Below are 142209 nucleotides of genomic sequence, written 5' to 3'. Positions count from 1 at the left end.
TGACAGGAATGTTCTCCGGTACCTCGACGACACGGCTAATTAAGTTCTGAAGGCAAAAAGAAAAACCAGGCCGGCACTGCAGCAGGGTGTACCTAATGTTGTGGCTGGTACGTGACGCTTGTATTTCTGACGTTGTGGTCCCCAGCTGGCGGCACGGCAGCGGTTTAGCGAGGTATCTGTCACACGGTGGGGAGTTTGGTGGTAAGTCCCAGGCATCGGGGTCTGTAGCGCCGCATTATGTAATAAGGGAGTACATTTTCAACTCATTGTGTAATAACGCCGCATTTTGTAATAACTTGTTACATGTTGTTACAGAATGCGGGTTAAAATGATTAAATGCGCTCGGTGACACTTAAAATCTGCTTTCATTTCTTCAAGAAAATAAAAACGGCCGGTGGAAAAACTGTTAGTAACTTTAAAAGTCTCCCAGCCACGATGACCGCTGACTGAAAACAAGTTCAACCTGATATCGAGCTGCGTTCTGCCGTCGCTGTGTTGGCAAGAAGTGATCTGGAACATAAAACCATGTCTGAAAATAAAGGGCAAAAATGATTACATTTACTTAAAAAAAAAAGAAGAAAAAAAAGCGGAATACTAACATTTTGTAATAACTGTTCAAATATGTAATAAGTTATTTTAAAATGCGCCGTTATTACAGAATGAGTTGAAAATGACAAGCGAACATTATTACATATTGCACCGCTGTTACATAATGCGGTGCTGCAGGGTCACCGGGTGTCTCACACCGGGCGTCTCACACCGGGCGTCTCACACCGGGCGTCTCACACACCGGGCGTCTCACACACCGGGCGTCTCACACACCGGGCGTCTCACACACCAGGTGTCTCACACCGGGCGTCTCACACCGGGCGTCTCACACACCGGGCGTCTCACACACCGGGCGTCTCACACACCGGGCGTCTCACACACCAGGTGTCTCACACCGCGCGTCGACCCTGTATCCTGCCGGAGGATGTGAGGGAGTGACGGAGTAATCGTGCACGCACAAGACGAGCAGGCAATTGGAATAGGAGAGGCGTAAATACAAGTACAGATCTGTAAAATCCCCTACAAGGTGTGGATGATGGAGCTTCTCCCCCGTACCCGGCGCGGGGTCAACCCCCCCCCCCCCCCCCCCCCCCCCCCCCCCCCCCCCAGTCCTCCGCCTACAGCAGGTCGGGCAGGTGACTGTAGACCGAGTCCAGCAGCGTCTGGCTGGCTTCCTGACTCTTGACGCCGGCGATCTCGAACAGGCGGTCCAGCTTGTCCTCGGCGGCGGGGATCTCCTCGATGACGTGCAGCTCGTCGGGGTTCAGGATGTGCAGCATGTCGTCGAAGATGGGCTGCAGGTCGCACGGGTCCAGGCGCACCTGCCGGAGCACCGTGTCTTTCTTTTCTGGGCGGGGAGGAAGGAAAGACTCGAGGTTTTCAACCAGAACCAGTGGCTTCATCGTGAAACTTTCTGCACAGCAAAGCCAAAAATCTACAAAAGCGAAAATCATTAATAATAATAATAATAACAATAATAATAATAATAACAATAATAATAATAATAATAATAATAATAATATAATGTCAGCATGAGGACGTGCTGAACTTTGCTTTGTCTGTACCACGAAGTGAGACGAAGTACAATTTAAATAAATGTGGCACAAACAGATCAAATGCGAACAGATGTCAGTAAATTAAGTGTCAAAATAAAATAAAGACTTGTAAAAACAGCTGGTGGCCCAGCATCCATGCTTTGTGGCAACTTTGTGTTTCCAAACATTAAATATTCATTGATTTCACAGGTGAAAATAGAAAAGTTTTTTACTCTACTGAGGTTATTTCAAGGTAGAATTGTGAATTATAAGTATTTTTCTTCAAATTAGAGACGTACAAGAAGGATTTTTGATTAAATGAGTTGCATTAACTCATAATTAATTCAGCTAAATGGGCTCAGTAACAAGTTGTCCTTCCCTATTTTGACCACATGGGGGCAGTAAGCTCCAACACATGAGGTGACTGATGTTCCCTCCTGCATGAAAACACATGAGTGACTTTTCACTTTTTCCACAGAGCCTGAATGTTAAACTCCAGATCGGTCCTTTCCAGACCCGACTGACCCATTAGGCAATACAAGCAAATGCTCAGGGCGCCGCGGCCTCCAGGGGGCGCTACGAAATAGGGAAAAAAGTTCACCTTCGATATATTACAAGTTTTGACATACTTGAGTCCAGCCTCTGCAAACATTGGGCCATCAACAACAGTGTAAAAATAAAAGCAGATACACATATATAGATATTTTATATAGTTTATGAGTGTAGTTATTTTGATAGTTGATAGTTTTTGTATATAGTTATTGTATAGTTTAAATGTGACTTATGAATGGAGTAATAGTGTGTAAACTGAGTGGTTATTGAAATGTGATGCTTATTGATGCATTTATAAAGGATTATTATTATTGTTATTGTTATTAATAAATATTATTAATTCACTTATGTACAGGACTTTTATTTTGTGGTCAGGCAATTTATTTATTTCTATTTCATTTAAGATTTTCTTGTCATTATGTGTAATTTATGTCGCATGTAAATTGGGCGACATGTTCTCTTATTAATGAAAGACGATGAGAAAAACAACAGTATTTAATTTCTATTGAAGCTAAAGACAAAACAAAAGTCAAAGATGGTGAAATAATCCCTTCTCCTGTGACTGAATATCATTAATATTAATATAATATTCACTCAGTCATTTAAAGTCCTTCATGACTTTAGGGACTGAAGAAGAAACTCAGTCTTTCTACCTTTGGTGATGAAGGAGCCGTTCCGACTGAGCGCCGAGTCTTTGCTGGAGGTGGAGTCGCAGCGCAGCAGCGGCTCCGATTCGTCGGGGAAGAAGCCTTTGGTGCGGTCCACGGGGGATTGCTCCACGCCCACGGCGCCGGCCCGGACCCCCCCCGCGCTGCCCCCGCCGCTGCCCCCGCTGCCCACACTACCGGGAGACTCCAGCGGCTTGTGGACGGGACTGAGGCTCTGGCTTACATTCACTGAGGTCATCAGCTGGTTGATGTCAAACTGTGGACAGAGACAAAAGGAGACAAAAATGACAGTCAGAAGATGGAAACACCGGATACGCTTTGGGATGAGACGGGCAATAAAATGCCAAAAGTATCTGCTCGCCTGCCTTGTAGAAATAATCTGCATGCCACAACTGAGCCGAGCAAATACTTTTGGCAATATAGTAAATCTATTAAAAGCATATTGAATCCATCGTAGTGACATTATCGTGAACGATTAAAAACAAAAGTGTACAGATGTACGGTATAAATTTAGAATAAATAAATAAATACAAGTTCTACCAATACAAATCTATAGCACAAAATGATTTATTACTAACGTGTATATATATAATGAGTAATAATAAAACGTATACGGGAATAATGAAGACGTTTGTATGGATTTTAATAAAAGCCTCTGATATCAGTCCGTCCCTCCTTAAAAATGATTCTTCTCTATCTGTCCTGTGGCTCGTCCTTCTTCACCTTCATCCACCAGGTAAGAAGAAAGGAGCGACGCCACAACGGTTGTCGTGAGACGTATTTTAAACTGTGGCGTATTTACAACTCCTCTCTTCATTCCCTCTGCTTCCATTTCATCTCTTTGTTTTCTCTCTCCGTCTCTCGCCATCTTTCCCGTTATGCAGCTTAAAACCCCTTTCTTCTGCACTCTCTCTCTCTCTCTCTCTCTCTCTCTCTCTCCCTCGGAACCAGTGGGGACTGGTTTGGGGATGAGCTCATGAAAGCTTGTCTTGTTTTTCGCAGAGAGAGAGAGAGAGAGAGAGAGAGAGAGAGAGAGAGAGAGAGAGAGAGAGAGAGAGAGAGAGAGAGAGAGAGAGAGAGAGAGAGAGAGAGAGAGAGAGAGAGAGAGAGAGAGAGAGAGAGAGAGAGAGAGAGAGAGAGAGAGAGAGAGAGAGAGAGAGAGAGAGAGAGACCACCTGTTCCCTGTCTGGGTCGCCGACCGTGCCTCTGGCAGAACAAACGTCTCTCTGTTTCCGCTGACAAAGGCGCACTTACATATGCGCAGACGCATGAACGGCAGACGGGAACGGGAACGAGCCGGAGCATCGCGCTCGCGCCGGATCAACAACCGGCGTGAAGAATTCAAATTCTCACGTCTGCCGACTGTCCAACATGTCAACTTCTCTTTCCTTCCCTCCTCACAAGCCTCATCGTCCCTCTGACCATCGATACCAAACAGCTGAAAGGTCAGAGGTCACAAAGACTGATCGTGGCAGAAACGGGTGAATTAGGGGCGAGAGAGAGACCCTTTTATTTTGAAAGAACAAATGTTAAAGGGGTCATATTCTGCAAAATCCACTTCCTAAAGGTTCTCCAGCAGTACTAATCGTCCCCATACCTGGACTGACGTCCCAGAAGTGACAGAAGACAGTCTGTCCTCTCTCTCCCTGGCTTGTTTCCGGTTTAAAAAGTGTGTTGCTCCAACCAGCCAATCAGAAATCAAACCCTATATAGTGTCATCGGGGGTTTAGCCAATCCCAATCAAGATAGGCTCCTCCCTTTGACTCCTCCCACAATTAGGCAGCTTTGCTCTGGCACATGGCACCACGAGAGGAAGTACTTCCTCCTCTTCCCAAGACAGAGAGAGAGGGAGAAGGGGGAGAAAAAGAGAGAGAGAGAGAGAGAGAGAGAGAGAGAGAGAGAGGGAAGACAAGGGCTTCACCGGGGACAGAGGCTTAGACACACACACACACACACACACACACACACACACACACACACACACACCGGCAGATTGCGGCGGTGTGAAGGACACATGAGACACACTGGGAATATTTCCATTAATTAGAACGAAGATGTTTCTGCTCAGAGCCTCGGCCGCCGGAATCACTCCAACACACACTGATGGTCTATTCATGATGTCACCATCACCTCACCATCACCTCACCATCACTTCACCATCACACCATCACCTCACCATAACATCACCATAACTTCAAAACATGTAAGCACCCTTCCTCGCCAGCAGGTGGCAGCAGGACGCACATTAACACAGACCCTAGTAGTTTAAATCAATGAAATGAGTGATGTGCAGAACTGCAGCAGGATGCCCGCTACCAAGAGAAGAAGTGACAAGAAAGGATGAATAAATATTTGAAAAGGAAAAAACTCAAACTGTATCTGAACTGGGCCTTGGACGAGAGTTTAACCCAGATGAAGAGGCGATGAGTTATTTTTCTGGATTTTGATGTTATTAAAACACTTTTCCTGCTGACTAAGGAACCCCAGACAAAGGAGGAGAGGATTGGAACCGCGGCAGAACTACAGAGCAGCAAGATCTAACGTTCTCACTGAACCTGAATATTTACAATTTCACTGAAAACTAAAAAGATGACTTGTCTTGACGTACCGACCTAATTAAAAAAGATAAAGAATGTGTTATAACCACATGGATAGACAATATATTAACTTATATATATGTGTGTGCGTGTGTGTTTATGTTACATGAGTACTGGCCCTACTTACTTCAATAGTACAATATACTCAGTTACAGATTACAACCATGAAGATGGAACATGTGATAAAGGAAAGAAACACACGACGCTCGACTCTCCCTCCCTGGAAACTGTCAATAAAACCATTAAACTCTATTATCCTTGTTTTTTATGTTGCTGTTGTATTTTGTTTGAGTTTTTGATGCACATGTATTTCTTTTTGTCTACCATGCTGAAAGATTTGCAATAAAAATAAAGTCATATCGATAAATGAATATATATACTTTTCCTTCTTTTTTTGATTTAAAAATTTTCTTGAGAACAAAATCTGTAAAAAAAAAAAATATATATATATATATATATATATATATAAAGTCATTAAATGTGCTGTATCAAATCTACAATATGTCATTTCTATTTAGATTTTTTTATTAGTAGTGTGCCGCAGGATATTAGGACGTGAGAAACGTTTTCAAAACTTTTAGTTTTCTCTTGAAATCGTTTGCCTTGGACTCGGCGCCGTGGCCGTGGCCGTGGCGGTGGCCGTGGCCGTGGCGGTGGCCGTGGCCGTGGCGGTGGCCGTGGCGGTGGCGGTGGCGGTGGCGGTGGCCGTGGCCGTGGCGGCTGCTGAAGGTCGAAGGAGGGAGAACCAGACACAGAGGGAAGGACGAGGGCAGCATCCCTGCCTGGTGTCAACTCATCGCTGCCGCGGGGTAAAAATAGAAACGTCCGTCAGACAGCTGACGCCCGGTTCTTTCCTCTGGGAAAAACCATCGATACTGCAGAAATGCAATCCGATGTCACATATCGCTCTGACGTACAACTGAAGAACCGTCTCAAGATGGAAGAAATAACGAACAATGAAAAGAAATACGATTAGAAAAGGTCTCCGGGTGTCACGTTACAACCTAGAGCTACACTCGGTAGAGCGCAAAAACGTTTGTTCAGGGAGCAGAGTTAGCGTCACTAGCATGATAGCAGTTAGCTCGCGTCGATGCTAACAGGGTGGCTCAGGCAGCTACATCGCTCTGAAACTCTGAGCAGGGGGCGTCTCCATGGCAACAGGCGCTGATCTCCTTTGATCTCCTCCATGAGGTGCCTCTCTCATCCACTTCAATGGGAAAACATGTTCACAGTACACTGGGATTTATTCGGAAACGTTTTGCCGTTAACGTCCCAAAATATGATTGATTGTTCCTGGGATGATGACGAATCATCCCGGAAAATTTCATGCAACTCGGGTTAGTGGTTTTTGCGAAAAGTTGGTAAAATACCTACAAGGTAACGATGATCAGTAAGTATTCAGTCGACTCTGGTTTGAGCTGGTTTATTTCTCAGCTGTTCTTCCACTTCGACTCTCGATTTTCAAAAGCAAATATCTAAATTTGACTCCTCGTATTATTGTTGGTTTGAAGGAGGATTATCCTGGGACTCGGTTCTTTAGCAACCAATCAGGAGAGGAACAAAGCCATGGGAAGAATTTTAAGATATACAACAGCAACCAAAGTGAAGAAACCCCCCCCCTCCAAAAGAATTTCTATATATAATTTTTTTTTAATTAAATTCAATCTAAAAGCGAAAGAAAAAACAAACAAACAATTAAAAAACACAACAAAACAAAGTAACCGTTCCTCCAAGCTGCACTCTGCAGATAATGCAGAGGAAACAGCGATAAGGTGTCTGATTTGAAGGTTCATGTTCTAAGTTCTATCCCCCAAAACCAACCGGAACCAGGGAAAGTTTCCAGCTCTGAAATCAGGTTCTGCAGGTTTCTTACTGTTTTTCCTTCCCAACTGCTCCCGTGCATGCTCAGGTGGAATTGTTGGTTTTTCTCTGTTTAAGTTCCTCGAACTGACTGTTGTATTTGACGCGATAGAAATAAAATTGTTAATTGAGAAACCTTCGATCTGTTTCGTCTCGACGGCTCCTGATTGTCATATAATGGCTGAGGCGTGTTGTTATTAGGAAACAACCTTGATAACCAAGTTTAGGTCATTTCAACCTGTGAAGGTCACACACACACACACACACACACACACACACACACACACACACACACACACACACACACACACACACACACACACACACACACAGAAGAAAAACCAAATAAAAAGCATGAAGAATGACGAGAAGTTCATCCGCAGGTCTTTCCTTCGCCTCCCTCGTGAAGAAACGAGTTTCAATATCTGCTATCTGATCCGCGATCAATCCATTTAGACGATCCGCCGATTATTACGCCGCGATGAAAGACGTCGTTTCATAACCAGAAACAAGACGGGAACTGTGCGAGGTTGACCTTGGAGACGGAGAGGGCGGAGATCTGATGTGAATCTGAGAAGGAGGTTGGAGAGGGAGGAGAGCGAGGAGAGCGAGGAGAGCGAGGAGAGGGAGGAGAGTGCGTGGTGGCGAAGGATCCGCCGTGTCCTCTGGTTGTGTGTTGTGCTCCATTAACGCGGCCGTCGGCGGAGGCTGGACATGTTTACCGAATTACACGGATCGTGATGCGCGCGCGCGCCACAGCCTCCATCGTGTCGAAAAAACAAAAACAAGATGGACGATTCTCATGGTTCCATTAAGGAGATGAGAAGCAGCAGCAATGGTTCGACTCGTAGCGGCAATATGGCGACAGAACAATCTGAATAATCTGTCGAGTCATGTTTGGACATTAATTGAAACGTCTTCAAATAATCAAACATGGTGTCTGTATTCATATTCAATTATTAGACATATTTGAATTTTACGCGTCCATCGAGGAATGTTGTCAGTTTTTTGGGGGTATTTTGGAGAAAAATGAAAATAAAAAGTTAAATAAGTAAGTTAATTAATTAATTAAATAAATGTAGAATGATCGGTAAATAAATGTGGCGGTTTGTAGATCGATCTGTCTTATTTTTTTATTTTTTATCAAAACAAATAAATTAAATTGAACCAGTGGAAATAGTACGCGCTACAGAAAGATTTCTTTCTTAAAATAAGAAAAGGTGACATGAAATTCAGAATAAAGACAAAGAAAATGAAAAGTTTTAGTCAAATGAGAAAAGTTGTATGAGAAAACAATTATAAAAAATAGGAGAAAAAATGTAGTATGAAAATAAATATATGTGTATATATGTGTACGTATGTAAATAGGTTTGACGTGCATGTATAAACTGTATATATAAAGCTTGTGTATCGTATATATTGAATGTGTATTGTAAAAATACTAATGTTACTTGTTTTTTTGTTGTTGTTTTTTGCGACGGGGTCGGCGTGTATAAGCTTTAGCTTCAACCGACACGTTCGGCTGATTAGTCGCGTGTTATTGTGAAAATGAATTGAATCTGAATAAATAGAATTTATTCCCCCTTCTTAAAGCTTTTCTTTGCTTGACTTCCTTTCCCAGTCTGCAGCTCACACTCTGGCTGACCCTGCCGTCACTCGGGGCCACTTCCTATTTATCTCCCTCGGCGATCTCCCCGAGAAAGTATGCAATCGCCCCCCCCTTCGTGACAAAGTGCTGCTTTCACGTGGAGCCGTGGGGACGACCTCCAGAGGGCAGCGCCACAAACAGATTAGATGTCGGGAGACGAGCAGAGAACAGCCTGTACGGCGGGCGTTTGCCAGCGACGCGGACGCAGCAGCTGAGAGATAGAAAGACGCCCGCGGCCTCGCTCGCGACCCCACCTGCGGGTTGTCCTCCATCACGCAGCGGACCCTCTCCACCACGTCGATGCGGCGCTGCCGGTGCAGGGCGTTGATCAGCTTGGCCAGGTTGGCGTCGCCGTCGCGGATGGTCCAGTGCTGCAGCGCGGCGTACGCCCGCTCGGGGTCCGACGAGTAGCCGTTGGAGAAGGCGGCCACCTCGCGCTCCGTGGCGTTGGCCAGCGACTGGTAGACGTCGATCCACTGGGCGCCCACCTGGGCGGCCACCAGCTTCAGGATGTCCACGCCTTGAGCAACGGAAAGAAACAGGACGTTTCAACCACCAATCGTGAACAAAGAGGAAAGAAGAAAAACTCTGAGATGGTTGGAATCGAGGGAAGTGGGTCAGTAAGCTTGACGAACAGGATAACAGACACAAAAAAAATACCGTATACCCCCTAATAGAAGAGCACCCCCCCCCCCCCCCCCCCCCCCCTTTTCCAAAGATGTGGAGCACGCAAAGAAAGAACAAATCTCAGTAATTGATCAAATATTATATTTTGGTGCAAAAATGCAGAAGCAACAGTCAGTTAGATAATTCTTTTTAATTCTTAACACCGTTCCGCGCTGGGGGACCAGTCGCCATGTCCCTCGCAACTGTTGGGAACTATAATACATAATTTTAGCATTTCCGTTTTAGAAAAGTTTCCCGTTTACACGGCAACGTTTTGAAAACGACGTTCGTTCACATGGAAACAGCAGAAATGCTGACAAGCAATTGTTTTTGTGAAGAAGCCACACACGCATGCACTGGAAACATTAACAATGGGGGTACCCATATAGTTGTATGAGCCACAAACAGTTATTACAGTGAGTTTCAAAATAAAACTACCAAGTCCCAGGAGAATATGGACTGGGAGTCATGACACTCCTGCCGCTTCTCCAGCTGCGTGACGTCTTTCACCGTTTGGATTTGGAGATTTGGTTTTCGTGTTTGGTCGTGCTTACTAATATCAGTGAAGCAGTGGGACGACCAGTGGACAAACGAGGAACTGCAGTTGATTATATTGACAACTTAAGTAACTATCTATTAATTTTGTTTTTGTTTGTTTGACACTCCGGTGGAAACACTCGGCATTCCAGCGAGGTGGCTTTGACCCACTGGCCATCTGTTTGACATCCTGCCCATTGAACCAGAAGAAACCACCCAGTGCAACTGATCCAAGGGTGAAGCAAGACGCGGCATGTCGTGCCTTCAGTCGGGTATTTAGCATGCAGACTCACACCTGCTGCGTGGCTGGAATATACGTGGAGCCACTAATCCTGAGGCCTGACAGCTGTTGAGGCAGGAAAAAGGTCGGGATTCCCAAAAGAACTTTGCGATTCATGTCCACCGCGTCGGAATCCGTCTTCTCCCAATGGGATAGAGCGTCACACACGACACTCCCAGAATCGCTCTGTTCCTGAAGTTATTAACACACTTTTAAGTTCGACTTCCCATTTGCAGGTTCTGTCAACAACCATCAAGGCAGGACCAGGAGTCACGTGGGCTGACGGGGGTTGTGTAACCAGGACCAGGAGGTCAAAGACATCTCGGGGAAACAGTCAAAACAAATACCTCGCTTGTCTCTGAACTTGTGAACCCGTCAGCACCTGTTCAGCTGGACCCAAAGCCAGGAACACGTAGAAATAACTACACAGCAACTTTATCTCATGTTCGCTGGTTATTTGCCAGTTATTTTCACTCATCCAGACCCATGTTCCCAGTCCTATTTATTCTGAGCCACGGGACTTGGTGTGAAAACACTATAATCTAAATTTATTAATCTCATTGGGAAATTCCCTTTATTCATCCTATTTGTGTACGGAGTGGCCACACGGTGGCGCTGTGCGGCGCTGATTGGAGTCAAGGGTGATGACTGAAGGCTTCTATAGGAGAGGTTGTTTGAGGTGCATTACTGCGACGGGCCAAAAATACTGTATATATAAATACTTCTGAAACTGTTGTTGGAGACAGTCACTGATCCCACCGCTTCACTTCCTACGAACTCATAGAGTTATGATGGTTAATAACGTTAAATAAATCAACGTTTCCTTTGAGAACTTTTACCATTTTCTCTGTGGTTTGGTGGGCCGGATGTTTGACACGCCTGCGTTAGTCTATATGTTCCTGAGCCAATATAAAAAAAAAAGTTGGTAAAAATGTGATGGATATTAGTGGTGTATGGGATCTATCCCCCCCCCAAAGAAATCTAAATAAAATACTAAACAAAATGATAAATAAATTAAAAAATAGATAATAATACTAATAATAATGATCATTTAAAATAAGTAATCAGTGGCGTTATAACTAAAGGTAACTTTTCAGAACTGTACGTAAGAAACCATCCAGCTCTGCTCGACGTTAAAGCACATCAGTTTGATACCAGTTGCTCAGTTTGGGCCTAAAGCAGCTTTAAATCTGAGCAAATCCCCGGACGATCAAAACTAATTCAGCCGAAGGGAGGATGAGACGCCCCAAAAGGACAACAGTTAACAGATTGAACCGAGGCTCATGAAGACAGAATAACCTTCTTTTTGAATTTGTTTGCTCGTCCAAAACACAGTGTGTTGGTCTTACATGGTGTATGGTTAATACTCTGCCTGTTTCCGTCACCAAAGAGCTTCAGTCAACCATCTTTTCATGTACCGCACCCCGCTGCTCTCAGGGGAAGTCACCAACACTAATCAGCTCCGCTTCAAGGGTGTGTTGAGCCCCATTTACACGACAACGCTTCACATTTCACTTGGACCCGTGGTCTCCATATATTGTCCTTCCAGGGTGGGACGGAGTACTGAGCCATTCTAGTGGACAGACGACCAAGTTGGACTGTTGTTACGGCGACTGTCAACAATAAAACTACCAAGTCCCAGGAGAAGATGAGCGACAAAGCAAATAGTGAAAATTAAGAAATTGAGTTTATGTTGAGATCGTCGTCATTTTATATACCGGTATATATATATATATATATATATATATATATATATATATATATATATATACAACATTCATAGGTGAAGGCTACATTTACTACCAAAAATGACGACGATCTCAACCTAAACTCAATTTCTTAATTTTCACTATTTGCTTTATATATATATATATATATATATATATATATATATATAAAATGGCATGCTGTTTTGGAAATTCCTCTTTGGATATGGAAAGAACCTTGAATTTATTGAATGAACTTTGAATATATGTACATGTGAAATAGTGAAGTGTGTGCATACTTTGAACAAGACTTGTCATTCTTTCTTCAATTTTATATATATTTTTTATTTTTACTGTTATATATTGCCTTGCCTCTTTGAGTGTTGATCAATATGTTCACATACAGTCTCACCATTATTGCACCGTGGCCAATCTTATCTTGCCAGTTTGTGCAGAAAAGCTGGGCTCACTTTTATTTCCTGAGACAATCGTTTACTGCCAGTTGTGGCTTCACGATGCAGCGGAGTTTTGACGCGGGCGTTTTGCAGGGATCGCCAGTAAATATCCCCCCGCAGGCTCACGACTCGCCTCGGCAGCGTCCCGTCTCGACAACAACACTCGTCACCAGTCAGTCCTCCTGCTCCACTTCCTGAACGACCGTTACGCGACTCCACAATGACTCGGCTGGAAACGGTAGTGCTGACTCATCCGCTTGTGCAGCCAGACTACAGCAGCTTCCTTTGTTTTCGTTTGAGAAAGAAAAAGAGAAGCTGATGCCTGCGGGGTGAGAGAATGCAGGGTTTATATATATATATATATTTGGGAGAACACGGACATTCGGAACAAAATGGCTCAGAAGGTGGAACGTTTCGAAAACGCTCTCGACTCCATCTCCATGGAAACGCTGCTACTGCGCATGCGCACCACGGCCGTCGTCAACGGTTCTTCTGCACGTAGGCGAGTGGCCGGACAAAATGTTGTCGTCTAAACGCCAAAGTTTTCTGAAGCAAAAATGCAAAAAAAAAAAACACGACGCGTTTTCGCTTAAAACATCGTCGCGTAAACGTGTGCGAACGCTTCCTCCTCGAATATGAGTGATGGTCTGAGAAATAAAATAGTGGAATGTATGTAGAAGTTTTCCAGAGGTGAAATTAAAGATAAATAGACGTCTTATAAGAAACTTTACGACATTAATTGGTTCATATTGCGTGAACGAAACTGCAGATGGCTCATAACTCAACCCCGTGTGACTGAATCGTCCTTCATTTATTTTCCCCGCTACTGCTTATAACACGCAGGGTACACCATGTTGATGTTTCCAATCCACCTGAAGCCATATTTTACATCCTGAAGGTCCTTGTCGTACGCGGACATTATACTTCACTCGGTTAATTCCTCTACTTTTGATAAGCTGATCCCTGATTAATGTCTAACATGCTAAGTGCATAAATCCAGGGTGATTCAGAGAGACGGATTAAAGCCGCGTTCGCCAGCGGTAGTAAGTCACTGCTCCACACACACACACACACACACACACACACACACACACACACACACACACACACACACACACACACACGTGTACATGAACGTATGCAGACGCCCGATGGGAAAGTATAAATAGACATGTGAAGCAGGCTCGCGTGCGGACAGAGGCAACATGACTGGACACATACATCTGAAAGCTGCTTCTCCACATACGATCCTCACATGACCTCAGTTTGACTTTAGTTTGAAGCCGAAAATTTAATGCTGGCCTAATTTGACCGAATCCCCCGACTCCAGACAGATAAGAAATAAAACGGCATACAGTAAATCCCTGACTCATGCTCTAGATTTCTATGGTGGCGTGAGTCCCGGAGGGCTCGCGTGCCGGACTCCTGTCGAGTCTTATCCCTCCTCGCTGGCTGTAAGGCGCAGTGACAGGAGAGAACCCCCCCCCCGCAGCCTCGCACGCCTCGCCGCCACATTTAAAGTGACCTATATAAGTCTCGTGCAGATTCAGTGTGTCAGCGAGCGGCTGCGTTTGTGAGCTTGTGGGCATTTTGTGGGCTTGCGTGCGACTCCTAACCTTCAAGCTGCGACACACTCTGCAAAGCAAACAGAAAATAAAAATGTAAATAATTAATTTAAAAAAATTAGAATAAAAAATAGAATAAAATGAAATAAATAAAAATAAAAACAAAATAAATAAATAAGTTCTAAAATAAATTAAATAAATAATAAAATATATTAAATAAATAAAAAAATATGAAAAAGTAAATTAAGAATACGAAAAAATAAATACAAAATGTAAATAGAATAGAAAAAATTAAATAAAAAAATATTCAAAAGACATAAAAAAAATGTTTTATAAAAACAAATAAAAAACATTAGAAGCAAAATAAAAATTGATTCGAAAATAAAGCAAAATTGCTCATTCTACTTTAAAATTAGAATAAAAAGGAGATGACAACGTTTCAGGTGAAAACGCAGAATTTTAGCGTTTTTGTTTTTCGTGTTTACGAGGCAACGTTCAGAAAACGATGCCTGCTTACATAAAATCTACGGAAGGGCAGAAAACGGTTGCCATGTTGAGGCCTAGTTTACACAACGTTCAAGTGAGAATTGATTCAGAAAAGTTTTGCGTTTCGACGGCAACGTTTTGAATAAAGTGTTTTCATGTAGGGCCACTAGTGGGTGCTGTTGGTACAACATGGTATAACAATGGGAGAACACAGACACTCTAGTGGACAGACGACCAAGTTGGTTTGTTATTACGGGTGACTGTCAAAATAAAACTCCAGAGCCCCAGGAGAAGATGGACTGCGAGTCATGACACTGGAGGAAAACATTGTTCTTCTTGTAGAAGGCTGTGACGTGTTTGCTATACCTGAGCAGTGTCTTGAAGGGTCTTCGCTTCCACAACTTCTACTCCTGACTATTCAAATCGCCCGTTAAGGCTTCAAACAAATGAGTCCTTCATCTCAGTTTATTGGGCACTAACCACATGTCGACCGTGCTTTTAAACCCACTGGATGTGGGCTTAACTATAGAAATGACAAAACACATTTAAAAAAAAAACCTGATATACCAGTGAGACCTTTCATAAAGGTTTCTCCGCGTGGCATCTTCACTTGGCCAAAGCAGCTGAATTTTAACTGCTTTCAATGATTTTAAACTAAAACCGAAGTAGCAACTATCAATAAACCGATGCTTCCTGTTGTGTACTTTTCTGGAGTTTTCTGTGTTCATTTGCAGTGTTTGTGTTGTGGGTGGATGGGATTTGCACATTTACTCAGGCTATATATTCACATATATTTCTATATGTATGCAAACAGCCGTTCAGATGAATGACAGCTGCTCCGGGACGTTGTTCAAATTAAACGAGAACATTAACAACGATGTGTGGCGGCGCGCTGCGTGCGTCAGCATCTTAACAAATACCAGTCTGTGGACTTAATCGCAACACATAGTACACGTAGTACACGTAGTACACGTAGCTCAGTCCAATCTGGGAAAAACGCTAAATTGGGGAAACGTGTGCAAAGTAGGCAAAACAAGCCCCCTCTCAGGTTCTGCCCTTCACAATCAGCCCCAGGTTGAACGGAGCGCCGGCCACCCCGGCCCACCCCGGCCCACCCCGGCCCACCCCGGTGCTGCTCGCGGCCGTAGATTCCAACACATGGCTCCACGCTGGGCTTGGATGTGGAACTTGGCATTATTAATGTTGTGGATGTTTTAACGAGGGCGGATGGTGGGGCAGGTAGAATGCTGCTTCGCTCGGTGTTTTCCTTCCCTCCGCAGTTTTGCATCTCGGGGAAATATACGTTGCAACCTGCTCCCGTGTCGTCTTAACCTCGCTGTTTTCAGGAGGATATATTCCGGTTCTGTATTGATTTGTGATCCAGAAAGTCAGCAATAGCAATAATCGCACAGAGAGAATTCATAATCTGACCTTAAACCGAACCCTAACCCAGGATGACCAACCTCCTTCATAGCTTAAATATCCATCCACTACTACTCCAGTCTACTTGTAGATTCAAAAGTCAGCAGGTAGACAAGAGACGAGCGACGTCAGCGGTTTGGATATTCTTTAATATATTTATTAGAAAATAGATCTAAAATAGATGTAATGGAAAAATGAGAAGATAAATACAATGGTGAGAAAATCCAGATTTTTAAAGCTTAATACAGCGTAACTCTGCAACCATTGAGGGAATTGTTTGACCTAAAAGTTGGGCAAAGATACACTAACCTGCATGTTTTGTGATTCCCTTTAATTCAAATCGACTGCTGCACCTACATATCAAATAAATTAACAAGATTTTCCATGCCTGTGTGATGCTTTCCCCTGGAAAGCCCCGTTCGGTCCTGCCGCAAGGGAGTAGAAGCTTTCACTACCTCCTGAGCCAATGCCAACCACTGTGTGTGTGTGTGTGTGTGTGTGTGTGTGTGTGTGTGTGTGTGTGTGTGTGTGTGTGTGTGTGTGTGTGTGTGTGTGTGTGTGTGTGTGTGTGTGTGTGTGTGTGTGTGTGTGTGATCTGTGCTTTGACGTTTCCCCATTCTTTTTTGCCTTTATTGCCCGAGTGCTTTAACGGCTCTAGTAAAGGGGCATTACGAACCTCAAGGGGAGCCAGCCACGCACCTTGGACGGATTAAGGGGCTGTTTTTGTTTTATGCTCCGCGGAGAAACTCGCGGTGTAAAATGGCTGTTTTGGATTGCATGTGTATACATGGATCTCCACATAACTGCACACACACGGGCGTGTGTGATTCGCCATCCAATCAGGGGAACACACACACTCACACACACCGCATGATAGCCGTTAGCTCATACCGATGCTAACTCGGTCTGTCTGTGTGAAATCTTCTTCTTCTTTTAACAGCGATTTGCATCCATAAAGTTGCATTATCGCCATCTGCTGGTTCCATCTATCTACATTGTTTACCACTGCTCTCGTCGTCCCCGATGACTGTTTTGCTCTCTCTCTCTCTCTTATCAGCAGCTTTTTTCATCCCTGATGAGTGTTTCCCTTCTTCTTCTTCTTCACTTGGGTTCAACGGCAGTTGGCATCTGTGTAGTTGCAGTACCGCCATCTGCTGGATCCAGCTAGTCCATACCATGCCCACCTCTCAACAAAAAAGAACAGAAGAAGAAGAACTAAAATACACTGATCTCCTTTGATCTCCTCCATGAGGTACCTCTCCCATCCGCTTTGTATGGGATTTTTGTTTTTTCAGTTTTCTGGGATTTATTCGGAAACGTTTAGCCGTTAACGTCCAAAAATCTAATCGATTGGTCCTTGGATGATGACGAATCATCCCTGAAGACGTCACGTAATTCGGGAGGGTAATCTTTTGAAAAGTTGGTCAAATACATACAAACCAATAAATAAACGAATAAACACATAAAATTGAAATTAGCGAGAATCAATTCCTACCGTGGGCGTCTGTTAGGCTGGTATGCGAATACTGGGAGCACTTCGTTAGTTGACTTGCTGTCGAAGGCCCCGTTTAAATGAGTGAACGACAGAGTGAACATTTTGACATTTCTTTGCGTTTTGAGGTTCATTTCACACGATGACGGCGCTCAGAGCCGCTGCAACCGTCGCAGAGGCTCCGGATTTATGTCACTACAGTAAAAGTATGTATGAGCAGCGGGAGGAGAAACGGCGTCGTGTCAGGTTAAAGAGGGACGTGAATCAGTGATTCAGAGCTCAATTCATCTTTTGCTGTGAAATTTTGAATTTTAAAGCTTTTTTAAGAGTTTATCCTCAAGGCAAGGCAAGGCAAGGCAAGGCAAATTTATTTACAGAGCACGTTTCAAACACAAGGCAATTCACAGTGCTTTGTAAAGAAATGAAAGAAACACAGAAAAACTTTACAAAGACATAAGAAATATATTAATAAAATAAATACATTAAAGCTTTAAAATAAATTAAAGATATAAGTAGAATAAATAAGGTAAGCGATTTATTAAGATAAGTTTAATAAAGTAAGTAAAATCTATTGTTTATTCAAAAGCCTGTGCAAATAGGAATGTTTAAAGTCCTGATTTAAAAGAAGTGAGTGTGTCAGCAGTCTTCAGGTGTTCAGGAAGTTTGTTCCACAGGTGAGGAGGTAGGAACTAAAAGCTGCTTCACCTTGTTTCTTCTGACTGTAGGAACAGTGAGCCAACCTCTTCCTGAGGACCTCAGAGGTCTGAAAGGTTTGATCTTCTACTCAGAGTAAAGGAAGTGATCATTACAGAATATGAGAAAGAAACTGTATTCCACATGGGGGGGGGGGTCTCCAAAGTTTCCCATTGTAATAATTTAGTTCCCTCAAGGAAAAGGTAGTGAACCATCGAGCCTCAACAGTCACTTTAAACTCCATATCTCTCCTGATCAGTCGTCTTTATTTATGGTGCACGTTCAAAACGGCTGCTAGGTAACAGCAGGGAAACCCCAGAGTGGTTCGCAGGCAGCGCTGCATCGCTTCCTGCGTCAAAACGACACTGCCTCACAATTTCCCCCCCACCCCCCCCACCCCACCCCTCAATCTTCATTTTCTATACATCTTCTCCGTCAGCCGGTGTGAGAAACCCGACTGACCCGCTAGCCGAGCCTTGCCAACCCAACAACAACAACCCCGATGCAGCTGAAACCAGATTATACCAGTTCTCTGTGGTCAGTCAGCACACAGAGAGGCTGGAGGGTGGCTCGGCTTTATCACCACACACACACACACACACACACACACACACACACACACACACACACACACACACACACACACACACACACACACACACACACACACACACACACACACACACACACACACACACACACACACACACACACACACACTCAAAGTAGCGACTCGAGTGTCTCCGACAGGCGGTGCACCACGAGTTTGTGCCTCTTTCTCAGCTTGAAATCAAGAGCGCTGCTGTGGGGAAAACTGCCTCCAACCTGTTGATAGCAGGACCATCAAAGCCTTGTGTGTGTGTTTTTGTGTGTGTGTGTGTGTGTGTGTGTGTGTGTGTGTGTGTGTGTGTGTGTGTGTGTGTGTGTGTGTGTGTGTGTGTGTGTGTGTGTGTGTGTGTGTGTGTGTGTGTGTGTGTGTGTGTGTGTGTGTGTGTGTAGAGGGAGGGTATCAGTTGTACTGTTAAAAGGCTTGGGTGGAACCGCAAAGACAAAGAAAGAAAACCAAACATCAAACCTGAGACAGAAACTGCTCTGATAAAAATAACAAAAAGAGCAAAGAGTCGAGGGAAAACGCAGGAGAGCCGTACGCTGCGAGATTCTAAAGGCTGCAAAGGAAACGGAATAAAAAAATAAACCCTCACTGACACTGTTTCACACAAAAGTTGGTAAAATGTTAAAGGGGGAGGATTTTGAAAGGTTTAAAAGAAAAGAAGAGCAACAGTGAGAAACGATAAAGAGGAAATGAGGAAAAAAGGAAGAAGAAATGATGAAGGATGAGGCCTGGAGAGTGAACGTAGAATAAACGACGACTGCCGGCGTGAAACTGGAGAAGTGAGAGCTGTAAGGCAACCTGAGCGAGGGCTGGGGGGGTGGAAATAAGGGGGGGGCAGGGTCACATCCCAGCTTGTATAACCACTGGCCTTCATGCTGTGTGTTCTGGGGTGGAAATAATTCAGATACCAGGAGCAGTTCGATCGCGTTAACAAGCACGCGGCCACAATGGAGGCATGTCATGACACCAGACTGGGACATTCAGGACCGATTTTCACAAGCGACTCAAGTGAAAACACGTCGTTGTTACGCCGACGCGGCAGAAACACTGACGATGATGTACCTTGATTCCACACAGATCAACCAAAAGACTGAAGTTATTCATGTTTGCATTGAAGAAAATGTTTTGATCGTCGATTACACCTCCTTTTATTTCTAAGAGTTTTTGACAACATTTTTCAACTAGAGCTACACTCGGTAGAGCGCAGATCTTCGCCAACGCCACATTTGGCATTACGGAACCAAGTTAGCATGTTAGCCATTATCTCATATCTATGCTAACTAGGTAGGTCACGTAGCGACATTACTGTGTGAAACACTGAGCAGGGAGCGTCTCCATGGCAACAGACGCTGATCAGCTTTTTGGGATTTATTCAGAAACGTTTAGCCGTTAATGTCCCAAAATCTAATCGATTGGTCCTTGGGATGATGACAAATCATCCCTGAAGACTTCATGCAATTCGGGTTAATAATATTTTGCAAAAAATTGGTAAAATCCATTCAGACCAATAAATAATGCAAGCAGGCAAAAACAACACCTTCCATCCCAACTTTCATTGGCGAAGTTAATCAAAAGTAAGGTGCTCTCCAAATGGTATAAACTGGTGAGTAACCTAAAACAAGGCAACCACGTGTTTTTATCGTTTCATTCCACCATCTCTATCTTATGCAAACCCCTATGTTCACTATGTCGTGGCTTGTTCTACCAACTGACCTACAGCCGACCAGTGAAAATGACATTATTAACAACCAGCAGGATTGAGACCTGAGGCTTCTTGTTGAGAGGATTGAAGAAGTACCGTATCATCAGTTCCCTGGAATCCTGACAAATATTCTGTTAAAACGAAAAGCGGACTTACCCTGTCCATTGGAGTAGTAGATCCACTTCTCTCTGGCCTGTGTTGGGGGAGCAGACGGCTTCTTCTGAATAGCCTTCTCCACGATGCTGCTGGGGTCCTGCACCGGGCCCTTCTTCAGCACCCGGGAGCTTCGCTTCACGCTACACACCACGATCACCACCAGCACCAGCAGAAGCAGCAGCACGATCATCCACGGCAGGTGCTCGTTGATGTCAAAGTGATTATGGGGGCTTGGCCTCGGGGAACCCCTACGAGTTGGCCTATAGTAGCTGGAGACCCCGTCGTCACTGCCCTGGCCGGCAACCTTGTTGACGTTAGCACCGACCCTCACCCCCTCCGCTCCCATCAAACCGTCCCGCTTGTTGGGCCCCGGCATCGGATCGGAAACAGACTGCCCCTGTTGCTCGAGACCCACCGGTTCCTTGCGAGCCGGGGACGGTGGAGTTCGTGGGGGATCGCGGTTTGGCGTGGTGGGAGTGCCAGGATGACTGAGGAGGAGCCTCTCTGCTCGGTGGTCTTGCCCTCCCAGGGTTCCCCTCAGCTGAATGGCTGCCGACTGCCTGCGAGGACCTGTCATGAGAGACGAGGCCGAGAAAGTCAGAGCCTCAACAGAGACATGAGATGAATCGAAGCGAGCAAAGAGAAAGAGCAGGACGAAAGTAAGAGAGACAGGAAGTGAAGGGATTAAAGACATTCACTATGGAGATTTGTTCAACACCCGCAATGAAAACACAAGGGAGCGCTCGAGGGAATCCAAACACTTTAATCCTTGCGAGCAATCTGGCACAGGAACTGAAGGAGGAACTTCCCCTTCCGGCTCTCCCTCCTTTGCTTTTCATGCTGACGTTTCTATCTTTAGATTGGCAGCGTCTGTACTTATGAGGCCAATAACATAACTGCAATTCGAGAGATATTAACCAAGATACAATTCACACTCCTGGTCATTAGGAAAAGCCGGCAATTGTTGGCGGGTAAGTGGTGTGAACTTGTCCGTCACATCACCGACAGAGTGTGCAGGAGCCAAGAGCCTCAATGTCTTAAGTGACTCAATACATCACCTTGTGGTGCAAACTTGTATTGCAGGATGGCAGCAAATTTCTGATTATGTTACTTTTTCCGACTCATTAGGCAGAATTTAAAACAAAATCTATTTGATAAAAACGATTACATAACTTGTAACTTCCAAGTGAAGAAATATAAATAAAAGCGCAGCTCCAGCGTGTTATATTTGCAGCCAGACTAGCGCTTGACATGATTTTTATTGCTGCTGCCACGATGACTGGACGTCGCCATCCGTCCATACGCGTTACCCCAGCACTAAAACATTTAATCGACCGATCTATCGGTTATCAGAACTTTGCATTCCCTATTATCGGAATCAAAACAATCCATATCGGCCAGGCCCTATTTTGTAGCATGAACTTTTTCACTAAAAGTCATCAGAAGAGGCTTAAACCATCAGCATCGTACAAAATGTCTACATGAACTAACCTCAGGAAAATCTGTCGACTTGGGACTTTTTTGGTGGCCAGAGGATAAATTAGACATTTTAGCTTCACCTTTTGGGGGGAGTTATCAATCCATCCATGTTTTTTCGATAGTCAATGAATTCAGGAATTTTGATTGACCGCCAGATACAAGTAGAAAAGGTTAAATGTTTAAAGGACCAGCACCTAAAGCACAAACACATCTCCTTCCCAGTGGCTCTCTTGTCTTGTAATCTCTTAATCTCTAATCTTAACTAGTGAAAATCAAAGAAAAAAATGAATGAAACTGCCGAAAGAAAAATCTCTGAGCCTTTAGGATTACACAAGCGGTTGAACATGAACAGCAGGATAGAAGGTGATTGTCAGGCGTCACAACACAGTAATGAGCAGCGCGCCATTTGCCTTCATTGATTACCGATGCATCAGCGCCCCGCCGCTCACTTTGAGGCCCGGCTACAGCTGCTAATGCGCTCGCTGTTGTAGAATTACAGATGAGCTGCTGAGTGTTTTTAGGATCGTCACCTTGGCGCATGTTAATCCCACTCATCCTCTTTATCACCAGACAGGTACACAGACGCAGGTCTAAATCCTCAAACGAAGGCGGGTAGTTTGGCTGCCACCAAACAACCCGTTAACCCCGAGTCAGAGCTTTCAAGATGCTCCTAAGCGCCGGTAACGACCGCCTTGGCAGCCAAAACGTTTGTCTTCAGCTTTTGAGCGACAATGACCGTGGAAGTGAATGTCCACTTGGACAAATGGACAATTCCTCTCTTATATAGCCTGGCGGTGTTTCACAGCTGCAGACTTTGATTTGTCGATACTCACATGAAGGAAATGAGGAAATGCGTCACATTTGAAATGTCTTGACTCAAAACCGGTTACTAACATTATGAGACATTCTATGTTGCGTCACATTTTGCAGTATTTCTACATTTATTCTTGGACTTTGGATTATTAGCAGCCAAACAAACAAGGATGTTTAAAAGCCAGAGGTTTACGTATGGCAAAATTCCGATATTTCAACAGTGTTGTATTTGATAATTAGTCTGCGGTGATCACGTTACAGCTTAAAAAAAAAGTATCACATGAGTATCACAAACCTGGTGATAATTCATTATTCAATCGTGAAACTATAACGTCTTTTCTAACATCTGTTCAAACCAGCATTTTGCAGCAGCAGTCCCCACGAACACAAATCACCATGTCAATTATATAACGTAGAAGTTATATATAACTTTATACTAACTATATTAGCTTTTTACAGTCTGGCTGCAGTAATTTTTTCCCCCCCGGACATAATGGCAGCTCTTTTTTCCAAGATCTATAGTTTCTATGCATTTCAACGGCCGTGTCAAATTCTGGACCCGACCTTCACGGTTGCCATGACTTTTGGTGACGCAACTTCAGAATTATATAAAGTCGACGTGCACGTCGGCTTTTAACACGGCTGTGACCGTTTCGTTCTGTGCACAGACACACCAGCACTCTGTGTCTTCCCTCAATGAATTGATCCTCCGCTCCTAAACTAGAAAAATATAGAACCGTGGCTGCATAACAACCTCCGCACTTTTCCTGTTACGGCACAGACGGGGTCAAATGAAATGTGGGACCATCGATCGCAAGCCGACAAACAGTGGTGGCAGTGTTATATGGGGGGGGTGGGGGGTGGGGAGTGGGGGGGGGTTCTGAGAAGTGACTGACTCAGACAGAGGTGACCTGAGAACAGTTAAAGAGATGACGAGGGAGTGAGGTGAACACAGTGGGAACAAAAGAGGAAGGGTCCACATTCTCCCATAAAACCTCAAGGCAACACATAGAAACATTCCTAAGATTAGGAGGCGGCCGTCGGTTTGTTCCCATGCCGACAGATGCATTTTCCTTCGCGAATTTCCATAAGAAAAGCAGGAAGGATCATTTATCTGACGTCTAACAACGTGTGCAGATTTATTTGAAGTTCCTCGTGGACAAATAAGGGTACATTTACGGGAATTATATACAATTTGCAGTTTTCTCCAGCGGTTCATGGTCTAAACGTCTGCCTGCGTGAACACCTGAATTAAATGAATGGCTCACTATCAGGCGTCTGCAAAAAGCAGCCTTTATTTTTATCAATCAAGTACGCAGAAGTATTAGTTTTCGCTGCCGCCCCCATGCAGCACATGGAACGCACACAGGACAGCGATGCTAAATATGTAAGTAAATATGCTCATTCAAAGCTTGTCTTTAATGATGGTGAGTGAACATCGAAAGTAGACATCAATGGCTTTAACTTCTTACCCGGGGAGCCAATTTCCAGATGTATGGCTTCTCAACCAGCGTTAGTATACAATGTATACAAAGTATAATACACTGTTGAAGCAGTTTTAATGATAACTTTATACCAATAGGGAACATTGACAGGAGCGCGACCCCTTAAAACAAAGGTCCTTCGACTTCAGTGAAGTTGCATTTAAAGTTGTCATATTATGCAAAATTCACTTTCTAATGGTTTTCCAACAATAATAATCGTAATCGTAACAGTAACAAAACCATAATCAATGTAGGGGTGAAGACACAGGATTCAAACTCTCACCTTTATTCGTTTCTCCCATGAGTGATGCCGGCAAGGTCAAAGAGGTCTTGGGTTCCTCTACGAGTCCGGGCAGCGCAGGGCCCAGTGGCGTGGTCCTGGAGGCATGTGGTCGGACGGTGGAAGGGGGCGCACACACATTATCGGTGTCTTTAGTCCCTGGTGTGAGGAGCACCAGCCCCTGAGCTTGGCAGTTTGTGTGATTTCGGCACTTCGTCGCGCTCGACTCCGCGTCTGAAAACGTCCCCTTGGTGCAGGGCTTACACACCACGTCCTCCGTCTCGCTGCCCTTCTTTTTCACCCTCGTCCCCGGCGGGCACAGCGAGTGGGGCTTGCACTGCCCTCCGCCACCGCCCGACAGGAAGCTGTTGGGTGGACACGTGCAGATGAGGTCCTGGGTGGGCGTGCAGGGCGCTTTCTCCAGAAAGCCCGCGGGACACGGCGCCCGGCAGCGGTGGCATTGCTCAACGCCGTTCTCGCCGCGTGTGAAGGTGCCGTCCGGGCAGGCACTGCACTCCCTCACGGCGGTGGGGGAGCAGTGGACGGACACGTGGGTCCCTGCCGGGCACTTGTCGCAGACCAGCTGGGCGCCCGAGTCTTGGTCGGTGTGCTGATAGTGGCGCGGGGAAAGGACGGGCTGGCCGTTCGGCGTGGCCGTGGTCAAAACTCGTGCTGAGACGTCAGCCGCCGCCGTACACAAGAGCTGAAAGGAGAGCAGAGGGCGGCGGTTAAAAGAATCGACAGGAAGTATCTGACGTTTCAAACGAGTTGCCGGGATTGTGAAGACCGGCAGCAGATCAAATTGGATCAGGATACAGAAACACCAGTAATGGTGATAATATTTACCCAATAAGGTCTCGTATGAAATGTAAGGATTATAATTTGAAGCAACTGGTCTAATCTGGAATTGTCAACGTTCATTCATTGGTGGTTTAATCGGCACCTGAAGCAGAACTGATGTGCTCAAATAAGTCGGGCTGCATGATAACATTTTTTTGCCACCGACACTGAAAATGTCCTGCTTCTGACAATCGATGCTGGTACCGACAACTGATAACATTTTTAATAGCTTATATATAAAAAGATGTAGGCTGGATGTGTTCAAACTCTCAAATTAGCAAAATAAAGGCAATATAGGCTAATCACAATTAGATGTAGTTATCCGCAATAAAATGTCGTTATCGCAGTTATCGGTGTGATGACATTTATTTCTAATATCGGGCCGATAATCATCGGTACCGATAGCTATCGTGCATCCGTAGAAAGTAGAATTTTGTTTGACTGAACACATAATGCATGAAGTACCCAAACAAAATGTCAGCCGAGATAAACGATCTGTTTGTGCACATGCATGCAGGGCTAACTGGTCTTGTGGGTTTGAAGTGATGCTCTGATGACAAATGTTTTTTTTTTTTTTTTTTATAACCGAGAGTACAGATCTTAATCTGTTAACCAGTAACTGCAATCCTTCCGGATTTGTTCTGTTTAGACATACACCCGCAGACTGTTGATGTAAAGTATGCAAAGAAATATTCAAAGAATGAAGTATTCATGAACAGTCAGCAAAAACTTTTGCTTCTCCGCATCTCACACTGAAACCTGTCAACAAATATATTTACTAATGTGGCGGCCCACTATTTTTAATTTTAACTCTTTGGAGTCAACCTAAATGGCTGAAGGCTTTAAAAATAAGAGCATTTGAACAGGATCATTTCTATGCAGAATATTAAACTGTAGCCGGCAACTCAGAGAGAAATCCGTGACCTCGAAATCACAACATTCCTGAAAGTTTACAAAATGGGACGCTTTGCAAATCTTTTGGGGGAAAGAGTCACTGGATGAAGACAAGAAGTTTGATTGTGTGGACTGTTTTCAAGCAGGACAAAAAAAAATGTAAATATGTCCAAGTTTATAAGCGTTTCCTAAAATGCCAGGGTGGGTCGCAGAAACTGTGAAGCCATACAGCAAAAACACAGAATTTAATCATAAATATCCTACAAGATGATCTGGGGGGGGGGGGGGGGGGGGGAGCAGTGTCATGAGGTCAAAAATGATTTGGCAGAACAGAAAAAGCTAATTTTCACAAAATGCTTCATACATAGTCTTAGAAACAACAAAGTTTATGATTCTAGCTAATAGGAACAAAGCCGTCCATTCATCCAACTGCTCTTTCATTGTGCCGCCCATTGAGTTCCTTTGTGTTCATTCCCAGAACTTCATCCATATACATCAGCGCTCGCGCCACGCTGCGTCAGCAATATCAATGCGGTCATTCACGCCGACGTTCCGTCCGAACACGCCGCAGGGGAAGTGCACGCGGCGGCTAATGAGAACAGTCTCCTTGTTGTGGGACCCGGTGAGTCGTCCATCCATCACCACTCTGTTTATTTTATACACTTTACAAGTGGAACCGCCGGTTCCTCAGGGGACACAATGTGATGACCCCTCATGGGCACTTCAGGTTGTTTCTTTTTCTGACTGATGCGAGTACGTCCATGGGGAAAAGTTTACCCACTGGTTTTAGTCGATCATATTCAGAGAACTTTGAAAGTTGACATTTTTTTCCAATGGATTGCTGCAAAGTATTTCACACCAGGAACTGTGGAATATGTCTGCTTTTAATCTTGGTTAACATATCACATATGTGCATGAGAAAGTTTTACACAGGCTGAAATATTAATAGACACTAAAGACGAGTGTGGTTTAATTCAATGTGATTTATTTATTTATCTTATTTAGGGTTAAGAGGCCTTTCGCATTCTGATAGTCCAGGACTCGGTTCACTTAGGAAGGAGGGAAGCCGAGAATTTTCACCCCTTCATTTGGTTCACATTGACTCTATAAACCGGAGCTCGTGGCTAATGGGTAGCCACAAACAACCGCGATATAATGTCTCCAGATCAGATAGCAATCACTACATACTTTCCAACTTAGCATTACCAGGTATGAGGCGTTTTGAGGGGCTTCTGCAGTCAGTAAAAACGCTTGTGTTTTTAGCGCTAACGGGACATTCGATGGCTGAAGTAGGTCGTCATTGGAAGAGCTCCAGTAAAACGGGTGAAAACGGTTGGACGGTGCTGAGCTGCTCTCTCTCCGTCGTGGCAAAGCTGCTCAGGCTGCGATCTGACCTCCGGTGACCCGACTGCCTGCAGCCACAGCTTTAAGCCAATGAGGACGATTTACTGCGGCGGCTGTTACTCAGCGTGTCGGGAAACCAGAGTCGTCGAGCCGATGGAGGCAAAAAGACTGTGAAAGATCTCTGTGGTCAACAGAATGCTGCATTTCCTAGTAATGAGGACAAATCTCCAAAACACAAAAAGGAAAGGAAGAGACAAAGTGCAGCACTGGCACTTTGTCAGTACACACACACACACACACACACACACACACACACACACACACACACACACACACACACACACACACACACACACACACACACACACACACACACACACACACACACACACACACACACACACACACAGTCTGGAGTTTCTGCAGATCAGCAACACGAGAATCAATCCACTTCCTGCCCGTCCTCTTCTTCCTTTGTTTTCCTGTTAATCACAGTACAACCAGCCAATCAGAGAGCCCGACGTGAGGCGAGAGAACACGACCAGACTTGTCCTTAACTCCATATTCCTTCATTCAAAAACGTCAGCAGCCATCAAGATAAGGAGGCTGGTGTCCAATTGGGGGGGCCAATTGGGGGGGGGGGGGGGGGTTCACCGACTTTTGTACAAGCACATGTTTTCAACTGAACTCTCTTCATATTACACCGGAACGTCAAAAGTCGGTGATGAAAAGGTTCCTGTGATTTGACACTGTTTGTTTTATACGCATAATTTGTACATTTTCGTTTCTGACAATGTTTGTGTTTACAACGACAACGTTTGTTAAAGGGAATTAAAAACGCTGAAAACAATGTAGTTTTCAAGCTATGCCACTAGTGGGTGCTGTTGGCTGTCTTTGTAATGAAACCACACACACACACACACATGCAGATAACAACACGCTATAAAGATTAACGACGGGACTAGACGGACATTCGTATGGACAAGACGATCAAGTTGGATTGTGAGGAGATTTAGCAAAACAGGCGGAAATTTACGTCACAGTTCATGACGTAGTGTTTTTCTCCCGGATTCTGATGGGCTATCATGGCTTCATGCTTCTCGTTACACTGCCCCCTACAGGTTTGGCATGCTCATAGCAGCTCTGAACCAGGTGTATATGCAGGTTAGTGAAAATGAAGACTTTTTTTTGTAAACTTGGAGGAGGAAGTGTTGGTTTTTGTAAAAATCCGGATACGTGTAAACGTGGCCTCTGTGTCTGACCTCACATTTCCAACTATCCTATTATCCCAAATTTAACATGAATAAAATAGCTGGCAATTAGGTGTAGTTAACCCCCCCCCCCCCTAAAAATAATGTAGTCAATCGATTCTACCTTTAGATTTTTGGTTGAAACTTTCAAAACTCCCCATTTGGACAAAGCAACAAGCTCAGGGAGAATCTTTTTGTGTGAAACCCGATCCTAGTGATGATCAGAGGGTTCAGCTGACGCCTCTGTGGCTCAGTGCCGGGATAACGGACGAGGCAGAGCGATCCGAAGGTGGAGTCCTCGCTTGTTTTCATCACACGGGGCACCACTGCACCGCCACTGCAGAGCGCGCACACACACACACACACACACACACACACACACACACACACACACACACACACACACACACACACACACACCATGAAAATAAATGAATGAGCAACACCCAAAGTGCTTTGCGTCACATTCACCCATTCACACACCAGCGGAGGCGGCCGCCACGCAACCTGGAACGGTTGAGATACGACCCATTCGACCAATCAAAGCCATGAAAGAGTGAGGTGAGGAAACGAGGCATTTAAAATCCTCGTCTGCACTGCAGGCCTCATAAATTCTTAACTTCATCTCCCGCAGTGAAGACTGAGGCTACAACACACATCCAACAATATATTGAGACATTTCACAATACTACCGAAAACACCATGTACTGCAATAATAGTAAGAGATCAAAACACTTTAAGAATGTCGCAATATTTAGTGTATTGATATTTGCTTTCCTTCCATCTTGTCACGTACAATGCAACATACAACAATCTTTTTTTATTTTATTATTGTTGCATTTGGGGGAATTTCTAGTTATTCTTATTCCCAACTTTCTGAAAAATGCAAATGACAAAGACACAATTGGATGCCGGTGAGCGTGTAACTCATGACTGTCACTCCAAATGGGATGCCAACAGTGAAAACCAATCGGATTTGGTGGGTGACGAAGCAGTTTGCAATGTTTGGTTTTGCGTATTCGATATCGAATTTAAAAGAAAAACAGGACATGTATGTGACATTTTTGTTGCTGTGCGTCTCTATTTTGAAATCCTCCCTATACGCCAGGACTTCCTGTCAGTTGCTAGGCGATCTGCGCGGCTGGAAAACCCCCATCAACCCTTTCATTTGGTCGGTTTCATCCCTGCAGACGACACTTTGACGTCACTATCCCCTCAGTTCTTTTCAGGAAGACGAACTCAATCACCTGAAAACTGCGTGTTTTTTTTTTTCCAAGTTTACCACACGAACACAACAACAACAAAAAAAAAAAAACACCAGTTACATCCTGTGACAAGACTTGTGCTGAGAGCTCGGCGGCTTCGCCACAGAACAGGAAGTAGACGGAGGTCTAGGAGATTGTTTGACGTCACTGACTGAACATTGTGGCTCTTTGTCTGTTTATTGTGTCCGATGTTGTTATGGGGACCAAAGTCTGTTCGCACACTGACTGTGTGTTATGGAGAATTCTGTGGACGAAACTCGAGTTCCTCCTGAAGGAATTCCTTCCGTCTGAGTTACTCTGACATTCATGATCAGCAGAGGTCTGCAGCGCCAACTACTGCTGAAAAACTCGACGTATTTATGACGCTTTAAAAAAGAGCGTATTGTTCTCTGTGTTCATTTGTGTGTGGTTTCATTACAGAAAGCAAACAGCACCCCCTGATGGCCCAACATGAAAACGACATCATTACTGCCGTTTCGTGTATTTTTAATTTGTGGGCAACTTATATGTATTTTTTTATTTTTTTTGATTAATTTTATTTTTAGCAAATTTGGATGTCATTTAAGTATTGACATTTTTCTTATATGTTTTATGTGTCTGTTTTGTCTTGGAAAGTTAACGTAATGGGACATTATTTATTTAGTTATCTGCCCGTCTTGGCCAAGACGCTCTGGAAAAAGAGATTTTTAATCTGAACAAGATTTTTTTTTCTGGTAAAATAAAATGTATAAAAAATTTTAAATGGACATTGCTTTTCTAACGGTGGGAAAATGAAAATAAAAAAAACGATGCGTTTCCACGTCGTGTAAACGGGGCGTGAATCTTGGATTTTTCTATAATTGCGTGAACGTTGCAGGAAGCGACTCGATCGAGGAGTGGTATGACTTCCTGTCGTGACGGTACAGGTAAAGCACGGCAACACGTGAACACGGGATGAAAACAAGTGTGTCTGTTGTTAAAAAAAAAAACCTGTGCGTTACGTAATATGGCGTGTGCACACATGGGCGTCGGGATTGTCCCTGGCAGCAGACATTAACAGGAACGACCATCTAATCCGAGCGGGCACGAAAACACAACATCACGGCGGACAAACACTCGACAAAGAAATCCGCACGTGCACGCTCGATACACACTTCCACCAACACACCAACACACACACACACGGGACGGCCCAGCACCTGTCGCTGCCCGTCCTGGTGTCGTCCTGCACCACGGCTCATTTCACCTCAGAGAGCGAGAGAGAGAGAGAGAGAGAGAGACTCTGTCTGGACTCAGTCTGGCGAGAGTTCATCGCTGACAATAAGCTGGCCGCCATTGTTTGTGGAGACGTTTTAAAGTGAAACAGAGGGCGCCACTGTGGCCGCGGTGGGAGGAACTGAGCGAAAAACTGAACGGGTCTCTGGAGGCTCCAGCCCCCGGCAACGTAGAGCGACAGACGTTAAACACACAGTGTTTGTTTGGTTTTCTTTCCATGCGGACGGCCTCGTTGCGTAAACAATTAGCGGCTGGCCGTCATAACGAGAGTTACAGTGGGAAAAGTAAGACGACGTTCGGCTGAGCGCTCGTCCATCGCTGTCAATGGCGTTGATTCAGAGGATGGTAGAAAAGAGTCGCTCGAGCACAAGGGGACAATCGGCGCTACGATGATCAGGAGCCACCGATACCACCGGTGTTTTGGATTAACCGGTTAGCCTGGTAACTGGTGACCGGCTTCCTCCGGCATCCCCTTTTCACAGCAGACGTTAAAAATCCGTAGCTAAACGCAGTTTAACCGCATTTCCATTAAAGTTTAAAGTATCGTCGCGTTTGTTTGGCTTATTTTAACATCAGCTGCTGCTAAAGGCTGCTGGCAGGAGTCACCAGTTGACAGGGGCACCAGTTAGACCAAAACACCGGACAGTGAAGCACACCTTTGGCAATAAAAAATGATCGTAAGAATCCACTTTTTGTTATATCAGTAATTTGAGCTGATATCCAACGCGGAGTTGCAGCTCCACCCTTCAGAATGGACGTGCGCTCCGCGGCAGGAGATGCAGATTCTATCGGGGGTGATTACTTTTTGGCTCTGACGACTCCGCCCACGTGGAGGTGGCACGATTTTGCGATGGAAAACCTTTGGCTGTCAAATCTTATCTGAGCCACTGATTGTTTATAACAGCTCCATGTAGATGGAGCTCACGTTCCTCACTCCCTGTACTAAATATGGTCAAAATGTTTGTAAATCCCCTCTTTAGGAAGGAGCGCCAGCTCCAGGCTGCTCTGTATGGTCGTCCACTCCAAGCACAGCAGAGACCGGCAGAAACCATGAGGCTGGGGTCAAATTACAGGCCCCCAATGCCTTTAGCGGGCTCGGAATACGGGGTGTAATGTTGAGCTTACGGCACATGTCATGATCTAGACAAGCGCCCCGGTAAAAGAGCAAAAACATCAAACGAGAACTCGGAACAAACCTTCAACATAAAAGTCTGGTCGCAGACCTTATGGAGAAACCAAAGCCTGACATGGAGGGGCAGCTGCTCGGCCCCGGTGTGGTCAATAATTTGTGTGTGTGTATGTGTGGGGGGGGGGTCACGTGTACAGTGCACAAGGGTGGGTCAGCCCTCGTGGACATCATTAGACGACAACATGACCGTCACTCAAGACCACCACTAACAATTGCAGCCATGCGGAAGTGGGGACCTAAAAATAAACCCGACGTTCCCACGAGGTCCTGAAACCTCAGCTGGAGCATTAGGATACGGCAGACGGTGTCACATCTTTACACCGGTTTCTATTTAATCCGCCCATTGTTTCATTATTCGTGTTACTCTCGTCTGGAAAGAAATATTCCAAACGAGACCACGACGTTTGGTCAAATTCTCTGCTTGTCGACTGTGGTTGAAATGAGTTCAGCCAGCCCACCGTCTTAATAAGCTACAGGTTTGATAGAAACAGATTTTTTTGTTTTATTTTAAGACGAGTGATGCGACAGCGTTAGATATTTTCCGCAAAACCAGGAACTTCTCCACATACACCCAGACTAATTCTTCATTTTTTGGATCGAAGGCCAACCGAACGACTCCGAACCCAAACGCAATCAAGTTTCCTTAAAGTTTAAAAACCTTCTACACAGAGAATAAACCAAAACTAGCCCATCACCGCTCATTTCCAGACTGCAGTTTCCCCCAGAACGATCACACCAAATTCGAGTTGTTTACAAACAAACATGAACTTGTGCACATCAATCTGTTGATGTTTCACTAACGTGACGCCCATCCTGGGAAACCTGGGATATCAAAGATGGCGTCCATTATCAACGTTTGACCGATCCCGCCCGGAAAACAGCCAAACTTTCTCACAGAAAAAGTCTTCAAGCCACCAGAAGAGTCTGAAATTGTTGCGAAACGTTTTCCCAGCGTGAATCGAGATCTGGCGAGATCGAGTGAACAAACGGGATCTTACCTCGGGAATCTTCGGGAGTTCAACCGACCCGGAATGTTCTGTGAATTTTAAACGGTGGAAATACGTGTTTTTGACGAGTGTAATGACGAATTTCTTTCACGGAATGTATTGACAACGCATTGGAGATGTATATCAACAACTTGAGATGTACGCTTGGTTTCATTAGAAAAACAACCAACAGCACCCACTAGTGGCCCGGCAGGCGAACTACGTCGTTCTGCAAACCCTTTTACGAAAAGAAAAAAAACTAAAAACTGTCAACACCATAGATTCATATTTCCAAGATAAAGCTCATTAATAAATTATTTATTGTCTTTGTATCAGACTTTGACAATATAATATGAAGTTACATGAAGTTACATCCTGGATGTTATAGAAGTGACACTTCTGATTCATCGAAGTTTTAAAATGTATATATTTTAAGTAGGGATGTCCCGATCCGATCGGTAGATATCGGATCGGGGCTGATATTGGTGATTTGTGAGTGATCGGTGATCGGCAAATCCAGCCGATCACCCCACCGATCTAAAAGAAAACAACAACAAAAAAAAAAAAACGCGGTCCGCAACGTCACCTATTAACCACAACAATCAGGGACTAGAAGCTCCGGTGGAGCTGCAGAAGCTAGAAGCAGGCGGAGCGGGGCCATAGACCTATAAAACTAGAGTTATATACAGGTTTATGTGCAGAAGTCTACTTCTAAATTTCTATGTGGTCTGTCTTCTTCTGCGTTTTTATTGTGTTTGGTGAGTCACAGCGCCCCTAAAGGCCTGGCATGTGTACTACATGCCCTGAAGCCTCGTGTTGAGCCGTGTTCATAGTGAGGTGGGGACGGTTTTTTGGGAGAAGGCCAGGGAGAAAAAAGATCGTATTTTCGTCGTGTGGATGTACCCTCAGTTTACAACAACAACTAAAGAGAAAGAGAAGAATTTTGATTCAATAAGTGAGTTTTACAATAATTTCTAGCTAAACAAAGCTTCTGCCAATAGTGCTTTTAGCTTCAGACATCTTAGTTGCTCCAAAAATACACTATTGAGTATATTTACAATAGCAATGTGAGTATCGGATCGGGAAAGTATCGGTATCGGCCGATACTCAATTCTGAAAAATCGGATCGGTATCAGGGGGCCAAAAAGTGTGATGGGGACATCCCTAATTTTAAGTCTTTTCGACAGTATAGGTCTTAAAAAGTGTCGTTAAACTTCGACTTTAACCTTCATATCAAAGTCAAGAGTGTGAATAACATGTTTTAACCATCCTGCTATTTAAAATCCAAACTGTTGAGATCTTGTTCTTTGATTTTAATGAAAAATAACTTTAAAAAAAAAATGAAATCTTAATCAAGAATTAGACATAAACACCCCAAAACATTTGATGGAAAATTACAGTTAGAAAAATAAAGTTGTAAACATCTAAAATCTGGAACAAATGACTTATAAACATGTCAGAAATAGGACAGGAGCCTATAAAAGATCGAATAGGATGGAATCCCCTGAGATCTGCTTAAAATAAAACTAAAATATGATGGACACCTCTGAAATCTGGACAAAAAGAAGTTTGAAACTTGTAAAGTATGAGCAAAAATCAGACAGGGACCTTTAGAATCTGGTCATAAACAGGGCAGGAACTTCTTAAACCTGAAATAAAATAAAAAGTAAGAATAGAAACCTGACATCTGATCAAAAAATAAGACAGAAACCTGATTGAATGTGATCTGATGAAAATTAAAATAGAAATCTATCTCCAAAAATAATGAAGAAATCTAAAAATAATCGGAATAAAAATTTGATAAGGAGCTTAGAAATAAAAGCATATGGTCCAGAATAAGTTAAAAAACCTCTCAGATGTGTGAAGATATAAAATCTGTGTTTGAAACTAATAAGTCTTTGTTTTCGATAATCAAACAAGTCGACGAAGCAGAAAAACCAACATGAGAGGAAAACAATTAATTCACATTATGGAAAATTAGAAAATAAATAAATAAAAAGATGAATTCTCTTTGTCTTTGTTGTGACCAGAACAAACTCCGGCTGGTAAACAAAAAGACTGCTGAGTGGAGCTTTTTGTTTCTCTCCCGTCATGTCGTGATGGATGAATGGATAAAACAAAACAAAAACAAAAACAAAACAAGAGGAAGTGGCAGAATTAATGAAGAAGTTGTGTTTGATTTCTGGGGCTGAAGAAGTTGAGAAAAACATGCCGCTGGCCCTTTAAGCGGAGAACCTGCTGCAGGAGTCCTTAGAATAAACCATAAATGTGGGAATTAAAAAAAACAAAAAACAAAAAAACCGAGACGCGCTCACCAGTGCGGCGGCCAGGCGCGCGGCGGGGCTCATCGTCCCGGTTCAGAGCGCGCGCACCGGGCTCCGGGGCTCGTCTTTGTCCAAGTTGTGCTCCCGAGAATCACTTCTCATGTCTTCGTTGAAGACGCATGTGTGTGTGTGTGCGTGTGTCATCCTCCTCTTCCTCTCCCTCACTTCACCGCGGAGGACGGCGGCGCCGTTTTTATACCGTCCGGGTCGGGACGCACCGCCGCGGCGGGTACCATCGCGATGACGGACGAGGGCCACGACCGGGGGCACCGAGCCCTGTCAGCGCCGGGTGCGGTGCGTTGCGGTGCGGTGCGGTGCGATGCGGTGCGGTGCTCTCCGTCCGGTCCGCCGCTGCAGACCTCCAACAAGGCGCTGCCGCGGTGACGCGCAGCCAAAGGGGGCGGGGCCTGGGGGCGACAAACCAATGGCGGGCGACGGAGAGCTGTGCACGTGCGAGGCTGCGCCCCCCCCCCCCCCTCCCTCCCCTCCCCTCCCCTCCCCTCCCCTCCCATCCACTCTTTCTGAAGAGAGAAGAGGAAGAGGAAGGGTGGGATGGTGAGGAAGGCAGAGCCAACACTCTCATGTCTTTTACACGTCTTAAGTAGAAAAACAGAAAAGTTTAGAAAACGTTCCTCGTTTAAATGCTTGGAAATGAAATAGTTGCATGATTGGCCACTAGTGGGGGCTGTTGTTTGTTTTTCGTAAACCACACACACACCTGTGGAAAGGACAATATGCCATAAAGGTAATAGCTCAGTAATAAGTTTGTATTATAAACAATAACAGTGGGAGGAAACAGACGTTCGTCTGGACAGAACACAAAGCTGGATTATTACTACCGAGTTTCTACTTCATTTTCCATCAAACTTTTTCTGGGTTTCTATTTAATCACCAAGGAAGTGATCAAATCATCAGCGTATATTTGTTTGTTTCTCTTTTTGACTGTTAGTAAGATTACGTCTAAATCTTTTTTCAGCCTGTTTTTTGTCATTAAAATGTTTTTACTTGTTTTTTAACATGTAATATATAAAGTGACTTTGGGTGTATGAAAGGCTCTAACAAATCAAATGTGTTATTATTATTATTATTATTGTTATTATTATTATTATTATTATTATTATTATTACATCAAAACTAATTCACAGTTTTGTTTTAATTGTTCACCACAGACAGATATTATGGAAGAATCCTTTATATTTTTGAGGCGATTCCAGGTCAACCTCTGGTGGACATCAGAACTCTCTGATTGCTCTTGTTATTGATTAGTTTGTTGACGTTTCCATCTTACCTTTTTAATTATGATTTCCGACTCTTTTTTTTTTTGTTTGTTATTCTTAATGAGAATGAAAGAATAATCTCAATCTATTTTGGATTTTAAGTAGGAAGATGCTAAAAGCACGTTATTCACACTCTTGTCTTTGAGAGGATAAAACTGAAGTTTAACGACACTAGTTATTCAGGTTATGGTTTTGTGTCATTGGTATTCACCTTTCTTTTTACCAGGTATTCCAAATTCTCCTGGGTTAATATTTGTGCCATGAGCAGCCACTTCATCAGCAGACTGGACGAAATACTTAAAATAAATACATTTTAAAACTTTGTTGACTCAAAACTGTACTTTCTGTAACATCCCAGATGTAACTTTGTGTATTTTTTATTTAAATAATTAAAAAAAAAGACATTGTATTGTCAGCGTCTGATGCAGAGACTATAAACTCTGTTAATTGATGCGCAGGAGCTTTTACTTTGAAAGATGAATCTGTGGTATTAAGAGTTTTTGGGAGGGTTCTTTTGGTTCATAATAATTTTACGTTAACACGGCAACATTTTAAAAGCAACGTTCGTTTACACGGAAACAGCAGAAACGCTGAAAACGATGCGGTTCGCTTGTCGGGCCACAAGTGGGTGCTGTTGTTCGTTACTTCCACCCACAAAAGTTTGGCCAAGAAGGTTTTGTTTTCATCTGCGTGTTTATTTATTATTTCCGTGTACAATAAGCAGAATAAAAGCTGTTGGATGGATGAAGATAGGATTGGACGACGGCTTCTTGGTATCAGATTATATTTGTTTATTTGGACGGGACAGTGCAAAACATCTCTTCACGAGGTTACATAAAAACCATGCAAGGTTACAAACATATTAAAACAATATAAAATCAATACAGTAAAGAACTCGAGCAGCGCTTTAGGTACAAGACTGTCACAGTTAAAACATGTCTTGCCCCCCCCCCCCCCCCCCCAGATATTTGTTTTCATTATGATCTCATCTCAAACGTTCCTCTCCCGGTGGAACATGATAAAAGTCATTCTGATCACATTGGTGGCAGAGCCAGGCAGCAGAAGGTAAGAACCCCGGAGTGAGTCGTGAGTCGACTCCTCTGCTCGGTAAATACACGTCTGCAGGCTGGAACCTGAAATTCAGGGCAGGGGATGAAGAATGGGCTGTTAAATAATTCAAAGGCTGCGGAGCGCCGTGACAAAGCATTTTCTGAGAAAACCTGGGAAAAACACAGACGCTGCCCGTTTAGGCCCCGTTTACACCACAACGTTTCACGTGACAACACCTAATCCGCTAAATAAAAGGAGTGTGTTTCCACTGCAGCAGCGGACACAGAGACAACCGTGTAGTTAGTCTGCCGGGCCACTGGAGGGCGCTGTTGCTTGATTTTGTTATGAAACTACACAGACGTGTGCAGAGAACAAAACACTTTAAACGGGAAGAAAATGGAGAGAACCTGACATCCGCATGGACTGATGAGGCATCGGATGCTATCAGGGTGAGTCTCAACTATTAAACTACTGATCTGGACCATAAAAGTAGAATATGGACCGCGGGTCGTACCGCTACGGGTCGTACCGCTACGGGTCGTACCGCTACGGGTCGTACCGCTACGGGTCGTACCGCTACGGGTCGTACCGCTACGGGTCGTACCGCTACGGGCCGCCATGTTTGTTTACAACTGGATGAGCAGGAGGGTGAATGGTGATGTATTTTTACACATAAAGAGACATAGTTCCTTACTAACTCATCATTAGTTTAAATTCGTGGCTGAGGGGAAAAACATGTAATTATATACATATATATGACGTTACATCCTGGATGTTATAGAAGTGACAGTTCTGATTCATCGAAGTTTTAAAATATATATATTTTAAGTAGGGATGTCCCGATCCGATCGGTAGATATCGGATCGGGGGCGATATTGGTGATTTGTGAGTGATATATATATATATATATATATATATATATATATATATATATATATATATATATACAGACAGACAGACAGACAGACAGACAGACAGACAGACAGATAGATAGATAGATACATAGATAGATAGATAGATAAAGATATATATAGATATAGATATATCTATATATATAGAGAGAGAGAGAGAGAGATATGTCATTCTGGAACCAACGAGGGACGGAAGGACCACAGAACAATTATCTTGCAGTGCGTGACGTCTTCCCCTCAGTTGATATCGAAGAGTAGAACAACCGTGTGGACGACGACCTGAATGCCGTCTTGAGGTTGACACGGAACCTTCTCGTGGCGGGCGCCGCCAACCCCGTTCTCCTCGCGCATGAGTTCGAGGATGATGTCGTAGAGTATGTCCTCCCAATGCGACGAGGACGAGGTTGGGGACGATCCCGGCATCATCATCTCAGATGATGAAGAGGCGTCGGAGGGCTCTCCTGAACCGGCAGGCGACGGCCTCTCCCTCCAAGAGGAAGCGTGACGGGAATTCAAGGACTGAGGGTGAGTCAAGATGACCGTCCTGAGGGTCCAACGCCGTCCACGTCAGGATCAGGACGCTTGCAGCTTTAATTTCTACCGATTTTTCAACCATTTCCATAAAAGGAGGTTTTCGGGCCCCTGAGACCAAACGGCCTCGAGTTGGGAGGTCGGTACCAACTTGTGACGGCCCAACATGAAGGTTAACTAGTGTGAGTGAAGAACGGGTAGGAAACCCCCCTGAGGGGTGGACCTGCCTCCCAGAGAATACACGTCCAGCAGGACGACGAGCCGCTCATGACCCTCAGCAGATCGGATTCCATCTCTGGGAGGATTTCTGACTCCCTGATTGAATTGAACCGCTCTCAGTTCAGTTCACCTGGATAAGACGTGTTTGAATACGTTTCCCAGAGAAATGAAAAGACGTGTGAGGGCAGAAGTTTGCTCTGTAAACAAACGTTTGTCCATATTATCTACTTGTGTGAATGTTTTTTATATCACTGCCACCATCTGAAATGAATTCCTTATTCTTGCGCCCGCCTGTGGCAAGGCGCAGAGATGACTATCCTCCCGCTTCGACGCTACGTACAGACGCCATACGTTCAGCGGGAAACTTGATTTAACTTTCAGAATGTTGCCGCTCTTGTCCTCTATTCACACGTGGAAACATCTCTTACCCTGCCGTCAAACAGTTTGAACCTGTGAGCCTTTGAGTTTGATGACATTTTTGGAGTTTAACACGGGAGTCAGTGATCGTACACGATGATGACTGTGGTCGTTTTTGCATCTTCACTTGAGTTTTAATTCAAATTGAATTGAATTTTTAAAAAAACCAAAACAGCCCGGCCCTGCACACACGGTACACCTGCCGCACAATCCCGGCCACCTGCCCTTCCAGGCTCTCTTTACTTCGCACCGTCGGTGCCATGTGTGTCAGTGGAGCAAACATGGCCGCCGCAGCCGCCGTCCGCCCTTTTTACCGCCCGTCTGTCGGAGACGTCCAGCCGGCAGGATGCCGGTTAAACAATCTGCGCGCTTAAGCCGGCTCGCTTCTCGTCCCTGCAAATAGCCTCACAGAGCGGGAGCGCCATCTGCCCCGCACGTGTGGTCGGGAGATAAAGGGATGAAACGCCGCCACTGCGCTTTTTACCGGGCGTGTGTGTGTGTGTGTGTGTGTGTGTGTGTGTGTGTGTGTGTGTGTGTGTGTGTGTGTGTGTGTGTGTGTGTGTAGGGGTAAAGGACCACAGTTAAAGTGGGTCAGCGACAGAGTGACGGGACGGGATCCTGCACAGGCTGCGGTCACTCAGCAACGCTGGCGTTCAGTGGGTCAAACGGGCCTTCCGAGTATATTTGACACAAAAGCGCAGGATGTGTATTTCATTATGCAGTACTCCCTGGGGGGTGGGGTTAGACCTGTGGTGTGGCCGGGCCAGGGGAGGTGTGAGGAGATAAATTTGAGAAACAAAGCCATTCGATACTATACTGAATATATATATATATATGGACGTATACTCGATATATGGAAAAATATATAAAATATCAATTAGAAATAACAACACGTAAAAGTACATTGTACAGGATTAATTTTCTCAAAAACACACACACACACACACACACACACACACACACACACACACACACACACACACACACACACACACACACACACACACACACACACACACACACACACTGGCAGGCCTTCTAATCGCCGTTCCTCCAATTCCTCTTAAAAGGATCATTTAAGTTTATTAGCGGCAGCGAGGTGGGTCATTCTGGCGACGCGTGTAAGAAAAGAGGTAAATATACGAGGTTGTAAACACACAGGAGAGGAAGTAAAGAAAAAAGAAAACGTGAAATAGCCGAGTTTGTGTCCTTTTGTGAGGGAAGACAAAGTCTCCAGATGCTCCACGTTCGGCGTCATGGATCTTCTGCACCTTCCGATCTCTGATGAACAGACGAGTGTCAGGGCCACAGGAGGAAGAAAGAAATATGGAGGTTAAAAAAATGTTTTCATGCATGTCGAGAAAAAAGTCGATAATCGATGTCAAGATTCATTTATTCTTGAAACAAACCGGAGACGTCCGTTTCCTCCGGTCCATCCTCATCATTTGCCCGCTGAAATAACCACATTCAATTCCACAATTCTGACTATATAAGGATGTTTACTGCCTTTGGACCTGATTTTAAAAATTACAGTTACATTTCATGAAATAGTATTTAGAAAAACTAGATAATTTACATTCAGGTATAAAGTCATATACATATATACATCCTATATCTAATGCCTGAAGAGGGGCAGAGAATTGAAACTTATGTAATCCTTATCTGATAGTCTATTCTATTCTAAGCATTCATATTAAAGTTGTATTATTCATTTATGTATTAATTTATCAATTAATTAATTGGTGGACTCTGGGACGGGGCGCGTTCTGTGTGGAGTTTTCATGTTCTACCTGTGCCTCCTTGAATTGTTTACACTGTCTTTGATTAAACTTCATGGTGAAGGAGTTTCCTGTTTAACTGGGAGGCTCGTCCAACGGACACGTATAAAACTCCAGGCGACACCGACACCTAGTGGTAGATGTTTGTCATTGCAGCTGAATAATTTGGGCTAAAGTTCATAATCAGGAAACAGAAAACATTTGAGTGATATTTAAAATAATCGCTTAACACAGAAATGTCACCTCGAGTGGACCGGACTGGGATAATAGTGCCGTAAAAACGTCAACATTTTTTTAATTTAGAGGTTTTTTTCTTTGTCGTGTTGCAACAGTATACGAGATGAAAACGTCCAGATTTTCCACCAAACCAAACAATTACTGTATAAAATGGCTAAAATCTCAACGTGGAGCAGTTTTTTTATGAAACTTTCTGGTGTAAAATAAAGTGAAATTAAAATAAGAGTCTCGGTTTCGTGTCGTGTTCAATACTAATGTGTTCATAAAATCAGTGTTTTCTTTAAATGTTATTATTTTTTTCTGAACTGTTTTATCCGTGTACATTTTCACTGCTCTGTCTCCTCCCCACCAGATACACATATATATGTTTTTTACAGATATTCGATTTGGTTTTATCTTATTTTTATTTTATTGATGTAAAGCACTTCGTGATCCTTCAAAGTTGCTCTAGAAATACATTTTACTTTCAATTTACTAGGTGGTTTTGGCCAAAGGGCCTCGGGTTATCTACCCTGCCTTTGCAGATAAAAATCAGACCTCTGCATTTATTAAAAAAAAAAAACACCTCATGTCACTATCACACATTGAATACATGTTGAAGGATTGATTTTCTTTCTCTGAAGTTCTTCTTCTTTCTGACCCAGCAGGCGAAGGGGTTGTATTTCTCTATATTCTCTGAATCATTCGATCATATGATGGACTGTAGATTGTCAAATCGTTAAAAGTTTGTGCTCTTACATGAGGAGGAACATTTCGCTTTGTGTTGGTTTCACTCCTGAGAGACTGGAATCATTGAAAAAAAAAAAAAAATTGCCATTTAGGGTAAACAGGATTCTCTACCATCCAGACACGCATGTGTGGGATGTGCTGGAACAACAATCCACGTGGAACCTCCAGAACTTCAACCCACAGCTCACCGCCGTGCTTGCAGTTTGACATTGTGTCCACACGGTGGTGCTGGCTCTGCAGTTGGAGGTCAGATGACGTCTCAGTGACTCTTCCTTGCCTCCTTTTATTTTTTCCTGCTGATTTGATTTTACTGTAAACAGCCACGTGAGGATCAAACATCCAACTTCTTCTCAAGGAAGAAATAAACCGCCGCTCTGCTCCGATCACTGCAGGTATTCGTATGAATAAAGTTGTTTTCGGGAAAAACTACCTTTTTTTTCCCTGTGTGTATTGACAGAAGCCAGCTGGTACTTTTAATTTGTGACGTTTTCAGTGACTCACGTGCACACAACTTGTGGAAATTGTGTCATTAAGACTAAAACTGCCTTAATCTCACTCAACCTTTAAAATGTTTTACATTTAAAATTCTATTGTCGATCCACAAAAAGCAGAACGATAAATACATTCTAAATAAACCTCCATGTGAAGGGTTAATATCTTTTTCTAGATCCAGTTGATCTCAACCACACAACAGAGTGCAAAGAGAAAAATACATTTATCATGTCAGATTTTATGATATTGTAAAAACATCACATTATATGATGCTATACTGTCATATTAAAAAGGGAAAGGTTCAAGGTCCTGACGTGGTAATATATAATTCTGGTGTATATGTAACAATTATAAAACTAACCCAACGTCATAAAGGTGGATGGTTTCATGAAGAAGCACCATTATCATTATGTGCACTGTATTGCCAAAAGTATTTGCTCAGCTCTCCAAAAATTATTGAATTCGGGTTTTCCAGTCACTTCCATGACCACAGGTGTATAAAATCTCACAGTTTCCTCACAATCCTGATAAAAACACTCCTAAACTTCACGGAAAGCCTTCCTAGAAGAGCTGAAGCTGTTAAATAGATAGATAGATATGAACTCCTGCTGTTTAAGGATGCCGTTCAAGTTCACTTCCATGTCAGGGCAGGTGAACAAATACTTTTGGCGATATCGTGTCTGTTACAGATATAAATCGACGAGGTGGTGCAGGGTTTCGCTCAAATACCTGGTTCGATTTCATGTTTCGGGGCGTTTGTTTTGTGGAGTTTGCATGTTCCTTCTGTTGGTGTTCCGGTTTAATTCTTCCCACAGTCCAACAGCATGCCTTCGAGGTTAATTGTTAACTTTGAATTACTTCGTGTGTGACTGTGTGACACTCTGTTTATCCGGTGTGTTTCACCACGGGGAAGAAAATTACAAACAAACTTGACATTTATGTACATTCAATCCTCGTTTATCTGATATTATTGAATTACTCTTAATGTAAGATGAATATAAATGAAGAGATTTCTCATATATGCTGTCAGAGGAGCTTGTAATCTGTCGTGTTGTGGTGCAAAGCATGTCAGAGATCAGCACTGTCATATCTTCAATTTAAGTTCTTTAGTTTTTTTTAATTTATTTGTATTAATATGCATATTAGCAAGTGAGCATATGCAGGTTAATCCAGTCCTTTGCTCGTGTCTCCTCCTCTATATTCAGATTAACATGTGGGTTTGTCCATCTCCTCCATGGTTATAGTCTGTTGTTGTTTCCGCTCGGTGACTCAGGCCTGGGAAAGTTGTTGGGAAAAGAGTTTCTGGTCCTTCATGTGTGTAATTTCTTCCCGGGGGGGTTCAAGGTGCAGGACCAGGCATGAACCAGGAAGTCATTTTACTGATGTAACGCCAAATACAGCAGTCACTTCAAGCCACTTTTACGGAGGGAAACTAACAATTAACAAAGCAGAGGTGGAAACTTTGGTTTGACGGATAATCTACAATGCAACATAGGCCATCTATGTAGGACGCCTGACCTTTACAGGACTTTTATATTTAAGCTTTTATTCCAACTTCTCACTAAATGTCACAATAAGTCCTGGTTCGTTAAGGTCATACTTGATTTTATGTTCATATGTGGTACAGCAATGTCACTTTATACGGTCAGGTGTGCACAATATGAAGCGTATGGGCTCGTAACCACAGCTGAAGTTGTTGCTGCTGTAGTGATGGCGGCTGTGGCGGGAAGCTGGAGCACATGAAGGGAACCCATGCACAGGTAGAAAGTGCAAACTCCTCGCCTGTTTAAAAAACCGGTGTAATTGCATGCATTCTAATTCTTATCACAGTCCAGAAGATAAGACCATATTTGTTTTAATTCCCTCATGAAATTCCACTTTCAGTTTAGTGTCTGCAATTATAGCACCAAATTTCAGGAAAAAAAAAAAAGGGGGGGGGGGGGGGGGGGGGGATGTAACGCTGACTCAGCATAATTTGATCTTTTTAAAAAAAAAAATATTCTCCACTTTGAGAATCTGTGCTGCAAAGCTGCAGACTCACTGAATGAGAGCAGCGGGCCGTTATCCCCTCGTGGCCGTGATTCATTGTGTTTGGCGACGTTTCTGCGGTCGGACCCATTTGCATAGAATCTGTGTTTATCGCCGGCTTTTCTGACAACTTGTTGACACTCTGTCGAACTGGCTCCGGTCAGGACGATATTTGCCTTCGACTACTTCCTTCTTTTAACAGTTGACCGTGTGGCGAGGGAGAGATAAGGCCGGGAGCGAGCGACCGAACATCAATGAAAACGCTGGACGTTTTGCAGGAAGCTGCTGGCGGAGCTCTGCTGAGCCGCCATGTTGTAGAGCCCAGGCGTCAGACACAGTTTTAGTTCAGTGTCATCGGACCGCTGAAGCAGAGACGTAATAACCCTTAAATTTAAACTCTAGCTTTGTTGTGGTGTGGAGTATATACGAGATGGAAATGTGGTTCAAAATACAGTGAAATGTCCAGAAAACTTCTTCTATAGCGGTTGCAATATGTCTGTTTTAACGAAAACCAAATACCTTGTATTCAAAGTTTATTTCTTCTCCTTGATTTTCCTCCATTTGAATATTGGATCGTAGGAGCTGCATTCAGAATCTGCTGTGTCTGTGTGAGCCGGACTGGCTCCGCCCACACATGCCCATCTTGGGAAGAGGAGGAAGTACTTCCTCTGGTGGTGCCATGTGCCAGAGCAGAGCTGCTTAATTGTGGGAGGAGTCAAAGGGAGGAGCCTACCTTGATTGGGATTGGCTAAACCCTCGATGACACTATATAGGGTTTGATTTCTGATTGGCTGGTTGGAGCAACACACTTTTTAAAACCTGAAACAAGCCAGGGAGAGAGAGGACAGACTGTCTTCACTTCTGGGACGTCAGTCCAGGTATGGGGACGATTAGTACTGCTGGAGAACCTTTAGGAAGTGGATTTTACATCATATGAGCCCTTTAATGTTGCTCATTCAAAATGATTTAAATAGATTAAAATGGAATATTTGATCATGATTAATCAAAATTAATCCACAGCAACCCTGTGATTAATCTGATTAAAATATCTCTCTCCGCCTGCAGGACTTTTCTTTGACTCCCACTGCAGCTGAGCAGTGGAATAGCCGATGCGTGTGGCAGCTCGCAGTTTGTCAAGTATAATATTTCCACTGCTTTTGGTTTTGTAAAATCGGACTCACTCGCAGCCTCCGAGGCAGTCAACCCTCATACCTCGATTCCCAGCAGTGGAACTGTGTCACATATTTCCTTCCGTTTCCTTCCCTGCGGCTCGCGTTGTTTGGGGCGTGTCGCCAAACATTTCACACGGCATGCAGGTAAAAATAGCCCCTGGTGCGTCCTCCATGCAGCCTAAACGACCTTGCATCAAGTGGCATTTGGAAATCCAAAGTGCTGAATCACAGATGTGCGAGAGGCAAATGAGGACGTGAAGCGACTCAGTGAAAACAAACAGTTAACCATTAATGACGATGACAGGGTGTCTGCTCTTTTGATCTGTCTTAAATTAAATAAATCCTCACTTCGGATTTTTTGTCAGCGATCATTTTATCGCTCTGTCAATCAAGTTTTTTGTTTTGTTTTCCCACATCGGTAAACATTTTCTGCATTAATAACACATGGGCACGAGAAAAAAAACCCTCAGTTCTGAGATGTAATGACAGATGATATCATAGAGCTCAAATCGACCCGTCACCAGTATCAGGAGGTCTCCGAACCAGCGATACCACCGGTGTTACGGATTAACTGGTTTCCCTGTTAACTGGTGACCACCTTCCTCCAGCGTCTCCTTTTGACAGCAGGAGCAGAAGTTTATTTCAGCAGCTTGAAGCTGCCTTGAGAAGAATTTGAATGTTTGATCCTCACATAACTGACTGCAGTAAAGTTAAATTAGCCGTCAAGCTACTGCTCTTAATACATTTGTTTAAGCAAATCAATATTTCCATTGACATTTTTACAGTTTGCTGGTGGTTTGGCCCGATTGGAGCCTCTTACGGGACGGTTTTCATCCACGTGCCTTATGTTTGACTCCCTTGCTGTGGCTAATCTCCCGTCCAGCAATCACAGGTTTATTTGTAATAATAGAACTTTTAATAATTATATCAACAAAAACATTAATAATAATAATAATAATTATAATTATAATACTACTACTACTACTACTACTACCAATAATAATAATAATAATACATTTTATTTATCAGCGCCTTTCAAAACACCCAAAGTCTCTGTACAAGACAGTTTTAAAAACAACTATAAACAACAAAAAACAAAACATCTTATTTGAATTTGCAAAACCTGAATTAACAGTCCATGAAAGTAGTTCAGTGAGTGGGACTTATGTTTGATATCCCTCCTCTAAATACTTTACTTCTACTTATTAAAAATAAACTAACTTCCCCCCCCCCTCCGTCACAGAAGTGATCTCAGGCTCGGGGACGCGCAGTCACGCACATGTGCGCGCACACGCGGAGTGGTTACTGTACATGCGGGGTGGGACGGTGAACTGAGGAGGCTGCTCCTGCTGTTCCTCCTCCTGCTGTTCCTCCTCCTCCTGCTCCGGATGGATCCACGGCTGCTCTCTATCTGACTCCACGGGAAAAAGCGACTCTCCTTCCGCCGCGTCTACCTGCTCGCTGTCCCCGGAGGGAAACGTTCCCAGCGTCGGCTTCGAGCGAGGCGTTTTCACAGGACTGGGTGGGAATGGGTGAGTTGTTGTTTTTCTTTTCTTTTCTTTTTTTTCCTCTCTTTTTTTTTTCTTCTTTTCCATGATGTGGCGCCTGTGTTGTGTTTACACGTAAGCCCGCTCCTCGCGTCTCGCTCCCCCCCCTCGCCCGGAGGCACCGAGCCGGCCCCGGAGCCGAGCTGCTTGGCCGCCGGTCGGCGTCTTGAAGCGGCTCGACGCCTCCGCCAGCGGGGGAGGAAAGTTAGCTCAACTTAGCAGCTTAGCCTAGCAGGCTAGCGGGCTGCTGGAGAGCACGAACCTCCTCCATCCCCCGGGCTGCTGTCCTCCACGAAAATAACTACGGCCTCTGGAAACACGCAGGGCTCCCAGGACGGCTGCGTGAACTCGGGAATTCCCAGCTTATTCCCACTTTTTTCCGGACAGTTGACGTGGATGGACAAGAGTTCCAGAGAGGAAACTCGGCTTCCTGTTTCACCGAGTGCTTTAAAGGCTGATGCGGATTAGGTGACTTTTATTCCCCAGTGTCCTGGATTTTTACAGGATCCCACTTTAGAGTCCTGGCTTCTGTTTCTAGATCTATATATACAACTGTTTTTAGATCCATCAAACTATTTCTAAATCCATCAAACTATTCCCACATGCATCTAAAACCTCTTCTAGATCCGTCAGACTGTTTCTAGATCCGTCTAATTGCTTCTAGATCCACCATGGTTTTTTCTTGATCTATCCAGAAAACTTTCTAGATCCATTTTCCATGGGACAGCTTCTATAGCCATCAAATTGTTTCTAGATCCATTCTCTATAAAAACTGTTTCTAGATCCATCAAACTATTTCTAAATCCATCAAATTATTCCCACATGCATCTAAAACCTCTTCTAGATCCGTCAGACTGTTTCTAGATCCGTCTAATTGCCTCTAGATCCACCATGTTCTTTTTTTTCCTTGATCTATCCAGAAAACTTTCTAGATCCATTTTCCATGGGACAGCTTCTATAGCCATCAAATTGTTTCTAGATCCATTCTCTATAAAAACTGTTTCTAGATCCAGCAAACTATTTCTACAGCCATCAAGCTATTTTTACAACTATCTATAAGTGTTTCTAGATCGATCAAACCGCCTCTCGATCGATCAAAACATTTCTAGATCCATACTTAATAAAAATGGTTTTTAGATCCATCAAACTATTTTTAGAGCCATCAAACTATTTCTACATGCATCTGACTGCTTCTAGATCCATCTGACAGTTTCTATTGTCATTAAACTATTTCTACATCTCTCTATAAGTGCTACTAGATCCATCAGATTGTCTCTAGATTCATCAGACTGTTTCTAGATCAGTCCAGAAAACTTTCTAGATCCATTCTGTAGTTTACCTTCTAGATCCATTCTCCACCATGTTTTGAGATTCGTTACCTATGGAGGCCTGGAAGTGCAGAACACTACAAACTTCAGAAAACACTACCAAATCCATAAAACACTACAAAATAGAGAAAACACTACAAAATCCAGAAAATGCAACAGAAACATTAGGGTTCTTTTTTTTTTAGGTTTTGGGTATTTTTTGTGATTCTTTTGGATTTTGTAGTATTTTTTTTCTGTATTTTGTAGTATTTTTTTTCTGTATTTTGTAGTGTTTTCTGTAATTTGTAGTGTTTTTGAGATTCCGTGGTGTTTTCTGAAGATTGTAGTATTTTGCAGTTCCAGGCCACCGTAATTCTCCAACAAACTCTTCCCAGGTAACTAAAGGGACTGCGACAGCCGAGATACCAGGGAAATCCTCCAATGGGTTTAAATTTCCTATTTCATGAATGGACAACATTTCAAGTGGAAAAGCATTGTTTTCGTTTTGGAAAAGTTGTGCGTTTACACGACAACGCTATGAAAACGATGTGCGTTTACACGGAATCGTAGTTGGCATGTTGGGCCGCTAGTTGGCGCTGTCATTTGTTTTTGTAGTGAACCGTCCTCGTGTGAACGGAAACTCAAAACGCAACAAAAGTTTTCGCGTTTTTGTTTCTTCGGGCTTCTGCAGTCTTCGATTTCCTATTAAGCACAAAGACTCTGACGAGCCGTCACTCGTCTCGACTCCAATACGAGCTGCAAATGAACCAAAAGTTCACAAACGATACAAAACTCCCGGTTACAATGTCAATGTTTCCCTTTACAGTTTATGAATGAAGCTTTCATGAAGGCACACTAATCTCCCAGATTAACCTCTCATTGTCCCGCTACACTCTCTCATTGGACTTGGAAATCTTCCAAAAAACGTCTTATTTTAAACTGTATTTTTCCCGCTCGTTGTAGAGACTTTGACAAACTATTGTTAAGTGTTCCGTAGTACAATTTTTCAATAAACCATTAGTTGAGCCTCATGCTTACAAACCTTGTACATGTTTATAGTCCTCAAAGTTGTAAATTATCTCCTAATTTCATTAGAACAACTTGACAAGACTCTTCATGTCACAAACATCTGCTGATTTAGAGTCTATGACTATATAGTTTGTCTCACCACAGTTTCCTGTTTGAGCCGAAGCACTTCTGCTGCATCTTGTAATGTACGTAGTTCCATTTTCTTAGCAAAGGCTGACTTTTATTTCCAACTAAACATCTTCTAATCCCTGCGGGTGCACGGGACTGATATATTTAAACTTTATAGCGTTTAATGGAGGACCGTTGTTCTCCCATCCGTCTTACATAATCCGGCAGTGTGATTTAAACCCACAAGAACCACCCGTAGACGCACATGAGTAAACAAAGCAGCTGTGGATCATCTGATCAAAGCTGCTTCTACTTTGACTGCAGCTTCTGGTGTTTTTGCATTATTCACAGTGACTTTGACCAGTTTGTTGCTCAGGCTGGGAGATTTGGCTTAAAAAAAAAAAAAGTTTCGATTCGATTTTCAATTCTTTCTTTTTTTCTCGATGCACTTAAATAAATTACTGCAGACATCAGATGTATTGTCCGAAGTGCAGCGTTATTGCTGTGATTGTCCTCGGAGTTAAAATGTATGTAAACAATCCCTAAATAAAAAAGTAAATGAGGCCCCCCGTCAAGCTTTAACCCACATTTAAGCAACTTCGCAGAAGCTTAAATTTTCTTACTAAAAAAAATCTGATGACGACACAAACGTTACTATTTAAGTGGCTCACATCGCGCTACGGAAACCCACAAGGAATTGTAGAACCGTAAATCGTTTTTAGCTACAAATTCAATAAATCTATTTATTTTTTATTTTTTTATGACAGGCTTAGTTTGTGCTAACTCAGTCTTAGTCCACATTTAAACGTACCCGGGTATTTAAAAAAAACAAAAACCTGTGATATTTCTATGTGTTTGGGCCGCGCATTTACACATAAACCAGCTACGACTCGCACACAAACAATGACTCTTTAAAACTCCGGCCACAGTGGAGATCTGGATAAACTCGGTCTCCGGTTGCATCTAAAGGGGGGTAGGTGGATATTTATGTCACAATTTGTGACTTATTGTTTTTTTTCCAGGATTCGGATTGGCTATCATGGCGTCTTGCTTCTTGCTACACTGCCCCCTACAGGTTTGGCTGCTCATAGCAGCTGTGAACCAGCTGTATATGCGGGTCCGTGGAAATGACGATTTTTTTTTTTAAATGTAGAGGGTGAAATATCTGTTTGTTTGTTTTTTTTAAAACCCGGGTACGTGTAAACGTGGCCTCAGTTTCAGACAGTTTTGACGGAAACAAGGTTTGATATTAAGTTAATACTTAAGCCGGCGCGGTCGGTCCTCGTGAAAGAAGAAAAACAAAACAAAAGGTTATAATAGGTCTGGCGTCGTCGCTTTAAATCCTTCACAAATCTGTTGATGTTTGTTGTGAAAAGGAAACGTCGTGATCTCGGTACTGTACAGTGAAACCTGCCTGCTGCTTCTCCTCGCTGAATCTTGCAGACCTCGGTGGTTGTGGTTGCGCTGCAGTGGAACCTGTTACGTGACGTGTAACTATGTGGGGAAACAGGTTTTCAAGATCTGACGCGCTCGGCTGTTCGTTGACATCACGTCTGCAGGTCGGGCCGCCGCCGCCTTGTCACGGGAAGGAAAGTGCTTTGCATTCGAACCAAAACTTGGCGCCGGCTCTCGACAAGAGGAATGTTGTCGTTTTGATTAAAATGGTGGCGAACCGAACGTCTGATGGGCTCAAGTCGACCGCGACAAGCACAGGATGTGTTAACTGGCGTGATGGTTTAACTGTGTCAAGGAAGCAGAAGGAAATAGTGTGGTTTTCTAAATTAAGAATCGTTCGACCTTCTCATGACTGGATTATTTGGATTTATTTAGATTTTATAGCCAGTTTGTCTTCGATACTGTCTTTACTAGTATGCTGTGGGTACTTTTAATACATCTCTCACTGAGTATGCACAATGGGCATGAAGACTCTGAATTATGGAGAAATGTTTGTACTTGCATGAAATGTTTATGTAAATATTTCAACCAATGATGATCCTTTGCCATTAGCACACAATAGAGGTTTATAAGTGGGTATAAACAACTTACTTTTTCCCAGACCAAAGACGAGTACGCCCCTCTCATAATATCAGCTCACTGCTGATATTACAAGTACCTGATGCATTTATACATATGAGAGTCACTTTACAAATGTTTTCTTTTTTCCATCAGATGCTTTTCATTGCAGGTTGAAACAAATACATTGACTGACACTCTCTTTTTTTTTTTTAATTGGTATTTTCTGTTTGTTCACATAATTCTCCAAGGAATATTTTGCCTTTGACATCCATCTGTACACCACAGTTGAATCTCCATAAAACCTCCAACCTATATAAATAATAGACGGATGAATGATTGGTCCTTCCACCAGATTGTAATTCACACTCTTACTAAAACCTTAAAACTAAATTACTGAACTCCCCAGAACTGGGAAACATGGGTGCCCCTGTGTTATTAAAAAAAGAAAAACTTTTAACATGATGTAAACCTGAAATAAAATAACCATAACCTTTAACATTATTCAAAAGATGGCCTCTTATGGCAAATTCTTTCCATCTTAAAAACATCATATATGATATCAATCCACTCGTCCTACAAGTTGTTTGTTTGTTTTTTTAATTTGAAAATAACCAAGTTTGCTTTGCCTTTTTGTGCCGGGACTTCATGTCTGCCCTCGGTCCATCGCAAACAGCCGTTTCATGTATTGCGCGCAACCTCGAAGCACCGTCCGAGGGCGTTGTGCAGGACGACAGGCGGCCACGCCGGCTGCAGCAGTTGCTGCCGCGCCTGCTGGGAATTAGCGGTTACCTGCACATTGCCACAACAAGGCGGATGCCACATAAGCAGCCTCTCTCCGTGGCATTGGTAATAAAATAAAAACCTTAACTTTATTCTTTCATTTTTAGTTGTTCCACAATTCCAGTATAGGTATCGCAGCTGCCGGATTACAGGTTGAATGGTGACACTGCCCTTCCCTCATTTAATTGGCATGAGGAATATTGGTAGCGGTGCTAGTTCAACATCGTCTAATTTATGACCCCCCCCATAGGATATGTTTACACTTGGGCCTCGATTGCATCATGTTTTCAAGTGAAAACGCAACATTTTTGTTGCGTTTTGGGCATCTGTTTCCACGACAACGGTGCTTGGAGACGCTGGAAACGACTCATAAGGTGGAACTTCTTAAATGCTCAGATTCCGTGGAAACCAGGGGGATGGGGGGGATGGGGGGGGGTCACAACTTTTCTGAAATACTGCTTCTGCACACGTGCATCACGGACATTGTAGATGGACAATAAGAACAATGTTTTCCACCAGCGTCTCATGACTCCCAGTCCATCTTCTCCTGGGACTTGGTACTTTTATTTTGACAGTCAACCGTAATAACAATCCATCGTGGTCGTCTGTCCAATAGAATGTCTGTTTTCTCCCATTATCATGTTAATAGAGTGTTGTTCTCGGCACGCATGCGTGTGTGCTTTCATTACAAAAACAACCAAACAGCACCCACTAGTGGCCCAACATGAAAATTACATTGTTTTCACCATCGTTTTTAAAATGTTGTTGTGTCCCTGTGAAGCTTTTCTGAAATGAAAACTCCATAAACGAAAAGCTGTTATTTCAAGTTGTCCACCTAACAAAGTGCATTATTGAGACTAAATTAAAATAAATGAAAATTAATTTAAAAAAGTAAATAAATGGCAAGAAATAAAAAAAAAATAAAAAAATAAAAAAGATTCTTCTTTTCAGTCCCAGCCACACCAAAAGACAGACACAGTCCTGGATTCAGGAGCAAAGCCACTCTGAAAATACAACTCAAAAAACCAGAGACAACGCAAGTGACAAATTCAGTAAAGCAAAACACACAGATATGTATGAACCTTCCCCCTTGTTTGTTCTTCTTATTTTTCCACCCATTCCCTCCCCTCTCTTTCCCCCCCTCTGCTCGCTCGCTCCTTTACTTACTCTTTTTCAGTTGTTTGGCAATTTAAAGTAACTGATTACCGGAGCCCAAAACAAGAGCCATTCGACAATCGAGTTTTGCTTTATTTTCTCCGTTAAACAAACAGATTTTAATCCTCTCTTTCCATTGGTGAGGAATGTTGGGTTTCCTGGCTACTAACAGGAGGATGTGTTATAGTTGTGCTGTGTTTTTTTCCATAGCTCTGTCTGAAATGAATATATAGTGTCATGGAGGCATATTTTAAAATCTGTAAATTGTAACTTTTTACTTTTATTCTTTGTAAGTGCAAGAAAATAACCTGAAAAAAACCCACCCAAACAGTGGTCTTCTCCTGCGTCCATTAATAGTTCAGGAGGTTCACGTGAGTGTAATGTGTTTGTGTTTTCCTCTGGTATGTCCTTCAGTCAGGTGGCCCGGCGCCGCGCTAAAACCCAGTTGTGTTTGAACACGCCCGAGCCCCTCGCCGCCACCGTTTGCTTTTTCCCCGCAACTTCGCTTAGGCCACATGCAGCCGCCCACTGGCTCACTGACTGAATTCCATGAGCTCGGAGTCTGTGGCGTGGCGCAGCAGGTTGAGAAAGCCAGGAAGCCGCAGCCCAGTGCTGTGTTTGATCGGAACAACTTCCATGCTTTGCCAATTTGTGTACATTGTCTTCATTAATGTGCATTGTCCCGATCAAATAAATAAAAGTGATTGGAGCAGCTAGAAAACATCTGATTCACACTGACTTGCATAGCAAGGAACATCTTGGTGCCCCCCCCCCCCCCCCCCCCCTTAGTGGCAAACACGTTACAGCTGCAAATAACAGTTATCAGCATTATGCTTTAAAGCCAGCCGGAGAAATCGTCCCCAGCTGGTGGATCTGCTCACATTTGCTTAATGCAGTTTGCAACAAAAATAAAAAAATCTTGAAATGAATGAAATAATATGCAAAGCAATGGAATCACATGGTGTGTTGATGTTGGTAATTATCTAAGGTGGTTTCTCATGAAATATGTGCTCATGTGTGCCACGTGTTCTGCAAGAAAAACTTGAGACAAAAGGAAAATGTAGTCAATAATCATCACAATAATAAAAGAAAGAAAAAAAAAAAGTTTATTCTACACAAACTATCAACTTTTTCCTATTTATTTGAGATGCAGCTCTACGTTTAGTCAATACGAACCCTCCACCGCCCCCCTTCTGCAGGGCTTATAGTTCTCAAAGCAGTTGGCAGCAGTAAAATTTCCTTCAAGTGAAGTCATGGATTCATTCTCTTGTTTATCTGAAGTAGGGATTATCAAATTTAAGTCCTGAAAATGGTCAAAATGTTTAATGGGAAAATGTACTTATTTGGTAAGAGTAGCAGACACAATACAACACACAAACCCCGAGCTGAGGTTTTGGGATGAAAGCTTGCAGAGTCGCATGAGAGATGAGTTTATGACTTTTTAAATGCAACAGTTATTGGAGAAGTTTTCTGGACATTTCACTGCATTTTGCACCACGAAGTTTAATTAAAATGGGCTTCATGTTGAGATTGTTGTCGTTTTTGTTGTTTTGTTTGGTTTTATGAAAATATCGACATTTTCATCACGTATACGCTGCGCCATTAAAACAAACACCCCAAAACAAACTCTGATGCCCTCACTGATCACATGTCAGATGTATGCGATTGGATCAATTTGAGATATTTGACATACCTGGCCTGTGTTACCCAACTTTTTTTCTCCTGGTTACATACCTGTTGAGGTTGGAAGGGTTCAGTTCTGTTCTGTTCAGGCTGCATTAGGTTGATTTTTTTTTTTTTTTTGCCCGAGCGCTGGATAAAAACAATACGAGCCGGAGAATTCGGGCTTTGGCCTTCCTATCGGCGAGCTCTCGGATCAGATGGGAAGGAATGTCGTTATGAGTTTCCTCTTTACCGACTGAGAGAAGCACACATGGCACTGCATGGCAGTCGGCTCGCTTGCGTGGCCTTGTGTACCTCCCTCCTCCCACTCCCCCCTTCCTTCCTTCCTTCCTTCTTCCTTCCTTCCTTCCTCGCCTCTGTAACATCCTCCCGTCTGTCACTGAATTATATAAAATCCACAGTCTATCAAACCTGGAAGCACGATGTGAGCACGGAAATAACTTGGAAGCTCACGCGTCAGCAGGCGTAATGACTCGCCGTTTTTTTTAATTTTGTTACTACATTCAGCTTGTGTGGAAACGCAGGAGTATAGAAAATGGTTGTTTGGAAAAAAAAAAAAAAAAAAAAAGGTGAGAGTAGGCAGAAACTGTCAGCTCGAAACTCCTCGCTGGGTTAGAGAGGAAGAGAAACACAGGATCTGATAAGAGGAGTGAGCAAGACTGGACATGATGGAGGTATGCCGGTGAGACGACACGTATGAGTTAAAACCATCAGAGCTGCAAACAAGAGAAGTCTATTTTTTTATTTGAACGAATTCCCAGATTAAAGAAAGGAACAGCCTCATGCATGCCTGCGTCCATGGAAGAATGACATTGTTCTTTGCAGTATATTAAAAGGAAAAAATAAACAAGACTTGGTGTAAATTGTCAGAACTCTTAGAGTGCAAAGAGAACTCTGCAGAGTCCATGAGCAGTTCATCATAGTCCTAAATAATCCATCTTGCAGGCCCAGTAATTGTAAATTGACCCTTGATATGAGGTCATGCCACTTCCTTTGTTGCTTTGGCTTTTTTAAGGCGTAATCTGGCCATAGGCGTGGCGGTACAAGACGCTTCTAGGCCTCGTCCAAGTCTCCGTAACCTCTCCTTGAACACGTCGAGGGAGACGACCAACCACATTCACTGACTTATTAAACATTTTCACACTCAATTTGTACACAAGACTGTATTTTGCATGTCAGGCCACCAGTTCCTGGTATTTCTTTAGTAGTACAGCCATGCCCAGTATAAACACCTTGGAATCCTCTTATTGTTGTTGATTTACTCACATGTGGACTGCAACTGTATTGACCAAGTACTACGGGTTTCAGAATGATCATAAAATATTACACTCGGAAAGAAGCACTTTTCTTTTCTTCCAGAGACGTGGAAGACTATTTGCTGTTCAGTCTGAGAACCACGTGGTTGAAGCTCGACTCGTCAGCACATTGAAGAGCTGCTACAGATTTACCTCTAAACTGAGACGGCCTCGGTGCATTAGTCTGCATACATGCACAGTTTTGTATGAAATTTGTGAAATAATTGCATTAAATGAAAAGAGTCGCAGCAATTCTGTCAGGCATCCTTGCGCCCCACTCCTCGAGTCGTAGGTGTCGTTCCACTGTGACTGAGACTCCAAATTAACTGGAATCGCCAATATTTCCTGATATTGTTAATTCCTCCTATTCTCCTCAATACCGCTTGAAAACATACAAGTGGTGCAGTTGCTCAGGTATTACTATGTCAATCTGCTGTATTATTATGCTCACTGTTAAGTTGGCCTGAATAATTCTTCTAGTTATGATGGAACCTGTTGATGTGTAGTACTGAAGTACTACACATCAACAGGTTCCAGCCATAGGTCCGCCCAGCCGGTGGGGTAGAAATCTGTGCAGTGCGGCTTTACTTTAGCTTTACTTCCCGTTTGAAAGTGGCTGAATTTAGCGATTCTACTCACAGCAGGTCATCTATAAACGGATTGTCTTGAGTTGATTTTTGTTTTCAAAAAAGCAGATGCGAGTAATGAAACGGGCAAAACAAAAGCTCATTAGACAAATTTCTTAATATTCAAATGATATTGAGGCTTTACATAGAACCTTAAAATCTTTTGTATTGAATTGTACCATATTGAGGTAGGCATCATATCGTGACCCATGTATCGAGGTGCGTCTCGTATTGTGACTCCCCTGATGATACTCGGCCAACATGCAAATGTTGACTTGCCTTCCCATGAAGACTCGTGCAGCATTAGTATTGACGTGTGAGATTCATCAGAAGGCAAGCGAACATTTTGTCTTGAAAGTTGTAATGGCACCAAATTATGAGGACCAATGTACTAGTGTGTTTCTAATGTGGTCCAGGATATGAAGAGCAGTGAACAGACATCGGCCAGGGCTAGTAAAGGCTTATTGATGTGGAGAGAAGGCCGTCTCGTCTCGTCCGATCTAATAGACGATCGACTGCTGCGGAAGATGACGCTCGTTCTGATTGGAGGAAGCCAGAATACACATTGCTGCTGCTGACTTCCTGAAGCCAGATACCTTAGCACACCTTCAAAGGTCTTGTAGAGGCATTCTTCAACTTTTTGAGGCAAAACAGGGGCCTTTTCAATATTGGACTGATCAGTGTTTTATTCAGTAGAGATCTCGTATTGTGATACGGCAGCAGTAAACCTGTCTCTTACACTTTTTGTCACTGTTGATAGAAAATGAGTGCAGACGAATGTGTTTTTGACACGTTTTCTTAGATTACCTAAATAGGTTCTTTGGCTTTGTGCCCCGGTCACATCAGGAATAACTGCTCCTCAACAAAGGTTGGAGTTTGAAGCAAAATGTGGCCATATGAATACCTTTGCAGGCCTTGTGTTTGACGCCCGGATCCATGCAAAACATGAACCTACTTCAAATTCTCTATAATCTCTACAATCAAACTGCCTGATGATGATGATGATGATTCAGTGCGTCCATAGGAAAGCTCTGTCTCCCCCTCTTCCTCCAGTTGATGAAATCTTTTACTCCTTTAGTCCCGTCATGTGCTCGACAGCACGCCACTTAGTGGCTGTGCTTTTGGCCGTCGCCCTCAGCTTTCTGACCTACTTCTGGGTTTGACGCAGGACAATGCGGAAGCCCCCGGCCGCTTCGTCGTCGATGCATTTGAACGCCAGAGGTGGAATAGTGGGGCCTAGATAGCAGAGCGGAACCTTGATGCGATGACTTTCACGTCGTTGACTCTTCGTCGGACTGCCGTAACAAAACCAGGAGGATCATATCCTGCTGACGTACAGCCTGACATCATTTTGTAGTGAATGACTTGCAGACCCGGTGACCTACATCCCTGCTGCTGCGTTCTCACCGAAGTAGCAGGAGACACATGAATTACGTAGCTCTGGCTTCCAGCATACAGAAGGCGCGCTGGACTTAATGAGCCTTATTGAGAGTGTGGTTGGACAAAGTAATTCTCCAGCTTTAGCGGAAACTCCGGGATCGGCCCCAGATTGAAGCTCCTCGCGTGTTCTGACCTTGAACGGTCATATTTCATGTTGCACCGTTCTTCATTTTATTTTACTTTCATTTCTCAGGAACTTCCCCTCTCAGCTACCAATAAGTCACTGCAACTATTCAGATCAGAATCCAGCTGCTGCTGCTTTCGTGTCTGCAGTGAACCGGCAGGAAGTTCCCTCTTTTCTGACTACACACACACACACACACACACACACACACACACACACACACACACACACACACACACACACCTGTACGCTGACGGTTTTTAGCTGCGTTTCACGTCTTTAGAAAGGCATTTCCTTTGTGGAACAAGCCTTTCGCTGCTTGTGTAACAGGCACCATGTCTGAGGGTTCACTGAGTTGCACGACCCGATCTACTTCTCCAAAATTAATGTTTCGGATGCAAAGAGTCTTTTTATAATGAAACTTTTGATCACTCCTTGAAACTACATTAAATGAAAACAATGTAATTTTACTGGAGCTTCTGTGCAACATTGCAGTGGTACTTTTGTTTGACTTGGACCCTGTTTACACAACTTTTCAAGTGAAAACGCATCATTTGTGCGTTTACACGGCTTTGCTTTGAAAACGATGTAGTTTGTACGTAGTGCCACTAGTGGGTGCAGTTGTTTTTGTGATGGCACCACACACATATGCAGAGAACAATACACCTTGGAGGCCGTGATTGTTGTTATTGTCCATCTACTGAGCATGTGCAGAAGAGCTATTAACTACGGCCGTGGTAGCTGTAGCAGCGTTTCCCCTACATGGAGACGGAGTCCGGATTCAAGTGGATTATTTTGTTGCATTGACGATAACATCAAAACTGATCTTCACAAGGACTCGAGCTTCACATAGGATCCTTTGGGAATGTAATCATATTTTAACACTTTCTCTCAACCTTATATGAAGCTTGTGGTTTAGAATTTGAAGCAAACTTACAAAATTAAAATTTCTTGTCACAAAATTTACATTTCTCATTTTAGTTTTGCAAAGTTGTTGCTTTAAACCAGAAGTATCAAACGCATTTCAGTTCACAAACAGCCCGATTTAACCTTTAAATTGAAACGTAATAAAGTTTTTCCTTATTGTGGCACACACTATAGGTGGTGAAATGTCTGTTTTCACAAAACTATACATTACCGAACATTGCTACGGTATCGACATAAAACCGATTTTAATGATGTTTTCTGATGTCAAATGTCAAATAAAATGGTGTAATTGTTGGATTATGCATGCTTGTACAAACTCGTGGCTCGTAGTAGCTGGCCTTCATGGCAGCATCACCGGCATCTCAGCTCGGGTGTCCGCGTTCTGTTTGAAATGTTTACAATTTGTTCGGTAGTTTGTTGGGCCAGATTGGAGCCAGTTGTGCGCCGCTTTTGGGCCACGGCCCTTATGTTTGCCACGCCTGCTTTAAACCCATTGAAATCTTGAACAATGATCCTGTGGATGATTGGGGGGAAAATTAATGTTTGCAGTGATTTTTCTTTTTTCTTTTTTGGAATGACTTAAGAAACCTTGTTAATAGCCATTGAGCTGGCTCGTGACGCCAAGCAGGGTGTGTTAGCATGGTCACCGAGGTGCTGTAATGGCTGTGGCTGCAGAAACACACACACACACACACACACACACACACACACACACACACACACACACACCCTCTCTGATGTGGAAGACGAGCGCTGCCCTGTGTGCTGCATTAACTCAGCAGAGTGAGATTGCGTCTGTCAGCGTTGTTTTGTTTACTACAGCAGGCCGTATCTCTTCCTGTGGTTACATGGACAGAGAGGCCCAAATTACAGTCAGGGGGGCTTCGGTTAAGCCGTTTATTTGTGTACGCCTCGACTGGTTTGGTGTTTTCTTTTTTTTTTTTCCTCTCCTCTGCTCGTCGTGTCTGGACGAGTGCTTATTTTCTCTGTGCATATAGTCTTCCATGTTGCTGTGCAGAGCTGGCAGCTCACAGAGGATTCCCCTAGAGAGGTCAGGTCAAGTAGAACACACGGGACAAAACACAAAAGTGTTTTCCTGGGTTCTTCATCGTTAGTTTGGCTGCGCAGTGGCTCCAGGAGGATTTCACTCCGAGCTACATGCTAAAGCGTTTCGGGGCTCACACACCAATAATGCTACGTGTTACACATGAATAACGGATGACTGATACACTCCTTGACGGCGAGCTAGAGCGTGTGGTGGCACACTGAGCTTGGTCTACAGTACGCATAGCGTGTACTGTAAACACTGTCAAATACTGGAGCCTTCAAGGCTGTTCTGAGGCGCGTGTCGCCTCAACACATAGCCTTTCCTTATCTTATGGCGCATGAAATCAGCTTTATGGCATTTAAATTCTTGTATTGGTACCCACCCGTATCAGCATGTAGCTCAGGGTGTTTTCACATTCCCCTGTTTGGTCCGACCGCAGTTCTCTTCAAGGAAAAACTGTTTCGTTTGGGCCCACGAACTCTGAACCAGCGATGACGAGATCTCCGGTCCCTTTTAAAAAGCTCGGTGTCGGTTCCTTTACAAACAGTGTTTCTAGCAGGCGGGGTTAGAGGACGTGGCGTGGTGTGCAATGCATTCTGGGTAGACAAACAAAGCTAACCGCGGGAATCGGAAGAATTAGACGCAGAAAGAAAAAGTTGGAAAATATCTTGCGGCCAAACGTGGAGTAGAGAGGAAGCAATAGTGAAAGAGGCGCTTATTTATTATCTGGTCTGAAGACATTATATCACCGTTGTTTGTGGCTATGCATTAGCCACGAGCTAACTAGCCTAGCCACCATAAGCTAAAGCAGCGGGACTTCCTCTGTTCGGTCTGGACCAATCAATGAGCTGTGTTTCTTCTTTACTTCCTCTCTGGTCAGTGTTTGTTTCAGGCGACAGCGCCCCCAAACCAGCAGCTGGTGTAATTGCACAACATTTTCCAGGCAATTTGATCCGTTTTCAAAAGTGAATGTGAATGCCACCCGAACCTAATAATAATAATAATAATAATAATAATGCATGGGTTTTATTCAAGGTTTTAATGTTGAATTATGAATAGCTCTTTTCACTCAGATGCTTTACATTGCATTATTCAGTCACTCCATACTCGGTGGTAAACTATGTATGTAACCACCAACCGCTCACACTCTCACACTGCGTTCACCCAGGCAGATTGGGGTTCAGTGTCTGGTTCAAGGACACTTCGGCATGTTGGCAGGCAGAGCTGGGAATCAAACCTGCGACCTTCCGATTGGGCGACGACCGCTTTACCAACCCAGCCATGCCGCCCCTAAAATGAAGGGGTGAAAATTCTCAGCTCCCCTTCCTCCCAAGTGACTATCAGAATGCGAAAGGCCCCTGAAAGTACAAGTACGTAGTTGTACCTGTACTTCAAAAAAACCCAATATTGATGCATCCGTTGATTCTTCTTTGGCGTTCAGTCTCCGCTGCCGCCGAGCCAGGCTTGACTGCAGCGCTCAGAGGAGGCGTGTGTCTTTTTTAACAGCGACACATGTTTGTTGCCGTTCTGTGCCGGAGCCAGCTGAGCCTCTCGGCGATGAGTCACGAGTTAATGAGGTTCTCAGACACTTACTTCTCTGCCATGTTGACTGGCTGCTTCAGCCGCAGCGATACGAGCAGCGCAACAACCGGAGAGAAGCTGGAGAATTCTAGTAGGAGTATCCGTCCTGATAGCTCGGAATTCCATCAGTGCTTCCTCTGATTGTGACATTTTCCCTTATCGTAAATGGTTTTTACTTGCCAGCTTGTCGTTTTAGGTTGTTGTTTTTTATTTTCTTATTTTATAGAACGCTGTCGAGTGACTGACTCATTTGAACATTTTCGCTCATTTTGAGTTTGAGCTTTAATTTAATTCATTTGATTATTTTGCATGAGTTATCTTTGTTTTACTGTTTCATCTAATTATTTATTTATTTATTCGCTTGCTTTTGTTTTTTGACCTTTTCTTTTTTTCTCAAAAGTAGTTTTTTCTTTGTTTATTTTTCAGGGACCTTGTACAGAAAACATTAATATCAAAGAAAAGATGCTTTGTACCAGATTTAGCCGTGGCTAGTTTCCATCTGCAGCCTCCGGGCAGGTACACACAACATTATATTACATATTAGAAGTATGACCTACAGTAAGAATTATTAACATTAGTAACAACCATTAAAATGAATCACCTGGTTTTGTAACATTCATACAGAATACAAAAAAAAAACATATTGTGCAATGCATTATACAAGCAGGAACACAACATTACAATTCACATTATAAATATAACCTACGGTAAAAAATTAATAACATTATCATTAATCGTATCATGAGACTTATTGACTTTTTTCTTAGTTTTCTCGTGTCTAGTCAGTATTTTATTTCCCCCTTTCTAACTTGTTTTTAACTTCTTGATCTAAATTCTTCATGTTTTTATTTCTTTCAATCATTTCAAGATTTTTTAGCTTCTTTTGTTTTTCTTGCTCGTTTGGATTCAATCAACACTTTTGCCCTTTTCATGCCTGTAACCTCTGCATGTTGTGGATTATTGTGTTTCTGTGGTAAGATAATGTGAGGAGGGTCAAAGAGTAACAGCCATTTGTATAAAGTCGTTCTTGATGTCTTTGTAAACCTACGTTTGCTTATCTCCCTTTCCCCCCCTGAACTTCCTCATCTTATCTCGCCTCACCCTCATTCTTCCTCCCAACTGCTGCTCCTTTCTTTTCCACCCTCCCTTGTTGTGTCTCTATCTTCGATTGACTTCCTCTCTTTATTAAACCATTCATCTCCTCTTCCTCTCCTGTTTGTTTTCTCCCCCCCGTGCGGAGCAGAGGTGGTGGTGGAATTCGACTACGACGCGCTCCACGACGACGAGCTCACCCTGCGCCTGGGCGACGTGATCAAGAATGTGCGGTACAACGGCGAGGACGGCTGGATGGAGGGAGACCTCAATGGGAAGAGAGGCCTCTTCCCGGACAACTTTGTCAAGGTGAGAGAGGAAGCCTCCGAGTTCAGCGTGCATTTCCTGTGGTTTGTTAATGCTTTAGTTCTGTTAGCGATAATGCTATTCAAGCCATTTGCATCAGAACAGCCTCGCTATTTGTGTCTTAACACTACGACAATGTTTTTAAGGGAAATCTGTAGAGTTTTAGGGGTCCGTTTACACGGCAACGCAACTTTTTGAAAACTGCCCTCCTACGTGGAATTTTTCTGAAGAGACTTTGCTCCGTTGCTGCGTAGACTACGGTAACTCTGCCACTGCGCAACACGGTCGTAAGGGGTTGGAAGGAAGTAAACTTATCAAATCCTAACCCTTCTCCAGTATTTAATTGTTCTAGCTTATCTTTCTGTTTTAAGAATAGTTAGTATTATATATGTAAATATGGCGTCCGTTTGGTGCTATAGAGAAATTGAATTGAAAGACTTGTCTGTAGTGGGGGGGAAAACAAACACATATAGCACCACACTGACAGCTTGTAATAATCTGTAATAATCATGTGGCTGATTTGTTTGTGATATCAATATCGGGGTTGTCAGAATGTTGTCATTCGCTATGATGAGTATGACTCGGTCTCATAAACATAATGGCGCAGATGCTTCTTTGAGGCGCTTGTCACCTCCTGTATTGCTTCTGTAGTTGAGTTCAGTTTGAATGTTTCCCGTCGCAGTCCGCCACGTTGCATGTTTGTCTGTGGAGGAGTGCCGTGTAATAATCCCCTGCCGGAACGAAGGCGAGGTGTCTGCTGCGGTTTTCGTAGAACTGAAGCCGCCGGAGTTTACGACGTTCAGCAGGTGACTGCAGCAGAGCGTCTGCAGGTGTTTGGCTGATGTGAGGAGGACAAAGAGGCAGCAGCAGACGGATTAGTGTGCAGACTTCGCTCTCTGTGTGCTGTAATTACTTTGCTGATGTCACTGCAGAGCTGAGGAGGATCTGGTTGGATGGAGATGTTATTTATTTGCATTTTTTTGTCAGGAGTGAACTATAACAATCATGCAAGTTGGTATTTGGTAAAGAAATTATTCAAAGGAAACCTTGTGGATTATTATGACACCTGACATTGTCATGATTTAGTTTTTTTAATTCCGTGATTGCATGTCTAAGTCAAGGTGGCACCATTACAGCGCAACGTCAGCCAATGACAGACGTGCTTCTTTATTTATTCTATTAGTCATGCAGTTTGTCAGTATTTTGATTCTCGCTAGCTGTTTAAACAATTAGTCTATAAACATGTCGCAGGATTAATACTACTAAGAGTCATGTTTAGCATGTAGCATCGCTGGTGTGTGAGCCCTGAAACTCTTTAGCATGTAGCATCGCTAGTGTGTGAGCCTTTGAAACTCTTTAGCATGTAGCATCGCTGGTGTGTGAGCCCTGAAACGCTTTAGCATGTAGCATCGCTAGTGTGTGAGCCCTGAAATGCTTTAGCATGTAGCATCGCTAGTGTGTGAGCCCTGAAACTCTTTAGCATTTAACATCGCTAGTGTGTGAGCCCTGAAACTCTTTAGCATTTAACATCGCTAGTGTGTGAGTCCTGAAATGCTTTAGCATGTAGCATCGCTAGTGTGTGAGTCCTGAAACTCTTTAGCATGTAGCATCGCTAGTGTGTGAGCCCTGAAATGCTTTAGCATTTAACATCGCTAGTGTGTGAGTCCTGAAATGCTTTAGCATGTAGCATCGCTAGTGTGTGAGTCCTGAAACTCTTTAGCATGTAGCATCGCTAGTGTGTGAGCCCTGAAACTCTTTAGCATGTAGCATCGCTAGTGTGTGAATGCTTGAGCATGTAGCATGTAGCATCACTGGTGTGTGAGCCTTGAAACTCTTTAGCATGGAGCATGTAGCATTGCTGGTTTGTGAACCCTGAAACTCTGTAGCATGTAGCATCGTTGATAAAGAATGGGACTGATGAGTAGAATTAATTCCCATCCTCGGTATGTTGGCGCTCCGAGTATTACAAGCTCAGTGATTTAAATATCTGGAGCAGAAAAGTTTGTCGATGAGCTCTTGATTTGTTTGCATCATCGTCACCCAGAATGAGAGCAGGTTTTTGACACAGGGTCTCAGGTAGAAGTGAATCATGAGCGGCTCCGACTTGGCGCTCTATTAAGTGTTGTACCGTGAAGTCTGTCAGATATTCCACCAGCCAAAGCCCTGCGAGGCGAGTCACTGCTCTCTCCTCGTACTTCCTCGCGTCTCCCGCCTGCGCTTGCACCGTCCTCTAATCCGACGTAGTGAGATAGGTAATCTGCTGAGCAGCCCTGGCCCAGTCACTGAGATTGGATAGCTTAATGCTCTAAGGAGCTGAACTTTGCTCCCGACAACATTACAGCCGTCTGACAGGTCACGATTCTTCTTCCTGCTTTCGACGCAGGGACATGAAAACATGCTGGAGTGGGAGATGGTAAGAGATTCTTAAAGTCAGATTATACTCTTCATCCACTCTGCATTATTGTTTCCTGGGTCTGTGAAGTTTGGTTAAAGGTTGAAGACATACGAAGAACTGTTGATTTCTGTTTGTAGACCTGAGCTTCATTTTTAAAGTAAATATGTTCTAATGTCTGTTATTAGGGACATTTGGGAATATTGTCATTTTTCTCCACACTTGAATTATTTAAAAAAGGAACCATCAGTTGCTTTATAGACAGATGTGCAGGAAGTTTTCCTCTGCTTGGCCCCAGAAGCCACAGCGGAGGACTGATGACGACATTGATACTCGGCAGCGAAGAAGCACTTTTACTATTCTTGTTTTGTTGGGGAGTTATTTAAAACCTGCTGCAGTTGGATGTGTGACGTTTGTCGGGGATTACGTGAACCAGCTGCGTCACGTTTGTCAGGATTAATTGATTTATCGAAATGGTTTATCTTATCAGCAAGTGAGCGCCACCTGCAGTCCGTTTAGTTTTATTTACCATGCCGCATTGAGATTCCCTTTAAACGAAAAGCACCCAAGTCACAAGTCCTTTTGTTTCACACCCTGAGCTTAGCAATCGATTGAATCTGTATTAATGTTCAGTATTGAGTCAGAGGGTGAATTGTTCTTGAATATTATATAGACCAAATCTATTTTAGTTCAGGGAGCCACATTTTATTTTGAGTGCACCAGGCTGGTAAGATGCAGAATAATGATTTTTGGATACGTGATGAAAACGTCTATATTTAAAAAAAAACCAACCAAAAACTAATATTTATGACCGAAAATGACTACGATCTCAACATTAAGCCAATTTTAATGAAACCTTCAGGTGTGAAATATAGCTGCTGCATGGCTTTGAGATTAATGCAAGTTTTCTAGCTTTCATGGCAGCATCACCGATATCTCAGCTCGGATCTCAGTGTTGCATCATTACTCTTAAGAAATTTGTTTAAAAAAAAAAAGTTTTATTAGAAATTTTTCCAGTTTTGCTTGGTGGTTTGGCCGGATTGGAGCCTCTTGCAGGCCAGTTTTAGCCCACCGGCCTTACGTTTGTCATCCCTGATCCAGGATCTCCAGAAGGTTAAAGGCATTTGGAGTTTCCAGATTTAATGTGAATATCTGAACAGTGTCTCCAAGTTATCACAAACACTCTCCAAAGACAAAGACGAGCTCTACGGAAGCACCACCCTGAAACCCGAGCTATGATATCAGCATGAAGTGAACTACCTCATTCCTAGAAACTTGCCTCAGCCCCAAATCTACGAATTTGTAAAAAAAAAAGTCATTTTCTGTAATTTATTTGGTCGTAATGGTTTAGTTTTGTTAAAATAAAGACATTTTCATCACGTATCGTCTGCACCACAGTCAGGAAAACCTTCAACATGTACATTTAAGGGTTATCATGGCGCTATTTTACATGTCAAGCATCCTCAAGATGATCTAAAGCATCAAGAGCCAGCATATCATGAGAGACAATGAACGTCTCTCCATTGCTGGTTGCTTCGTCTCTCTACAGAAACAGCTCGTTGCTTCTCAAGTCGATTGTGTCGACCAATTTACTGCAGAGAACAGTTTTTAATGAGCTTGAAATAGCGGCCGATGGTTAACACACCGAACAACGCGTGCACCGTCTGATAAAGAGTGTGATGGGTGCGGCGTACGTGTGGTCACACTTGCAGAATGTTGAGCGTAGAGGTTTTCACACTCTGAAGGGTACGAAAAGAATTTTGTTATGTTTTTGGTCCGTTCTTCATTTACTCGTTTTCCCTTCCTCACTTCCATTGAAACAACAGCGGCCGTACAAAAGTCGGTTTCTTCGCGTTTTTTTTTTTTTTTTGCTCTTAGGCCCGCGGAGGAGCCAGACCATTTAGGACTTCAAAAACAAGCAGTAAAATCTTCAAATCTATTCTAAAACTCGCAGGCAACCAGTGGAGAGCGGAAAGGATCGGGGAGATGTGGTCTCTCCTTGTCTGTGTGTGTGTCTGTGTGTGTGTCTGTGTGTGTGTCTGTGTCAAAAACCACTTTGGGGTTCCATTTACACACAAACAGCACTCGAAGCTGCTGAATACGCAACTTGTTGAGAACAAGGTGGAACTTTCCGAGAACGCTCCGACTCTGTGTCGACGGCGGCAGCGCAACTTTTTGAAAACGCTTTTATTTTAAAGTTGACAGTCACTTGTAACAGCAGTTCAACTTCATCTCTTTAGACTTTAGACTTTGCTTTATTTATCCCTTGGGACGACTCCGTCAGGGAAATTTGAGTTCCAGCAGCTTAATAGAAGAGGAGCCGCACACAGAGGATAACAAAGATGAGTTGCAGAAAAAAAAGGTAATTCACCTTAACTTAACTAAATGTAGAAGTAGCAAAAAGAATTAGACTCTTAGCAAAAAATAGTACTCAAAATATAAGATAATATAAACTCTTAACTAACCTTAACTTAGCTAGATATAGAAATGGCAAAAATAGTAAGTAAAACTCCTGCCAAGATCTCTCCATACGAATGTCCGTGTGCTTGTCGTTGTCAATGTTTACATGTGCAGTTTCATTACACAGCAGCACCCACTAGTGACCCAACATGAAAACTACATTGTTTTCAGCATTTCTGCCGTTTCCGTGGATACAGACATTGTTTTCAACACGTTGCTTTGTAAACGCTGAACTTCTCTGGAACAAAAATGCAAAAACCACTGCATTTTCACTGGAGACGTCATGTAAATGGGACCTTATATCATCCTTGCTTTCCTATTTTCACAACAATACTTACAAACATTAATGATATTTGAACATTGAGATATGGGTGAGGGGTAAGATAAAGTCAGTTTTGCTGCACACGCCCGAGCACGTTCCAGTTTGTTCTTTGTATTACACCCTTTGCAGACTCAAGTCGCACAAAGAGATTTTGAAATTCTGTCTTTATGTGAGTGTGTAAATAGATTTATGTCCCCACAGAAGGAATAAATACATCAACACCCACACTCGCTCACATGTAGGCACACAGCTGGACTTCCTCTGACAGTGGAAATGCAAAGTCAGCGTGCTTGAACCAGGAAAGGAACGCTGAACTGGGGTCATTGACCACTTTGAATAGACTTCTACTGTAGATCATTCTTAGGGTTTTGCTCAGCATGTTCAGCTCATTTAACTGCTTTTTCTTGGTGCATCTGAGTGATTCACATTCGACCTGGAGGCTTGCAGAAACTCGATTCAGATATGCGGGAAGGGAAGTTAGAGCTCCGTTCAAAATATTGTTAAAAGTGAGTTTCAGGATGAGAGACTGTGTCAGAATTGGACAAAATTAGACGGCAACACAGCGCAAGTTGCATTCGATTTAGCAGGATTGGCTTCACTGTCTGGCCACAGACATGTACCACAACATGGACTCGGATCACATCTTGTGGTACTCGCCAACAAGTTTTACATCTTTTTGTTTTTTCTCGTCTTAATCTCTTTCACAATGGAGATCTTAATCTCAGAAGAACTTCCTTGTCGAATGAATCGACACAAGAACACAACACAAACATTTGTTTCACGGAAAATTACAAGCTGTCTTCATCTTTTCTTTATTGTGTGGCTCGATTCAGTCAGCACTCGCTTGACATGGTTTAAGTATCTGATCTTTGTTTGTTTTCTGATAAAAGCTTTGTTGACCAGGGAGACCGTGTCTGTACGTCCAGACTGCTAGAAGACATCCTAAAGTCGTTGTACCTCCATTCACCACTCCTACCATGTCAACCGCATGTCAATTGTAGAATTGGTTTGTCCAAGGAGTGAACGAGACAAAGGTTAATAGCTTCTTTTTTTATATGCACACCTGGCTCACGTCCAACAGACGACACCTTTAATACATCGGTCACTCGTCGCCACATTATGGGAAAGAGCATTCATTCTTTTCTATAATCATCCAGACAGATGAGTCATGCATCACTTGTTCCATTTCTATACACACATGGTGCGTGTACGACCAGGGCCGTAGGATCTAGAATATCTAAAACCGTAATGGTGGGTGGTATAGGTGACTTGTTCTGGTCTTGTGTTGTATGTACTTGCACCACTTGATGGAATCATCCAATGGCTGAACCGGTCCAGCGGGGTGCTGAATCTGCATCCATGTGGACCTGCTGTGGATCTTAATGTGTTTATCTTGAGTATGTTCAATCCACAGGAAAACAATTAACACAAAGCCAATATTTGTGTTGGTATCTTCACCCTCGGAGATCCCATCATCACTTATTGAATGTGTGATGAAGTCTTTTTGTTGTTTTGTGGCTTTTTCCTGTTATGGCTTTTTGGTGCATTGTGGCTTATCACTGTTGTGTTGTAGCTTATCACTGTTGTGTTGTAGCTTTTGCTGTTACATTGTGGCTTATTACTGTTGTGTTGTGGCTTTTGGTGTTGCATTGTGGCTTATCACTGTTGCGTTGTGGCTTTTGCGGTCGCATTGTGCTGATGGCCATTCTGGGCCAATGTATAAAATGCTCCCCACAACAGAGTTTGTTCCTTCAAACCGTTTCTGGCCATTGTGAAGACACCCTGAAGGACCATATATTGCATCAGTAATTCATTAGACTGTCGTACATACTTACATCCTGCACTTACCAGTATAACCCTTGAATAAAAATACAATATTTGATCCGTCAGAATTTTACATCGAGAGTTGAGTCAGTACCATTTGTGAAGGACGATCGTAGTATTGAAGACCATCTGAACGCCTCCGCCAGAGGAGCATCACTGTTTCTCCAGCCAGTTTTAGTTTCTCCCACATGTGTGGATTTGTTTTGCTTTGAGATTAAATACTGTGGAAGACAGGTCCGACTCCTGCGGTGTGGACTTTGTCCTGTTGTCGGGGTCTTTCCTTGGCTCGGAGCAGCTGTTTTTCCAGCCCCGACTGAATCATTAGCGGTAGCTGCGTTTAGCATGAGTGGGCTGAAAGTAGTACAATGCTGCGTTGAGCCCTGATTGGGTTGCCATAGTTATGGTATATTTAGTGTCCCTTTCACTCACTAGGGCATCCTATTGTCACACGTTTCCCTTCCCCTTATGTAATGTGAAACTGCTGCAGCCTTCTTCACGTCCTTCCAAACATTGCCTGTATTGTTGCTATTGCGAATACATACTTCTATTCTTCTTTGTACCCATTGTTAAATATGGTAAATATGTAGTTTCCGTGTTAAATATGTAAAAAATTTAAAGTTTCTATAGTAAATGAGTCAAATATGTAAAGTTTTGTCCACTGCTCGTCCAGTTGCTCCTTGAACTTTCCAGTTGAACTCTGCTTTCTGTGTATTTTTTTTTATTTTTTATTTTTATAGGAGGTGAAGAAGGATTCCAAGGAGGTGAAAGAACCCAAGAGTGAGTCAAAAGAAGAGAACACTCATCCCCAGAGGAGGGAGAAGACTTCAGGGACCGTGGCAAACCTGGTTCAGAGGATGAGCACCATCGGCATTCCCACCGGCGGCTTCCACCCTCACCCGCCGGCAGCTTCCAAGAGTAAGAAGCTCCCTCTGTGTTGCTCCAGTAATGGCTGAATAGGATTCCACCAGACGATTCCTTGTTGAGATCTCACCGTGTAGCAGAGAAAGGACTGGATCACAATCTGTGTTGTTAAAAGTTTTTATTGAGCTGCATCCAGGGTTCCTTTTGTTGGCAGAATTTATCTAACCTTAGTAAAGTCTATCACAGTCATGAGGGGAAAATTAATAATCCTTTACAAACTGCCCATTCATAGAAGCCGTAAAATGACCCTTCATTAAAACCTTGATGCAGAAGCACGTACTATTATCCTTTTAATTAAATAAAATCTCATTCATTTCCTTTCGTCAGACTATCAGAGCAGTGTGATTGGCCCGTCCACAGGCGGCGTGTTTTCCACCACGGCGTCCAGCCGTCGACATCGTGCTCTGTGATGGAAAACCAACCAGTGAGAGTTTTGAAACCCAATAAGCAGAGTTTTTAGGCCATTTTAGTGACGTCGGTTCCTGATTTTTCGAGGCCCGACTGCCAGTGACTGAGCTTCTGTGGTTCCTCACTGCTTCCACTTTATTAAAGTACCATTTAGACCGAGGCTTGCTCAGGGGACACAAACATCCCAATATCGTCTAGAACTGGTAAAAATGTAAGCGTTTAAGTTTTTCTTCAGTTTGATGAGAATGTCTATAGTTTCACAAAACCAAACAATTCCTACAGAAATGTACTGCAATCTTTTTTCAGTTTCAGTTATTTTCCGTGATACCTACTGGTACAGAATACAGTGAAATGTCCAAATAAATGTTATGTTATGCATGTTTTAACACACTCACACCCACAGCATGTCTTTGAGGCTGATGCTGGTTTATCTTTCATTACAGCTCAGGGTTGTGTCGTGTTGCTACTCTTGTTTAAAAAAACAAAAATCAAAAGGCGCTTATTGATTTCTGGTCTGAAGACTATATACCGTGATTGTTTGTGGCGACCCATTAGCCACGAGATTACTAGCCACTGGCTAAAGCGGCAGGACTTCGTCTTTTGGTCCGGCCCGATCAATAATCGATAAGCTGTGTTTCTTCTTTACTTCCTCTCTGGTTCAGTGTTTGTTTCCAAACCAGCAGCAGGGCTTTTCCCTCTCCCGGTTGCTCCCTTTTTCTCGTTGAGCGAGGTGTGTCCTCGCTCTGCCACGTGAGGCGGGACCGTCGCTCTCACCTCCCACTCGCTGTGTTTACACCTATCCAAGTTACCACACACACCCCCCACCCCCACCCCACCCCTTCCCAACTGATTGCTTTTGACATTCCAGAGACAACCCCTTGGCATTTGATGAAAGCATAAACGCACACACATGGGACGAGGTTGACTAACCGGCTTTCATTCCCTCCCACAGAGCCCAAGAAGAGGCAGTGCAAAGCGCAGTTTGACTACCAGCCGGTGAACGAAGACGAGCTGGAGCTGAAAGTGGGAGACATCATAGACATTATCGAAGAGGTACCGTCGGCTCCTGTCATCTGTAAATGCTTTCAGCTCTTCTTTTGGTGTAGTGACAGATCACAAGGTTCCGTATTTCTGACAGCCCTTTTGAAACATGTTGACGTTTCTGTGACTTTGAAGTGACACGACAACGTTTTGGGCGGCGTGCTGCAGGTTTGATTTCCCCAGTGTGGATTTGTGTTAAAGATGGTGGCTGGTTGTAGAGCATGCAAGTCACAACAGGTTGATTTGAAAGGGACAAACCGTTAAGTACTGTGAGAGAAAAGGCCATGTGCTAGAAGTTGATCTTTAAGAATGATTTTTTTTATTTTAGCTTTTCAAAAAAATCTTTATTAGGAGGGAAGGCAGAACAATACAGTATCATCATTTCACATCCTCAAGTTAAATATGACTGTCCCTTTGAGATGCTTTGCTGCTAAACAAGTTAATAATAATTATTATTATAATAGTGATAATTTTATTAATATTATTATTAATAATAATAATAATGATAATTTTGAAGACAAAATTGTGAGTTAAACATTCCACTTCCTTCAGTCATTTTTATTTATATTTTTTGTGGCCCAAAAGAAAGATTGAAACAAACAACAATAAATTAACAGTAGAAGTACAAAAACCCACTAGAAATTATATTAAATAATTAAAATGGAAGTATATAATAATACTAATAATAAGACTGAATATAGATGATGTTTGTAGTTAGTTGAAGAACAGGCCTTATGTTGACGATACGCTTGTTTATATAGGTGCCATGTCGTGTTTTTAGCTCCATGGTGTTTCAGTGCAGCGTGAACGATCGCGGTGAAACAAGTTTCTCTTTCACAACTCGGCCCAACAAGTTCATACTTTTAGAATCAAATGGGACCAAATGTACCTGAATAATGTGTTTGCCTCTCGGCCCCAGGTCGAGGAAGGCTGGTGGAGCGGCAGCTTTAACGGCAAAACAGGACTATTCCCCTCCAACTTCGTCAAAGAGCTGGACGCCATGCCCGACGACGGCGAGCCCAACGAGGCGCCGGCAGAAGAGTCCGGTGAGACACGGGGGGGGACGCCGTCACAAGCACCGGTGTGCTGGGGAACGAGAAAGACCTGAGAGATGGAGAACAGGAATGTCATGTTGAGTTCGGCAGTTGGCGGCGTGATGGCAAAACAAAACTCCTGGCACAAGTTGTTCTGTTACTGAAAACAGTCCTCAGTCAATGTACACGAGATGTTACTTGGTTCTGCTTATGTGCTCTTTGCGTGGAATTTGCATTACTTTTGTTTCCAGTCTTGATTTGATTCGCAGGATACGCAGCAGCAGCAGCAGCAGCATAGCGTCATGTTAACACTGATGACCAGTGATGGATTTTACCTCGTTTAACGCAGATTGCATGTGAATTACAGGCGCATGGAGGCAATAACTAGCCTGCTTGTACGGTAGCGTATTCATTAGGGATGCACCGATGTCACTTTTTTAAAGGATGAGTACAAATACTAACCTTTACTACTTGCTGATACCACTCACTGATTCGAGTACTTAATAAATACCATTAAGCTTTGTTAGAGCCTGATGTGTAACAACGACCCAGATTGTTCTATAATAAAATGTAATAAATAATATAACAAAAGATGTTGAGCCCGAAATGTAAATAAAATAACAAGACCCCGAGCACAAAACGTTTAATATTACGTTATGGACCAGAAAAATAGTGATAGTGTAATCATTTTATTACATCATAAAGTGAGTTAATGGTTTATGGTTTGGACTTAAACTGCTTTCGTTTGAATAACACTGAAAGATTGAGAAAAGTTTGGACTATTTGTTTATATGTATGTCAATATACAGTTTATGCCCAAGTCGTATTTAGTCTTCTGTTCTCTAAACAATCAATTTCTCTAATCATCGGTATAAAATAATGTAAATGTAAACATATTAACATCACATTTACATTCTTGTTAAATCTTTTTACATTATTGACTTATTACATTTCAGGTTTTACTACATTTTATTTTATAACAATTTGGGTTGTTGCATGTCGGGCTCTAACAAGTCTATTTTATACTCCCTCCCTATGTGCAGGTTATGCGTTTCCACGATGCACCTCTCAACCTCCAGCAGCCCCGACGGCTCCAGAATACATCTTCAGTGCGTCTGTCCAAGCTCTGCCATATGTAGACCGTAGATTAGGGCGAGGCTCTGAGCTCGCCGTGTTCCGCCACTCGCTCCAGTTCGCTGTTATCAAGTGTATCAGTCATACTTTAGTCATGTTTAGTATGGAGCATCGCTGGTGTGTGAGCCCTGGAACTATATTCTAGGTGTGGATAACTTGACGCTCTGTCTCCATCTCCTCGCCAGACGGAAGTGCAGCGGAAGGCAGCGCCACCCCAACATCGCCTCCGCCCACCTCGGGAAACGGAGTCATCGCACAGCCCAAGAAGATCCGGGGCATCGGCTTCGGAGACATTTTCAAAGAGGGTTCGGTCAAACTAAAGGCCCGACTGCCCAGCCCCGAGACGGAGGAAAAGAAGGAGAAGGTCAGTGATCAACGACGCGGGATGGAAGGATTACACCACACACTTTGACATTTAAGAGAGCAGAAAGGTACAGTGGAGACCTGAAACTGGCCAATCGGGTAGAAGTGAACTTTTTAGGAGGAGGACTTAAAGACACAGAAACTAAAATTGCTTATTTCAGTTATTTTCAGAAAGATAAAGGGGCCAAGATTTTTTTAAGCACTGCATTGTAAACTGCTAGTTGAATAACAAAACGCCAAGGAAACATATTTCAGATCTTTACAATAAGACAGCCAATATCGGAGGAGGACTTGGAGACTAACTCAGTCGAAGTCACTGAAAACTGCTCCCATGTACATGGAAACGACACAAACGCTGCTCCAGCTCAGGCACACCACAGGAAAGAGTTCTTCTGCACACGCCTGTGTGGATGGACAATAACAACAACTTTATTGGCCGTCTCGCCATTATTAATGTTTATGGCAGATTGTTTTCTCCATCCACCTGTGGCCCAACATGAAAATTACACTGTTTTCAGCGTTTCTGCCCGTCTCCATGGAAACGGACATCGTTTTCAAACTGTTGACGTGTGAACGCAAAACTTTTCTGAAGCAAAAAAAAAAAATGCAAAAACGATCCGTTTTCACTTGAAACGTTAATCGTGGCCTCGGCCATCGTTGCACATGACGAAGATTCGTGTAAATATAATCAGGTTTTTTTTTTTTTTTTTTTTTTTTTTAATCAATATAAGATTAAAAAGTGGAGCAAGAAGCAGCAGAGAGACTTAAAGTTGAGTCAGCTGACGAACAATGAGTCAGTAACTTGGCAACTATTCGGAAAACATGTATGAATATGTAATCTGTTTTCCAGGTCCAGGACCAGTTATAAACTGTCACGGACTCCTAAAGAGGAGTTCATGCAGATTAGCTGTGTGTTCAGTTTTGACCTACTTTTTTTTTTTTTTTTTCTTCCCCAATGACATCTACTATTTATGTCCTCACTCCTGCTGCTCAGTCACGACCTTATATCGCTCCAGTCAGATATACTTATGAAGAATTGCAATGCTTTGCCATGGTGCAGTTTGGACTGATTGAAGAAGAACACATCACATGAAGTCACATTAATCACACTGATTGTGTTTATTTTCTGGGATGATTGAAGTTTTCTCCGGTTCAGACTGACTTTGATTGAAGTAATAGAATATGAGCAGTAACCACACATCTCTGTATCCTGTCGTGTGGCACGTCGGCCTGTGTGAAAACACCATTTGGTTACATTTTTAATGCTCGTGAATGCTTTTTTTAATAAATTTTTTTATTGGTTATATAAATGGAATCATGGGTAATGTAAGTTGACATTTATTCTCAAGAAAGCCGAGGGTTTTCACAATGAACACAAGTACCCATCTTCTGGAAGACTTGATTTTGAAAAGACGTTGCATATCTGGAATTTAATTCATTAATTTGTCTGTTTTTCTAGGGAATCAAAGTTTTACCAAAGTTGCTTTTCCTTTTTGAAACTAAACCCATCAGATTTTCTCTCTATTTGGTATTATTTCCTTCACTGTCACCTTCACATGTCAAGCATCTCGACAGCATGATGCTGCCACCACCATGCTTCATGGTCGTTTTTCCCACTTTTGAAGTAAACAAGGATTCTTTAAAATTATTGTCAATTACTGAAATTACATTGACCGTGATTCCATCCGTGAAAGTAGAAGACATCTATACTATTTGTTGTTGTTGTTGTTGTATGCAGGCCACTACGATAAACATCACACGAGTGGGGAGAACAACTTTGTATGGTCGTTGTAGGATACTTTCACACCTGCCATTTTAATGTCGACCACTTGACTTTCATGGCAGTACATTTGAGTCGAGGCCTCATCAGGACCTTCAGTCTCAATCTGTGTGATATTAAAGCAGGTGGCCATTGTTCCATGAGCATTACACATTTCATCAATTCAAATTAAGATTTGCTGCCTTAATTAATGTTTGATCCCTACATAAACTACCAACAACATAAGAACAGTGATGTAGATCAGTGATGTAGATCAGTGATGTAGATCAGTGCGAAGCCCTCTTGATTTTGATAGTTTTAAATTTGTTTATAGTTTTACCTTCTGTGACAAACCGAAGTTTAAACAGTTAACAATAATAGTGCATCTTTTATATAAAACTGCTGAAGAACAAATCAAACTACTTAAAAACGTCTCCGATGTACACAAAGGTAAGCAGCGGGAGGAAAAAAAAGGACTGCACGTCGGGCTTAAAGGGAAAGATGGATCGCTGAAATAGAAAAAGAGAGCGTACGAAGTCATTCAAGTTGAAATTGTGGTGGAAAAAAGTGATGAATGTAAAGTTTGAAGCAGCACCGGAACACGAAACACCCTGAGACGGTGTGCAAACCCAAAGAGTGTCCCCTTAGAAACTGGATTTCACACAAAGTGTGTTCGGAGGTTATTCAGCTTTTTTCCAAAGAGGGGGTCGTTCACAATGATAAAAATTTAGGTCCCTCAAGACAAAGGTTTGTTCACTGATATAGACGTGTTTAATTTAGGCCTTATAGAAAGTTGCAGCATAAAAAGCAATAAAACTATTTGCATAATGACTCCAAAGTGCACAATGAATTTGTCCCAACTTACGAAATTTCCTATTTGTTCTTCACCAATTGCGCCTCCTGGTCGTTATCAGCAGGTGTGAAAGTTTCCAGTAAAACTGTGGGAAAAGTCACAGTGAAGCTTGGAGCTCCGCTTTATGTAATAGCGGTGCAATATGTAATAATGTAATACGTGTTCAACCCATTATGTAATGACGCCGCATTTTGTATTCAAATTCATGAATGGATTTTCTAATAAACTCTGTTTTCATTTTGTAATAACTTGTTCCATGTTGCAACAGTTATTACAAAATGTTGGTTAAAATGATTAAATGCACTCACTGGTTTCTTTTCTTCAAGAAAAAAAGACATGGCCGGTGGAAATACTGATTTGTTGTACTTTAAAAATCTACCAGTCACGATGGCAGCTGATCTAAAAAGTCAGACCTGATTTTAAATCTTGCGTTCAAATTATTACATTTTCTTGAAAATAAAAGTGGAACACTTTGCAAAATGTAACAAGTTATTTAAAAAATGCGGCACTATTACATAATGAGTTGAACATTTATTACATTATTACATATTGCACCGTTATTACATAATGCAGCGCTACAAACTGGATATGAAAATCTCTTCTTCTACTGTTCTGACGTATGTAGCACAGGTTCTTCTGTGGCAGATGTCAACTAATGTAGTGTAACCGAAGTGCTCGGTTAGATTAGTGCAGTTCACCATAGTTCTAAAACTCTCCCCTTTGTCCCCCCTCCTCTCTCTTCTTCACACACTTTCACCACTAACTCAGCTTCCCTCACTCTCCTCACGACATGTCGCATGCTCTCACGCGCTCCTCTTCACAGCCCCGGACTTCTCTTTCATTTTGGCCTCAAACCAGCCCATAACGATCCACTCACCGCTCTCCGGGCCTCCGACTTCCTTTCTCTGCCCGTTGTAGAAAAGTTTGATATCTCCCCTGCGGTATTATGTGTTGGTGCTACCGCACAACAATCTGAAGGATCAAACTTTTCTCAGTGTTGTAAGAACTCACCGCGGGATGTCTCTTGATGCGGTGAGAAGCTGACGAGCCTTCTGAAACCTCCCGTCCTGCGCTAACCTCATGATTAACAGCACCGTTCATCAAACATCCGTAGTGAGACGAGACGTTTCCGCACCATTTCGGGTTCGGACGCGAGCTGTCTGACCGACAAGATTCCTTCCAGACACAAAGCACATGCCCACTCATGTCCAATAAAGCATTCCCATTTGTATGGTTTGCTTCATTTTAGCCAATCCCATCATTACCATCTGCTGCAAAGCCCGCCCATCCCAACATCACAGACTCGCAGAAAGCGGATGTGGACAGCAAATCCAAAGGTAGGACACCGGAGTTTGAATATGAAGACTAAACTGAAAACCCTGGGTCCCAGCCAGCCATCGGAGATGTGCTGGAATACTCCCATGAAGAGTCGGTCTTTGGACTTACTCGCATAAATGTATTGAATTATATCAGATCTTCACGTAAGTCTGTGAATACCAAACCTTATTTTTCCCGTGGAACCACCTGGTTTCGAGTGTGTGTTTGCACTCATACGGCGGTCGGGACCACTGAAAACGGCCAGGCTATGTCTCCGTGTAGACGGCGGGAACGCTGCTACTGTGTAGATGGACAATAACAACAATGGCGGCCTCCAGAGTGTCATGACTCCAAGTCACACGTAATGGCAATCCCAACGAATATCCGCGTACTCGCCATTGTTAATGTTTATCGTGCATTATTCTCTGTGAGCATGTGTAACAAAAACAAACACGAGCATCCAGTCGTGACCCAAAGAGTTATGCGTTTTCTGTTGGAACGTCGTGTAAACAAAGTCTCAGTAAGCCTGTAGACACGACGTCAGTATCTGCCGATAAACATTTAAAAAACGTAGCGTCGGCATGAAACGCTGACGGTCCTGGGCTGATCCCATGACAACATTAAAGTGCAGGTGAAAACTGGGGCCGTCCTCATTTAAAAAGGTAAATAAAAAATAATATATTAAAACGAATGAGGTCATATGATAAAGTTTGTGTTTCTGACGTTATTTCGATGACTTTATGCTCTCTTGGTAAGGTTGTATTGTTTTGAGGGGGAAAATGCATCTTGAAAAAAGTAAGGTACGGTGGAGGCAGCATCATCACTTTGGGCTGCTCTGCATCATCTGGCCCTGTGCAGCTCTGAACCTGCTAGAAATGTCTTTTCCTTCATGGCAAGAGAATCTTAAGAATCAATTTCGAGTTCCAACAGGAAGAGAACAGACTGCGATCTTTAGAAACGCACAAGAGTCCCGCATTAAGGAAGGTCGCCTTTAATTCCCCTTAAACAATCTGCTCGTGCTTGTTTCAGGTTATTGCCGTCAACCAGTTGCTCGGCCATTCGCCGTTGACGTCGTTGTGCCGTCTTTGTCTCTACTTGTGACTTACATGAAGATCTGATCATATTTTATGGCCCATTGAATTCCCAAAGGGGTTCACTCTGTTAGTGTCCAGTGGAGGTGAGAGTGATCTTCAGATTCAGATTTTTGGATCTCACTTGAAGATTAACAGTAACTCGGTGTGTGTGTGTGTGCAGTGTTGTGTGTGTGTGTGTGTGCAGTGTTGTGTGTGTGTGCAGTGTGTTTGTGCTCGGAAACCTTTGTGATAGATGCCATTGTTTTGGTTCCCTCAGCAAAAGAGTACTGTAAGGTCACGTTTGCATTTGAGGCTTCGCACGCGGACGAGCTGAGCCTGAAAATGGACGATATCATCCATATACTGAGCAAGGTAAGCCTCCATGTGCAATCTAGCCGTGGCAATGATGAGACGGAACAAACAAACAAAACATAAGGCTTGACTCTGTGTGAGGATATTGTGAAGTCGACGAGCCTGTTGGATTTGCCCGTGGCTTGTTCCCAGCCAACGCTCACCTGTCAAAACTTCTCCTGACTACTTGCTGAGGTCAGGTTGGATAGTATTTCTGGAGCAGAACACTAATTAATAAGTAAATTATTGAATCTATTTTTAACATTTCAGTAGAATCTGGTTTGGTTTCTTATTGAAAGCACTTGTGGTGTGCACACTCATTCAGTGAAGCGGACTAAATCTATTGATCTTCCGTCGTCTGCTGCAGTGACCAGAGGACGGTGAAGTCATCGCATCGCTGCATGTAGAAGTACCGCCGTTTATATGTAACAAGGTGACGGATGTATGAGCGAAATGGGGCGTAGCGCCAAATCTGAACGGACATCGTTCACCAAATTCTACAACGTTCCTTTTCCTTCACAGACCAATGAGCCTCGTGTGGATCAGGCAGCCTGCTTCCAGTCACCATGAACTGCCCATTGATTGATCTGGAATTGAATCTGTTAGATTCAGTCGTGTCGCGGTGAGACAGTCCAGTAATTGTCTAAGAGCCCCGTTTGCATGACAACGGTGCTTTTTGAAAATGATCCGTCTCCGTGGAAACAGCTCCACGGCCATTGTGAATAGTTGTTCTGCACATGCTCAATAGAGAATAGAATAGGCCTGTAGAGTGTCACGACTCCCAGTCTAGATTCTCCTGGGAGTTTTATAGTCGAGAGTAATATCAATGCAACTCCGGCGTCTATCAGTATGGATGTCCCTGTGCTCACCAATGTTAATATTTATAGCGTATTGTTACAAAAACAAACAGCAGCCTCTAGTGGCCCAACATGGAAACTACATTGTTTTTCAGTTTTCACTTAAATCGTTAAAATGCCTAAATGGAATTTTCTATTTTCCCATCCAGTAGCCTCCGGGATCGCCTGCAAAGATTCAAACTTTCCATTCTTCAGTGTTTTTGCCGTCTTCCGAACAGGAAGAAGACGTATTTTTCTCTTTGACTTCCCATAAGACACCACCTCCAGTCTTCCTTGCCTCCCTTCATTCTTGTCGAGTCGTTCACAAACAAACGGCTGTCGAAAGCAGCTGAGGGTTTTAACTTCGGGGCGTGTTCGCACTCGCCAGTTCGGTTCGCCTCACGGACGAACTCCGGTGGGGATTCGCATCAGAACACGTCTGGGTGACTTTCACCCAGAATGTCGCGGCTCAATTCTTTTACAATCTTCACCTCCCCTCTTCACTGACTCTTCTATGCTTCTATAACAACTTGGTGAGGCCTCATCTGGTTCACTCTGACCTTTCTATTCTGTCAGGATTTGACAGAGTGACTTCCTGGACTGTTCCACTTACGTAAAGATTTCAAAAACTACAAGAAAGCACGGAAATGAAGATTTCCATCCACAAATAACCTTTGTGACCCTTCAATCAGAGACGAGAATCACCAGGAGAAATCGGAAATATAATAATGAAGAACCACCAAACATAGAAGGATGATTGTTTTCTTGGAAAAAAAGGCAGAAGCAGATGCTCCTTGATTTTTAGTTTTATACAATCTTACAGCCATAAAATGTGAATAAATCCAGAAATTCATAGCATGCAGCAGAGCATTGTTGTGAAGGTTTGAAGGTTCTCTTCTCTCTGTTTTCCTTTTGGCAACACGTTAAAAAGCATCGAGTTAATAATAAAGAGATGATCGGTGTCGGTCACAGCCAGAGAATGGCACTCCAGGTGCCAACACAAACAGAGTGTTTGTGAGTCGATCAAATGAGTCACTGGTTAATCAGCATGGCAGCATTTCTCTGCAGCAGCAGCCTTTCCAGGTTCCAGCCTTCAATTTCCTCATCTATTGGGGGATTTATTCCATAAACCTTCATGTTGTCACTCAGGGGTAAACCATTACAGGTGACTCGGATAGAACCCCGCCTCTGAGCTGATCTGACTCACTGCTGCAGTGTTTCCTGGCATTAGAATAACAGAACCTTCTATTTTGGTCCTCTGCTTCCATCTAGTGGTGACTGGAGAGAATTGCTTCTTGTTGACTGGTTGTATTTATGTTGTGACTCTGCAGAGAATGACACAAATCAACAGGTAAAGCAGCAGGAAAAAGAAAAAAAAGGAGATAAAACATTGCGTTGTTTCCTCTGCGCTGTCTTACAGGACACGGGGGACCCCGGCTGGTGGCGAGGAGAGACCGGGGGCGAGGAAGGCGTCTTCCCGGACAACTTTGTCACCGTGGTGCCTGAACCAGAGAAGGAGGTGAGATGAAGCTGCTTGCAGGTACTTGCACATCTGTTTTTGAGAGGAACATTTCCGTTGTTGATCCGTGCGGGTGGTAAAGCCGCAGTGCACAGTAAATAAAGTAAGTTTGCAGATTCAATGAATGAATGAATAGTTCAACACATAGAAATTACAAACACCAACAAACTAGTGCTCACTTTGAATGACCAAGAAAACAAACATGCTCTCAGCCACAGCTCTCGAGAGTACTGCAGAGCTCCTCCGCTGTCACACAAAATCATCAGCTGCGTCGGATATATAATTTAGAAGCAGTTTTCCTTTGTCCCTTTTTTTTTTTCAGGCTTTTCAGGGTGACATCATTTTAAGTAACTTCACTTTCATGTCTGGTATGGCGTTACGGCCGCAGGCTGCATTGCGCTCCTCTATGAGACGCTCCACTATTTTCTACCCACAGAACTTCTTTATAATGAAGCCAGACTTTTGGTTCATCAGTAACTACTAAACAAACTACAAACTACTGTAAATGAAAGCTTGGAGTTTTTAGCCCTAAAATGAGCCTTTTAATGGCTTCATGTGAAAGAGAACTTTAATCAGAGTGTTTTCCTCGGTTGTCGTTGGAAACGGTTGTAGAGCTGCGCTCCGTTGACAATAGAAACACAAGCCGTTCTTTGGCGCTGCTCATTTCAGAACAGAACTCGCACCTGGTTCTTTTTGGTGGAAAAGCCCTATGAGTTGTTTATTTCACAGACTAGTTAACCCACCGCTGAGGTAAACCGCTCGGTTTAGTAAATTCGGCTTTTCACTACTGGATACGTGACACATGGACATAGAAAAAAGATTTCTTAGTAAAAAATTAAGTGTGAACGTCGTTATCGACCTGCCGTTATTCTCTAATGGTCCTAATTACCACGTTTAACAGCTCAGGGATGAAAAGCACTCCGAGTTTTGAAATTATGCACGCTGCTCTTTTCATAGCCCAGTAATAATAACCAGAGCAAGTTTTCCAAATCCTCTTTGATCCCTCTTAATCAATAAGGTCTTTTTCTCCTTTCAATGACTGGTCGAGTGCTTCCTGAAGAGAGACCTCGGGTCACAAGTGTTGATTGAGTTTGTCTTCAATCTTCTCGGGGCTGCCTGTGGCTCCTGCGCCTCAAAGCAGTTCTCCACGCCCTCCGAGGGGAAACTGTGGAAACAGCCCCGCTGATCTTCTCCTCTGTGCTCCCGTTTCAGGCTCCCGCATCACGAGGGTCAGTGAAAGCTTCGCCGCGGCCGGACTCGGAGGAGGCAAGTCCTGATTAAAGAGCGGGAGGGTGATCACACGTCTTTACAGGCAGGGAGCCCAGCGGGGGGGTCCGGCAGTCTGCACGCTCTTTGTTCAAGCTCCAGATGGCTCAGTAATGTATAAGGGCAAGAGAACATGCAAGGATTATTTATTTATTTTAGCTGTATAACTAGAGATTAAGTTTAACTGATAGAGCCGTCGTTTTCAAAGGGTGGGGTGGGCTTTCCTTCATGTTTTTTTTTTTTTCTTTTAATTCCCGAGTGAAAATCTTAATGAAAAGAAATGAGCAGCGGCTGAAAATATTATTTACATGTTTTGGATCAGAATGTTATATTTTCCAAAAGACAAATTAGAATGAGAACATAAGCATAAGACAGTTCCAAGCTCCTTATAACGACAGTGATTTAAAAAAAAAAAGAAAGTGGAAAACATGAAGCATGTAATTGAAGTGAGCCCCCAGCTGAAGATGATGGATTTTATTTTATTTTTTATTTTATTTATTTATTTTTTTTATTTTATTTAATTTTATTTTATTTTATTTCATTTAATTTCATTTCATTTTATTTTATTTTATTTTATTTTATTTTATTTTATTTTATTTTATTTTATTTTATTTTATTTTATTTTATTTTATTTTTCATTTCATTTCAAGTGGAAGCAGAATTTTTACATTAGTGCACTCAAAATTTTTCTGCCCCTTGAAAAAAATAATATAAAAGCTCTGACATCACACACGTTTGACTTTCAGCGGCCTACATCATCATCAGCACGTTGATCATAGAAACAACAAAATAAACAAAACAAACCCCATGCAGTACAAGTTTACGAACAATTGATCGTTAACATCCAGTTTAAAAGAAGTTTAAAAAAATAAATAAATAAAATCGATTAATATCTGCACAGCCTTTTAGATAATGTTAGTCGGGAATTCCCTATTTTTAAGCCAACAACTGAAATACAAATGTGTATTTGCGTTCTTTGTTTCTGAAAAGTTTTACGTTGACGCGGCGACATATTGAAAATTATCTTGTTTCCATGGAAACGACAAACGCTGAAAGCTATGTAGGTCACATGTTGGGCGAAGCACATAGCAACAACACATCAGCAGCAGAGCAGAAGGGCAAAAGCTCGCTTGGTCTTGATTTTTTATTTTGTAGTGAAACCACGCAGACAAACACACGCTTACAGAAAAACGATCGGAGAACACGCACGTTCGTATGAACAGAGGACCGAGTTGGATCGTTACTATGGTGACCGTCAACTATAAAACTGATCAAGTTCCAGGAGAAGATTGACTGGGAGTCATGACACTCTGGAGGAAAACATTATTATCCATTTACTCGCATGTGAATAGGAACTATTTACTACGGCTGTGGTTCATTTCCGTGGCTCATTGTCGTGTAAACACGCACCCAAAACTCTACCAAAGTTTTACGTTTTCACTTGAAATGGTTTTGTAAGTGGAGCCTCAGAATGAAGTATAGAGAGGAAAATAAAAGCTTAAGAATAATGGAAAACTCTTACATAATTTAGCTTGTATTTTCTCACTCTACACCGTTATAAATCCACAACCTGAGTCACAACGGAGTTGACCTCCAGGCAAGCGAAGATGACGTTCCACCAGAACAGACAGAAGCAGCTCCACAAGGTTAACCCTCCGTCTGACTGCACTCGCCTGGAGTCTCGCGACACACGGAGCGGAGATTCTTCTTGAGGCGACGAAACGAGGCAGAGCTTTAAAGGGAACCTTTTTCTAACTGAGCAGAGCGCAGGACTGGCAGTACTGTTCATGTACACACACACACACACACACACACACTGTGCGACATTTAGCTCATCTTGATGAGTGAATCAGTGTTTATACTGAGCAACACAGAGCTGACAGCTCGACTACAGCCTGAAAACCTGTGTGCTCATGAGCAAGACACAGAGAGAAACTATTGAGAACAAGTAGGAGGGAGTATGACTGGGTGTTTTTAGCAGATTGAAGATTTCAACATGTGGCTCACCTCATTATTAATAAGGAATCACATTATTCAGCTTTTCAACACGTTGGTCCAGAAACCTTCTATTCAAAGTTTATAGATTTTCCTCCGTTTGAATATTGGATCATAGGAGCTGCATTCAGAATCTGCTGTGTCTGTGTGAGCTGGACTGGCTCCGCCCACACATGCCCATCTTGGGAAGAGGAGGAAGTACTTCCTCTCGTGGTGCTATGTGCCAGAGCAGAGCTGCCTAATTGTGGGAGGAGTCAAAGGGAGGGTCTACCTTGATTGGGATTGGCTGAACCCCCGATGACACTATATAGGGTTTGATTTCTGATTGGCTGGTTGGAGCCACACATTTTTTAAAACCTGAAACAAGCCAGGGACAGAGAGGACAGACTGTCTTCACTTCTGGGACGTCAGACCATGTATGAGTACTGATGGAGAACCAGTAGAAAGTCCCACTTCTGCACAAAGAATAAAATAAGACCATCAACACTCATTTCCAACCCGCAGTTGCCAAATGGATCAGGCCAAAGTCGATTTTGTTTACGAACAAACGCATCAAACTGTGTTTATGTGCAGCTAGCTGACGTCATCTTAAGAAATCTGTGAAGAAGCGTGGGTTTCTGGGAAGTCAAAGGAACGGCAGCCCAAGCAAAAATATCAACGTTTGACCGTTTCACCCCCCCAAAACAAGCAACACTGAGAATAGTGTTAAATGTTGTGAAACTGATCGTAGATGGGTTTTCCAGTGTGACTCGATCGAGTGTGCAAATAGGATCTTCTCTATTTTGCCTAAGAATGTTAACAAACACTGGTATGTTATGTTAAATGCTGGAAATACTTTGTATGAGTGTAAAGACGAGTTTCCTTCAGAAAGGTTTTAACCGTGGTTAAATGATAAAATGACGTCAACTACAACTGGATCCTAAATGTTTACATTTTTGCTGTGTGGATTCTGGTTGAGGAACTTTGACCTGATCTGTGATTGAAGAGTCATGAAGGAAATAACAACAGATTCTTTAAAAAAAAAAAAAAAAAAATCCTTTTCCTTCTTTTAGTCAATATTTGTTTCTGACTTTGCCGTGTCGCAAAGGCATGAAATCGGCTGCATTTTATCGTTTAACCACGCGATTCGCCGCGCGTGACACATCGGGGTTAATTTAATTCCTCTGCTTGTGTGGCGATGTGTTCAGTGATATTAATCACAATTCAATCCTCGGGAGAGATGAAGCGTGGCTCAGCGGTTTGTTCTAAAGCTGATAAGTAATTGGAAGTGTTTCCACAAGTGTGAACATATTTAAAAAAAAAAAAAAAAGGAGGGAAAAAAAAGACTCCCTTCCTGTGGCGTGATGACATTTTAATCATGAGAAACGTATTGTGGTGAATGCACAGCGAGCCCCTCTGGGGGTTATACAACATGATTGGATTGCGGATGGCTTGTTTGTTTAAAAAAAAAAAAAAAAGGCTGTCGGCAATCAGCCCCATCAGGGCTGATTATTTGCCCCGTCGTGGTCCCGGCCTCCTGTTTTCACCGAGCGAGGAGACGCTAATAACGGTGACGCCCGTGTCATTAAGCCTCAGGAAGCCGCTGGAGCAGCAGCCAAGTGGAAGGTGGAGGTCTGTTTACTGTCTTCACAGGATTTAAGAATGACCGCCTGCAAATCTAATGATAGGAACTCTTCTAGACGATCCCAACTCCGCTTCTCTAACCTCCGGGCCACCATTTCTCCAATTCTCCAATTCTCCGCATTTCATTTTCAGTTATTCATGTGTTTGAATGGGACCGTGCATATTGACGACCAGAGCTGTAAATATCCCAGATTTAGCCCCGAGCTAATTTCCATCCGCAGGAGGTACTGTAATACATTTAAAACATACCACATTACAATACATATATGACATAACACGCGAAGAAACATACCACATTACCAAGCAGACAGCACTTTAGGGATAGGCGTAGTGTTTTTTGTTTTTTTTTAAATGCTGTACTAACGCTTTATCACATATTCCAAATATTACCCATTTGACCCGTCCTGGAGACGACACTGCAAAAAAAGGGGGTAGCCCAAATATAGGAAATAAACATTAAATTTGAGAAGAAAATTATTTAAAAGTAGTGAAATTATTTGTCCATGCAGCAGCTAAATTATAATTGATGAGAAATCGTGTAATATATATATATATTTTTATAAGATTTATAATGTAAAATTAAGGACTAAAAATACAGTTGAGACCAAACCTTTACGTACACAACATAAAAAGACACATAAACCTTTTTTTTCTTTCCTCACAGTTTTAAGTTAAATCAGATTAAACCTTGTCTATTTCAGGTCAGTCAGTATTTTTCAAAATGTTTTCTGTTTGCTCAGTGTCACAATAATAGGATGGAGAATTTCTTAGATACATTTTTTGTGACTTATTTTGAAGTCGAACTCTCACATAGGTTTCCTCAGTGTTTGGTAGGATTGCCTTTAAACCGTCTGACTTGGATTAAACGTTTTGGGCATCCTTCCTCAAGTCTGGTTGAACTTCAGTGAAGAAAGAGTAAATGTGAACGTCGGGTAAATGACTTTAAAACGAGGCAAATTATCTATATTTTCTGAAAATAAGATTTCAAATCTTGGTCAAATATTTTACAGTGTATGGGCGGCAAATCGACAAGACAAATGCTCCCTTTCACCAGGGTCCAGAATTTGACAATAGTCTACTATACGTCAATAAGGAATATTTTAAAGAAGCAGGAAATCCCCGGTTGTAGTTCTGAAGAAGTTGGTAGAAATCAGTAAAAAGTAGTTCTGTAGTTCTTGGCTCCGGTTCGGAGCTTTATAGGGAGTCCCAGGTGTGTATGAGTTTAATCGGCGTTATATGTTTGACGCTCAAAGCCTAATGTAATGACTTTGTAAGCCCCGCCAAACTCTTGCGTAAGAGGTTTTTTTTTATGTGTGTGTGTGTGTTTTGAGTTTTATTAAAACTCCTCCCATCTATTCATGTGTTGCTCATGCTGAGATTAAAGCTAAGCGAAAACGCAAAAGTTTTCGCAGTATTTTTGGGGTGGCTGTTTTACACGACAGCAGCGTTTGCAGCCACTGAAGGTGCATGCTTTTGAAAACGGCTCCCAAAGTGGAACTTTTTGAAAACGCAGAGTTTCTGTGGGAAACGAAGGAAAACGCAACTTTTTGAAAATGCTCGGGCTCCGTCTCCGTGCCGACGGCGGAAATGCTGCTCCTGTGCATGTGCACCACGATCCTAGTAAATAGTTGTTCTGCACATGCTCAGTAGATGGACACTAACAACAATGCTGTCCTCCACGGCGTCATGACTCCCTGTCCATATTCTCCTAGGACTTGGTGCTTTTAGTTTGACAGTCATCGTAATAACAATCCAACTTGGTCGTCGGTCCACTAGAATGTCCGTGTTCTAATGTTGAGAGCTCATTGTATCAACGCACACTTTTTCTCACAGGAAAACACTTGAAAGGTTCTCTCGTTAACGGGGACTCGGCGCTACGACAGCTCGTCCTTGCAGCCTTCAATGTTGGAATTATTTATTACTAAAGGAAAAGACATAAAGGGGCTTTTTATGACTTGTTGACATGAAATTCTTGTACAATTATTGAAAGAATTGCACATATTTTCAGAGGATGAAAGCTTTTTGTAAAAGTGTGTGTGTGTGTGTGTGTGTGTGTGTGTGTGTGTGTGTGTGTGTGTGTGTGTGTGTGTGTGTGTGTGTGTGTGTGTGTGTGTGTGTGTGTGTGTGTGTGTGTGTGTGTGTGTGTGTGTGTGTGTGTGTGTGTGTGTGTGTGTGTGTGTGTGTGTGTGTGTGTGTGTGTGTGTGTGTGTGTGTGTGTGTGTGTGTGTGTGTGTGTGTGTGTGTGTGTCTCATTAACGACCGACTGTCGAGGATTTTCATTCCAACCAGTATTGATGAACACCGATCACTGGTTCCCATTAACAAACAAAACAGATCTGCCTTCTTCGGGTCAAAGATTTTTGTTGTCGTCTCCTCGTCACATCGGGATTCGCGCTTTTGAGAGGGAAAAAAAACCTGATGCTGGTGTCTCAGGTCACGGTGACGAAGTTCGCAGACGACTCACTATTTTCACTCTCTTGTGCTTTGTTTTCCTGACAGAAACCCAGGAAACCTCCCCCACCTTCAAAAAGCACAGGTAAGGAGAACCTCAAACACTAGATCATTTCAAAAAGTCTCACCTCAGCTGGAGGTGTGAATGTTTACGAGGTTAGTACTTTAGCGGCGTTACCCTGGGCTCTCACTGATGGGAACTTTTAAAATAGTGCTTCTTTACTATTTGGCTGTGATTCTAATACTGCTTACGTGTGATCTCCTGCCCATATCACTTCTATTTTATTGGTTTTAATTTGATTTTATTTCTGCCCACACTATATTGTCGTTTCTCCTAAAGGGTCGTCGGTTCATAGGAATGTCTGTGTTCTCCCATTATTGATGTTTACAGCTTATCGTTCTGTGAATGCCTCTATGTGGTGGGTTCATTACAAAACAAACAGCACCCTCTATTGGCTCAACAGGAAAACTACATCTTTTTTGAATTCATTTTTCCACTTGAAATGTTATTGTGTTCGCGGGGGTCTTAGACGAGGCTTCCCTTAATGACTAAAAGGCTTTTCCTTCGCACGTCAGGAAGTCTGATCAGCGATGATTACAAATGACTGAAGGTCAGTTCATTTTCACGAAACACGTACCAGGGAGAAATGAATCTGAATATTTGAGCAATCGCTTCAGATCATCCAGAGATTTTCAGTTAGGATCTCAACTTCTTCACAATAACCATCCAAGCCGACCTTCGGGTTTAGATCAAAATAAAAATCGATATTTGGATTAAGGCCATGACTGCGGTTCCAGTTAATCTTAAAACTTTGAGTGTAAATTCTGGATTAGGACTGAAATAAGTGCAGGACTGAAGGTTAAGAAGTTTGAACCCAGCCGGAGGTTAGATTTAAGTGATTTAGGTTTGCACTGTGGATAAAGTCATGCTCAGCATCAATCTAAAGGTCCGTGGTTCATTTCTTTGCGGTTATATGTTGGATTTGGATCTAAAGGTTCCAGGCTGAGTGTTTGAAGCGGTGCCCACTCGCTTTACGCTTCCTTTTCCACCGCACTCTGGATTATTTCATGGCTGCACTGCAGAGGAGTCAAAGGTCGGGGAGCTTTAGTTAAAGACAAACAAGAAGATTGGGAAAAAAAAAAAGAAACCCCAGCAATTTCTGTAATATAAATCTAAATCAGCGTCTTCTGTCGGCCGCTCCTTCTCTCTTCCTGCCATCGGCGCGGTGTGGCTGATGAGGAGAGGATGCTTTCTACCACAGCGTTATTATCTCGCTCATTAAGTCAAGGATCTAAGACAGCCACTAATTAACCAAATCACATCTACTCCATTGTTTTCTTGGCGCAGGAGTGCGTGTGGAAGAAGGCAGTTGTGGTCTTGTCGTCGATTAGTCTGCCAATGAACGTCAATAAGCCCCTGGAATCGGTTCATGTCTTTTCTACGATGCATCTCGGTAACCGGGCAGTCCTTGGTGATGCGCGGAAAAATCCATGTTTGTCATCGGGGTTGTCCAACGTGCAGTCCGACCACCATCGTCACTCACTGAGCTGTAAAAATGACTGGGATTCCTCGATCGAAGTAACTGCTCTTACTAATGAATTGAATTAAAGTAAAATAGTGGCGGCATTAACCAGCAGCCGCAACGCCGAGAGGTCAGTGGGCATAATGAAGGTGCTGAAAATAAACAGATTTTTTTTTTTGGTCACGTTTTTCATGACGTACTTGTATATTTTGGCACAAGATTATTTTCAGTTGAACCAAAACTTTGTATTTAAAAGGGTCATATTATTCAGTTTTTCAACACTTTCACACGTTGGTCCAGAAACTTTCTATTCAAAGTTTAAAGATTCTCCTCCATTTGAATATTGGATCATAGGAGCTGCATTCAGAATCTGCTGTGTCTGTGTGAGCTGGACTGGCTCCGCCCACACATGCCCATCTTGGGAAGAGGAGGAAGTACTTCCTCTCGTGGTGCCATGTGCCAGAGCAGAGCTGCCTAATTGTGGGAGGAGTCAAAGGGAGGAGCCTACCTTGATTGGGATTGGCTAAACCCCCGATGACACTATATAGGGTTTGATTTCTGATTGGCTGGTTGGAGCAACACACTTTTTAAAACCTGAAACAAGCCAGGGACAGAGAGGACAGACTGTCTTACTGTTGGAAAACCTTTATGAAGTGGATTTTGCATAATATGACCTCTTTAAAACTTGTTTTGGTCACACGTTACTTATCTGTCCCCCTTGACATTAAGACCCTGTTTAAACTGAGCTTTTCAGTGATAACACAAAACTTGCGCTCATGCAGTCATGATCTGAGGCTCGCAGACGCTACGTCAGGCCGAGCATCCCGCCAAACGTCCCGCGCAGTTATTAGGCGAGTCTCTCTGGAAGACGTGGCGTCGATGCACCCGAGCACCTTTCAAGGCGCTTCATCCCGTCCGAGGCGGAGCTGAGGTCAGCGGGTCTGGACGGCAGGAAGCTCCGGTCCGACGCACCTTTGGCCCTTTTCAGCACCACTCATGTAGAATCCTCCTGCTGGGTGGAGATGCCGGCAAAGTCCAGGACCAGTAAGACAGATTCGCCGCCGTAAGTCAAGTTACGGGCCTGATATTTGCGTACAGGGCCGTCAAACTCGGTTTAATCCAGAAATTAGATTCCCGATAACTTAAGACGCTATTTAAAGCTTTTAGATAATAATTCAAAATATTTTCCTTGGTGTTACAGCCAAGAGCTTTTTAAGGAAATTATAGCGCAGTTACATCATGATGCGTTATTTCACCGTGCATCCTTGTGGAAAATACAGTGAAAATTCCGTATTAAAAAGCTGTTGGACGTTTCACGCCTGTCCCGCCATCCAGCGACGCTGCGGTTAAACCTTTGTTGTTCTAGTGTCGACACCGACCGCCACACTTTGCAATCTGCAGACTTGCATTATTGGTTTCCCGTCTGCGCAGGAAGTACCGCGATTCGCTTTCATATCCTGCCGCCGCTGCTTGCAGAGTGTCGTCTGAGAGGGTTCAGCACCCGTCCAGCCGCGGCATCCTGCCTGCGTTTGACGTTTTGTTTTATTGCATGGATGTTCCGACACACGACAAGGCCGCGGATGCTTGTGAGCGGCTCCGTCGGGAACAGCAGGCTTGTCACCGAAAATAGACCATAAGTGCTAAGATTCTTCTTTCCCTGCACATCTGGTGCTGCAGAATAGAGTAGTTTTTTTTGTGTGTGTGTGTGTGTGCGCATTGTGCTCCATTACGCCTTGAAGCAGACAAACTCCCATGTGGACCATGTTTCGTTTTTCAGCTCTCAAGCCGGAGGTGCCCAGCGCCGACCGGAAGCCTCATTTCAAGTCAGAGGACCGAGGTACAGTAGGACCCCCAGACCTTCCTCCTCCTCCTGTCTTCCACCACTCGTAACAGCTGCACCTGCAGACGCTCGGTTACTGTTCTGTACTTTCTCTTTCCTTTAAAGCCTGGAATTACTGTTTTGTAGAACGTTTGATTGAAAACATTTTTTATCTTTTTTGTACATTAATTTAAAGCAACCGGAAGCAAAAGTTACAGCACCAATAAGACCTCGTTCACACTGCAGGAAAAGGCGACCCAATTCCGATTTTTTTTTTTTTAAACTCACAACTCCGACCTGTTTTGTGGCCGTGTGAAAACGTCATTCCCATTTTTTTTTTTTCACACTAGACCCAGGCCTCGTTCGTATGTGGAAACGATTCAGTTATTTTTCTACATTCGACTGCTTCGTCATCGACGTGTGACTGACGAGGCAGCTCCGCCAAAATGTTAAAAGCTCCGCTCGCTTTTTTTTACGTCTTCCTCCTCCTTCTTTCCTTCATCGTGTTGAATAGATTTTGTCGGCTCGTGTTTAACGACGACTAGAAAATGGATCTACACGCTGACCTGTGTTGCCAGTCATGGCGGTATCCCCCGATTGTGCAGCCAAATTCTCTTACCTTTTAACTTTAATTCGTGCACTTGTGTGTTTAGGTCATGTTCTTTATTACACAGATACTCATTTTAGGGTTTTAACATGATTCCTACACAGGCTGAGATTTGGGCTGGTTTTTATCGAGGTGTTTGGGGTTTTACCTTGTTTGGGCTGGAAACAGTGAGTCACATCTGGCAACCCTGGTTGCTGACCGGCGTGCCATAAATAAATAGTGTGAAAACGTCAGAAAACAACTGGTCTGATCACGTTCACGTGGCAGGTTGTGTTTGGAACGATCACGCCAAAAAAAGATCCATTTTTATCGTCTCAACCCGTCCAAATAGTGAGAGAGGGAGGATCACCCAGCGTGACATGTCAGCCCTTATTTGTGGAATTATTTTATCCTCATTTGCCTTGAATAGTTGTGTTGGGTGTTATAATAATTCTTAAATATCTAAATCCTTATTTGGACCAATGAAAAGACACATTTTTATTTAATTTAGTTAATTTGATGTCTGTATTCATATTTGTGTACTATACATATTTTGATTTCTATAGGGGAATGTTGTATATTTTTTTTTAATTTCTTAATGTTTTTTGTTATTGGAGAAAATTTTTAATAAAAAAGAAGAAAAAAAATGTCGCCTTGTAAACGTGAAAATTTTCCAAAATGCAGAAACGATGCATTTTCAGTTGAGGCGGTTTGGTGTACACTGGGTCTTCGTGTCTGCCTGTTTATACACTATAAGCACGTTTGCTTGGGTTGTTTAACTTTAGTTGCATACAAAATCCCATTATGTTTATTTATATTCAGCCTGGACCCAATTCTGAGAGTATTTAACCTCAGTAGTGGATTTAATCTTGTTTTTATTGCTTTGTTTTTGTCTGTAAACGAGCCTAGTTTTGTTATTTTGATGTGAAAAGCTGCCAGAAATTAGAATCTCCTTCCTCCCCAATAAAAATATCCATCTAATTATCTGGTCGATGCAGTTTATGTCAGTGGTCCGAGCACAAGAAGTCTGCTGCTGGAGTTGGAAGGCGGTGCTAAGTTTATTTGTACGATCGTCCAATACTTACAACATATTTTTAATGTTTAAGTTGTTTGTTGTTTTTTTTCAATATTATCTGACTGTTTAGGCTGTGAGTCAAAAACAAAAGAGCAAAAACTTCCATTAGAAATATATTCAATGAGCAGAACCTCATTTACTTTGTTTGTTTAATCTTTGCTGAATAACAAAGCTGAAAATAATTTCCCATCAGTGACTTTCATTAACTGTGAAATTAGTTTCTGTCTCTATCTGAATGAGTCACCAATTCTTCTGTCTCCTCTCGTTTGACTCGTCTATCAGTCTTTTATTGGTGCTTAATTCATTTCTACCCCCCCCCCCCCCCCCTGTTGTTTCCGTAGACAAGCCAACACCAGACCCCAAGCCTTCCAAACCCGCAGCACCCGTGGTCCCGCCCAAGAAGCCCCTCCCCCCTCCGGGTAAAGGCCGACCGTCAGGCATCCCGCCCAAGAGACCCGACAAGCCTCACGCTCCCTCGCCAAGCCTCAAGTGAGAACATCCACTCTCTTTTCCCGTTCACAGCGTTTTAGTTTCAGAAAAGTTTCACGCGGCGACGTTGTGAAAATGATGTCCCGTTTCCACGGAAACGGCAGAAAAGGTGAAAATGGTGGGGTTTTCATGTAGGTGCCACAAGTGGGTTTTTGTGTAATGAAAATACAAACACATACTGGGTGATTCTCAACTATAAAACTACTTAAGTGTGGCGTTTTCATTAGAAAGGTTGTGGCGCGTAGCCTGAGCCCAAGAGAAATGGGCTACAGGAGCGGCCTTAACTAGAACTACACTCGGTAGAGCGCAGGGCAACGCGACATTTGTCACCTTGGAAACCAACAGATCACAAGGTTACTTGATCACCCACACCACTCCTTCCATCATCTGTCACGAGGGTTTGAATTGCTTCATGTTGTCTGTTTGACACTGATGTACACACGTTTTACAATTTATGTGTGAACCTTTTCTCATCCGCTTTGTATGGGAAACATTTTTTTCAAATTTTTTGTGGGATTTATTTGGAAACGTCCCAAAATCGAATCGATTGGTCCTCGGATGACGACAAATAGTCCCTGAAGATTTCATGCAAATCGGGTGAGCAGTTTTTGCGAACAAGTTGGTTGAATTCATACATACATACAAACCAATAAATAAATCCACACAGACAAAAACATGACTTTATTAATGCTGCCACGCACAATCCCACGCCCCTCTGACTGGAAGCCATGCCCCTCTGACTGGAAGCCACGCCCCTCTCACCAGAAGCCACGCCCCTCTTACCAGAAGCCACGCCCCTCTCACCAGAAGCCACACCCCTATCAGTGGAAGCCACGCCCCCCCACGCCAGTACAGGGACAAAAGTTTGAACCTGAAAAAATCCGATCTGAAAGTGAAAGAAAGTTTTGAAAGTGGAAAAAAAATTTTTTTAACTTGAAAACCTGCAACTGGAGAAACTCCACCAGAATTCCAAAATAATATATTTAAGAGTGAAAAATGAAAATAAAGGATTTGATCAAAAGAATTCCAGAGCTGAATCACAATTATTTGTAAGGCGAAAAAACCTTTCATGCACTTATTTTTATTTTGAAAACAGTGTTTTAACTTTTCGAACTTGAACAGTCAGTTTCAAAATACTTTTTTTTCAATCACATTTTTTTTCTTCGAATGAACAAACCTTTCGGCCTGGTTCTGGCTCCATAAATCATAAAGCTCCGTCACAGTTTCTACTGGATCGATGGTCGTATTACATCACAGATCATCGCCTCGCGATTCTGTGCTTCTCCTCTCCAGTCTGGACACGGTCGCCTCGTTTCAACTTTAACTTTGAGAGATTAATTGTATTTGTTCACACAGAAGATGTCGAGGATGATAAAATACTTTCTGAACCCGTAGATACTATACAGCAGAATGTTTTTGCCGGGAGATTTCAGTATTTTCTTGCATACTTGGTAGTAATTGGATTCTCTTCACTTTCACCCGCAGGCACAATGGAGAGGTGCCTTCCACACGACCAAAGTCAGAGTACGAGCCATTTGCTCCCACCAAGATCAAGACGCTGTCTGGAGACTGGGGGGAGAAGTCCTCAGATGCAGGTAGGAAGAGGCGTCACGCCTTCTTTTTTTTTTTCTTCCTGCCGTTGTATTTGCATCGTTGCGTTGATGGAACAGATTAGATGATGAAAAGTGAAACGCTCCCAGGATAAGTTTGGCACCATCGATTTCTAACGGCAACATTAGAGAAAATGGGAGAGCGGCTCGTTTCTAACTGTTTCCTCCAGGTGAGTCGTGCCGGGTTTAATTTTCTGGTAAATTGACCCGTAAAGCTCTTCCTCTCCTCACTGGATGCCAAATGGAGTGGCCAAGTGTCGTCGTACAAACTGCCTGAAGAGACGGATTGAGCTCGGTCGGGGTTTTAGGCAGCCAGCAGTCATATGGACGGTCAATTGTGGGAAAAGACGGCCGATGAAATGGCGGACGTGTTTCTCACAGCCTCTAAAATATGTGCACAACGTCCATCACTACTTGTCACCGTCTAATTTTGTCTAAAGCCATCTTTATTTTGGCGAAATATAGCGATTTATCAGCTGCAGTACACAGCGCACAACTGAAATATGTATCATTTGTGTTTGAGAAAAGTTTGGCCACTGGTGGGTGCTGTTGTTTGTTTTTGTAATGTAACCACATTCACATGCTGGCAGAACAATATGCAAATAAACATTTACCATGGGCGAACACCGACATTAGTATGGACAGACAATGAATTACGGTGACTGTCAAAATAAAAGTACCAAGTCCCAGGAGAATATGGACTGGGAGTCATGACAAGTTGCGTTTTCAAAAAGGTCTAAACTGTTTATTGGTTTATACGGGTACATTTTCAACAAATCCTTAATTTTGTGTCGTATTACAGTTGTAAAGTACCAAATCAGACAGGAAACGGCTTCAGCTGGATAAAAGCTTTCAGGTGAAAGGTGAGAGAAGATCTCCGGCGTACCGAGACGTGTCGACAAACTCTGTCAATTTGTAAAGCTGTGAGCCTTTTGAGCGACAATCTTTCTATTAACAGTTGTTTTGTTGAAAAGTACCTTGGACGAATGAATCTTTATTTCGAACATACAAATAGGAAAAAATAAAAGAAACATTTGAATGAATAAAATAAAACAAAGAAACACAATCCACTTTATCTCCACTTGTAAAAGGAGTAGGAAGAAATAAAAAGTTGGTGACTCCTCCCCCTCAAACTCTCCATTCCTAATTTATTCCAAAGCTTTGCTCCACAGATGGGGCACTTTATGAACCTCCATCAGTTCAATCCCGAAAACTCGCGACTGAATCGGTAAAATGAAAAAAAAGTGAAAGAAAAGATGTCGCCTCTGAAGTGAAAATACGGCTTTAGTGAGGCACAACCAAGGGGAGCAACTGTGAAAAGGAGCATCAACAGACTGATGCTCGGAGCGCGGGGAAGGAGAAGCTTTGCGACAAATGGAGGCTAATCGACGTGTTCTCAATCGAAGCGGCGCCGCATTTCTCCTCGAGGGTTCTCCTGCTGACTGACGTCGTGAAGAGGCGCTAAAAGTCCTCGCCGCTCTCAGGAAGCCGATCGTCGCCGCGGAACACGGAAATTCAATCTGGGTTTCAATCTGGGATTGCAGCCGGAGCTTCCCTGCAGTTTTACCGCGGAGGAGGTGCAAAGTGCTGTTATGCAACTACAGTTGAAGTTTGTTGTTTGTGGGGGGGAAGAGCCGCTGTCACTTTCCAATCAGTCAAGTTGCATGTAAACAGTATTTATGTTAGATTTAAAGTCAAAGAAATCATGGAGAATTACCAGTTAAGCAAATCTTTTCTTTTTAAAGTTTGGAGCATTCACACAACTAGAAAAAGCCATTAAGATCAACCCATCAATGCAAAGTTAGAGATTGCATTGCCACTCACAAACAAAACAAAACAAAACAAAACCCATATTTCATTTACACAGACTGCTGGAAAACTCATTTCCCTCGGCTGCGATTTGGACAGAATTCATCGCGAAGAAATAATTATTATCCACAAGCAGATGCACCAATAATACAGAAGCGCAAGGCATTCGCATGAAAAAATTTAAATACTTTTTCTGAATTAATGAGATCATTATCTCATAATTATGAGAAAAAAGAAAAGAAAACTTAATAAGAAAAATTCATTTTTCAGACTTGGTTGGTTGTTGTTTTTTTGGGGGGGGGGGGGGGCAGTTTTGTTATTCTAAATTGATGAGATAATGGTTGTTTTTTGGGGGGGTTCTGTTTTTCTGAATTTATTAGATAATTATGAAAAAAATGAAAAAAAAAAAGTTTTTTAAAGAAATGAATTTTTTGTTTTTTGGGGGCAAATAAAAAAAATCTGTTTTGTTATTCTGAATTGATGAGATAATTATCTCATAATTATCGGAAAAAATAAATTATATAAAAAAAATTGGCTTTGTTTTTCTGAATTGATGAGATAATTATCTCCTAATTATGTGATAATATAAAAAAAATCAAACAGCACCCACTAGTGGCCCAACATAAAAACCACATCGTTTTCACCATTTCTGCCATTCCCGTGGGAACAGATGTAATTTTCTAAAACGTGCAACTTTTTATGTTAGACTTTTACTGTGAACCGTTTAAACACACTCCTGTTGGCCGCTAAACCTGTACGGAGGCAGGACATCCATCCATTTAAGAATAATAAAACGATCTGGAACTGTTACAGAAAGTGTTTGTAAATGAATAATGAATGATCCTGTAATAAACCTTCCATCTTTATACATTAAACAATTTCTCCAATTGATTTTTAGTTTGTGCAATACTTCTTTGTAATGAACTCGGAACACCTCTGGTACTGTGTCTCTTAATATTTGGACAGTTTCTCCACTCGTGGTATTTTCTTTGGCCACGATAACAGAAGGAGAATTCAAAGTCTGCCGTGCAGGAAGACGCGTGTTTGCTCGCTGGTAATGGGATTTCACCCCGGCAAGATTGGAGCGTTTCCACTGTTGTGTTCAGTTTTAATTTGGCATTAATTCTGTCCAGAAAGACCTCCAGAGAAATGTTACTCAGCTGTTTACCAGTCTTAAAGTATATGTTACTCCCTCTAGGGTAATTGGACCTTTGTACTGAACGGAGCTCGAAGCTTTGTTCTTTTTTTTTTGTTGTTGTTTTTTTAAAGGCTTATATCTGCTGCCGACTATGTTTGTTTATCAGCAGGAAATGAAACACACTCGAGCTGGTGACAAGCAATCACAACGCACCGGTCTGGGACTGAAGTTGAAATTTCAAGTGCAAATTAGAAGCGTCGACGTTTTTATGTTCCGTTCTTTCACCACGGCTGCTTAAATCCACTGATTCCCCCTTTTTATTCTTCTTCTTCTTTTGTTTTTTCTCTTTTGGTTTTTCATTTCTTTTTTCTCTTAATTGTTTTTTCTTTTTTCTTTAAAAAACAAACTCTGATTCCCGGCGTGGTGGTCTTCGCCGCTCACCTCTTGCATTCCTCCTCCTCCCACAGCGGATCTGATGAGTTTCGATGAGTTGTCGTCCACCTCGGAGAAGCTCTCTCACCCCACCGCCGACAGACCAAAGATGCCCGGCAGGAGGCTTCCCGCCCAGTTCGGCGGAGGACATTCGGTAAGGGCCAGCGGGTCGGTGAGATGAGACACGGGTGAAGTCGGCCACAGATTAGACGAGTTGATCGGTTAAAGGACGGCAGAAATGATATGATAGCGAGGCGAGTTGGTCGGGTTCTCCAGAAGCTCGGGACTCGTCGGATTTCTTCAGGTTTGCCGTGGATATATTGCTTCTCGTGGACTCAGTCATTCTGAGGAACACGCAGATGCAGAATCCTTCAGAGTGTAGTAGCAGCAGGTCGGTGTTCAGGTCTTCTAAATGGTCTAAAAAGCATCTTGTTCTGGTTCTTCTTGTTGAGCCACTTGTATGGACGTCACCCTTTTAGATCCCGTTTCAAGTGAAACGGCATCGGGTTTTTTTTAACGTACAATTTCGTCGACGTTTTAAAAACTTATATCTGCCTACGCTGCAAAAACGATGTAGTTGGCATGTTGGGCCACTAGTGGGTGGTGGTGTTGTGTCCCCAATCGTCAACATATTCAACGCTCGTTGGAAGAACGTCTAGGACACGAGAACGCCGGTTCACGTAAACACATGGTTTTTGGCCGATGATCCACACACAGAAGCTACTAGCAGGAGGAGGGACAGGAGCGTAGACCTATAGAACTCCGAGTTATATATAATCTATGAGCATGAGGCTTCTAAATTTCTCCGTGCTCCAGTTTTTGGTGTATTTGGTGAGTCACAGCGCCCCTAAAGGCCTGGCATATGTACTGCATGCCCTAAAGCTTCTTGTTGAGCCGCGTTCATAGTGACGTGTGGAAAGAATAGTTTTTTTTGTTTTTTTTTTTGAGAATGCCGGGGAGGAAAATATCATTTTGGCAAAATGTGTGTTTTGGTTTTTTTCCATGAGAAATCCGTTTGTGTATCATCTTCCAATGAAGGCACGTCTCTAATTGGTTACAAGATTTGAACTTTGAAGGTTTTCAACGTTGACATTTCCAACTGTTATGAGGGTTTTTTCCTGCTTCAACATCACTGATTCCAAAGAATAGCTCATCACCGGGACTCTGCGGCGAGCGACAGCGACCCATTTATTGTAATTGTGTTGCGGCATGCTGAGCAGCGGCTCCCCGCCAACGAGCTCGCAGCCCGGGGGGGATTTCAAATAATAAATCAGTCTGAATGCCGACGGTAGGCAGGAGCAGCGCGGCAGATATATCGAACCACTTCTGTGCATGTTAAGTGGATATCTGTAATGCCTCAATAATAGAGCCAATATGTTGCTCGTGTTGTGATTTTTATTTATGAAGCGTTTTATTTTCCTGATTGGCGAGAGCACTTTGGATTTGAAGGTAGATTCAGTCCGTGCGTTGACCGGCACTTCGTGGCCACATTAGACGTGATTAATGCCCGGGCGGCGGCGGCGGCGGCGGCGGTTCTCTCCGGGAGCTTCCCACTTCCTCTAATCACCTGTCAGGGCGCCCACTCCTGTCCAGACTTCAGTCAGCTGCACATGTCCAGATAATTGAGAAAGATTAACTGTCACGTGCTGCTATAGATAAGCCTTCCTCTCACTGCCAGCACACTGTTATTGTGTGTTGTTGGGTTTTTTCTCCCACCCCACCACCTCCTCACACACACACACACACACACACACACACACACACACACACACACACACACACACACACACACACAGTCGTTATCAGTTGAGTCGGATGGTGAAAAATCAATTAAAAATGCTGATGGGATTCCAGGCACTCATAAACTTCTTCCTCTGCAGCCAAACAAGGAGGTGAACGTTGAGAAATTCTTCAAGGCTGATGAAGAGGAAGGAGCCAAAGCGAAGCAATCAGAAACCAGAAAGGTAATTTTCTACTCGCAAAGAAGAAAAAAAAGAAACAGCCTGCAGGAGGCTTCAATTAAAAAAAAAAAAAAAAAAAATCGTATAGAAGTATAACTTTTTTTAATATTACCCCTTTACATCTTTCTCATTGCAAATAACAAAAGATGTAAATATATATACATTTTTAGTTTTTCTTCATTTACGTCAATGTTGTCTTTTCCTACACCCAAATAAGAGCTTTGACAGTATGATACGTAAGATAACGTGAAACACGCCGTGGGACTGCTCGTCTCCCAGTAACAAAGAAAATGCTGAAGAAAACTAAACGAGTGAGCAAATGAACAAAACAAATAAGTAAATCAAAGTAAATAGAACAAAGTCAATGATGACCAAAAAATTTTTAGAAAAATGCGTAAATAAATGAAAAAGTGTTTCTGAAATGAAATCAGGTGGGCTTCCGCTTGTAGTAAACAGTTGCCACGGTTAACTTGGAAAAGTAATCCGATTGCGCTTATAAAAAGTAACTTTGTTACTTTACTGATTCCTTGTTTTTTAAAGTAACTAAGTTAGATCACGAGTAACTTTTCAGTTACTTTCAGCAGCCGACAACCTCCCCCACCGTCTTCTCATAAAACTGCCAAAAACTTTATGACCTTCTTTCTTTGTTGTATTTATATCTGGATTTTTACTGTTACTGGTATTTATTTACCCAGTGAGGTAGTCTGTTGTTGTATTATTTATCTATGTATGTATTTGCACTACAATAATAACGCTACAACAGTAACCCTACAATAGTAACGCCACAATGGTAATGGTAACGCTGCAATAGTAACGCTACATTTCTGTTTACTATAAATAGTAACGCGTTAGATTACTCGTTACTGAAAAAAGTGGTGATATGATAGTAACGCATTACTAATTACCGGCGTAACCCTGAACGCACTCAAACTGGAAGTGTGATCGGAGCGAGTGAGTCTGCAATAATTCATAGGAGGTGTTTGTGATTCAGACCCGCCGACTAAAAGATTCACACCTTTTCTAATTCTAACGAATAATCCAGCAGTTTACAAACGCCCCGAGCACAACAGCCTCCCAAACACAGACTTCATAACGTTCGCTATGAAGTCTTCATAACTGAAACGCCTTTTCAGCGTTTCAGTCGCTGCTGCCGTTTGCTGCGATGTGGACGCTGACCTGGTCACTGGCCCAGTAATTACTGGAATGAATCTGGACCCACAGCGGATAATGAATGAATAAAAAAAAAAGCAGTTTCATTCCGGGCTGTTTTCTGCAGAGGAGGATTTAAATTCCTCGTCTGTCACGTCGGATTCCCTCTGATCCTCGCCATTAACCCCGCGTCGGCTCGCCCCCGAGGGCGGGATATAAACATCCAATAAGATACAGATTTCTGCAGTTAAGCCAGAGTCGTCGTCTTCAGTATGGATCGCCGGTTAATCTGGCGGCCTGGACCGCGGGATGTTTGTGAAAACATCACCCAGACTGGGTCGAACAGGAAGTGGACATTCAACTGGCCATGGAGGAGGGGACGGCTCAGTGGATCCTCCCGGCAACGTAAATACTAATTGGCTCCTTCTGGACAATCGTCTGCTCGACAAACAAACCGAGAGGACGAGGGGAGCCGCCACCTGCTGCTCCATCTTCCCCTCCAGCGGCTCATTAAGGGTCCCCGATGCTATCTCCCCCCCCCCTGATTGGTCACGGCTGACCGCGGCCAATTAACTGCTGGGCTGTTATTCAACGCCGGGCGTGGAGCAGCCGGGAGGAAAGCCTCCGTGACCCAGGAGCTCAGACTCCAGGCTGAAATGACAAACGTGGAGTCTCTGTGGCCCGCTCCTCACCTCCACAATTCCCCGGTTGAATCTCAAGTCCCTCCGGTCAAACGGAATTCAGCCCAATTTTTCTCTCCACAGTGACAATAGAACACATTCCTCTCTGTTTACAGCGTGTAAACTCTGCGCCACAACAAAGACGAACTTCAATATCTTGATTTGAGGCAAATGTATTTATAGAGCACCAAAACAATTCACAGAGCTTTACAAAGAAATAGAAGAAATTAAAGAAATACGCAATAAAAGAAATGCATTAAAACAAATAATGAAGAAAAGTATAATAAATAAGGCAAGAGATTTATTAAGGTTAATAAAGTAAGTAAAATCTATTTTTTATTCACACATTTAGAGGTTATTGTGGTAATATTTCACTAAAATGTGTTTGAAACCCGGATTTAAATCCAACGTCAGTTAAACTCGGGCGATATGGCCGAGAAAAAACAAAAAGTAGTGAGTTTCCATTCGCTGCACTTAAAAATGACTGCAGACATCAGATATGTTGTCTAAAGTGCAAACTTTATTTTTGTGATTGTCCTCAGAGGCAAAATGACTGTAAACAATCGCAAAATAAAAAGTAGATGAGGCCCCGTCATTCAATAGATTCAAGCTTTAGTCCAGGGTTAAGCTAAAGTGCAACATGTTTTATAGAGGAAACATTATTTTTTTAACATTACTTTTATATATTTTCGTGTGTGTGTGTGTGTGTGTGTGTGTGTGTGTGTGTGTGTGTGTGTGTGTGTGTGTGTGTGTGTGTGTGTGTGTGTGTGTGTGTGTGTGTGTGTGTGTGTGTGTGTGTGTGTGTGTGTGTGTGTGTGTGTGTGTGTGTGTGTGTGTGTGTGTGTGTGTGTGTGTGTGTGTGTGTGTGTGTCTGTGTGTGTGTGTGTGTGTGTGTGTGTGTGTTGATCATGGGCTTCTATCATGACATTCTGTGGTTTTGTCTCAGCAGCCTTCCACGAGCACCTTATCGCCGTCGCCGTCTCTCCAGAAGCACGACGCCAAGTCGATCCCGGAGTCCGGCGGCGGCGGCGGCCAGCACGGCAGCAGCAGCTACCATGGTGGCGGCGGCGGACTGCATGGCGGCGGCAGCCAGCACGGCAGGACCCGCCTGGAGTCCGAGGAGCCCGACGCGCCGCTGGACGAGCTCCGGAACCAGTTCAAGGAGCTGCTGATGTCTGTGGAGCTGCTGAAGGCCCAACAAACGTAATGAAGCCTGCAGCTGGACCAGACGGCTGGATCAGAGCCATTTCCTGTCTGATTCCACAAACTACACATCATTTCAAACTCACCTCAACAATAATAGATGAACCATGAAACTGCAGCAGTTTGTCAACCTGCAAAGAACAGAAGTGTCATTCATAAGAAGATGAAAAGAAACGTGTTCCAACTCGACCATAGCGACATTCAGAACCAACACTGGGGGTTTTTCCCCAACTTTAAATTTTAAATTCTCAAAGTAAATGAAACATGAAATGTTATCACTTGAAACCGATTTTCAATTTCAGCCTTTTCCTAAAACATCCAGGTTTTTTTGTTTTGTTTTGGGTTTTTTTAACAAATAGAAGCATTTATGGAATTTAAATTAAAATGTAAAATTTCAGAAAACACGAAGGCCAGGAAGCCCAGCGGCTCAGAATCGTGAAAATTAATCACAAAAATGACATTTATGCACAGAATGAGTGGTAATATGTCTCACTACTGATATCGTGTGAAACGTGTCCCTGCGTCGGCTCCACTTCCGTTTTCTTTGTTTAGAACAGCAACAGTCACTTCCGTTGTATTTTATTAATTAATTTTTTTTAAGGCGGGCAACAATAACGACAAGTCACTTCTGATTGGTTTTCATCCAGATGGTAATTTACGTCTCATTTCTATTTATTTTATTACATCCGTCTTAGTTTTCTATCACATCGTCACGAAGACTAAGCCAAACTAGAGCTATACTCGGTAGAGCGCCGATTTCGCTTGGCACGATAGCCGTTAGCTCATATATAGATATATAGATATATATCTATATATATATATGCTGCTTCCTGCTACGTCATGCAGATTAGCCATGTGTCATTTGACGGGAAGTTGCGTGGATTGTCCGAAGGGGGTTAAAAACGAGCTCCACATTTGCTCTGTTGGCTCTGATAAGCTAAGCCGCCGTGATGCGCGGCGCACCACTGGCAGCGCTTTGTGCGGATCGGCGCACGTTTCCAGTTTGTGTGGATCGCTTCGGGAGCCCCGGGCGGGTTTTCCCCCCGGCCGTCCTTCCTACTCGGACGACCACACACCACAGTGGAAGGAGCTGCTGATGCACTTCTCCACCACTGGAGATCACGTTGGACTCGTCTGATTCTGTTTAGAGCCGTCGATCGACGCTGTGGAGGAAGTCTTGGTTTTTTTTCTTTTGTATTCGCCACAAGCGGGGACATGTGCTTAACGGCCACGTGTGTGTGTGTGTGTGTGTGTTTGTTTATTTCCAGGAAAGAGATAACGGATCTACGGAGAGCGCTGGACGAAGAAATTGCAAAGCGCGTGGCTCTGCAGGTAGTATTGATCCCAGTGCGGACGCACGCTGCGCTGTCTACATCCATTACTCCCATTCTCCTAGTCAAATATTGACGCGTACTGCACGCACAATAGCAGTTTATACTTTGTTTTAAAACGGCGGTTCTCCCTGCACGTAGGGAAAGAGCCTTTTCCACTCGGCGTTGGGAGATTTCAGTACAAAACGTACATGTGCTGTCAAAATACCCGCAGTGTCGGAGTTTCTCTTGTACTTTTAGTTTCGCCCACGAACTCCAGCGACTGAACGAGCCATTAAGCCAAATGGACTTTTCTTCTCTGAGCACATCCAGACATTTTATGGTTTTATTCCACTTGTGCTTCTTCTCAACACCTGCATTACCTCCGTGCGACAGTTTCAGAACAGGAGCGTCCGACATCAGACCCGGGAGTCAGGACGGCCGCCCAGTGGTTAAAGATGGCAAAGAAAAACATCCTTTTTTTTCTTTTTTCTACAAATTCCATAAAAGTAGTGACCCAACAGAGCGCTGAGACCCGAGCTGAGACGGCAGCGAATTTTGGACGGACCCCCTGAAACACCAATTTCTTCCTAAAGCCCTGGTCTTCCCGGTCGGTTCAGATCCTCCCCGTGCGGCCGCCGGGCCGCGACCACCGAGGATGTTTGTGGCGAAGCAGCCGCGGCCTCAGCACAGCATCGATTATAACTCCGCCCCCCCCCACAGAGATCCCCGGGCGTACAGGGTTCACACAGACACAAAGAAATGTAACTGCAGATTAAGTCGGAACCCCCCGCGGTTTCCTCCCACTTCCACAGAAGCGCGTCGGAGCGCGAGGAAGCAGCGGAAGAGAAGAAGAAGAAGAAAAGTGGAGATTTGCGGCCGCGGTTGTTGTTGGTTCCCTCGGGTCTCGTGGCTTTTCCTCCCGGTTTGTTTTTTAAATGGCAAAGTTAAAAAAGTAAAGAGACGCTCGGCTTCGGCAGAGCCGGTGGGGTTTTTGTTTTTCAGATTCTCTTCTGGAAAAAAAAAAAAATATGTAGAGCTCGTTTACTTAAAAACGTTGAATCAAAAGAGGATTGTTAAAGGTTCTTGAACCTTTTCTCAACTGTTTGAGTCACCATCTGAGCAGGACGCGCCGAAATCCTCACAAAACTCATTTCTAACATGTAAAACACACAACAGGAGGAGACGATCCCTGATTGGTCGGAACTAAAGTCTTTGGTCGTTAAAGAATCCAGAATGTAGGAGGAGCTTCTCCTCTCGGCTGAAAGGGAAAACTCGTCCTCGTTGCTCCAGAAAAGGTTTTGAAAGCAAATTTCATTTTCACGGAAACGACTGGAAAATAGTGTAGTTTCACGTTGGGCCACTAGTTGGTGCCATCGTTCTCGTGGACGTAACCACAAAGTTAGATTGTTATTACGGCGACTGTCAAAATAAAAGTACCAAGAGAAACATTGTTGTTATTTCCTGTTGAAGCTCTACATCGGTTCTGGTTTCTCCGTCTAAACTTTCGACGAAATCGCGATGAAATGACTGAATTTAACTTTCAGAGGAAAATAAATTTTAAGCAAAAATGTAAAAAAAAATAAACTCCAGATAGTTGATATTTGCAGCTCTAGTTCGAACTGCATTAATAAAATAGAGCAACGAGGTGTTTAGAGGAAAACAGGACGATGTTCTGGTTCTCTGACTCCGTCTTTCAATGTAAAACAGTTTTTGTTTTTTTTTAATCTAAAAGTTTCATGACACTTTAGTTTTTTGCGGAAAAACATTCAAACCTGTTTAGCTGAACCGTTTGTTTTCCTGGCAGCTGGAGATCGAGAGCCTGAAGCGGAGCGTCCACTCGACGTGAGGCGGCGGCGGCGGCGTGGTGCACGGGCGGAGAGAGAGAGGGCGAGCGAGCGGGTGGAGAATGTCGTGAGCCGCCTCGAGCACAATCCTGTTTTTTCTTTTTCAGTCATCTACATAAACAAACTCATCTTTGTAAGATTTACATTTTTTTTTTGCACATAATTTTATTTTTTTTTTCAAGCTAGATGTAATTAAATGACAGATGTATATGTTTCCTCCTCTATTTTTTTTTTTTTTTTTTTTTTTTTTTTTTTTGTGTGTGTTTTGTTGTTTTTTGCCAAAACATGGATGAAATACTGAGGCCTTACTTGTTCCAGACGACTGGACCGACTCCCGCTCTCTCATCCTGTCGCTCTCAGTACTACTGACTGTGTATAAAGCAGGGGGCGCTTCACTTCCTTCCTTCCTTCTTTTTTTTTTTTTTTTTTTTTTTTTGAAAACATGCACCCATATTTGATTTTAACAAGATGTTTTCATTTGAGATATCGATTCATATTTGGATTAATTCAACTTTTCGTCAGTCTTTTTTTTGTTTTGTTCTGTTTTCTAGCATTCCTATCCAGGGTAACACTACTGTGCCTGTCTAAAAAAAAAAAAAAAAACCAACACAAATCTAATACGTGTATGTAATGGGATCTGCAGCATGATATTGTATATCTATATTTTTAAATACTGGTCTTTTCTATTTTTCTGTCAAGACGTATAGTGAAAGGTCTAAAAATTGTAAAAAAAAAATAAAAATGCAAAAACAGAAGAAGCCGAGAGACGGCAGGCGAGTTCCGATCGTCTCTGCAGCGGCGTCTCGTCTTCATCTCTTCCCGGAGTCACAAGTTAAGATACCTGGAAAGTCGAGCGGAGAAAATAAACCAAACAAAGCCCCCGTGTGTCGGCGTGGGAAGATTTAATGGCGTTATGCGGAGACGGCGTGTTTCAGGCTCCGTTCACACTGCCGCTCATCTGATCCGATTTCAAATAAAATAAATCAGATCTGATGTCTGAAATGTCCCTGAAGTTGTGGATGAACAACCCCTGTTGCCATAATCCCGCCACTCCTGGCTCCGCCTCCTTATGCGGCTTTTCAACACGTTGGTCCAGAAACTTTCTATTCAAAGTTGATTGATTTTCCTCCATTTGAATATTGGATCATAGGAGCTGCATTCAGAATCTGCTGTGTCTGTGTGAGCTGGACTGGCTCCGCCCACACGTGCTCATCTTGGGAAGAGGAGGAAGTATTTCCTCTCGTGGTGCCATGTGCCAGAGCAGAGCTGCCTAATTGTGGGAGGAGTCAAAGGGAGGAGCCTATCTTGATTGTGATTGGCTAAACCCCCGATGACACTATATAGGGTTTGATTCCTGATTGGCTGGTTGGAGCAACACACTTTTTAAAAACTGAGACAAGCCAGGGAGAGAGAGGACAGACTGTCTTCACTTCTGGGACGTCAGTCCAGGTATGAGGACGATTGGTACTGCTGGAGAACCTTTAGGAAGAGGATTTCTGCAGAACATGACCCGTTTAAGATGTAGCGTGTGACGATGAGAATCGGAATCAGAACCAGGACCTGCAGTGTGAACGAAGCCCAAGACGTCACCACGGAGAGAAACCTGGAACATCCGGGACCAGAACCGGACGCCGCTGCTTGACGGGTTCCGTCAGCAGACGGGGAAAATTTAAATCAATAAATAAATTCCACTGCGAGATCTTCACCTTGGTCCTCCGGATGGTTCCTACACAAACGGTCTGATCCTGTTTAAAAACATAAATCGGCACCAGATGGACGTGGATTAAAAAGTCTAATCTCACTTCACACATTAATCCATTTCTTCATGTAACATGACGAAGTGACACAATCAACACAGTGGATCATTACCCCGTTTGTACTAAAGATTAACATCAGATGTAAATGAGAAATATGTATTATTAAGAAATAAACTGTTAGAATAGGACATGGTTTATTATTTCTTTTAAGGGCTAAATCTGCATCATAAATCCAGTTTTAATATAGTTTCACACCTCAGAAGCTGCTTTTTGAATTCTTCCATGTGGCGTCTTCGTGACTCGTCTTGCACACGGGGGCTTTGTGGGACGACGCATACTAAAGGACACGTTTTAAGACAAAAAGAGAGGATTGTCCCGACGCTGGAGGAAACTAATCATTCCTTTTCCCACCGGGGTAACTGGATTGTGGGGTTCGGGGTTTGCGAGTGGAACTGATCCCGAGTCCTTGTTTTTTTTTGTTTTTGTTTTGTTTTTTGTTTTCATTATTATCTCACAGATGTCTTAAAGAAGAGCTGCTTCACATTCGGTCATCCTCAGGCTCGGTTACACACACACACACACACACACACACACACACACACACACACACACACACACACACACACACGAGATAATCTTCCACGCCGTCATGTACATTCCAGAGTTTGACTCCCAAGATAAAGAAGAAATCGGTGCACATTTATAACATATTTCCAAGTGATTTTTGTTTACAAAAGCTGTATCATCTGCATGAGATTCTTTGCAAAAAAAATAATTAAATAAATATCACATTTATTTACGGAGAAAGATGCTCCTGTCTTTGTTATGTTTTTTATTTATTTTATTTTTTTTTATTTTTGCCAGAACATTACACGCTGGGATTGTTCCTGGAAGTATTGAGTGGAGGTTATTGAGCGGCTTTGCGAGGGAACGCAGCTGACCCGGGTGATTTCCACGAATCGCAGAAAGACAAAAAAAAAAAGAAGAAAAAGGAAAAGTTCTGTGTCGCTCTGCTTCCGGTTTTTGATAAAGTTCTTGGCGTGGGTGAATGGATTCAGTGTTTCCTGAAGGTGAACCGCACTTTGAGGACAATTTGCAAAATGAAAAAATATGAAGCGACTCATTAAACCACCTTTTATAGATTGAGAGACGCCCCCCAGTGGTGAGACATTATAGTTCTGTTAAGCAGCTTTGAACTTTGAAAGAAACCTCAAAAAGAAGTTGTTTATTTTGCACTTTTTTTTAAGCTCTTAGATTTGAAGTCGCTAATAAATGTGAACATATTTCTGATTGTGTGAATTTAAAAATAACTATGATGGAGAAAGTTGAACCTGACCTGCAGCTTTTCAGCCAAATTTCTCCTTTTAAATGTGTAAATTAGAAGATACATATATATATATATATATATATATATATCTTCTAATTATATAAATATATACTTCTTGCTTCCACCAGGGGGAGCAGTTCCCATGGTCGCCTCTATCGGCCAGCCGCCCCTGACTCATACTCGTCCAAAGTGGCATTGATGCATCCACACTTTTTATTGTGGGTCTGACGAGTGAAAAACAATCAGATATTCACTTTTCTTTTCTCAGCTTGGACGGGAAACGCCCCGCGGGGAGATCTAACGAGAAGCTTTTCGCCCCCGGTCGGCACCGGTAACAAACACAGCTTGGATAGTGTGAACGCTTCCTGACGGAAATCAGACGTGTCACACGAGGCAGATGGGAAGTTAGTTTTCCTCCGATTGTCACTGGGAAACTGCAGGTTCACCGTCCTCACCTGAACCAGAGCCGCCGTCCTGGAGCCGCCGTCCTGAAACCGCGTCGCACAATCCGAACGCCGTACGTGACGAGTCGGCGTGACGAGTCGGCGTGTCGGTCCGCGGCGCGTCAACGCAAAACCAATCATCCCGCTGAGTGCCGCTCATCTCAGGATTCAAAAAGTGGTAACTTTTTTTGTCCATTGGGTGGCGCCAGTGAGCCACCTTAGCGTCCTCTTGAGATCACTTCTTACATTTCGCTTTAAGCTTCGAGTTGCAAAAAGTCCCTCCACAGACGCTTCTTGTCTTCGTCGACAGACTGTCAGACGGGAGTAATACTCACTACACCACCTAGTGGTGAAAGCTGGCGTTGCAGACTGAACAGGTGGCGGATATTCGTCGTGCACGTCGTTTCCTTTGAAATGAGTTGTATTCAGTCCTGCACCGTCAGCAGGACGGGTTCTCTGGTTTCCTCTGGGTTCTCTGGTTTCCTCAGGGTTCTCCATTTGTCTTCCACCGTCCAAAAACGTAAATGTGAGGTTGATTGGTGACCCTAAACTGCCACTAGGGGGGGATGTGAGCAGTTTCTATCCACATTTTATTCAGATTTTTCTTGTTTATATTTACCTTGGTTTTTTTTTTTTTTTTGTCCATCTTTTTTTATCTTGTTTTTGTCATCCTTCTCTTTTCATCCTTTCCTTTTCTTCTCTATCCACCCTTGTTTTGTTTTGATCCACCTTTTCCATTGCCAACTGTCCATGTTTGTTGACGTGAGGAACTTTGGAGTGCGTTCCTTTGCCCGGTATTGATCAGATATAATGCGATCCGCAGAGACGAAACCTTTAGCGATCTCAGTCCAGCTTCAATCCCAGATTTCTTTAAATGACGATCTCCCTCCAGCTCTTCCCTTCCTGACGCCGTCGCCGCTGCTTCTTGCTTGACCTGGACGTGATTGTGACACGTGAAGCGAAGCGCCGCCGAGGACCTGAACCGGCGTTTTTACCTCCAGAGTCAAGAGGCTTTTAAATCAGTGTGCTTGTGAAGTGAAGCCATTAGAAGCTCTGCCACAAGTGATTGGTCAGCCGCTGTTTTAGATGTTCTGTTGTGAGAGGAGCGACCGGAGAGCATGAAGACGAGTACCAGCAATCAATAGAGTTTCTAATGAGGTTGGCAGAGCCAGGTGAGATGGAGAGAACCTGCGTCCTTCTGGAAAACCTTTATTCTTCTCATAGTTTAATCTCTGGAATGGATCCATTTAGCTGATTTATGTGGTTATTTGAATTTGTTTTACGGTTGGTCCTCTTTTTGATTATTTGAGTAAATTGTGACGCCTTCACACTGCGAGAGGCAAAACACCATATTTGTGAACATCTAATGCATCTAGTAAGTCAGATTTCAGCTCCTCTGGTTTGAATTGGATCCTTAGTTTGTAGGAAATCTTGAACATAAATAAGAAACTGTTTGGTTTTTGTAATTTCTCTACTTCCCCCAACAGAGTTTTGTACATATAAATAACACAAAGTGCTGATTTGAGTCTCCGAAGTGGAAACAAAATTGCCTAAACGACAGTCGAGTGTTGAAAATTCACTTTATTTTGAAGAGCAGCTTATAAAGGGTTAAGATAAGAGTGAAACATGCAGCCTGGAGCCGAACCAAGAAGTCAGAGGACATCGCGAAGCTGGAGCCGGACTTCTGACTCTCCACGGCCTGCGCCTGGTTTCCACGGCAACATTCTGAAATCGATGTTGGTTTCCACGGCAACGACATAAACACTGTAAATTATGTAAAGCCCCGCTCTAACACGGCGACGCCGTTCCATGTTTAGTTTTTTTTTTTTTTTAAATTGGCGCAGCGTTTTAGGAGCCCGACAACGGGCTCCAGGGTGGAGGGATTTTTAAAACGCCGCCTCGGCTTTGACGTGCGGACGAGCAAGGCGCGCATTGGCTGAAAACGATGACGTCATCACATCGCCCTTCGAACCTTAACCCCGCGACGTCACTCAAAAACGGATGTTATTCGGTTTAATTAGGCCGGATGTTGGATTTCTGCAATAGGAGGGTTTTTTTTTTGTTGTATTTCTGTGGCAGAGTTCCAGCGCCACCTATAGGCCTGGCATATGTGCTGCATCCCTTTGAGTAGTTTTCATTGTGCCGTGTGGACGGGAAGCTTTTTGGGAACAGAAGCCGCCGTTGTATTTTGTCCGTCATCTCGCACATGTGCAGAAGAAGTGTTTTCCAGAGCCGAGGTCAGCAGCAGCAGCGTTTCCGTCCTCGACTCAGGACTGAGCTCGGGGGCCATTTTCAAAAAGTTCTCTCTTCAGTGGCTCAGAGCGCCACGCCCAGAACCCTCTGGCCAGAGCTTGGAGAACTTTTGTCACATGAAGACACGAGCGTCTGATTCCAACTTTGCCAAGCGGCTGATCGCCTCTTTCAAGTGATTCTCTGAAGCCACGGCGCTCGTGACGGCATCGCTCTGGGTCTGCGGCGTTCAGGAACTTCAGGATCCGGCGAGATCAAAAGAGGGAAGAAAGAATCAACAGACTACTATCTTCCTTTCTTTCTTTCGCAACTTTTCTGGGTTGAGCGTCGTCGTAAGACGTGTTTGACGTGACGAACATCGGTGGGGTTTATTACAGCCGTGTTGGTATCGTCTCACCAAATTCTGCTGACTGTGCGATTTTAAGGGTCGTAGGACGACTCGTCTATTAACCAATTTGTTTGAGAAAAAAAACTTTGTTATTTATAATTGATATTTTATAAATTTTTCATATATCTAGTATAATTCCATGTATATTTAGTATAGTATCGCATGGCTTTGTTTCTTTGTTTACCATTCTCTTAATGGTAAACAAATTGTTAATACATTTTTAGGAATAACTTTAATGAGAAACTCAGTTGGAAGCCGCTTGTCAACATCCTGAAGTCAAGACTAGTAGAAAATACTGACATGATGTGTAAAATCAAATTCACTCAACTTATTATATAACTCCATCATTCGTCCATATCTGAGTTATGGTTGGAAATATGGGCAAATAATCCTGAAACATTCATTCTTATATATTTTTTTACTTCAGAAGAATTCGACTGATTATTTTTATGCTCCAACAAATCCTCTGTTTAAATACACCGACTCGTTTTTGTGTCAAATACACTTAATAATCCTTCCAAATCAGCCTCGACTATGACAACCAGCCGCCACTCTTCTCCCGCCGTCCCGCCGGCGTGATTCCGCCGAACAATGGCCGCCTCTGTGTTCAGACGACGAGGAGAGAAATGATGTGACGTTATCGAGGAGGAACCGTCTCCAAAAACAGCGACTCGTTTATGTGAGACGTCGGAGCTGAGCGACTGCAGGCAGGAGCTTCTGGATGTCGCTTCTTCTCACTGGATTAAATCCAGAAAACGAAGGGTTCGATTGGTGCGAGTCCGCGGGGGTCAAAGGTCAGGGTCACCTTGTGTAAAGAGGCCTTGTTGAAATAATCCATAAATATCTGACGCGCGTTTTAGAGTTTCTTACAGCCTCAGTAGAGCCGAATTGTTATAAAATAGAATAGAATAAAACCCAAAATGTAAAAAGACCTCTGATACTACATGTGGGGCTGGTAAAATATTTTTCCTCTTATATTGTAATTATTTAATTACATCATAAAGTGAAGATTTATGAAAGAATGAGTTCTAACAGTTTGACCTATTTTCTACGTATATCTTTATACGGTTTATGGTATTTACGTATGATTGCTGCTGTTCAAGTCATTAAGTCTTCTGTTCTCTAGAATCTTCTTCTCCAATCATCGGTAATAAGTAATGAATAACATTAAACATTATCGAGCGGTTATTACACTTCAGATATTGTATACCGTTTGGGGGTCGTGGTTCCACGTCAGGCTCCCTCGTGAGGAGAATCTTAATTTCTCTTTTAAATCATCCGGTTCTTCTGAAGCCAACGTTTCTGCGTTGGTTCAATTCCCTGGCAAGGAAATCATCGAATTAGATTTGAATATAAATAATGTGACATGTTAGATATTTGATTTGAGCGAACATGAAAATTATGGGTTTTTTTTATTTGTAAAAACTGCACATAAAAATGCTTAAAAATATCTGTAAACCTGTAAATATTTAGAACGTTGAACATTACCAGACTGATGTAGAGGTACTGGAAGGAAGCTTCAGGGGAGATATTATAAGTGATCGTCTCTTCTGCTCCTCAAGACTGTTTATTTTTATTTAATCTTTTACTTGGATGATGATTGAGTTGAATCTCAGGACGGACTGGATCGGGGCAAACTTCTGCTTTGGAATAGAAGTCCGTTTGAACAAAGTTTTTCTGTCAGGAATAACAAAGAAAATGAAAGTTGGAGGCGGAAGGAGCTCCGTCGGTCTGCTGACGACTGTCGCATCCAGGATCAATATTTGGGCGAAGCGCGGCTCTTCTGCTCCGGGAGACATGAAATGGATTCTTTTACTTTTCTGTAAACAGTCGGTGTCCTGAAGCGGCGGCGCCGTCTCTATTTGAACTCCGGCTCCTTCCTAATGGGCGGCGTGGAGAAGCTGCTCCAGCCTCACGTCCAGTGTGGCGTGCGGACGGACGCGTCATTAAAGCAGATGAAGTCATTTAATGTGTCGGATGTTCAATCTGAGGCCGGAGCTCTTCGGCACATTATCGAGGCTCCATCCAGAAACTGTGGAACATCAGAACTCCTCAGTTCTTTCTCTCTGTTTGAGGATTTAAAGATTTTCTTTCTCCCCTCAGCTCTCTGCTCGGGTTTCACTGTGGATTACTTAAAAACACTCCGTCTTTTCCTTCCCGCTGCGGTGGAAGGTCGTTCTGCTCAAAAGAGCCTGAAGAAACATCCACTTATTTTTTATTCAGTTATGCATAGAGACACACCAGTACCGCGTTTAGAAAGAACGAGTACAAGTCTAATTACTAAGCAGTGGCGGCTGGTGGAACATTTCTGAGGTGGAGCTCTTCATCTCTTCACTATTATTAGATTCCAGCCAACGTTAACTTCATTTAAATATTGTGTGTTTATAAAGCACATTACAACAAGCTGGCCTTTTCTTAGATTGAGAGACGCCCCCTAGTGGTGAGTATTATAGTTTTTTTAAACGGCGCGTGAACAAGTATTAAGACTCTTTTATTAACATACTTGTAAAGAAATACAAGCAGAAGCTTCATTAGTTCCTTTTAGAAAATGAAGGCGTTTCGTTGCTGCTTGTTAGTCTTAGTTTAGGATAAACAAAAAGTTTATCAGGTCAATTTTCAAACAACACATCGATTCATCTTTCCAAGTATTCTAGAACCATTTGAAAGAAATAAACTGCGCCCTGGCGCCCCCTATTGGCCAGCCGCCACACTTACTAATCTTTAGCTACTCGCTCCAAGTCCAAATACCAGTATTTATTAATTGCCAGTATTTATTGAATACCATAAAGCCTAATTCATATTACACAACACACAGCAACAGACACACAAAATACTTTCCTACAAATTACTTCAATCATTCGATAGTTGCAGCAACAAGTACGTTTTAATGTTCTTTTATACTTCTGGAAGGACAATACAGTAGGAGGGTTTGTCAGACTGATTCCCTCTGGGGGATCAATAACCAACCGACTGCGCTGAAGTAACGCCTCCAGTAAAGCCCCTCCTGACTGCTGACAGGGCAGATGCTGCCGTTTGCACCAACAAGAAGAAACTGCACATCGTTTGCACCTAAAGTGTTGGAAAACAAAACGGGAGTAAACAGTTTTGCTCTAGTTCAAACTAAGTAGGTCTGTTAGGAAAGTGTTTGTGGAGCAGCTGTTTAGGTATTAAGTGTTGATTGTTGCTGCTCCTGATGAAGCAAGCAAGTACACAGATGTACGATCTGCGTACAAACGCATCCCAAATATACAAAAGGTTGACGAAAGGTGAAATTTTTAAATGAGTTCCTCTATTAAATTACTAAATTGTTAAAAGCCCTTTAGGCCCCGTTTTCAAGTGAAAGCACAAAACCGTCGCTGCGTTTTGGGGTTCGTTTACACGATAACGGTGTAAGTATTTAATACTTATCGATAAGTATTTAATACTTATTGAAGAGTCACCGGGAATAACAATCCAACTTGGTCGACCGTCCATTCGAATGTCCGTCTTCTCCCATTAACGTTTATTTATAGCGCGTTGTTCTCCGCATGTGTGCGTGGTTTCAAGACTAGAACAACCAACAGCACCCACTAGTGGCCCAACATGAAAACTACGTCATTGTCAGTGTTTCTTGTGTCAGACATGCCCATGTCACCAGACATTTGTTTTATTTCAGGGAGCATGTACAGAAACATTCGTAAGATAAGTTGCTTCGTACCAGATTTCTAGTTTTTTTCTAGTTTCCATCTGCAGGACACGACATAATAATACACATTTACAAATATAACGTACAGTAAAAATGTATAACATTAGCAGTAACCATTAAAATGGAACATCCGTTTTCGGAACGATTCTCACAGATATTAAAAATCTTCGGGAACACATTATACAGAAAACCCAACCAGCAGGAACACAATAAAATACACATTCTAAATATAACCTACAGTAAAATCAGTAACATTACTAAGAACACCAACAATAACCATTAAAATTCAACACCTGGATTCCTAAAATTCATACAAAGTACTAAAATACATTATACAACAATACAATGGACAATTAAAATAGACTAATGCTGACACAGCTGCTTTTCCCTATTGTGATTATTTATTTTTTTATTTTTTTATTTATTCCGCAGACGACTTCAGACTGTCTGGAACCGGATTCCAGAGTTTGAGTCCATTTCCCATTATTTACCATTTATCCCGGTATTCTTGTAGATGTGTCTTTCCACGGCCATGTTTGTGGTGGAATGAATATGTAATGAGATTGCAGATACACAGTCTGATTGATCTGGTGTAAAATCGCCAATCTTTCCTCCGATGCTGAAAGCAGCCTCCCGGCTCAGACGTTCTCACGGAGGCCTTCGTTATCTTTCCCAGCAGGTCCCGTCTTATCAGATTGTCTGTAAACGCTGCTTCTATATCCGTGTAAATACGCAGAGGAATGAAGAGATTCTCAAGATGGCCGCAGCCCGGCTGCCCGGTCCATTCGGGGGTTACGGGTCAGATCGTAGCGTCGATGGAACTGAGACCAGCTCCCTGCAGGTAACTATGTTTACTACCAGTGTTTCATTCATTCTCCGCGGTGCCAGAGGAGTCGGGCTGGATTGTTTTCGGGTCCCTGTGGAGTCTGGGTCATCATGTGATTTATGATCCCGAGCTGCTTCTCTCAGTTTGTGTGTTTATCAAGTGGAAAATGCTTCACATCATCCTTCCTCTCGCTCGCAGCGCTCCGGAGGAATTTCCTTCTTAAGAAACATTTAAGTGAGTCACCCAGTGAGGGATTACCCAGCAGGCCTTGGGTTCTGCTGTTTGTTTAAAGATACCAGCAAGTCTTGTTTTCTTTTTTTTTTTTAACCTTTAAATCCCCCTATAATGCCTCTGAGAAACTAATTGTTTGATGTCTGATCATTACACCCCCTTACAATAATCCATTTGATGCACAGCTAATGTGTAAAACTTGTGGGACACAAGAATTTACACGTGTTTTCAAAATAAAAGACAGGTGTGGTTTATTTGAAATTAAGCCCACACAGGCTCAGGGAGAACATGCAAACTGTGATCATTCTAATTATTCCACTTTATTTCATTGTAACCAGAGTCCTCGTTATGGACATTTACAGTGAGTTTGTAACTATATACATGCAAACATCAGTAAAATACACCAGTTATTTATATATATATATCTTTTGTACATTTCACTGTCTCTTACGTCATTAAAAAAGGCTTTTTCTTGAGGTTGCAGTCATTTTTGGTACAAATTTTTCAGATTTGTGAAAATATTGACAATTCCACACTTATATTTAAAGGTGGTGGATATTTAAATAATAATAAATAAACTGATCAAAGCTGGAGAGATATTCATTTGATTTTTAATCAAAAGATTTTGATCTTTTCCCGTCTTCCAGCGAATTAAAGCCTTTTGGCTTCATGCCGGTTCTCTCAAGCTTTACAACACATGTTCCGACAGAGCGGCGGTTCCAGTTTGGAGCCGCAGTGTTGATTAGTAGGCAACACATGTAGATTTAAGTGTAACTTTAGCTGAGGGCATCACCGTACTCGCCACACATTTAGTGAAAAGAGGGTTTATGGGAGAAGTGTGGCGGAAGCTCGATGCCGTCTCTCTACATTCGAGATGAGAACCGATGGAACCATTTAAAACCAGTCACTCTGGAGACTGGAGCTCCATCAGCGGAGAATTCACTTCTTATCCATCCATCCTCTTTGCAATGAGTCCTGGGCCGACCCCAGGGCGTCCTCCCGGTCAGACGTACCTGATAAATCTCTGAAGGGAGGCCACCAGGGGGCGTCCTCCCGGTCAGACGTACCTGATAAATCTCTGAAGGGAGGTCACCAGGGGGCGCCCTCCCGGTCAGACGTACCTGGTAAATCTCTAAATTGAGGCCACCAGGGGGCGTCCTCCGGGTCAGACGCACCTGATAAATCTCTGAAGGGAGGCCACCAGGGGGCGTCCTCCCGGTCAGACGTACCTGATAAATCTCTGAAGGGAGGCCACCAGGGGGTGTCCTCCCGGTCAGACGCACCTGGTAAATCTCTGAAGGGAGGCCACCAGGGGGCGTCCTCCCGGTCAGACGCACCTGGTAAATCTCTGAAGGGAGGCCACCAGGGGGCACCCTCCCGGTCAGACGCACCTGGTAAATCTCTGAAGGGAGGCCACCAGGGGGCGTCCTGAGAAGACGAACACGCCCCCCACTCTGATCTGCTCTGCTAAAACCTCGTGCTGAGCTCGTGAAGCCGCCTGTGCCGAGTTCTGTTTGTCCATTGCCAGAACAAAGGGGTAATATCAATAAGGACATTTCAAACTGACGAGGAAAAAAATAATCTATACTTGTTTTGTGTTGATCGATGATTCCAACAAAAGAAGCAAGAAGGGAAAACGATCCACTTCTGCCACATCCCATTCAGGGCACGTGGACGACTGAAGAAAAGCACCTGATCAGCGACACTCCGGAGTTGTAACGTCTGCTGGGACTGGATTTCTGAAGGTGTTAAAAGTACGGAGCATGGTGGTGTTCTTTCTTCTTCCACTTTAGAAGATGTTGAGCCGGTTCAGTAAAACCCTCTGGACCCTGACGCCGCTGCTTCGGGGACGACTTTCATCTTCACACACCTCAGACTGATGAATATGTAAAATCAGTGTGATTCCCTGGCAGTCAGCTGGCTTTGACACAACGAGATGGGTATCTGTCTCTCTTTTGGAGATAAATACCTTTGCTTCTTCCCGCAGGGTGGTTTCCCTTGATTGAATCGATGAAATACAAGAAGAAAAGAACTCCATCCCTTGTTCAACGCCGCGCCCCACTCCACCCAAACCTTTGTGGAAACGTAAATACTGAGGATTGCAAACGTCAGATGCACAGAAGAGATGCAAGATACTGGGAGGAGAAAATGTGAATACAAAGATTTAGAATGTGAAACTGCAGATTGAAGTCGTGGACTTTTCACCGACTGTTCACCGACTGTTCATCACTCCACGGTGAAAACACGTTCAGGTTGCGTCTTCACTCACTCATGGTCTTATTCTTGTTTAATCAACCTCAAAATGTGCCATCGACTTCCAGGGCTTCAAAAAAAGACATTTTCAACTCTATGTGTATAGATCTACAATGTTCAGGCCTGAAAAAGAAGCCAGAGGCATCTATTCCTGTCGATCTTACATTTAAATGATTCAAACGGGAGAAACTCTGAGTTCCCAGTAATTTAATGATGCAGGACTGACGTCGTTATTCACTTATACTAGCAGGTTGTTTTCTGTGACAAAAAGTCACAAAAAGAGTTCGTGGGACCACAGTTGAGTAAAAGTTGTGATTTCTGGTAACTTCCTCACGTACGTTTTTTTTTTTTTTTGTTGTTGTTGTTATTGGCCCCGTTTAAACGACTGTATTTTCAAGTGAAAATGGAACTTTTGTATTGTTTTGGGTTTCCGTTTACACGACAAAAACTGGAACGGTTGGAAACGGCTCCCAAGGTGGAACTTTTCGAAAACGCTCTGTGGAAACGGTTAAAAAAAAAAAAAAAAACTTTACTAAATAGTTCTTCTGTATGTGAACGACCTGACTGGACGATAAGAAGTCGTTCTATGGTTCGGTCACCTGGATTATCAATCCAACTTCATAATCTGTCCATACGAATACCCGTGTACTCCCATCAGTAATGTTTATAGCGGATTGTTCTCTCTGCACGGCGTGTGTGTGGTTTGTAAACAAACAAACAAAAAAACCCGACGACATACAGTCATTGTCAGAAACTAACTAGAATAAGACATAATAAGAGCGTCACAAGAGTAATTTATTAGGCGAGTCGATCTGCGTATAGAAATCCCACGGCTGGCAGGTTGTGGTTCCTCCTGACCTTCAGGTCCCCCGGCGCCACGCTGAGTCAGCCCAACGCTCCCAGTCTGAGCAGACCAGGTTAAACACCGAGAAATTAATTTCCCCCAGGAGATTAATAATAAATAAAGTGGCTCGGAGGTTTTTCAGTCGATAACAATCAATAGCAAACGCGTCTCTTTCAGGGTCGATTGTTCTGTTAAATATTCAGTTACCAATTTTCGGATGAACTATTCTCATGTTTTATGCCAATTAGCAGGAAATACTCCCGGATCCTATTATAAATTATGGCTGTATGGATATCTCATTATGTGATGAGAGGCTCTCCTGTTGTTGGCAAACCGCAAAAACGTGTGGATGTTTTTCAGTGCTGAGAACAAGGAGGCAGTTTGTGAAATAAATATAGAATAAGGAATAAAAGAATAATCTGTATCTTGGAGTCGTTTCATCGATTTAATGTGAAAAAGCTAATTGAATAGTTTAATAGTGATAAAGTAAAAGGCCTCGGGTGAAACATAATCCTAATCCCTCAAAAGATCTGCGGAATAAAACTTATCTTCAACACACCGGGGGCCTGTACTACGACTTTCTCTTATCAAGATAACTTCAAGGATTAACCCTGAGTTTTCCGTAGCTCCGCCTTCTGCTCCGCCTTCTGACCAATCAGATCTCTTGGAAAATGACGGAGGGGAGAAAGTGAAGCAGCTTTTAGTTCCTATGCTTCCGGACACACTCACTTCCTTTAAATCAGACCTCGTAATACCGTTATTTATGCAGACCTTCCAATAAAAGATAAATTTGACTTAATAAAATCATTCAATTTGCATATTCTAAAAGTGGCTATTAAAGTAATATTGGCTTTAAATCCCGAGCTCCAAATATTATTAAAGCTTTCAGACGTTATGTGACTTTGGGGTTTATTACACTGAGTTGTAAAGTTCTGTGTTGGTACATTATTAATATTACAGTTACAATATTACTACAATTTTCTATCTTTTGAAAACTGTTCTGATTGTGCCACATGTCGTGTCCCGCCTGTGTGATCATCAGCGATTAGGAAGATGATTTTCTCTTGACGTTGGAAAATCAAGATCATTTTGCCTTGTGGTAGAAATTGAGTCTGCTGACGTGTGTCTGTCCACTTTTATTTAAATATATTTGAAGGTTATTTCTTCTTTTTTTTAATATTTGAGTCAAAATATAGTCATGCAGCAAGAGGGCGAGATTTACAATCGTTATCAGACATTATTGAATTTCTGTGTTCTCGGTATATTTGACTTTTTTCCGGTGCCTGTTTTATTGACCGAAGGGTTTTTGTCAACAATTCGCCGTGAAACTCCTCAAAAAAAAATGAGCCTGCATATCAGAAGTTAACGATCCGACAGTGTTCCTGAGAGCCTGTTGTCACGTCGCGAATGCTTTGCCTTCTCAGTGTGACGGTCAGCCGGGCCGAGGCGGGAAAACCGCAGGAAAGTCCATAAAAGTCCAACACGTCGCAGGATCAAAGCTTTGAAGTGGGATTGGACTCGTTATCCCGCCGCAGTACGAAACCCTCTTAACCCAGATGTTCACCGGCGTGTGGAACATATCTGCTGCACTATTTGCTCGTTCATAATGGAAGTGATTTGGCGCTTGTGCCACAATCCAAAGTAGGTAATGGTGTTGAGCAAAACAACTTCATGATGAAGGTATTCCTGGTGCCAGTCTGTGTATTTTGTTTGCTGTGATGTCCGTGTTGCAAGACGCCGACGAGCATTAGCGTACCATGAGCAGCGCTTTACCGGCATACATAGGCGAGAGATTTTATAACGTTGCAAAACTTTGAGTATGAAAGAAAAATGGGCGTGTGTTAATCTTATACACAACTGTATAAGTTAGAAGAGTTTGGTTGAGAAAAGAAGCAATAACAGAGATTCACTTTATGTTCAAGAGACATTTGTAATGGAAATAGGAATCGATTGGCAGAAGCAAGGGAAGAAAATACCACTTGCTGGTTACAGACAGTTTTCATTTTAATTTGTTGTACCCCCCCCCCCCCCCCCCCTTTTTTTTAATCATTGCTTATCGTGAATATTAGCAGTTCCTTAATGGATTGTTAATGTGTTTTTCCTCCCTCCATCCTCTGCTCCGGATCTGTTATTATGGTGGCACTTTCGAAAAGTGTGATGTACTGTGGGGTGTTCCGACGTCCATGATAAATATTTGTCGGTATGTGTTTGATTCCCGTGGATTATTTACGTGTAGAGTTTTAATGTCCAGAAGAACTTAAATTGTTTCGGGTGAATTTTCTGTTACTCGTGTCGTTCGTCTCTGGAATTCAGATGTTCTATCAGTTGCCGCGTCCTTCCAATTTTTTGCGGTTTTCCGTCCACATACCTCTTCCATAAGTTCGGTCTACAGGCTCGAGATAGCCTTGACTTTCAGGTCCTTGATTACTTTGTTTCCCTTGAAATGGGTTGGATTTCTCTCCGTGCTGTACAAAATAGGTGTCCGATGTGCTCCTAGTGCAGTTCATGTGTATGCAGGGTAGCGTTAGTTGCATTCAGAAGATTCACAAGGTCCCGGAGCGTCTCCGTCACCTGCCAACTCAGACGTTCATCACTGGGATGGATGGAGCTGAAATTAAATCCTTCATTTAGCGTTTTTTTTTTTGTTTTGTTTAATCTGGGCTGTCCTGTGATTTTCAGAACCCGGCGAAGCTCCCTGACAGTTCACAGTTCTGCTAAGAAACGATACGTCGGCAGCTGACCCGGTGGTGAACCTCCACAAGGCTCCATTAAAGGTGTTACAGCCGGCTGGAGGCGAGTATCGCGTGCAAGAGATCATAACATGTGGATGCGGAGCCTCCGGAGCGTGACGCTCGCTGTGAATTCACTGGTGAAATGAGGTCCAACACGGATTATTGATGAGGTAAAATGCTACACCAGTAAACGGATGTCAAGCGCTTTCCAGTGGAAACATGAACCATTAGCAGACGGTTTTTACCTTTTTGAAATGTTCATTCTGTTGTTAGGGAGAATTCTTTATGGGGTATTTTAGTTTAGTGTGACTCTCCTCCGTCAGAGTTGAGATTTTGTACCCATTTCATATGTTTCTTACTGTTTTTTCTTCCCATGATTTCATTACAAATTTTTTAGATCTGGTGATTTCTGATTGATCTGTGCATTTTCGATGTGTCCTTATCCCTTCTGGTATGTCCTGTTCTTTGAGTTTGCTTGGCTCCTGCCAAACGTATTCACACAAACAAAAAACCCTTAAAAAGAAATGAAATCAAAAAGTTAAAAATGACAATTAACATAATTCATCCGCAAACGTGAACAATCGTGAAAATCTGCCTTAAAGGATTAAACAAGAGAGCAGCGAGCATCAGCCTCAAAGCGACTGTCAGGGCGAGCTTGTAAAAAAAACCAAAACATAAACAAACATGCAGAATGTTGTCGGAGATTTATCGTATTTTTCGTCATTAAAGTTGGCTTTAGGTTAAGATTGTAGTCATTCCAAGTCGTTTTGGAGACGGCGCTCGGTAATAATTGCTCGGCTTTTGTGGGCCGGCATGCGTCCGAGCTTATCGAGGACTTCCTGAGGGGCTTCAGGTCATTTGGTGAAAGTCTGACTGAAAGTCTGAACCTCCCATCGCCCACAGTTTGTATTCCTGTCATATTTCTATCCAAAATAGATTATTATTGGTTTTATTTTCTTATTTCGGCAATAAAGGAGAATGAGAACGTGAGGCGAGGCGGAGCGACTCCCGGAGATCTGCCCCGAGAGAAGCCGCTCTGTCCGGTGAAGCGTGCATGCGAGACCACCACTGAGATCCCCCCCCCCCCCCCCCCCCCCCCACCCCACCCCAACCCCCTTCCCAACCCCCCAGGGAGGAACGCCACTTGTTTCCCTTCACAGCTCAGCTCACTTCCCCCTTTGGCTTCGGAGAACCACGGCCAACCTGAAGGCCGGGGCAGAAGAAGTCATTTTATATGAAAAGAACACGATGCCGGCCAAACAGTTGCATTGTGACTCAATTCCAGCATTTCTTTTTTTTTTTTATTGATTATAGAGCAGAAATGTTTTAAATCTTTTGTCAAAACCTTAAATCAAGTAGAATCTCGCAAAACAATGATGCTTCCTGTGACCGGTCTGACGGGTTCCTCGTCACCACTGAAGTCAAAACGGCTTATCGACACTCAGATGATTCGTTTTATTTGCTGAAGTCGGTGAAAAGTATGAGGCCAAAATATTAAAACGACCTCGGGGGAGTGAAGAGAGTCGGCTCCTCTTCGGAAGCGGAGTCAAAAGAGGACGATCTTCTTATCGGAACGTAGCAGGAGCTGCAAAACTGGACCAAACTGACTAACTGCGGACTGTGCGCTGCCGTGAGACTTTTCAACTGCAGAAACTGAATAAGAAACTCTTTAAATGGTAATGCTGCACTGCAAATATTGTGAATATTAAAACTACTGTTTTCACACCCTGCATTTTCTATGCGCATATATATTTATCTAATTATCTATTTATATATACCTAGTCTTTTTTTTCCTGTGTGCAACTATCCTGTCTGTCTCTAGGTATTTGTTCAATGTTGAACTGCTGTGACGACTGAAATTCCCCATGTGGGATTAATTGTCTTGTCTTGTCGCAAAATGTCAATCATCACCGACAGCCAACTTTAAAGGGAAACTCAAGAAATGTCTTTTAAATGGGAAGGAAAATAAAATGTATTGAGGCAGTTGAGCCTCCAGAAATCCTCCTCAGTCTGCAGACGTTCCAGTTCTACCTGTTTGTTCTCTAAAGCTGCACAGCGCAATCATTTATTGTTGTTTTTTTTGCAACAACTTAAGAGCGGTAACTTCCAGGAGGAATACTGCACTGGATTCAGAATGGAGTGCCGTGTATCCGCTTCTCCTTCAAGTGACACCATGTGATTCTCTGCCACTCTATATTCAGAGTGGACGTCTCGACGCGCCGATGTATTCCATAATCGTCCTTCCCCATTACCGTTACCCACTGAAGCCTACCTGCTTAAGAAGAGCGGTGAGGTGAAACATTTATCAGCCTGAATGCGGAGCATCGTCTTCTCTCTGCGTTGCTCTGCAAACACTCCCCAGTGGAGAAGCCAACACCTCATTTAAAAAAACAATCTCCTGCGTGAAAAATAGATTTGATACTGACGACGTGCAGCAACGTTGTTCTTCGTCTCGTCATGATCTCACAGATTAGCGGTGGCTGGTTCACTTTGTTTCTCTTTTGAATAATGGATTTATTTATTTACCTCTGGACAGTACATTAATTAATTAGTTTTTTTTTTAAAACACTATCATATTTATTTATCTATCTATTGGTATAGATGGATGGATGTTTTGTTTTTATTTTTTTATTTGGACCTGATGTTAAGTTGTATTTTCAGTGACTCCGAGCGCCGCTGTCTCGTAAACGAACACCTAAAACACGAGGAAAGAAAATGGGCTCTCGTGATGTTTTTAATGTGGCTGCAGAATGAAACATGCACATGCAAAATAATATGTCTAGATTTCTTTTGACCTTCGCCAATGAAAGTTGGGTGACCAACAAAATTGGCTGAGAATGTTGTTTTTGTCAATTTTTTTAATCTATTAATCTACTTATCTATTTATTGGTTTGATTGTATGCGTTTTAGCAACTTTTCAAAAAAAAATATTAACTCGAAATCTTCAGGGATGATTTGTCGTCATCCAAGGACCAGTCCATTTGATTTTGGGGCGTTAACAACCAACCGTTTTTGAATAAATTCAGAAAAACTGCAAATAAAAGTCTCATACAAAGCGGATGAGAGAGGCACCTCATGGAGGAGATATAAGGAGATCAGCGTCTGTTGCCATGGAGACGCTCCCTGCTCAGTGGTTCACACAGTGATGCAGCTACCTGACAGGCTAGCTAGCAACGATACGAGCTAACGGCTATCGTGCTAGCGATGCTCGTGCAACTTTGTGCAACTCGGTTGCTGACGTCCGGCCTCCGGCTTCAGATCCTCCTGAAATCCAAAGAAATCTTCACTTTGTGTTCATAAACTGTTCGGTCATTACTTTATAGATCCTATCTGAGACTTTTGGTCCATGAATTTGCTCCGACACATCGAGACTCACAAGGAAACCTTCCGCTCAAGGTCTCGTTGGGTTTTGGATGAGAGCAGTAAATCCTTTAAGTCCCGGAAGTACAAGGTCACGAAGGCATAGATGACGTCTGAAATAACTTCCAGAGGGTCCATTGGATTCAGCGCTGAGCTATCTAAAGGCCAAGGCCACTTCCTGCACTCGCATATCTTTTTCACAACGTCAGTAGTTTTCCTCTGAGCCAATCCAAAGAGGTTAAAAACTGACTGACTTCTTGTCCCATCCAATCTTCTTCACGTCTTTCTTCAGGGCGGCTGTTGGAGAGGTCGTCTCTCGATCGCTCCGTTTAGACGCCACATTCATTCAACTATCATCGCTGCTGTGTGCGCTAACCTTCCTGTCTATAGTCGCATTCCCTCCCTTTGAGGAAATATCCACTTTGCAAGATTCCAAAGGAATTGAAACCGTTTCTCGTTTCCCATCCCTGAACCCGATGCTTGACCCCCCCATTAGCTCAAAGAGCCTGTGAGGCAGAGCCCAGGGCACAGAGACCCTGACATCACAGGTACCAATCCTCTCCTGGAAGTTTAGCAAATGCCACGCGTAAAAAGATAATATTGAAGCTGCTTGACTTGTTGCTGGTGATTTGTCTGTATTTTCATAACATGTATTCGAATTACGTAGACTTTTAACTGTGAATATCTTTGTACGCATTGACAAATTTTATTACACGTACAAATTCTGATACAGATTACGGATTGTCAGACAACCCTTGCGGATTCCGTTTTGCATTGACGAATCGCACTCTGGACAGAACAACTTTCCATACGCACTGACAAATAGTTTTACTACAATAATGCACCCATACATTTAGATACGAGTTCTTTCTTTTTGGCGTAACTTCTACTTCCTCTTCAGACTGTTGGTGGTAATACAGCTTTATACCCCCCCACCTCATGCTGGTGTTCAAGATTATAACTCACACAAAACAATAACAATTGGTATTTCTCACACGTTAGGCGTTTACACAGAGCATCAGTGTTGTCTATCATATATCAAGTATGATAATATGAAGTAGCAGGAAGGAAGTCTCCGGGCGACCTACTGTGAAGCATGCTGAGGAATTGTCTTGAATGAAAAAAAAAAAACTAAACAGTGTGTGAAAATAGATTTTTCTTACTCAGAAGCATGAAAAACAATCCTATTCATTGTGACACAACAGATTAAGATGCAGTCCAGAAGAAGCTGAGAGTGACTTTTACTGCGAGCAGCTCCACGAGTTAAAAAGAAAAACCCAAAGAAGCTCATTTGCATGAATGTACGTCCAGAACAAGCAGTCACATGACATATACTGTATCGCTGGGCGCAGCACCGCGTCTTCTTCTGTTCTCATCAGATACCTTCACACACAATAAACATCAGAGGCGTGTCTGTTTGTAGAATAAAGCCTTGAAAGCAGCTGCGCGTTGGTTTCAGCCTGTTTGTTTACGGGCGTCTTGTGAACGGAACCGGCCCGTTCATCGTGGAACGTGGCCACGTGGGGCACGGCGCCCACTGGTGGCGTGTTCAAAGACGACGTTCCTCTCATCGGTTTTCCTCCAGACGCCTCAGGACGATCAAATATTACTGAAAACAAAACGAGCAACATTTTTACTGAGGCGACGATCCTTCAATTACCCTTCAAATGAACAGGATTCTCTGCCCCTGAGTCTGGTTCTGCAGGATTATTCCTGTTAAAACTGAGTTTTGTTTCTTTCTTTTCTCCACCGTCTCCTCCGTTTACTCCTGTGGAATTCTTCTTTTATGTATTGTAGACTAATGACTAATGACTCTAGAAACAAATTTGAAATTGATTTGCTTATTGTTAAAAAAAAAATGCATTCTTCTGAACACCTTTCAGGACTCTCACCTTCAAAATAAGAGCAGAATTATTAAAAAATGTATATATATATAAATAGTTCTGACTTCGATGCAACCTACTTTATTCCCTCACCGTGTTGACGTTGCTGATCATAAGTGAATTCCACCAGAAAATCGGACCATTTTATTCCACCGCCATTCGGAGAACTTCCAACAAGCAGGCCACTGTACGCGCGAAGTTTGAGACCCTGATTACTCCGGGTGGCCGAACAAGACGCTGCTCTGTTTACGTAAGAGACCATGACCCCAGCTGAGATCACAGGATACAAGTCCTTTTTTTTTTTTTGCCTTCAAGAACAAAGAACAATTATCTGAGCAGTCAGCAAAATTAAAGGGAAGGCGCTCACTGCAGGCGGCGCCACACGTCCAATGAGCTTTTTAAAGCAGGAAGACCTTGTGTCAGGATTTATTTCTCTCCGGAAGACGACATTTATATGATTCAACACCTCGGTTTCCTACATTATCCATCACGATGGTCCCAAGTTGGGAAAGATGCGGGATTAGATGATCATCTTGGGATTGGAAATCAAATGCATCGTGGCCTTTTATATCAGATGATGTAAAGCCGTTGCCTTTAGAATTCAGTGGTGAATGAACTGGTGAACTCAATCAATCTGGATTAGTTTGGTATCGATGGAAGAAATATGGGATTACAGTGAAGAATGATTGATCTATTGATCTAGATCTGGGATGATGGGTTAGGGTTCAGGTTCCCGGAGTTTCACTGCAAAGTGACTTTTAAGAAAAGTGTGCACCTCGTGGTGCGAGGGCCAGTAAACACACGCCTCCGTTCCAGTCCGTCGCACACCGAGACGCGACCGGCGTGACACTTTGATTCACTGCCAGAGTCCAGGCGGAGCCGGAGGGAACACAGGCCGACGTTTGGAGATGTGATCTCCATGCAGAGAGGCTGAGGATGTGCGACGCGGAGCTGCAGGACCAAACCCAGGCACAGTTCACTCAGTCCAGACGCATTAGTTCAGCTCTGTTATCGATCTGTGTGCTCTGTCCTGTCTGAATTCAACCATGAAGTGTGAATAAATAAAGTCCGTCATTGGTGAAGTGATGCTACACCAGTAGACGAACTGAGGAAAACAACGGCAGGTTGAAGAAAGTACTTCTACTTTTCTTCTCTGTGGTTTTTCTTTATCGTTCGTCTCAAAGAAAATGTTTTTTATCTTTTCATGTCAGGAACAGGAATAACCTCCATCTCCATAATTGATGTTTAAAAAAAAAATTCACATTTTATTTATTGTTAATATCTTTCAAAGTAAAGTGTTTATCTTTTCTGTTAAGGCACATTGTGTATTTAACTTCTTTGACCTTGCTGCTGCTGTAACAATGTGAATTTTCCCCATTGTGGGATGAATAAAGTACAATCTGATCCAACCTAACCTAACCTAACCTAACCTAACCTAACCTAACCGAACCACACTTCTGATTTTATCTGCACCATCTGATTGAAATGACAATGGGACTGTAGGGGATGATATAATCCGGTTTCTGATCTGGTTTTAGGGCGTGTTCACATTCCCCCGTTTGATCCGGACCAGAGTCTCTTCAGGGAAAAACCATTTTCTTTGGGCGACGTCCAGGAACTGTCAACCAGAGCGAACAAGAAACCTCGGTCTCGCCTCCTTTACAAACGATCTTACTAGCAGGCGGAGTGAGAGGATGTGACGAAGTGCGCAAAGCATTCTGGGTAGTAAACAAACAAAGCTAACCGCACGAATCAGAAGAAGCAGACGCAGAAGGAAAAAAATTGGAAAATGTCCCACGGCCAGACGTGGAGTAGAGAGGAGGAAGTGGTGAGGAAGACTCTCATTGATATCTGGTCTGAAGATATCGCGGTTGTTTCTGGCTACCCATTAGCAACAAGCTAATTAGCCTAGCCACCACGGGCTAAAGCCGGACCAATCAGTGAGCCGTGTTTCTTCTCCACTTCCTCTCTGGTCAGCGTTTGTTTCAGGCAACAGCGCCCCCAAACCAGCAGCTGGTGTAACTGCGGGACGTTTTCCAGGCGGTTTGAGCTGGTTTCTTAAGTGAACGTGAACGTGAACGTGAACGTGAACGTGAACGTGAACGCCACCCGGGCCAAATGAAGGGGTGAAAACTCTCGAACAGTGAGAAAAAGAAGAACATGTTATCAGATGAACTATTTGAAAATCATCATCATCATCAGCGCCGTGTTTGTCATCGTACGTAATTGATTCCAGGTTACAGTATTTTTAAGAGAATCTTTGAAACACGGCATTCAGTGAAAATCAGACCTCATTTGGCCGTTTGGCTCTAAATTGCTTTGGCGTGCAAACAAAGAGTTGAATTGTTTTCCTGCTGGACAGAAAACATTGTCGGTTAATTTTCTTGTTTGTTTTCTTTATTTTTTTCTTTCCTTTATTTTTTTCTTTCCTTTGACGCATCGATTCTGCCGCTGGAATCCCTCCTCTTAAATGGGCTTTTTCAACAGTCCAGAGTGCTGTACACTGTTTATGCATTCATGGATTTACATGCCGTTTACAATACTGGTTCCGGTATCCATGATGCATCAACAACTCAGTGATTTTAACTTGTAAAAAAATAAGTTAAAGTACATTAATATCTCAGCTTGTACTGAGGGCTGAGCTCTGAAGCAGTATATACAGTATTTTCTATCAAAGGCTATAATGTAGAGATAAATGCAGAGATATTTTGGAACAAAAGTAGGTGCAGTGGTGTCCCAGAGTTTACCGAAACAAGTTTGTAACTAAAAGATGACTGGTTTAAATCAACGTGTTCACGTATAACCACTGAGGGGTTTTCTCAGTGTCCCTACCGTGGCCATACTTTCAAAACCATCGAAGGAAGGCAGCAGCTCGATCACACTCGCTCTCCATATACTGATGGTTTAAAATCTGATGTATCCTCACATTTAAAACCTCTCTGGAAGCTTTACCTTTGAAGAGTCTTCTCTATACCGTCGTGACTTCTTGCTTGTATGAATAAATGAACGCAGTGCATATGTGATGCTTTGCAGCCGGCAGATCGTAAATTCAACACGCATCACACCAGAGTGTGTCAACACACAAACAGTAGTTGAACTGTGATCTTTTCCAATATAATCATACGTGACTGAGGCAGCGGCTCCTCTGAACGATAGCAGTGACAGAGTTGACAGATTGAGGGCACATGTGGACGATATATTGGTGGTCGTGCGACGCTGCAGCGAGCCCTTCCCATCAGGCTGCGGCCTTGGGTTTCAACGTGTATTTTTCCGGGATATTGTAAAAACCAGACTTGTGGAATGAAAGAGCGAAGTGTACAGATGACAGATGATCACGCTTCCGGGACAGTCGCAGGCTGAGGTGTGTTCTGATGTGGTGTCACCACTGGACTGATAAAAATACGGAAATCTTGTGGATAAAAGTCCGATTGCTGGAGGAACGGTCTTATTTTTACCTTCGTCAACCAAAGTTGGGGTGGGAAGGTTATGTTTCCATACTCGTGTATTTATTTATTTATTGGTTTATGGATTGTTTCGTATGAATGTATGTATTTGACCAACTTTTACCAAAAATCTTTTTAACCCGAATTGTATGAAAACTTCTGGGATGATTTGTCATCATCCAAAGACCAATCGATTAGATTTTGAGATTTTTACAGCAAAATAAATCCCCAAAAAACTGCCACCCCCCCCCCCCCCCCCCCCAAAAAAAACTCGTTATCGTCGACGGTTCCGCAAACAAATGTGTCGTTGGCGTAGGTCTGCACTCCACGCAACCTTCAACTATCATTTTCACACGGAGAATAAATCAAACTTTATGTCACTTAAGTCCTGAAGGTGGCGGGTCTTAACAGTTGTTAAATCCTGAGGGGTCTGACACTAAAAGCCTCCCATTCATCACATATCCCCACAAATGTGTGTGGTCTAGCACACAAGTACTGCCTGGGTGAATAATGTGGGCGGTTAGTTATTCTGTCCTCCTTCTCACACATCGAGTAGAAAGTGTGAACTGTTGAAATAGTGGAACGCCTTCATCTGTTTACGGCTCCATTTAAAAATGTTGTCCCGGGGCCAACAATTGAATTAGCTGTACAGTATGTGTTATATATTCCTGATGTGTTGGTGTTCTGAGGCTGATTGGACATGGTGGGTGGGTGGGGTGGGTGGGGTGGGGGGGTGGGGGTGGGTTCTCACATATATTTCACAACATCTCTCTTGTTGTGAGCTTTGGTTTGAAAACAGGAGAGGACTTCCTGGGACAAACTGCTGTTAAGGGAGGACCTTTTTATTTTAGTTTAGAAAAATCTCCCAACATGCCGGCCCTGTCGTATGACATCTATGGAATGTACGAACACTGTCTCACTTTTTGATTGAAATGAAGCCGTCAGCAAGGAGAGAGGATGTTGGGGTAGATGGACGCTGAATTTTCATGTGCTGTCTGCTTCAAAAGAAGAAACTTGTTTTGAATTTCACATATTTTCAACTGTCGCAACTTTTTTTATATAAATGAAATGTATTAATGTTTTTATATTAAGTAACAAGATCCTTGATAGTACATTTTTAAAGAGGTTGTGCAACATACTTCAACCAGTACTATCTACCAACCAAAACTTCCATCCACGCAACCAACCAACCAACCAACCAACCAACCAACCTTCGTACCAAACAACCAGCTGACCAACCAACCAACCAACCCACCTTCATACCAACCAACCAACCAACCAACCAACCAACCAACCAACCAACCAACCAACCAACCAACCAGCTGACCAACCAGCCAACCAACCAGCTGACCAAGCAACCAACCAACCAGCTGACCAACCAACCAACCAACCAACCAACCAACCAACCAACCAACCAACCAACCAACCAACCAACCAACCAACCAACCAACCCACCTTCGTACCAAACAACCCGCTGACCAACCAACCAACCAACCCACCTTCGTACCAACCAACCAACCAACCAACCAACCAACCAACCAACCAACCAACCAACCAACCAACCAACCAACCAACCCACCTTCGTACCAAACAACCCGCTGACCAACCAACCAACCAACCCACCTTCATACCAACCAACCAACCAACCAACCAACCAACCAACCAACCAACCAACCAACCAACCAACCAACCAACCAACCAACCAACCAACCAACCAACCAACCTTCGTACCAAACAACCAGCTGACCAACCAACCAACCAACCCACCTTCATACCAACCAACCAACCAACCAACCAACCAACCAACCAACCAACCAACCAGCTGACCAACCAGCCAACCAACCAGCTGACCAAGCAACCAACCAACCAGCTGACCAACCAACCAACCAACCAACCAACCAACCCACCTTCGTACCAAACAACCCGCTGACCAACCAACCAACCAACCCACCTTCGTACCAACCAACCAACCAACCAACCAACCAACCAACCAACCAACCAACCAACCAACCAACCCACCTTCGTACCAAACAACCAGCTGACCAACCAACCAACCAACCCTCCCTTCAACCTACACAACCAACCAACTAACCAACCAACCTACACAACCAACCAACCAACCAACCAACCAACCAACCAACCAACCAACCAACCGACCCTCCAGCTCACAATCAGTCAAAAGGTATTTGTTTGTAACTTCTTGTCAACCAGTAACTTCTCAAAGTGATTCAATAGAAATCATCCCAAAAAAAACCACAATGAGTAAAACAGTTAATTAAAATCATATATCAATTTATCAAATCTCTATCAATACCTGATGAAATAACACAAACCACTGTCAACCTTTTCTAATTCTAATGTCTTTGTCACACGATTTGAATTTGTTAGTAGCTTGCGAATGTTGACCTCCGTCTGCAACACTTCTTAGTTGAATTGTGTTCATTTTGTCGTACTATATATAAATACTTCAGTATAGCCTCTTTTGTTAACGACAGGTAAATGCAGGAAATGTGTTTTATCTGGCTGACATGTTTCAGCTTCCTCAGTGTCCTCAGTATATACATATATATACACAAAACACTGTATGGCTTGCACTCGTTTCTGCAGTTGCCAAGCAAACGCTCATCCTTCACTTTCCTCCTCCGTCATTCTCTGGAGGAGCTCTGTCAACCTTTGGCCTCCAGTTGTTTCTTTTCATACGTATAAAGTTTGAGGACTCATCATTCCAATTCCAAGCCTCACCTCCGGAGTGTGAACTCTGCTTGTGTTATTTCCTGACCTTTACGCCGCTGCGGTCAAAACACCAGAGTCTTACAGCCTTCGCCTTGCTCATACTTGCCCATTGTTGTCCTTTCTCCTTGAATATCAATTTTCTTTTATCGGTCCATATTCTTTGTGGTGCTCCTGGGACAGAGCTTCACTCTGAGGAGGTTTCTGTAGTTTTTTTTTTTTTTCCCCCCATGAGAAAATACTGAAATGAAGGCGGTATTTTGTGGTACTTTCACAATACAAACACGACGCTGCTTCAGCGTCTGACTGGCTGACAAACTGTACTGAAGACGTTTCAATCCATGCGAAGAGGGTTAATGTTGCCGGTGGATAATAGAATTATATAAACCTTCATTTTAAGTTGGGTGCACATGATTCACTTCGCCAACGAAAGGAAAATCAAGTAATAAGTACACTAACTGAGGAGTGGAATGGATGATTACTTCTTAGTATTTCAAATGATACAGAGGCCTTAATTTTTTTAAGTTGTATTGCTCAAAGGCTTCTGGGTATCTGCCTTGCGGGGAAATGAGGAAAACCCATATTGACACCAGTTAGTTTGGACATTTCACTTTTTCCGGGTCACTGATGATTATTAGAACATACAGTTGATTTCAGTGGATCAATCCCAGAATGCATTGCACTGACGTTTGCCACTTGTGTTTGAGATCTTCGATTTGTATAAAACAGCTCGATTTTAACCGTGTGAAATGAGGAAGAACGGATTAACTCATAAAGCCATCGCCTGATTTTTCCTGGGTGTGATGGGGGTGATGTTGTGGATACTTCCGGTGTTACGTTTGAGTGGCTCCGTGTTTTTGTGTTCCTATTAAAGTTCTGTAACAAGCAGCTGCAAACCCTCACGGCAGTCACACACCGTGCAGCTTGTAAGTCACTCTCACTCAGGCAGATCAGACAGGAAATGGCACTGCTACTCTCCAAAATAAAGCTCAAGATGCACAAGCGCCTGCTGTTTATTTAAAAAAAAAAATTTCCCTCAATATTTCTGGGTAATAACATTAAAATAAAAATAAAAAAAGGACAGTGTGTAATCAACTAAAAATGTTTTATCTTTTAGATTACTTAATCAACTTTTTGCAAAATAAACCGTGTGCTTTCTATTTCCTAAAGTTATTTTTTATGATCTCTTTGTCCTTGTAAATCCGTCCCACTTGCTTTACAAGAGAAATTCCACCAACGCTATATATTTTAAAAGCAACAATTCTATTTACTGGGGTACGTCTGCTTTTAACAAAATGACCCAAAAACTAATGGGAACGACTAACCCGTTAAAACTACACACACAAATGGATTCCAAACTCATTAAAACAGTTCAAGGTTTTCACCCACAATGCAGCAGGAACATGGTAAACCAGGAGGGAACTCAAATATCAGATCAGTAGGTTTTTTTGGAGGAAAAAACGGATTTGTATTGAGATATTTTTCACGTTTAGAGGTGAGCATCAGCAGTGGTGTTGAACTCGTTTGCATTGTATCGATGTGACGTGATTCTAGTGCGTTGCTCCCTCTCATGTATGCTGATGGTGAAATGGTTATGCATAATTGTCGTGATTACCTTCGTGATGGCTCTCGAGACTTTTGTATTTTGGTTGTGCTCATTAAAAATGATGTGCCTGAGGTTGATCTCATAATGGGGACCGCGCAGGCTGAGCAACCACGTCAATAATGAATGAATAAATAAATAAATAAAACGGAGAAATTACAACTCGGGTGCACAATAGAGGAGAGGTGTCGAGTGAGATCACCCAAAGAAAAAGGAAAAAAAAACTCTGCCGTGTCAGACAGGACGCTCTGGCAAAGTTCAAGAATTAGAAAATGAGAGATTAACTGCAGTCTGCTCATGAAAGTCAGTTGTTTGATTCATTTCTGGATGTTCTAGAGACGGTGGTGGTTTTGAGTTTTGAGTGTCTGTTTACACGACGTTTTGAAAACGTTTCCCCGGTAGAACTTTGTGAAAAACACTCTGAATCTCGTCTCCTAGAGCGTTCCCACCCCAGTCGTGTCCGCCAGCCATGCCAGCCTCATGCAAGGCTCTCAATGACATGGGGTGCGTCCTAATAGTCCCTCCAATCTCCTAATAGTCCCTCCTGTCTCCTAACAGTCCCTCCTATCTCCTAATAGTCCCTCCTATCTCCTCATAGTCCCTCCTATCGCCTAACAGTCCCTCCTATCTCCTTTCCTATCCACTTCTCCTTCACCCTGGAAGTGTTTCAGAGGCGGCCATGATAAGGAGCTTTGAAATTCTCACTAAGCTAAGGAAAGGAGGCTCAATGCTTCCTTTAGAACCTCCTTTAGCTGAGGAACCACTGATACTTCCTTTAGAACCTCCTTTAGCTGAGGAACCACTGATGCTTCCTTTAGAACCTCCTTTAGCTGAGGAACCACTGATGCTTCCTTTAGAACCTCCTTTAGCTGAAGAACCACTGATGCTTCCTTTAGAACCTCCTTTAGCCTAGGAACCACTGATACTTCCTTTAGAACCTCCTTCAACCTAGGAACCACTGATACTTCCTTTAGAACCTCCTTCAACCTAGGAACCACTGATGCTTCCTTTAGAACCTCCTTCAACCTAGGAACCACTGATACTTCCTTTAGAACCTCCTTCAACCTAGGAACCACTGATGCTTCCTTTAGAACCTCCTTCAACCTAGGAACCACTGATACTTCCTTTAGAACCTCCTTCAACCTAGGAACCACTGATACTTCCTTTAGAACCTCCTTCAACCTAGGAACCACTGATGCTTCCTTTAGAACCTCCTTCAACCTAGGAACCACTGATACTTCCTTTAGAACCTCCTTCAACCTAGGAACCACTGATGCTTCCTTTAGAACCTCCTTCAACCTAGGAACCACTGATACTTCCTTTAGAACCTCCTTCAACCTAGGAACCACTGATACTTCATTTAGAACCTCCTTCAACCTAGGAACCACTGGTACTTCCTTTAGAACCTCCTTTAGCCTAGGAACCACTGATGCTTCCTTTAGAACCTCCTTCAACCTAGGAACCACTGATGCTTCCTTTAGAACCTCCTTCAACCTAGGAACCACTGATGCTTCCTTTAGAACCTCCTTCAACCTAGGAACCACTGATACTTCCTTTAGAACCTCCTTTAGCCTAGGAACCACTGATACTTCCTTTAGAACCTCCTTTAGCCTAGGAACCACTGATGCTTTCTTTACCAAAGGAGACCAGCTCATGTTCCCCCACAATTCCTTGCGGCGACAACATTTAAAGGAACCCGCTCATCGGAACTCAGGATGACTGAAAAAGGAGCAGATCATGTAAGTTACCAAAGCAATGATCTGCCTAGAACAACTTGAAATCATCTAGAACCCAGATCCCAACTAGGAATGTTCTGGATGTAGTAGAACCAACACAGTAAAGCCCAGGTTTTGAGCAGCCTCTTCTCACTCTGATTGGTTCTTTATTCACCTG

General features: G+C 43.0%; 2 protein-coding genes across 4 annotated transcripts; one reads left to right on the top strand and one right to left on the bottom strand.

Moving 5' to 3' along the window:
- Positions 1–1166: 1166 nt before the first annotated feature.
- On the bottom strand, positions 1167–36465 carry tnfrsf21 (tumor necrosis factor receptor superfamily, member 21; the record flags this gene model as incomplete). The annotated part of the gene is made up of 6 exons (XM_080490432.1): positions 36075–36465; positions 24741–25440; positions 20682–21251; positions 9163–9428; positions 2789–3059; positions 1167–1396 (listed from the first exon to the last, which is right to left on the bottom strand). Exons 1-6 carry the CDS (start codon positions 36105–36107, stop codon positions 1167–1169), a joined length of 2070 nt encoding a protein of 689 aa, XP_080346558.1. The 5' UTR covers positions 36108–36465.
- An 11734-nt stretch (positions 36466–48199) lies between these two features.
- Positions 48200–111200, top strand: cd2ap (CD2-associated protein). Of its 3 annotated transcripts, none has more exons than XM_080490883.1 (17): positions 48200–48456; positions 64834–64991; positions 72724–72901; positions 74268–74368; positions 75276–75402; positions 76710–76888; positions 84497–84595; positions 85808–85861; positions 91979–92015; positions 95231–95290; positions 97275–97422; positions 98908–99017; positions 102447–102565; positions 104292–104375; positions 107151–107404; positions 108673–108736; positions 110522–111200. In XM_080490883.1, the coding sequence occupies exons 1-17, from the start codon at positions 48453–48455 to the stop codon at positions 110561–110563; spliced, it is 1818 nt and encodes a 605-aa protein (XP_080347009.1). In that variant the 5' UTR covers positions 48200–48452; the 3' UTR covers positions 110564–111200. The 3 variants fall into 3 exon arrangements, with proteins under 3 accessions (XP_080347009.1, XP_080347008.1, XP_080347010.1); XM_080490882.1 differs by having other exon boundaries at positions 107148–107404; XM_080490884.1 differs by lacking the exon at positions 95231–95290 and having other exon boundaries at positions 48214–48456; positions 107148–107404.
- Positions 111201–142209: the final 31009 nt, after the last annotated feature.

This window comes from Lipophrys pholis (assembly GCF_963383615.2).
Source record: "Lipophrys pholis genome assembly, chromosome: 21".
NCBI lineage: Eukaryota > Metazoa > Chordata > Actinopteri > Blenniiformes > Blenniidae > Lipophrys > Lipophrys pholis.
Note: the sequence above shows the minus strand (reverse complement) of the source record. Positions and strands in the feature narration are given on the sequence as shown.

Coding starts and splice junctions, on each gene's coding strand:
- cd2ap (XM_080490882.1), top strand. Junction 92,016..95,230: donor CCCACCTTCAAAAAGCACAG/GTAAGGAGAACC, acceptor TTCGTTTTTCAG/CTCTCAAGCCGGAGGTGCCC. Junction 107,405..108,672: donor CTGCTGAAGGCCCAACAAAC/GTAATGAAGCCT, acceptor GTTTATTTCCAG/GAAAGAGATAACGGATCTAC.